General features: G+C 38.1%; 11 protein-coding genes across 20 annotated transcripts in view; 6 read left to right on the top strand and 5 right to left on the bottom strand.

The window, feature by feature from the left end:
• slc31a1 (solute carrier family 31 member 1) overlaps nt 1-1858 on the top strand; it is an 8333-nt gene extending 6475 nt beyond the window's left edge. The window contains exons 4-5 of the mRNA XM_027002090.2: nt 1-125; nt 241-1858. The exon at nt 1-125 is cut by the window's left edge and continues 44 nt beyond it. Of these exons, the coding sequence (XP_026857891.1) occupies nt 1-125; nt 241-442 (327 nt within the window). The 3' untranslated portion in view covers nt 443-1858. The remainder of the gene's footprint in view (nt 126-240) is intronic.
• Nucleotides 1859-2294: 436 nt separating this feature from the next.
• cdc26 (cell division cycle 26 homolog) lies at nt 2295-3808 on the bottom strand. Its single transcript, XM_027002091.2, has 3 exons — nt 3566-3808; nt 3170-3301; nt 2295-2699 (listed from the first exon to the last, which is right to left on the bottom strand). Exons 2-3 carry the CDS (start codon nt 3248-3250, stop codon nt 2517-2519), a joined length of 264 nt encoding a protein of 87 aa, XP_026857892.1. The 5' UTR covers nt 3251-3301; nt 3566-3808; the 3' UTR covers nt 2295-2516.
• On the top strand, nt 2722-10699 carry prpf4 (PRP4 pre-mRNA processing factor 4 homolog (yeast)). 4 transcript variants are annotated; one of them, XM_027002087.2, is made up of 14 exons: nt 2722-2831; nt 5307-5500; nt 5646-5832; nt 5938-6025; nt 6133-6212; nt 6364-6457; nt 6557-6651; nt 6737-6795; nt 6901-7024; nt 7153-7242; nt 8748-8870; nt 9596-9703; nt 9791-9909; nt 10052-10699. In XM_027002087.2, exons 2-14 carry the CDS (start codon nt 5338-5340, stop codon nt 10243-10245), a joined length of 1524 nt encoding a protein of 507 aa, XP_026857888.1. In that variant the 5' UTR covers nt 2722-2831; nt 5307-5337; the 3' UTR covers nt 10246-10699. The 4 variants fall into 4 exon arrangements, with proteins under 4 accessions (XP_026857888.1, XP_026857889.1, XP_026857886.1 ...); XM_027002088.2 differs by lacking the exon at nt 2722-2831 and adding an exon at nt 3513-3533; XM_027002085.2 differs by lacking the exon at nt 2722-2831 and adding an exon at nt 4718-4883.
• Nucleotides 10700-10796: 97 nt separating this feature from the next.
• On the bottom strand, nt 10797-13247 carry si:ch211-202f5.2 (uncharacterized protein LOC795181 homolog). Its single transcript, XM_027002089.1, has 3 exons — nt 13051-13247; nt 12186-12393; nt 10797-11190 (listed from the first exon to the last, which is right to left on the bottom strand). The coding sequence occupies exons 1-3, from the start codon at nt 13113-13115 to the stop codon at nt 10903-10905; spliced, it is 561 nt and encodes a 186-aa protein (XP_026857890.1). The 5' UTR covers nt 13116-13247; the 3' UTR covers nt 10797-10902.
• Nucleotides 13248-21819: 8572 nt separating this feature from the next.
• pisd (phosphatidylserine decarboxylase) lies at nt 21820-47688 on the bottom strand. Of its 4 annotated transcripts, none has more exons than XM_035527214.1 (8): nt 47604-47688; nt 45036-45100; nt 44454-44608; nt 25855-26091; nt 25326-25464; nt 24994-25140; nt 23630-23790; nt 21820-23073 (listed from the first exon to the last, which is right to left on the bottom strand). In XM_035527214.1, the coding sequence occupies exons 1-8, from the start codon at nt 47663-47665 to the stop codon at nt 22849-22851; spliced, it is 1191 nt and encodes a 396-aa protein (XP_035383107.1). In that variant the 5' UTR covers nt 47666-47688; the 3' UTR covers nt 21820-22848. The 4 variants fall into 4 exon arrangements, with proteins under 4 accessions (XP_035383107.1, XP_026857918.2, XP_026857920.1 ...); XM_027002117.2 differs by lacking the exons at nt 44454-44608; nt 45036-45100; nt 47604-47688 and adding exons at nt 28378-28543; nt 31315-31938; nt 32885-32951; XM_027002119.2 differs by lacking the exons at nt 44454-44608; nt 45036-45100; nt 47604-47688 and adding exons at nt 28378-28543; nt 31590-31938; nt 32885-32951.
• Nucleotides 47689-48465: 777 nt separating this feature from the next.
• Nucleotides 48466-58794, bottom strand: wu:fi75a02. 3 transcript variants are annotated; one of them, XM_035527567.1, is made up of 10 exons: nt 58747-58794; nt 58491-58540; nt 57170-57501; nt 56638-56970; nt 52177-53875; nt 51898-51987; nt 51203-51416; nt 50826-50959; nt 50663-50734; nt 48466-50176 (listed from the first exon to the last, which is right to left on the bottom strand). In XM_035527567.1, the coding sequence occupies exons 3-10, from the start codon at nt 57432-57434 to the stop codon at nt 49906-49908; spliced, it is 3078 nt and encodes a 1025-aa protein (XP_035383460.1). In that variant the 5' UTR covers nt 57435-57501; nt 58491-58540; nt 58747-58794; the 3' UTR covers nt 48466-49905. The 3 variants fall into 3 exon arrangements, with proteins under 3 accessions (XP_035383460.1, XP_026881166.2, XP_035383459.1); XM_027025365.2 differs by lacking the exon at nt 58747-58794 and having other exon boundaries at nt 51898-51954; nt 58491-58598; XM_035527566.1 differs by lacking the exon at nt 58747-58794 and having other exon boundaries at nt 58495-58598.
• Nucleotides 58795-68805: 10011 nt separating this feature from the next.
• LOC113586938 (synaptobrevin homolog 2-like) lies at nt 68806-72624 on the top strand. Its single transcript, XM_027025368.2, has 3 exons — nt 68806-68928; nt 69607-69741; nt 71345-72624. Exons 1-3 carry the CDS (start codon nt 68926-68928, stop codon nt 71525-71527), a joined length of 321 nt encoding a protein of 106 aa, XP_026881169.1. The 5' UTR covers nt 68806-68925; the 3' UTR covers nt 71528-72624.
• Nucleotides 72625-76230: 3606 nt separating this feature from the next.
• Nucleotides 76231-80790, bottom strand: tmem150ab (transmembrane protein 150Ab). The gene is given in 8 exon segments (XM_027025371.2): nt 76231-77281; nt 77284-77456; nt 77927-78104; nt 78232-78356; nt 80050-80117; nt 80327-80413; nt 80517-80564; nt 80658-80790. Coding segments are annotated over 8 exon segments (858 nt in total). The 5' UTR covers nt 80723-80790; the 3' UTR covers nt 76231-77167.
• A 988-nt stretch (nt 80791-81778) lies between these two features.
• Nucleotides 81779-92942, top strand: slc25a46 (solute carrier family 25 member 46). Its single transcript, XM_027025370.2, has 8 exons — nt 81779-82244; nt 84632-84674; nt 84766-84823; nt 85184-85261; nt 85511-85611; nt 90698-90754; nt 91146-91203; nt 91643-92942. The coding sequence occupies exons 1-8, from the start codon at nt 81992-81994 to the stop codon at nt 92219-92221; spliced, it is 1227 nt and encodes a 408-aa protein (XP_026881171.2). The 5' UTR covers nt 81779-81991; the 3' UTR covers nt 92222-92942.
• A 3361-nt stretch (nt 92943-96303) lies between these two features.
• Nucleotides 96304-106988, top strand: wdr36 (WD repeat domain 36). The gene is given in 24 exon segments (XM_027025359.2): nt 96304-96579; nt 97244-97271; nt 97422-97522; nt 98524-98641; nt 99261-99393; nt 99510-99564; nt 99655-99787; nt 99899-100074; nt 100308-100428; nt 100519-100584; nt 100790-100873; nt 101640-101794; nt 101885-101999; nt 102129-102294; nt 102741-102831; nt 102833-102850; nt 102994-103073; nt 103480-103587; nt 104398-104495; nt 104603-104748; nt 104956-105069; nt 105221-105302; nt 105464-105651; nt 106109-106988. Coding segments are annotated over 24 exon segments (2682 nt in total). The 5' UTR covers nt 96304-96423; the 3' UTR covers nt 106259-106988.
• Nucleotides 106989-107219: 231 nt separating this feature from the next.
• On the top strand, nt 107220-128013 carry camk4 (calcium/calmodulin-dependent protein kinase IV). 2 transcript variants are annotated; one of them, XM_027025361.2, is made up of 12 exons: nt 107220-107442; nt 107542-107759; nt 113098-113176; nt 113920-113982; nt 114675-114757; nt 115512-115584; nt 119768-119858; nt 120085-120159; nt 120295-120370; nt 121204-121330; nt 123741-123893; nt 126429-128013. In XM_027025361.2, the coding sequence occupies exons 2-12, from the start codon at nt 107644-107646 to the stop codon at nt 126591-126593; spliced, it is 1101 nt and encodes a 366-aa protein (XP_026881162.1). In that variant the 5' UTR covers nt 107220-107442; nt 107542-107643; the 3' UTR covers nt 126594-128013. The 2 variants fall into 2 exon arrangements, with proteins under 2 accessions (XP_026881162.1, XP_026881163.1); XM_027025362.2 differs by having other exon boundaries at nt 107221-107442; nt 107591-107759.
• Nucleotides 128014-129393: the final 1380 nt, after the last annotated feature.

Genomic DNA, 129393 nt, shown 5'->3' with positions numbered 1-129393 from the left:
TATGAGGGACTAAAAATTGGTCGAGAGGTCCTGCTGAGGCGGAACCAAGTTAATGTGCGCTACAACTCCATGCCAGTGCCTGGTGCTGATGGCACTGTACTCATGGAGACCCATAAAACAGTAGGGTAAGTTGAGAGAGTGGTCTCAGTGCTCAGCAAGTAAATGATTGGGGGGGGTTGTATTCTTCCAGGTTTTTCTTTTAAGTTTAAGTTTTACATGTTTTTTTCTCCACTTTCTCAGTCAGCGGATACTGAGCCTGGCACACTTGTTCCAAACGATACTGCACATCATCCAGGTGGTGGTCAGCTACTTCCTCATGCTGGTGTTCATGACCTACAATGGCTACCTGTGCATCGCTGTGGCAGCAGGGGCTGGTGTCGGCTACTTCTTGTTCAGCTGGAAGAAGGCAGTTGTGGTGGACATTACAGAACACTGTCATTAAGCCTCTTATTGGCCACGTCCTCTCTCTTCCCTCAGTTGCATGCACGTGTCATTTAAATTAATGAAAAACCTTATACACACCTTGCACTTTAATTGGAACATATATTGTCTGCCAAAGCTGTGTCAAGACTATATATAATTTATGCCCCAGAGTGCTGACAGATCCCTTCAGTCAACGGGAACTGTTATTTTAAAGTGTTTTTTCTGCTTTGAATGTTTTAAATAATTTTATTCAGGACCCAAACTCTCGTGGCCCCCTAAAGTTCACATCACCATTGTTTCCTTTTATCATTCCCGATCTTGTTACATTTCCACACCATTCCTCTGTAGTGTGAGTAGTGTCTGCGTAGCCATACAGTCTACCTCTTAGCCACACTATAGGAAAGGTCATGGCTATCATTTGTTCAGATCACTATGTAATCTGATCTACTATTCACAATCAGCAAGCCCTTGATTATTATCATTTGTCGTGGTGAGGGTGCTTTGGGAATAGCCTTGTTAAACCATTTGCCTTATAGTGAGGACAGGCTGAAAGGGTCGCAGTAGTGATGGCTCCTAGAGGGTGTGTTGAATATGGTTATGGTTCCTGATTATAAATGATGAATGGGATGAGGAAGGGCCTATGCTGTAGTCCAGCTCTAACTGGAAATGAAAACCATTTTGATTTGTAGACACAGAATTGCAGAAACTTATTTTAATAATGGTAATCAGTGATGGCACTACTGTTTAGACAGAACACTGCACTACAGTGCTGAATCAGGCTTTCACTCCGGCTTATGTAGTGCACTGTTTGCATGTATACACGAGTGTGCTAGAGAGAGGATTTCATCTGCTAGGTTTGGCACTCAGTTTACAGATCTGAAGCTGTAGTTTGCTCCGTATGGAGTTTTTTAAAGTAAATACAGGAAATGCTAAAATGAACTATATATCTTATGCCAGTGTCTCTCTTAAGATTCTTTTTTTATAATTTGTAACATTCTGCTGTAAACTTCACAACAAACGGCACTATTTTTGCAATCTGTGGATAACACCCATTTTAGTGTCTCACATCTTTTAGGTTTTATTAAGACAAGATTGTGAGGTAGATTGTTTTGCCCCCCCCATGTCCTCACAGTATCTTAGTCAAGATAAGTGACTGCTCAGTGCATTCCTTGCAGCAAAAACTGGTAGCTCCTAATTTCAACTGTTCTTTGATAAATGGAATGTGCCTTTTTCATGCTGGACCTGACTACAATGCAAGTGCCCAACTAGCTGCCAGGCTGCATTGTCAATCAGAAAAGGTCATAATCAAAAACATTTTATAGGCAACAGGCACTTGGACCAGAAAGTTACGTTCCCCACTGAATAACTGTTCCGTATAGACTAATTTTCATTTAAATGTTAATTCTTTTTTTGTAATTTCTTGAGATGAAGTACACAATGTTTATTAGCTGCCAGAATAGCATTTGTGAATGGGTTAAAATTATTTTTCTGTAATACTGATAACACTTTGACAGCCAATAGATTGAACATCATTGTGCGTAGACTTTATAATTTAGTCTGTGTACCTGAGCCATGAAAGTGCTGAAACAGGCTGATCAAAACCTGCAGGAATCTGGCTTCAAATCATGTAGCATTTTTGTGAAAATTTTAAGGACTTTTTACAGTTCAGTCATGTTTATATAGTTTGACATATCCAGTGTTCCTGTCGATTAAGAAAATAATACTGAAATGTAATTAAAGTGGAACTGATGTGAAATTCGATTACCTTGATCTTTACATGAACAGAAAAGGTGGACAGATCAGTACTATAACCTGATATTATCTATTGATGAACACTTAAAAAAAAAAAATATAAGTTGAAACCTCATTGCTCGCTGCTTGTGTTGGAACTTTTTAATAATTTAAGAGAAGAAAGATTAATAAGGTTCTTATATCTCCAACCATTGAACTCAATACAAAAATATGCATGGTGACCAGTATGCCTTGCAAATCCTTACAACATGGAGTGGCATCGGTTTAGCCCACAACAAATAGGCTCTTTAGAACTTCATGCTCAAAACATCACAGTAACTTTTATAATATTCATTTGTTGCTCAAAACTGAAGGTTTCCAAATAAAGATGGTAGTGTATTTGGCTTTGGGTGAGGCTTGTATCCAATTCGCTCATGGATCATTTGCTCTCTGGTCTTCCCTTCACCACCCCCTGAAGCACCACTTATCTCACTTGATGCTGGAACACCAACTACATCCACCTCATCTCGCTGTTTCTTTCGACTCTGTAAAAAGCAATATAAAGTAATATTTTGAATATAAGGATAACGTAATTAAGATAGAATATCAGAAAAATAGAACCCCGTTCCTTTAGGTCATGTGTTGGAGACCACCATGGCCCTAGAGACAACTTTCAGGTACGTTTTACGATCTTAACTGTCGTGAACTCCCACATAGCACATTGACGATTTTGTGACAATGTCTTGTGCTTTTATTGTACACGTTTGAAACTGTCATTTTTCAAAAACTACGGCTTTTATGACGCTCAAAGTCAGTAATCGATTTACTTGCAAGTTTGGAAATGGAAACGCTGTTGAATTTATAAACATGCATACATAAATACCGAGAAATCAAATTTCAGGGAGTAACTGCTGTGTATATAGCTATATGGTTACACATATACAAATATGTATTTGTATAGACGGAGACGGAGGTACTAGTTAAGTAGTTACATAAACTTAGCTAGTTCACCTACCTCAAGTTCTTTCTTCACACTCTCGAACTCCTCCGTATCATCCAGCTTTAGCTCCAGCCGTGTTGGTTTTCGGCGAAGCATCTTTTTTTTTTATTTGATAAGAAATGTATCAAGGGAAACTAGCTAGGTTAACTGAAATACACAAGAAGACAGTGTAAGAATTTTCTGTGTTAGCTAGCGTTAGCTGCAATAATCAACATTTAGCTATATTAGCTAGCCACATTTGTAAGATGCAACTTTCAAGTCAGTGTTGCTAGCTAGTTATGTAACTTTCAGCAAACAAAATGCCATTTAAAAATATTCCAACTCTTGCGTGTGTGATAACCCTAACTTTATTGTTTCAACATGGGAAAATTGGTAGATGGTATGTATGCTAACGTCTAGCTTGCGACCCACCTGCAGAGCTAGCTAACCTAGGTTAGTTAGGTTAGCATGGCTATGTAGACCATAAAATGACGAAATGAGTTTGAACTTGTTACTTGAAGGAAATTCTATAGCATAAATATCAATATTTTAGAAGTATACAAAGCTGTAGTACAGAACAAATTAACTGTAACTGGGGAAAATTGACCTAATTTTACTAACTCGCGAAATCTGCCTAGCGAGGTTTGCGCGTTACCACCGGAAGTGGTATTTTAAAAATAAAGATTATCAATAAAAAAACAAACATAATAATAATAATAATAATAATAATAATAATAATAATAATAGAAAACAAGTCCGCTGTTAAGTCTAAATTTGTTAACTGCCCAAAGTCGTGCCACGTTTAAGTGCCTAAATTAATATCAATATATTGTTATCAACATAAAACTGAAGTTGCAGGGGTTTTTGACAGGTTTGAAGTGGTCTGCCACCTGAAAATATCCGACTAACAGTGGTCAGTGATGTGCCAGAATATGGCTAACAGATTCCGTTTTGGTATAAATCATCATGTACCCTGTGATTTGTCTCTATCTGTTCATAAGAACATTCTGTTCTTATTTCTTGTGTACTTGAAGTGTATAAAATATAAACCAGTAGGTATTATTGCTAGCTCTTCATTTTGGCTTTTTGTTAGTTTTTCACCCTAGCTATAAATATGCTACAGTTGTTTTACAATTATTTGACTGGTTACAAGTAGCTTACCAAATAGCTACTGTATAATTTGCTTCTTTATATGAGCTGTCCAGATTTTTAGTATATTTCCCACATTTGTCAACTACAGGTTTCACGCAGCATTGTTAGCCAAAATAACAGTATTTTAGACTGCAGTGTTTTAAAAACAATGAAATAGAAACGAGAATAGAATAGAGCTCCAAAGTATACTGTTATTGACCATTGATTCTTACAATTAAAACTTGAGGGTCTTGTTAGTCAAATTTGGTAGAAGGAAGTTCATTAAATCAAACAATCCCAGTTTGGTTCAAGCTATAATATCACAACAGTGACTATGATTTAACACTGATGATTTGACAGCATGAATGGGATATCAACATAAGTTCTAGTCACGCTAGATGTCACTGTAACAAAATAATTCCTTTTGTAAAGTCTGACTATTTCCGGTGCGCAGTATACCCAGAGAGCTTCGTCGAGCATTGTACTTAAAATAGCTACCTAACTATCTCGGATGATGGGTTTATAACCGTTAAACTGAGCTGTCTAGCTTGTTAGTACTGTCAATATCTTAAAGACTACTTATTCTAAATATTTTTTCAAGTGGCTTGAGCTGGAGGAGGTGTGGTAAGAATGTTACATGACCAATAATTAACTTTCACTCAATTTCGTTAAGTTAGCTAAGATAGCTAGCTTGTTACTTTAGCTAGTTGGCTAGGTTAGCTATTTGCTTTCTATCTGGTATTCCCGATTCTGGATGTCTGCTAGCTAATTTTCTTTCCTTGTCTACTTATCATGAAGGTTAGCCAATTTTGAGCAATGATAGCTGCTTAAAATATTTCTTAAGTATATGGTTTAAATCGTGCTGTTGGGTTAGTTGCCTTCCAAAAATATTTACTTTGGAAATTTTGGAAACGACATGATCGGATGCTTTTTTTTCCCCTTTTTTTTTTTTTTTTTTTTGCAGTCATAGCTAATTAACTTCAAGTTTCATGTGCAACTCTACAGACTTTCTAGAAACCGTCATCTCTTTTACTTCAAACAGGTTGTACTGACTTCACAGAGAAACATTTAACATGTCGGATGAAGAAGAAGCGCCAGCGGTGAAAAAGGCTCGGATCTTCTATGGAAGCATCGAAGAAAAGGAGAAAGAACGTCTTGGTCGTGAGGGAGCCACCTCCTCTGTGAAAGATGCTATTAAGGCTGGAATTGAGGCTGGCAATATTAACATTTCCAGTGGTAAGTACTCTACTAAGTTACTAAGATGATAGTGAATAAATAAGGAATACATTTGTTTCGAGTGGAATGCTGAATTGCTGATGGATGCTTTTTTTGTGAACTGTACAGTGTGATCATAGGACCTTATCTCTTTTTATGTTTCAAGGTGAGTCCCTGGAGCTAGAGGACCGTGTAAGTGAGCGTCAGGCTGAGGTGCTGGCCGAATTTGAGCGTAGAAAAAGAGCTCGACAAATCACAGTCTCTACTGATGATGCTGAAGTCAAAGCCTGCCTGCGTGCTCTGGGAGAGCCAATCTCACTGTTCGGTGAAGGCCCCGCTGAAAGACGAGAGAGGTGAGTACATAATACCCCAGTCTACTGTGTAGTCATCAGAAAAGCCTTGATTTTACAAGCTTTACTGTATTTTTCAAACTAATCCATTAATGTGGTTCTTTATAGATTGAGGAATATCTTGTCAGTAGTAGGGCCTGATGCCTTGAAGAAATCCAAGAAAGATGAAGACAAAGCAAAGCGTTCCCAAGATGATGTATGCAAACCAATTTCTTTGTCATCAGTTACATTGTATTAAGAGCTGTAACTTTTAAAGGAATCTCAACAATCTAGTTTTATTAAAGAAGCCTGTTTTTGTGTCAGTCTCAGCAAACATGGTACCATGAGGGCCCTGACACTCTAAAAGAGGCACGTCTCTGGCTAGCTAAATATTCATTGCCCAGGTAAGCATAGTGCAAGAGTGAAAAAAAGCTGGTTTGTTTTATTTTAAATTTTATTTTAAAATGAGAACAAATACATCTCATGAAAGCATTGGTCTGTTTGTATTTGTTTTATTAGTAAAATGGGTCCAATTTGTTCCTTGTACTGTGTTAGAGCCGTGATGAGGTTAGATGCTGCACGTGCTCAGAAAGAGGTTCCAGAATCAACACGCACCATAAGGCAGCAAGAGCTTCACAAGTCTCTCAGGGTAAACTAATATTGCTATACTGAGGAAAAGCAACACTTGTGCAGTATCTGATCACTGCTGTAGTTTTTAAACTAAGGCAATTTCTGCATTGCTTCTCAGAACTTGAATAACTTCTGCAGTCAGATTGGAGATGATCGTCCGATATCCTACTGCCAGTTCAGCCCTAACTCCAAACTCCTAGTGACTGCTTCATGGTGTGTTTTTTGTCTTTTTCTTCTCTTTTTTCCCCCCCTTGCAATGCAGTGGTATGTTTAACCTTTATACTTTTGCCTACTTCAGGAGTGGGCTGTGCAAACTCTGGAATGTCCCAGATTGTAGCCTTGTCCGCACATTAAGGGGTAAATGTAGACTTTTTTACTTATGGTCAATAAACGTAATAATTTAGTAGTCTAAAAATGTTAAAGGTGTTCTGGGAAAGTTCATTTTAATATCCTTACTTATAGGTCACAATACTAATGTTGGAGCAATTAGTTTCCATCCACAAGCCACTCTTACTCTTGAGGAGACAGATGTCAACATGGCCTCTTGTGCTGCAGATGGATCTGTTAAACTGTGGAGTTTAGATAGGTTTGTGTTTGTTTGCACATTTGTTTGTGACTGATTGATTGTAGTTGAGCCTGTGGTTTAGATTAAGTACTTGCAGTTAATCTGTGACTTGAATACATTACTACAAATTCAAACTCCTTTCTCTCTAGTGATGAGCCTGTCGCAGACATTGAGGGTCACTCCATGAGGGTGGCTCGGGTTGCATGGCACCCTTCTGGTCGCTTTCTGGGTACAACTTGGTGAGTAAATATAACAAATTTGATTATTTGGTTGACCTAAAATAGCATGACAAATCAAAGGACAAACCTAAATATGAGTAGAGCAACATACCCAGTGGCAGTGCTTCCAGGCTGGTGTGCAGTGTAGCACTTTTATGTAAAAAGATTTATGTAGCACTTTTTACAACTGCCATTGCCACAAAGCAGCTTTATAGATTTCTGGTTCCAAGGCCTCAGTGAACAAACCGAAGGCGACGGTGGCAAGGAAAAAACTCCCTAAGAGCATGATGAAGAAACCTTGAGGGGAACCAAGACTGAAAAGGGGGAGAGATAGCAAGGCAAGAACAACTAGAAGAAATTGAAACAGTTTGTCATTTGGGCCATGGATGCCAGGAGTTTGTCATGGACTGCAAAACTGATCGGTGTTTTAATAGGAAGAGTGACTAAAGAGACATATGCATTTGCATATGGGAAAGACATCAGTAAATAGAGTTGGGAATTGTGGTGTAAAATGCATTCAAAAACACTGATGCTTGTGCATTAGTGTGATTATATATAAGGAAAACTTGATCAACTGTTCTTCAGGCAACAGAATTTTAATGCAGGTTATGATGGGACTGACAATTAAAAACAGTCAATCAACTACATGTTAGGGTTGCAGTGCATAAACCTTCATTACAAAGCAAACTGCATATTTGAGAGCATAGGCAGTAATCTCTCACAATGTTCCATCTCACAACAAAAAAGTAGCTACTAAAAAATTTACTACTTTGTTTAATGCCAAGATACTCATTGGATGGTGAACGATGCAATGCTAGACCCCTGTTGCTGATCAGTCATGTAGTCTGCAAACTACAACTTCTCGAAGTTGTATAGTGTGAACAGTACAGCAATCTGACTTTGAAAGTCATATAGTGTATCTGTGGCATAAGCTGTCTAATCGAATATTTTCACATTTACCTTTTATATAAAATCTTTGTTACTCCATAACTACACTGCTCCTGTATAGATTTTTAAAAAGATGTCAGCGAATGATGTCCCTGTGCCTGATGACAGTCGGAATGGTTTTGTTAATATATTTTTAATGTATTCCCATTAATTCTTGGGGATATCTCTTTGTAGTTACTGAAAAAATTGCTACTTTATGTAAGTTCTCCAAATCATGGCAATGGGATGTTTTACACATTTTACCTTTTGAACAGAAACTCCAGTTTGTTACTCAATTACTGTCTTGATAGGAGTGGTCTCTTCTATGATGAAAAGGAATTACCCCATTCACAGGGCATGAGGGGTACTAAATGGTTTGATGAGTATGAAAATTATGTAAATCATATGCTGTGGTCTTTAGTCACCAGATCTCAACATCTATGGAAGATTTTGGAACGCCACTGCTCTTCACCATTGTCAGATCGTCACACACCCCTCCAGACATGTACAGTCTATGCAGAGGTGCAATGAAGCGCTTCTGGAGGCTCAGAGTGGCCCAACACTTTACTAACACTGTATTATTTTTCTGTCTCTCTTAGTTATGACAACTCATGGCGACTGTGGGATCTTGAGGTCCAAGAGGAAATTCTTCATCAGGAAGGCCACAGTAAAGGTGTCCATGATTTGCATTTTCATCCTGATGGGTCCTTAGCAGGAACTGGGTGAGTCCCTAATACTGAGCACTGGTGCACTCCATTTCTTTGTCTTTACAGAAAAATATCCAATACTAATAATACTGGAGGACAGAAATAAGGGGATTATGTTTGTTATTTTATAATTTTCACAAAAACAATGAATTGACATTTTAAACAATTTTGATAATTGGATTAATGAATAGTTAAGTATCAGCACTTTCACCTTTGACCAGAAAACAATGGGGAAGATATAATTTAATTAAAGGCACACCGATATGATACCCATGGTCCTAATTGTCTCTGACATTCAGCAGATAGGTCAATTTGAGTTTGAGGCTCCATAGCCGATAGTCATATATGAACAGATGAAAAAAAAACATTTATTTCGAAAACCAAAAACAGTTATCAGGCATAGTACAGTTGCTATCTCAACACCCACATCAATGTCACTAGAATATCAGTGTCACTTCTGTGTTTTTCATCTAAATATTTGATCTACAGTAGTCAGGTTGTCCAAACCAGGTCAGTGTTGGAACCGGGCAGAGGGTGTTCTGATGAATTAGCCGACGCATGCAGCAGATTGTTATTGGTCACTTATAATATGCATCTATGAAATGTTCTTCATAAATTTGCTATTGAGTGTAGGTGGAAGATTAGTTGTTTCTAATGAAGCGGCTGATATGTGTAAACTATATATCCAAGAACTTGTGTAAAGCTAAGCCTTTGTATTTCTCAATCACTTTTATCTCTAGTGGCCTGGACTCTTTTGGTCGCATATGGGACCTGAGGACTGGTCGCTGTGTCATGTTCTTGGAGGGCCACCTTAAAGAGATATATGGAATCAATTTCTCCCCAAATGGGTAAAACACTCAAAAATACAAAAAAAGAAAATTAGTTTTTAAAGATGTCCATAGTGATTTAATAATGTCAGAATGTGTATTATCTAGTTATCATGTGGCCACGGGGAGCGGTGACAACACATGTAAAGTGTGGGACTTGAGGAAGAGGACATGCATATACACAATCCCTGCTCATCAGAATCTGCTGTCCTCAGTCAAGTTCCAGCGTAAGTGCAAGCTCAGGAAAAACGCAGCAGTAGTAAATGATGCTCACTTACTCTTAAAAATCCTGCTAGCTTTAGATAATTATTAATGTTCCAAATAACATGGGGTATTTTTTGCATTTTATCCTATCTCTTTATCCTTCAGCTACGGATGGTCATTTCTTGCTCACTGGTGCGTATGACAATACAGCTAAAGTGTGGACCCACCCTGGCTGGTCTCCTCTCAAGACTCTGGCAGGGCATGAGGGCAAGGTGATGGGACTGGATCTGTCCCCTGATGGACAACTAATTGCCACCTGTTCCTATGACCGCACCTTCAAACTCTGGGTGTCTGAGTGAAAAACATGGAGCTATAATGGAGTGTTTCTATTTTTTTATCTTCATTGTTGGATTGGATCTTTTTAAAGATTTATTTCTTGTTTATTTGTTTTTCTTTTGGCAAAACAAGTGCTGTTCACACTTTTATAAGATTTATTCAGGTATCTTTTTCATTGACCTTGTTTTGCTTTTATTAAAACATTAAGACAGGAGGCATTCACTCTTATTTTGTCTGTGTTATCATGTTATAAAAGTATTGAATTTCCGTCATATATGATGTCCCAAACAATTGGGAAAATCAATGAGAACAGTGAAAATAGAATTTCTGTGATGAGTACATTGTCTGTGGAAGCATTGTATATTCATTGATTTTTGTCCTTGTCCTAGTCAGGTCATGTTTAGAGCCTATAGTCTTGAGTTTTGTTTGTCATATTTTCATTGAAATCTAAACATATTAAAGGTTATGTTTATTTCATCTTCCTGTGTTTTTTCCAAATATGTAATATGTTGGAAGATTTAACAGCACTTTTGCTTCATATTGTGTGACATTTGTGATCTTAGGAGGTCATACACAATTACTGCCCAGTCACGATATCAAGAATGTACTTTTTCATGTTTTTCAGACTTTAGTTGATTAAACAGGAAAGGTCAGTGGGTACAGAGTGCAATACATGCGTTTTAGTGGATCCACCAACAGCAGCAGAGCAAGCACTGTCTACAGCAGGGGATTCTATGGAAACGGCGCTCTACCAGTGTCACATTGGCCCAGGCAGAAGGAGGTTGATCTGTGTTTGGCTGCTTCACAAATGTGGGCTTAATCTCTAGTGTTGCTTTCTGGGTGCTGCTTCGCTGGTTCTCCACATCTGCTTTTACACCCAGAAATGCAGCCAGGTCCAGGTCCAGCCCAATGGCGCCCCCATGAGGTAAGGGGGTATTTTGCCGGCACTGTGGACAAGGGATCCACAACTGGAGTGGAAAGACCAGACAGTAACCCTTTTAAAAATATACCCTCCAAATTTCTCTAATGGTTTAGCATTCTTTAATACATTGTCTTTTGGCCTTTAAGAATTACTTGGAGCTGTTCTGCTGTTGTCATCCAAATTTTGCCAGATAAAATTAACAAATGTTTACTATGGTCATCAGTGTGAGCAAATGATATAATTTATATTTTTGGTGTGAAATGATTTTTAAATATTACAAATGTGTCAATTATTGATGTCTCTGATTTTAGAACATTCACTTTTACAAACAAGCTTCATAGAAACCATGTAACACATTACTTGATGTAGCATATCACCATCTAAGGATTCATTTACTCTCTAGCTCACCCTACAGATTTTCAATGGGATCAGCTGACCTTCAGGACCATGAGCATAAGCAACTTCTTATAACTTCCTGCTGTTTTAAATGGCTTAATTAGTACCAAGTATAGACCAGTAGCCAAGAACCATTTGTCTAACTTAATTTGTTATTGGATATTCCTCACATTGCAAGACAGTAAAGACAGTAAAGGCTTGTGGAATATATATAGTTTTGACTTATGTGTTCCATTCAGGACAAAAAAAAACCCTGAATAAATCTAAATGGAAAATTAAATCAGTAGGTGTTCTAAACCCTGTAACACATTTAGTATTTTTTGTATTTTTAGTATTGTGTTAGTAATTTTTAGTATTTTAGTGTTTTACATAATTTTTAGAACAAATTTACTTGAACAGAAGAAACTGAAATAAAGTTTGAGTATAATTATAAGAAATTAAAGTAAATTTTGAGTATAAGCTTGGGCTGGACTTTGGATTTAGAGTAAGATACTCAAATGAGACAGATCATGTCAGTCCCTTTTATAGTGCCGTGGTCACTTTTGCTTTTCCTTGAATACTGAAATATAATAGTTCTGGCAAAAAATATAGTAGTTTTGGGGTAAATATAATAATTCTGGGATAAATGTGCTGTTGTGGCCCCACCTGCTCATTGATGAGTGTGTCCAGTCGCCTCAGGCAGGCCTGACAGAACGTATGGCCACAGTAGAGTTTCCGTGGGAGCCTCTCTCCCAGATTGTAGGCATTGTAACAGATAATGCAGTCCAGCTTTCGACTGTCCCTGGAGGGCTGGGCTGTCACCTCCTCTTCAGCTGAAGGCTCTGACACTGGGATCTCATCTTCTGTCATCCTTCTGAAAGAATACCTTTCATTTACCTAGGTGGATTTGATGGAGTTACCACTGAAAGCCCATCTAAAAGCCATTATTTAATATGTTGAAATTCCTTATTGTAATATCTTGAAATAAGTTTACTACTAGGTAGTCTGTATTAGTGAATTAGTGATGAAGCAGTCTGCATAGTATTATATCATACACTATTAATGGATTTAGGGTGGAATGCTCCATTAGTTCAGTTAAAGATAGACCCATTTTCGATTAAATATTAATGGTAAATCTAAGCAAAATTCTCAAATCACAAATATATGACTAGTACAAATAATGAACAAAAAACACTTTTGGCATTGTTGCAATAGTGTACTTTTATCCTGTCCTGTCAAATGATAATCATATATTTGGACTAAACAAGATCCTGTAAGATAAATCCATAGTGTCTGTCACTAAATGATCTGATGTAGTGAGGAGATACAGGAGAGAACATTTTTAATGGCACTGGATGTTAAGATATTATTCTAATATGCCCTATTTCTTCATAATTCACTTTGTTAACAATGTCAGTTACTGACAGTTATTGTGTTCTTACTGTACCACCCCTAATTTCTTTATGCTCGTAAACTGAATTATTCAGGGATACTGAAATGAACTTTGAACAGACATATGTTTTTGCCTTACCTCTCAGAAGTGTTGGTAGTTCTTTGTAATTTTAGTGATGACAATCCTGCCATGGAGCCATCCATGTCAGCTCAGACAGCTGGACAATGTGGACTGTAGTAACTTAATTTCTTCAAAGTTTTCAATCATGTTCTTTGCCAGCTTGATTAGCAGCTATCCACACTATCCACACAGTCACTTGTACTCAGAGCACAGGTTCTGCCTTTCCTCTGCTACTTTCCAAACCACAACACTATCTTGAGTAGAGAACAAACACTGTGTGCTTTTCCAGCCTTTAATATTTAAAGCCTGGCTGTTGCTCTGTGCGCGCACGCACACACACACACACACACAGAAGTTTGCACTAGAGGTTGTTTGCTATTGTTTGGAGTCAGTGGTACTATTTTCACTACCCCCTATATAAAGGTTTTTTGGGTTTTTATTTATTTATTTATTTATTTATTACCATTTTACCAGATCTTTTCTTTGTGTTTATGTTTGGTGAAAGGGCTCCTCTCACAGTGAAGCTTGTCTATAATTCCCACTTAATATGTCCCAATCAGTATTCTTCTCTTTGTGTTTATGTTTGGTGAAAGGGCTCCTCTCACAGTGAAGCTTGTCTATAATTCCCACTTATGTGTCCCAATCAGTATTGTTAAGAAAAGACCCAAGTATCTTAATATCGCCTGGTAAAACACATTCCTACTGTCTAATGTATTAGTTCACTATCTTAAGCAAGTGAAAAGTAAGACCATCTTAGATTACAACAGTGAAGGGGCTGTAGATGGTGTTAACATGACTATTTACTGCTCTGAGGTCACATTTAATATTTTTGTCATTCTGCTTGAAACTCTAAAATATAACCTATGTATGTATGGAGATCTGATTTCAGATCAGCTTGCTATGGGAGGACAGCACAAGATGAAAGACGTATTAACTTACAGCTACCACAACAGATGCCCTGAAACCTGATCTTAGCCACCCAAAAACTGTCATGAGTGTGGACCTGCCAAATAGAAACAGAGGCCTTTATCACCCCTCCAGTGAGGATATGGTATGTCCCTCACAGCATAGATCAGACTAAAAATGTGTAGTAGGTGAGGGGATGCATGTATGTCACTGCAACTGATGCAATTTAGCTTTTCAAAGTTTAGCATAATTTTGGGATTAGTGTCAATAATTTATCTGTTTTATGTCTCAGTGTTTCTATATGGTGTGTGTGTTTGCATGTATGGTTGCATGGTTGTACTATTATGTACTGTTAGCCTAGAGTCATAGGTTTGAAAAATTAAATATGGAAAACAGTGTTTCTCAGATTATTTTATTTCCATTTCTCTATTTCAAATGTTTTAAGTAATTTCACAATATATGTTTATGTGGATAAATATAAAAAGTAGTTTGTTCTTTTTGTAGTGGCCCATGAAGGTTTTGAAACACTAGATGGCAGCAGACATAACATATGTGATGATATGTAGTGATGAAGTTATTGTGAATGGTATTTGGAAAATCCCAGGAATTTTAAGGAATATTCTTGCATAAACTCTTTAAATTAGCTTGCCTTATTATTGCCATGTAATGAGGCAAGCAATGAACTGTAAAAACTACCATTATATTTGGATTTATGACAGAATCTGGGCTTTCCATTGGCTGTTTAGTTCCATCCAGAATGCTCATTCACATCTCTTTTAACAAGTGCACCATTAGTCAAGTATGTCTATAGTAGGTCTGTATCCTCAAATATGAATGTGTATGCATGTTTTTATTATTTTAATTTCACATACCCTGCTGCTTTTGTCACTATAAGGATAGCAAATGGATGAGAACAGAAATTTGTAACTCCTTCAATATGTCCATATGTGCATAATTATTTACAAGACGAATAAAGTGTCACTACAAATACAATAGTTATTGTTGTTTCTTAAGTCCCTTTCCTACCTTGTTCTCCTTAATATTATTTACTAAAGTACAAATTCAATTTGATGGAATGACTGGAGTCCAGTAACCTGTGAACTTTAAATTGCTTCTTTTCAAAGTGATCTGACTTTGAAAAAGTAACAGGTGTGAGCTGAAAACATTTAATATTAATTTATGCTGCAAAGGCGCACTTGTAAATACTGTTATACAGACACTTATGAATACAACTGATACATATGCAATTTTATATACATACACAAAATATCTAGACATAAAACAACTCATTCGTGAAACAAGCCACTGGAAACACAACACCTACATAGAAAACATGAGCAGTTACTATCAGTGAAATAACTTCCAAGTTCAGAGAATGGACTGGTAAAAGATGGTAGCCTGTAGGCTGGCACAGTTATGGAGTAGTTGGGCCTAATCAATAAATTATCATGTAAGTGTGCAGTCCCTTAGCCTCCCTTTCAAGGTTACAGTGTATACAACATAAAAGATTTCACTTATAAACTAGTTTCTTAGTTTCTGTGAATGATTCTCTCTTGATTTCCTTCCATACACATGAGTAGTATCAGTGGCTTTACTGTTTGGTATAAACCTGTGCCTACATCAAGTGGTGTCATTTTATTTTTTTATGAAAACCACTTACATGTGAATGAACTCTGATTCTGTGTGAAACAGAGAATGAGACACAAAGAGGACAAGAGAAGCCTCATATGGAATGCAGCTTGTCTTCTTGTTTCAGTCATGTAAGTGTGGTTCAAATATGTCTTAACAGCCTGGCAGATGTGTCAATGACAGACTGCTGGTAAAGAGTCCCACCACAAAAACTGAAAGGGTGTCCACTGCCTTAGCAAGCATGATGTGACTAATGTGAAGTGTAGAATTTCCTTACAAATACATACTTTTATTACTTATCACTATTTCTTATTTTCAATAAGTTGATGATTATAGATTTCAAAAGATAACAGTGAAAAGATCAAGAAAATGTTTCTTTTATGCTATCCATTTATGCTATCTAGTAGTATACACACACACACACACACACACACACACACACACACACACACACACACTTTGACCATTCAGCTGTAGCACTTAACCTCTCATTGTTCTTTACCACTTCCATTTGCCCATGTTGCTGTTGCCATGACTGCCTTTGATTTGAAGGGCCTCTCCAGATCTTTTAAGTCTGTGTGCCTTTCCATCAGGAAAAAAGTACATATCTACACAGAAGGAATAGGTAACCCAGTTTCAGCCTCATTACAGTTCTGTTAAGATCATCCAGGATCTTTGTACTGTGCATGTGTGTTGAAATGGAGGCTTAGGTAAGGCCAGTTCTACCTGTCATTCTCTCACAGAGATATTTAGACAAACCTCTCTAGACTAACACTGCATAATACAGCATTCAGTAAACATAGTGCTAACTGCAGTCACACTTAGTGCCATAATATATCAAAGCTTTACAAGAATGTGTTAGAACCGGTATGTGTGCATTCACAAGATGCTGTGTCATTGGGCTTTCTGACATGTGACGTCATTCCATCAGCAAAAAAAAAAAAAAAAAAAATTGTGGTTACACATTAGCTTAAACAAGATCTCACTGTGTACATGTTAAACACATTGCGTAGTGCAGATAGCTTAAAGGAATACTCTAAAGGTGCTGGTCCTAGTACTGAATGAGCACCTATTAAAATACCAGTGAACTAATGTAAACTTGAATTAATGTTAGTCATGTTAGTATCTGTGATGAAGTAAACTTTTACCTTAAAAACAATAAAATCTAAAATAAGACACAAATAAAACATTCTACATATTGCAGCACATTTGACTCAAACAACAGCACAGGAATGTAGCTTCCTATATTTTGAGGATTTTATGTCTGGTCATGTCCAGGTGAACTTTCTACTACAGTATGTTGCTTTAATTCTAGTTAGTATTGTACTGTCAAGAACAGTATACACAGTTTAAATGAATATACAAATGCACGTTTCAGAGCTGTGACGTGAAAAGTCAAAGCCCAAATTTGTGTAGGCGTGGTAGTTTCAGGTACAACAAAAAGCAAACAATACCTCATACAATAGCCTTTCATGTTGAATTTCTATTTTACATCCGGTTGTGAGGAATGTGGTTAAACATATACACTGTGCAAACAGAAATCAGGCAAAAGGTTTCAGTACGTTTATGCATTTTTTCTAATCCAAATTATGCAAACCTCATGCAAAAATGATTCTCTGACCTTCAGAACTATTCAACAGAACCTGAAGCATATTTGTCATGTGGATAACATATCATTTTAAAAATTGCTAGTTTTGATTGTAAATAATGTACTTTTCCCTTTTTTTTAAAAGAAACCCTTAATTAAAGGGATTAGTAAGGTAATAAACATTGTGGTCAGTTGTAATGAAAAACACATAGCTGTGAAAGCTGCGTAAGGAGACATTCCTGAGTCAACTCTCCACCTGTATCCCACACAACACACAAACACACCAGAACTGTAACTGATCATTCAGGGGCGGGGTTACACAAACACTCCCTGACAGAAAAGAATTTGATTTTTACATACCCAGCACTTCAGGTGTGCCAGACGAAGCATCAGGAAGGGATCTGACAGGAAGAGATTCTGTTTTCTCACTACAGAACATCACATCTCAACCGGTAGGAACTTGTTTTTTGATTTGTACAGTGTCTCTGTATTTATAGGTCTGTCAGTTCAGTTTATTTATTTAATCTTATTTCTTCCAAATATGCATCATTTTAGTATAGTTGTAAAACTTAAAAAACATTAACATTAGAAATTATTTTATGGAAATTTATTAAGAATAAACCTGGTGGAAGATTAAATGTAATGGTTTTGGTTAAGGGATAAGTCCAACAATGATAGTGCCACAAGGAGAGGTTAGGTGAGAGGTCAACGATAAAGAAAATGGGTGAGCTTGGTGATGGGTGTATGGGTGAGCTTGTCATAGATATATTACACACTGTTCTAACTTCTGCAAATGTCAAATTTCCTTGTGTTCAATTCATAACAGACATAATTACATTATGTTATAGTATGATATTTGCGTTCTATTTCATTACAATATCTCAGTATACACTTGATATTTAGTTTACTGATTTTGGCAATAGTTGTGCTTAAACCATAATTTCTTTCCACAGACTTCAAGTCATCAGGAAAATAACAATGAGAGTCTCACTGTCCATGCTTAAGCTCCAGGCCTAACTAGCAGAGAGACTATCTTCTATCTGACAAGGAAAGAGAAGGTTGGTTGGTTTTTGATTGACAGGCTTGAACCCCTGTGCCACAACATGAATCTTTCTCTGGACAACCCTTATGGCGATGTGAGCATTCCCCGTGCCAAGCTGCGTCCTTATGGTGACCACAACGCGGTCATTATTAACCCCATGACTCTGGAGAGCTCCTACAACAATAACTCTGCCCCAAACCCTTATGGAAACCTTAAATCCCCTGGAGAGGTGACCTCATCTGGTGTGCCTGTCTATGGGGACGTCAGAGATGGCAACCAACATCCCCCTTCATATAACAGCCAGGGCACCTACATTGTGAAGGAGGATGCTGAGCAGGTTAGCTGTTGCTATGCTTGTTGCTGCCGATGCCGGAGGAAGAAATGAGCGGAAAGGCACCCTTTGGAGTAAAGGAGCATGGGATTGCAGTGAGATAGTGAAATCGATTATGACTGGTCTGCTAAAGTAGCTCAACTGGTTGAACTTTGGTGCTGGTTGAACTTTTGGCAGTCAAAAAGATTCTACTGACTGGACACTGTATGAGTTATTGTGTGTAAGCGGTGTATATTTGTCAGAGTCCCCTAAAGACTGAACTTAACAGGCTGCTTTGCCCTGTTATTATTGTTATTATCTTTGGCCTTATTATTATTGAATGTTCTGTATAAGATATTTACAGATAGATTAATTTTTCAGTGTTCCTACTATACCCTATACATTTGAGCGGACTGTATTTGGCTTTTTGATTGTTGTAGTCTACCCTCTTTTTGCTTAGTACAATTTGTACTGGTATTGTGTAAGTGATGACAAACATTAAGTATGGCATCTGTGATGTCTAGGTAATTGCACCTTTTCATTTGTTTAGGTGCTACCCAGCTGTTCATTCATGTTGCTCAGTTTCAAAATCTGTGATTACTCAGATTGGTTTCACATTGGTGGGATAGTCCAGGGCCCTAAGGAGTCCACTGTTCCTGATCTATGAAGACTTCAGATGTTGTATCTTGTATAGGTGTGGTCATTTGAGCCAAGTTTCAGCGCAACCACACCCAGAAAGACAAGGTAGTGAAGTCAGAACAGGAGCACATTTTCTGGGACTCATCAACATCGACTTGCTTTACAGGTATTCATGGGTGTTACCCACTCTCTTTGACTGAGCTTTGTCACTGATGCATACAAAAGGCAACTCAGCAATGCCTTTGGTGAATATGAGGATACTCAAGGTTCTCCAACATCACCACAGCAATCATGCAGTAGACCTGTACTGCTGTCATGAATCAATATCTTCAGGAAAAACAGGGTCTTGTGAGAAGAACAAAGAAAAAAAAGTTCTGGTCTCAACTGGCCATTGACTGTCAACTTTCTGGAGAAAAAAACTGCCTGGAATATGTGGTCACAATCTATTATTAGTAATTAAACAACCAGCAATAAAGTCATTTTATATAAGTCATGAAATAATTTGGTAACTTTTGGTAAAAACGTTTTGGTAAAAAATACATATGTAGTTTGAACATACCTCTTTCAAGACATTTAACATTTTCTACTGCAGCAACTATTCTTTTTAAATAACTTTTTTTTTTCCTTTTAGTTTAAGCCCACATATATCAAATGTCTCAGTGTAAGAATGCTGACCTAGGATACATTTTTTGCTATTCATACCCTGATTATGCTTGATCGAAACCAGATTATTAGACTTCATGGGCCCAGTGTCTGTGGGTTGGTTGATGTCAGATAAGTGTTTCTCCATTAAGCAGTTCTCCTGCTCAGTCCCTGTAATCTGTGGATCTTTACAGGGAGTGTGGGTTAGCGGTCACATGGTATTGGTAGCTAAACCGGTTGGAGCACAAGGCCTTGAAGAGAGAGAAAAGGGGAGCGGTATTTATTGCATTTCCTGGAAAAAAGGCCAAGTAGTGCATAAACACTAATCTGGCTGGTTCTGAGTAGACAACCTATGCTTTACTCAAAACCTGTGACTCAGGTTCTTCGCAACTAACCTACATACTAGCATTGTCCTGTGAGCTGGGTTAACTGAACTTAAAAAGGGGCAATTTACCTTTTTCAGTCTCAATGAAAAGCCTCTTTTGTTGACTGTACTTGAAGGCAAAACTTAAGTTTCATGTCTTAACAGGTAATCATATAAACTCGCTTTCAAATCTATTGTCATGTTCACAATGCTTAGTGTGGAATAACACGTTCATTTGGTGGTGCGATGGGAAGATAAACGGTTTACTGAAATTACTGTCGCTCTACATTTAATTCAGCTGATTGTCCACATATTGGTGCTTGTAGAACATATCTGGAAGTGCTGACCTCAGACTCATTTAGCTACTTCTGTTGAAATTGAAACATAGATTTAGGTAAGAAAAAACAAACAAAAAATTGCATTATTATCCTGGTGCTGCTCCCAAAATACAATCTCTAAGGACATTATGAACAAAACTCATATATACACACATATGGATTCTGTCCTTTCTTGGCATGACATTTATGATTTAATGTCAAACATGACTATGGACACTTTTGAATACAGTAAAACTGCATAAAACTGTGCTCATCACCATGTTGTTACCAGACACATCAGTTCACTGGAAACTTAAATGTGTATATCCTGATTTGGTTATTTTGTTCAAGGCTCAGTTTAAGATTAAACCTACGTCTAGATTTTCAATGATAAAACACCATTTACTTAGCAATTTAGTCCCAAGAATTTGCTTAATCCATGTGAGAGAAGCACTTCTTCAATGTTTATCCACTAAAGATTATTTATCCCAATATTTTAGTTCTTAAAATTTTGGACATCCTAGTATTTATTATTTTATAGATTTCAATAAATATTTTTCAGACAACTCCAAGACAGAACTGTTGACACCACCAATTTCTTTTAAGAAAAATCCAAAATTTATTAACATTGTAACTAAGAAATGTGTTAAAATCTATGCAGTTAAATTAACTGAATAATTAAAGTCCCTTATGATTTACATGCTAATTTGCTATGGGGCCAAATGCACCCGCACCCACACCCACCCCCCTCCCCAAGAAAACACCAATAGTCTTTAGATCTGAGATAGAAATGGATGATTTTACACTTTCCCACTGGCTTGATACCCTAACAATACTCAAACACTACACAATAATAGTCATATTATTACCATGTTATAGAAGTTCTAAAGCCAAAGCTTTACTTCAGACCAAAACATAAAAAGGCAAGACCCAAAATAGGACTAAAAATGTAATATTTAAGAGAGAAAAAAAGAAAAGAGGTGGTGGGGGGTTGGGGGTAAGATTTCTGGACAGCAAACCTCCTGGGAATGAGAAAAATATGTTAACTGTATTCTTATGACTCATAACCCTACATATGAAAGCCCCAGCACCTCAGGTGGCATCCTAACACTGTTAGAAGCTGTATATCTCCATAGCGTCTCAGTACTTCGATAAACCTTGAATTCATGGCCTTAAGTGAGAACAAAAACGTAGGTGGGACAATTCCATTTATCTTTGTAGCTCATTAGTAAAACCCCATGAATTTTAGTTGCCATTACTGATCCTACATCTACTTTCTTCTTACACCACCTAGTATTTGACCCTTTCTTGAAAGCAACATGTAAAACAAACAAAAAACTCCAGGTAGTATAATTTTCCTAGTTTGTGTATAATGCAATAATGTTTTACTGTGCATACCTGCCACTGATATTGTAGTCCTCTAGTCTTCAGCAGTTAGCAGAACATTACATACATGGGTTATTTCTTCCCAAAGTAGCTTTTCTCAGCTTTCTTTGTGAATTTAATCAATTCAGCCAATAATAACTTAATATTGTTAATTTAATAATTTAAACTACTGAAATTTTAACTTTGGTTTTAGCAAAGCATTTATCAAATGTACAGAAATGTATTACAGTGGAAATTTAGTGTATTGTATTGCACTGTACTTTTCATCAGTGTAGCAGAAGACTAAAGTAGACAGATCTATGATCAGAACTTGAAGGCATAGCCTATATAAAGTAAAGGGGTTTAAATTATCTTTGCAGATATTTCTTGAGCAGTAATTCATCAATTTGTAAAATAAATGTCCTGATTGGCATCTTCACAGAGAAATATATTAAAAGCTAGACATGTATTAAAGAGATATGAAAGAGAAAGAGAAAACAGGTTTAGCATCTTCTATGTTCCTCCTTCTTTATGCATGTTTTAATTCATCTGGCATTCTAGACTGCATGCAAAATGATTTTAGCTGTGTAGAAATGTGTGTCAATGCTTGCTAGATTAACATATGAAAATCCTTTCCCAATAAAAAAGATGACTTGACTAAAGGCAATATGAGTGAAACAAAAAATGTCAAATCTTACATCAAAGAACGTAACAGAAAAACATCTAGAGCAAATTTGTGGTAAACTAAATTCTGTCACAAAAGTGTGTTAATGGTATAAATTTACTATTTTAACAGAGTACTTTACATTAAAAGTAAACTTGTTAAAAACCCCTCCCTCCTAAGTAAATAGGAGAACTATAAATCACAATAATGCAATAGTGGTGATGTGCGTGTAAGTAAAAATGAAACCACTCTCCTTGGTGTGCAATGCAGCTTAGTCTGTGAGTCTCTGCCCAGGTTTGCACACACAATAGTGTGTCCATGGACAAGATCTGCTACACTGTGTCCTGCCATCATATACTGCCGAGAGGTTCACCAAAGTGGATCTTCTGGCCTGGTGTGAGGCTGAAAGTGAAGTCCTGCGGAGCTTCAAACAGCAGTACGATGGTGGAGCCCAGGTTGAACTCACCCAGGTGCTCACCCTTACGCATGCACATGCCCTCCTGGTTGTTGTTAGACACATAGCTCAAGTCATTGTATGAACCTTTATTGTAGCGAGGATTGTTTGTGTGCAGCTCCTAAAGAGGAAAAAGTGAATGTTTTAGTTAGTTTTAGTTTAGGAATACACTTTAGTTTAGGATTAGTTTTAGTGCGACTTACCAAATCCAAAACACAAGGAACAAAATGGGTGGTGTTCTTATTCACTTCACTTATTGTCTCACATTATTATTCAACCCTGGCATGTCACCAGATTATCCTGCCTCCCACTAAGGGACTAATTATAATCCTTCAGAGGGATTAATAGCACATACCAGTGACCATCTATTTTAATAGTCTCTTATGGGGACTTGCCTGCAAACTTACTGAATTATTCATAATCACTTTAATATAGCTTCCACTGCCCCCACCCCCTATCTTATGATATAGATTCTCATGAAACATTTTTACTGATCAATGAACAGCTTCAGTAACTTCATAACTAACTCAAAAAAAAAACACTGAAAGAAATGTGGAGTACGAAATAGACAACTCTGAAGTCTGAGAGTGGATTAGAGAGCATCTGAACGCATTATACAGTCCAAGTATAGAAGAGGTAGACTTCCTTTAGGTGGGCAAAGAGAAGTGAGTTCTGACCTTGTCAAAGTAGATCCGGATGGATCCAACATTAGTGGCCCCGACGGCAGTTAGTGAAAAGAAGCCGTGTGTCCATTCCCCACTCAGCACCACTCGCTCATTATGACAGAAGAGCTCTTTAATCCACCGTGCTACACCCGGGTTCACTGACATCAGAGAGCCTAAAATACACACACATGCAGGCATTTTCTCAGTGTTGTGCTATATAAATTAAGACAGTCATCCTTTAGTGCATAATGTAAAGGCATATATTTATATATTTGTCAATGCGTTATAATGCCCTTCAAATCATGCCTAACTTCTCACACATTCAGTTTTTCATTCAGCAGTAGTGAAATTACCAATCACCTCTTTCTTAAATATGATTTTGTGATTCACTCAACTATTAAGGCTCCACACTCCTTTTCTAACAATATGATTTTGAGAAACATGCAAGAAAGACTGCATTTTATATTATTATTATGATAAAATAGGAAAATAAATTGGAGGGATTGTATGCAACTTACTTTAACGATGAAGCTTGCCTATCTAAAGTAGCTTCCCAGCTAACTGGCAGCACATATGTGATTGCAGGCTCATGATGCACTCTGTGCATTATAGCTTATTTATGTTTGAAACATACTAAAGGAGTGTCTGGATAGTGCTTAAATTAACTTGCTGGTAGCAGGGCGAAATTGCAGACAGAGCTGTTAATGTCACTGTAATGCCATCTTGTCTACAGCCATGGAACATTTCTTACACTCAATCCTCCAATACATCATATATAATACATATATAAGCATAGTGTTGTACAAAAGTAATGAAAAGTATACTGACACAAAGAAACATTAAATTAACAAGTACATGCCCAAGTCTTTAAATGATATCATTGGACTAAATACTACAATTTTGATACAAATATCAATTAGCAGGGACAATCTGCATTTACAAGTTTAAGTTTGAAGTATCATATCATTGCTATTACTTCCAGCTTCCTGTAAAATTCCCCCTTCATACTGGGATGCCCCCATGTGGTTACATAAGGTAATACCAAGTCATGTGCTATGGAAGAAAGCAATTCTAGTTGTTTAGGACAGCTTGCCATAAAGTATAAAACTTTAGTAAAAAGATAAAAAGATAAAATCAGTACTGGTATATACCTTAAAATGGTCAATCTAATATTCATGTATATTCACTTACTGTAAGTCTATAATCATATGGCAGGTTAAGAGACCACAGCCATGAATTCCCTCCCTAAATCCCAACATTTGAAGAAAAAAAAAAACCTGAGCTTATTTCAATGATATCTCCATAGTGCCTTATAAATGTGTGGATAAAGGGAAAGGCTGGGAGAGAGCATGAGAGAGCTAAAGCTCTTTAGTTACCAGGGAAGTGGCGCCTGTGTGCAACTCTCCAATCAGTGGGGGAGTGGAAGCAGTGGTAGTCTCCGGGGGCTAGATACACCACACAGTGGAACAGTTCATTCCCTTCCTTTGTCACCAGAAGGTCCTGGAAGGAGCTGTGGTCCTCATCTACCCCACAAAACACACACAACACATACATACCAAGAAGACGGGTATTAAAAGACAGTATACTTCTAATCATCCTAACAAATCTACAAGAAATACAACAAGTGAAAGGAGCATAATAGAGATTCAGATTAAAAATTCAGCCTATGTTTATAGAACAGTTTCTGAGGCTTGCTCAAGGGACTCACTTCTGTTAATGGCTATGCTCTCTGCCCATGTGCAAGGGCCAAGAAACGTCTCAAGAGAGTAGGTGACCCCCTTCACCTGCTCCACCTCACAGTTCTTTACTCTGCCAAAGTGCAGGATCTTGCCATCAGCCGGGCTTATCTGAGATAACACAGCACAAGGCAGTCAAGAAGGCTGCTGGCGTGTTTAGTGTTCTGTTCCAGATAGATCATGGAAGATCAAATTTGTCAAATTTGGGAAGCAATTCAAGTTTTAGAATTTTAATAGTTAAGAAAGAAAAAAATCATAAATTATGTTTTTTGATGAGCAAATTAGCTAAAATCATACATTCTAAAAAATTAAAAACCTGAATTGTCTGAATTCTATAATCCACCAGAGAATAATGCAGACCCCACTGCAGAGGTCAGAAGTAAGACAAATGCATTAATGCTGTCACTATAGTTGGAAACACACAGGCCCACTTACCACACAATGGGAGTCACACACAGGCCCAATTACCACAAAGTGGGACTCACACACAGGCCCACTTACCACACAGTGGGAGTCACAAACGGGTCGGGCATGTGGTTTGAGCTTGCGTCTGAAGAACTCTCCCAGGTTCCTGTAGTGCTGCAGGTCCTCCACAGCAGCCTCCTTCATGTTCACGCCAAACGTCCATATGTACAGGCTATAGATGGGCTTTCTTAACCAGGTGGGAAGGTCGACCTGGTTTAACCGGCCCCAAGCTCTGGAGAGTAGCCTTGTAGGTATGGATTTATATATGGTAACCTAGACCAGCAGACAGACTGTTAGGAAACTGGCCACCAGTTTCGTGGTATTACTGTAATACTCTGTGGTCATATGACAATTCAGCTAATGTTTTTGCCTTTTTGTAGAGCATGAAGGCTTGCACCATACAAAACAAGTCATGTGTAGACACTCTGAGAACACACTGTATGAAACCAATGAGAACATATGGTGTAGGCTTGTTACATAAAGAAAAGAGAAAACTGCAAAATCAATCATGATCGATTCTAGAACAAAGGGAAACCCATTTCTGTTGATGACCTTTTCAAGAATGACAGCTTGACGGGCTGTACATTAAAGGGTGGAGGCAGGATTTTTCATTCTGCAACTTTTTTTCATTCTGTGTATGTCACAAATCAATTTCTCAGACATTACTTTTTCCAAGGTTCACACCTCACTGCTCTGAAGGCCTCATTTTACATGAACACGTCAAGTCAAATTTATTTATATAATGCTTTTTATAACAGTTGTTATCACAAAGCAGCTTTACAAATGTCCAAGTCCAAGCCCCAAGTGAGCAAGCCGAGGGCAACATTGGCAAGGAAAAACTCCCTAGAGCATGAGAAAGAAACCTCAAGAGGAACCAAGACTCAAAGGGGGTCCCATCCTCCTCTGGCTGAACACCACCAAGGGATAACTCATCAGTTTGAATAAAAGCATGTGATTCAAGGCATCTGCCATGCACCGTGCACTAGAGCTCTTGGATTTATCAGGCAGACATGGTTTTACAAATGGTGAAACTGTCTTATTTCTGCTTCTGCCCTTGAAAACCTGTGCCATATTTATGCACATGAAACGTTGTGGGTGTTTTAAAATCTGCTGTAAAAGTGTTCCAAAAAGTGAATTCCGAAGAGTGTTCAAAAAAGTGCATTCAGAACAATGCGATAACCATCTCTGGATCAGGAGTTCTTTTCAGGAGAGATGAGGGAAAACCTGATTCAGTACAGGCTCAAGATAGCAGCTGAGGCAGGATTATACCTGCTCAATGTGTTCACTGCAAGTAGATTATGATATTCTGCTTCGACTTTAGCTCACTAAAAGGAACATTAAAAGTGTTACATACGGGCAACCTCTAGGTTAATATCATAGTATTAGGTCTCTAAGATAGTTTTTAGCAGGTTCAGGCGTGAAGGTAAATATTGCATTATAAAGCTGCTAGCTACAGATTAGGTTAAATATCTGTATTCCTCAAAATCTTAAACATACCAGTGGAGGTCTATTTTAAGGTGTACATAGGTCCTAAAATACTTTTAAAAAGTTTAAGAATATAATGTAAACAGAATCCTTGCCTGATAAAGACATTAGGGCATTGAAAAATGTATTTGATATTAAACACAAATTAGTGGACTTAATAAAATTTAAATTGTTTATACTTCACAAAAGCTAAATGTAGTTGAATTGACAATATTACTGATCTTTTGCATATTTTATCTGAAATTGTAGTTTATATATATACACACCATTCACAACATATGTAAACCGCAGCAGGTAATGACATTTTATACATCACTCTTACTCCTGTGAGACTGTACTGACAGTACATGCCTATATATTAGCTACTCTGTAAACCAATTTAGTTCAAGCAGCATTATAAAATAGCAGGAGCACACCACTGAATAATATAATCAGCTGTCTCAGATCTGATGTACAGTACCTGTGGCCACCCAGGCCTGACGGGTGCACACTGTGCACACTGTGTGAACAACTGTGCTGTCAGAGCATGCAAGGCCTACTGCTTCTATTCACTGGCTGCAGTGGCCAAGCAGACAAAGCATTCCTCAGTTCAGTGTGCCTCAGCAGGACAATGGGTCTTTTCACACAGGGATGGGGAGAGTGCATACGCAAGCAGCCATCTGCACTGGCCATTCTTACCCTCAGTGACCCCTTTTCACCATGCTCTGAGATCAGCTTGGCAAGGTTTCTTAGAGTGGTGGCAGGACAGAGTTAAGACATGGGGAACTGGTCCTGGTTCAGCATGCCACGGATAATTTTTCTCTAGAATAAAGTCTGCCCCATTGCTTCCATTTTTACAAAATACAAGTCCATCAAACAGTAGACAACTACTTCACAATAAACCTAGCTCACTGCATAAATATTTATTTATTCAGTGTCCAAAGGTCATTATGAGTAAAACAGAAACAAAATTTAGGGGTTGTCTCTGGATACTGAAATTTTGTACACACACATGCTCGCACACACGCTCGCACACACACAAACACAAACACAGTTGTTTGGATCCGGGCTTTGTGCCTTTCCTCCCAGACTTACTCTGCTGGTGGGGCGCCATCCCACCTTGGCAAGGGGCTTAAGCGCTCCAAATGGCAAGATGTAGTAGAGGAAGGAGAGTGGCCATGAGCGCAGGCGGGCGGTGGGCCGGGACATGCAGCTCAGCTGGCCAAGGCGCCGCCGCAAGGCCAACTGGGGGAACTGTAACCTGCACAACATGCATGACACAGCCAATGAGGCCAAGAGTGCAAGCTATACCACAGCAAAATATTGACAGAGGTGAGGACAGGGGGTGGGGGGCATAAAGCCAAAAAGTCTCACACTGAGGACACAAACATACTGATACACAAAACACACGCCACGCACACAAACATAAAGAACAGTTAACAGCTGAAATGATCAGAGAAGAGTATAGCAGATTAGGAGTTAGAAAAAACAGGTGGGAAAAGGAAAGGATAGCAAAATAGGTCTCCACTGTTGTCACATAATGAATCATCATTATTATATTTACAGTTATATACCACCCTCTTGAAGATGTTCTCATCCCACTGCTTACGGTAGTCTGTAGACATTCTCTCAGCCTTATAATTTGCAGCTGACCTACAATCTCTAAAAAAAAATGGGAACCCTAAGAACCCTGCAGCTACCATGGCAGCAGTGCCCTTACAACATTTGACCTTTGTAATTTTCTCACCTTCATTCTGATCCTCTGTATTTCACTCACACACACACACACACACACACACACACACACACATATATATATATATATATAGTAAAACATGAGACATTGAAAGAATGAATTTAAAAAATGAACTGCTACATATCCTGAACATAGAAGAAAAGGATATGTCAACAGTCCCACTGCAATAGTATCTACATATAAACTTGTTCATCAGGATAATTTCAGATACGCCACCAGAGAATTAGAACGTACACCGGTCCTCTCAAATATCTCATCTCAAAGTGGAACATTGTTGTCAAAAACAGCTAGCAGAATTATATCTGCCAGGTTAGATCTGCACGCTATTTTTGGCTACAGCACAAGGGAGGATGCGGCCTTGTCTCACAACTGGCAGGGAGAGACTGGGGTACAGCACATGCAAGAGATACCTTTTCCATCCTGGGCACAGAACAGGAATGGCAGCTTCTTTTGCTCTTAAACTAGAAGAATTGCTTTGTGAAGAGCACATGGTGTGAGGTAAGGGTGCTAATTAGCTGGCTAAAGCAGATTAGCTTTAGTGTGATGATGAAGTGGGTCATATTTGGCCCCACAAGTGATGAGGCAGCAACAGTGGTGTTCACAGAGACAGTACAGACCAGTAACAATGACAGCTTTCTCTAGCTTCAAATACCCTGTCTACTCTAATCAGGAAGACTGCTAGCGCTTAGCTGCAGACAATGAGGGTTTAGACACTGACACCCTCCCACACTCTCTCATACACACCTCACCAATCCAATAAGACGTGGACTAATTGTAAAAGGTTTCACAGGTTGAACAGTTTCACATTCTACTTTGCCACTCGCCAAAGCCAGTCACACACAATCCTGGCTGGATTCACTGTATTATAGACAGGAGTGGTCAGGTACACTACTAAATAAGTTCAACTAGATAGGAGCTTTCATGTGACGTGTGACTCAGTTTGAGTTAAAATCTATTTTTCTGTGGTCATTGCAACATGCTCTGAATAGTGGCTGACTGCCACAAAGACAGACAGATATTTTACAGTGATTTTTATTCAGAAAGCACATGGACATATAAATGGTGCAAGCTGTAAACTTGAACAGCCATGATATGCTAGCCTCATGTCCTTCATCAGATGTTTCTTTCTCTATTGTCTATTCTTTGTAAGCATTCATTTATTTTAAACCATGAGACTTTTTTGCTGTGCAAACAGTTAAAATGTATGTTAGTGACTACAATTTCACAGGCAATTTAACAATAATGGTTTATTTATACTAACAGCAGACTGTAGCTTTAAAACTGCATCAGTAGCCATTTTCAAAATCATACTGCTTATGTGCTTGCTAGCTATATTATGTAAGCTGGTTCACTGCCGCGCTGAGTGAAGACAGGTTAGCTGCCTTAGATCGCCCTGCACTGATCATTAATAGCTTTGAATGATCTGAGCTCTCACGCTTTGTTAATGTTAATTTTTGTGTTAAAGGCTTTGCTGTCCTTCCCCCCAGTCTGTCCAGCACCGATGTAGAGGCGTGAAGACCACTGCATCTCACTTGTTATTCATGCCACACATTCAAATGCTAAATACTAATAGTCTAAAACTGATGGTGTGACTAATGAACAACAATGGACACACACTACTCTACCCTTCACACGCTAATCTACCTTCTCGTCTTCTTGGTAGGCACATATAGCCAATCACTGGCTGTGTAGCCTAGTCTTCATTTCCTCTAACTGTCTTTCTTGTTATAGAGGGATGCAGTGAGCCTCCACTCCGTTGGCCTGAACACAGTGCTGTTTACATATACTGTTCAGATGGGCTTCCTGGCAAGAGCTTTAGGGTGTTAGGCCACAAGTAGGCCAAACGCAGTCCTACAGCTTTATGAACTGGGCAGGTTACTGCTATAAACCATCCAGCCAACATGTTTCCTTTACCTTCAGCCAAGTACAGGATATCTAGCTGTCAAACACTGAACAACTTCTAAACCTGTATACCACTTCAAGCCACCAGCTCCCTCCTGCTCGCTTTTCCTTTTCCTGCACACTCCTGTGAACGTTTTTCTTCATCTTTGTCAAGCTCTTTCTCTCCCAGTTAAACACTCTACACTCACCCATTCTGCTAAACACTCCTTTCATCCGTTAACACTAAAGAGGTGTGCCATTTCTCTCGCTCTCTCTCACACACACACACACACACACACACACACACATGCACACGCACACATGCACACGCACACACGCACAGAGCCTGTGCTCTATTCTAATATCACACTCTCTCCATCCTCCTCTCTCAGTACCTGAATCGGCTTTGGTGGCTGAGCTGAATGGCGCCCCCTTGGGCTCTGGAGCCCCCAGCACTGGCGTTGTTGACGCCGCCCGCTGGCCCCCCTGTCGCTGCCACAGAGAAGAAGGAGGAGGAGGAGGAGGAGGAGGAGGAGGAGGAGGAGTAGGAAGAGGAGGAGGAGGAGAAGGAGGAGGAGGAGGCAAGCGTCCGGAGGCGCCGCACATCAACCCTAACTCTGTGGAGATTGTAGCAAGAGGACGGCCTGGGCAAAGCCCTGCAACATCTCACCATTTCCCAACCCTGCTCCGCTGCGACTGCTGCTGCTGCTGCTGCTTCAGGCTCTGCTGACACATGATCACTGCGCGAGATTAACGGCCTCCGCGAGCTCTAGTCCCCCCTCTCTCGTTCTCCCTCTACAGCTCTCGTCCTTCAGCTCCTTTGCTTCTGCTGGTGTTTTTCTGCTGCAATGCCAGAAACCCAGTCCCTTCAGTGGGTCACTGTGTTATACTGTGCAGCTGCGATTGGCTGGCTGACTGGTGGTTCCGCCTCCTTCAGGAAGGCTGCTGACAGCAAGTGGTTGAAGTTTCCAATGGAGCCAGGAAAATTGTGATTTGAAAACGGGGTGGAGCAGGGTGTTCTAGAAAGATACAATACAGTCAAGCATATGCTCAGTGGACCCTGTACTCGGCATGTTACCACGGGGGTGGGGTGGCGGGACATTGAAGCCTGAATGTCTGACTGCTCTGTTCACTCACTCTTTGAAGCTATTAAACTAGAAACACTTAGCTGCATCAACCACTAAGTCAGCCTGCAGCTTAGAACAATCCTCTTTTATACAAACTACAGTTGCTGGTAAATACTGAAGCTGTATATATGCTCAAAATGGAACTTTTTACAAAATTGTATTGTAAATTGTAAAATTATTTGTAATGCATACAAATCTAATATAATGAACCCAGAATGCATAATATTGTGTCAGATTTTAAGATTTTTTTCTGTCTGTATTCTGTTTTTCTGTCTGTATTCATCAACACCTTATGTACATGTACATAGATGGTACTAAAAATTCATTTAAAGAAAATAATGTTTTGCAAGGTATATTTGCCCATGGTATATTTTTTCCAAAAGAGCTTGTCATATCATCAGAGAAACTGTACTGTAGTCAGAACATCTGAAATACTTTTGGATAGAGTGATCATGACTAAGTCTTCACTGGCACATTATAAAAAGTACAAAGCAGCTGACTTTCACCACAATAATATTATACACTTAAAATAAGTTAAATAACAACATAGTAAGTGATTACCTGTTTTGTCCATTTCAGAAACTATTATGTGACATACTGAATTAAAGCTCTGTAAAACCGTAACCATAGCTTTTAAGATAGCCTTTATGATACCCATACACTACCTCATCTCAATGCGACATCTTGCATTGACTGATGAACTGAACAAACGTCACTTAAAACAGACATTTACAGGCAACCTATAATCTTACTTCTAGCATTTAGCTTCACATTGAATACAACCAGATTTTACCTACAACAAGCACCTTAGACAGAAGGTAAACTTTTAAGAACTTACTTTCAGAGGCAACGGTTTAGCGTGCTGAGATTACTGAGTTACAGGAAGTTCTCCCTCTGCTTCCTGTCTGGTTTTTAAAGGAAGAGATTACTCATGAGTCTCTCTCTGTGTACTGTGCTCTACACAGCTGCTGAGGATTCTTTAACAGCCTCTAAGGGTGACATCATCATATATTATCAGTTAGACCAATGGGAAAAGGTCTCATTTATTGTCTAGCCACGATTTATGATTAAAGCCTCCCTATTATCCATCTATGAGCTAATAGAGGTTGTTATCAATCCTCTATCAATAGGCAATTTCTACATTATTCTACATGATAGTTTTGATGACCAAACTGGCACTATTTTGGGATAATGTGAGGCAGAACAATTGTATTTGAAACACAAGACATTTCAAAGTAGTAAATCTGAGAATCTATGAGAATGATGCACAAACATAATATAAACAAATTAACTGATTACAATTTTCAACATCTGCTTACACCTAAAAATGTATTATTGGTTAAAAAAAAGCAACAAGTCATTGCAAAGATTACGTTACCCCCATTCTAACCAGAATTTCAGCACAGCACTTGAGGTATTTTGTCCAATAGATGGTGAGAACACAAATAACAATATTCAAAGCACTTCTACATATATTACATACATTTTACAAACATTTATGTAGCACTTGTACAATAGCTATTTTCACAAAGCAGCTTTATAGATTTCAAAGCCCCCAGGGAGCAAGCCAAAGGAGACAGTTGCAAGGAAAAACTCCCTAGACCATGAGGAAGAAACCTTGAGAGAAACCAAGATTCAAAGGGGGTGCCATCCTCCTCTGGTTGACACCAACACCACAATAACAACAATATAAACAATAATGAATAAAATAAGTAATGAGAACAGATAAGCAATGAAGGTCTATTACGGGTTTCTAAGAAATTCTAGCCTGACTTTGATGAGTATAGGTGTGTCTGAAACTCATCTGGCACAAGAATACCTGCCAAGGGTGAAGGAGAATTAGTTGGCTGGGGTGGAGGAGGGGATGGGCTAAGATGGGTTTAGGTTCAGCAACAACATGACATCAGGAGTAGATATACCAATATTCACATTGGAGATACTATGTCCATTCAAACCCTTTTCATTCTATTTATAGCGCAATATCTAAAGCAAAAAAACCCCCCAAAAAACAGAACCAATATTATTATGTAATATTTGCCTGACAAACATATGGCCCTCATATTCCAGCTGTGTTGAGCAGAAGCACTATTCCTTGGTTGGGTATGAACTGAGCAAGGGTCTGACTGTGGCAGCACTGGTCCTAGATTGAAGTCCTTCGGCTTGATTCAAAGAACAGTGGGAGACCAGGCTGATGGCTCATTATGATTCCACACTGGACTCAACCCACTTTCCCTTGAAAAAGAAATCTGGCTATTGTTCCCAGGACAGGAAGCACGTGCAGGTGCTGTATGCTCTTGGGATATGGGAGTCTCTTATATTTGATTTTGTAGGCAGATAATGGGTGGAGGGTGCTGTGTGCAGACATGTTGCTGCACCAGTATGCAATGTGTTGCAGCAAGTTGTTACAAGTTTGAAAAGAGACTTCCAAAAGAGTTTGGTTGTTAAGGTATGTGCAGAGAGAGAAATAAAAATCATCTTAATATCAAGGTGAAAGTTAAAACATGTATAGACTACAGTATCAAAATTTGAGTATACTTGTTCGAAACTTGCTTAAGTTTAATCATAAATCAAGTATCTAAAAGCTGAATTATTTAACATGAACTAAATGTATAACATACTAAACAAAGAGTGTCAAATCAATGTTTAAGAAAACTGGAAATGGTCTTTAAATTTTGGACTATGAACTGAAACTTGGACCAGACTACGTATGTGGCCCTGAATCAATCTTCTTCAGACTTTAGCTATGCACTTGATTCCCATATTAATGGTCTTAGAGGTGGTGTCACTACAATATATGACAAAGAAACACACATTTCTCAAAACACAGGCTTCAAGGTTAACCTTTTTCAATTCCTTATTCTCAATGTGACTGACACCTTTTCTAACCAAGAAACTGTCAGTTGTTTATACTACTTACCATTTACCACTCCCCAGGACCTTTCTGCAAGAACTTTCATACTTTTTAATCAAGCCTAGTATTATCAATGCGGTTAATGATAATTTAATAATTTATCAGATTTAACAAAAATTAATTTACCAGTAGATCCAGAAGGACTTGATCATATAACTGAGCAAACTTTTTGGAAACAAGCTTCATAAGTTTAATCATAAATCAAGTTTGTGAGTGTTTTTTTAGAAAAACATTGGAATTTTCCTTTTACTCAATTGTATTTTTGTTTCTCCTTAAACTAAAGACTGACAAACAGGGAACTAAGATAATGGGAACTGATCAAGCAGAATCCAAGCTAAGCAGCAGACAAACAGGCTAAACTGACTGTCCGTGAGTTGCACCGAGATATCACCACTTGTGGAGATTGTGTCTGTTTCATGTGTATTCCAAAACAGATCCAGTCAAATCTGTTTTAAAAACAATGTTAAACTAGATTATACTAACAATCGCTCTAATTCGAACCTATGATTACTAAATCTTTGTCATCTAAGGCAAATTATTAGTGAATATTATTACTGAATATAATCTAGCATACTTTGTTTAACTGAAACCTGGACGCGACTGCATGAGTATATGGCCTTGAATGAATCTTCTTCTGACTTTAGCTATTTTCATAACTCCCATCTTAATGGTTGTAGAGATGGTGTAGCCACAATATATGACAAAGAAAGAGATTTCACAAAAAGCGCTTCAAGGTTAACGCTTTTCCTTATTCTCAATATGTCTTGTCTTCCAACCAGCAAAATGTCACAGTTTATACTAACTTTACTGTTTTCCAGGGCCTTACTCAGTTTCTGAGTACTTTTTAATCAAGCATACTACTACCAATGGAGTAAATAATATGATAATTTACCAGATTTAACATCGATTTGCCAGTAGATCCAGATGGACATGACAATAAAACCAAGCACACTGAGAAATCCATATTACTTTAGAGAAGATTGCCACATACTAAATTAAAGGTATTTAAAGCTTTTTGGAAAAATAGAATCTATGAATATAAACATGCCCTCACTGAAGCAAAATCACTATACTTATATCTAATAGAAAAAATAAAAACAATCCAAGATTTCTATTTAATACCACATCAAAACTAAGAATCACACAATTGAATCCTGTAGGAATGCAGCAGTAATATGAAGCATTTCCAATTTTTTAATGACAAAGTTGAAAATATCAGGAAAAAAAATAATTCCTCAGACCCTGTTAATCTGCAAATATATTTTAGCTGCTGTCTTGAGGGGCTCATTTCTTTGATAAAGGCTTCTAAATCCTCCTTATGTATATCTGATCCAGTTTCAACTTGTTTACTCAAAGAATTACTGCCCACTGATATAGAACCTATGCTTACTATAATTAATTCTTGTCTTGGTTTAAAAAAAATCTATTCTTATTCCCATGAGTTTTCAATTACAGGCCAGTTTCAAACCTGCACTTTATTTCCAAAATAGTTGAAAAATACGTTTCATTACAATTATCTACCATTTTGCAGACAAATGATATCCATTAATTATTTCAGTCTGGATTTAGATCACATCACAGCACTGAAACTATGTTGACAAAGGTAGTTAATGATCTTTAAATATCCCCTGATAAAGGTTGCATCTATTTACTTATGCTTTTAGATATTATTGTCATTGTAATGAGCCAGGTAGAATCAGATGCTTGCGAATTGTGAAGAGGAACTTTATTAAGGTTCCACTAGATGATCAAAAGCAAATTCAGAGTAATAATAAACAGAGAAATGAAGGGGGTAATCCAAATCCTAGAGAGGTCCAAGTCTGTGTCGAAAGCCAGAAGAGTAATCCAAAAAAAACCAGACGATATCTTCAAAAAGGGGTCAGTCAAAAATCAGAAATGATAAAGACAAAGCACAGGTACAGTACACAAGAAAACTAATCAAAGAATCGTGGGAAATCCTAGAGGCAATACTTTGCTGTGATTGTGTGTTAGAAACAGTCTTATACACCTAAACTCTCTGAACACACAGGTGAGTTCAATATTCTGGTGATGATGTTCTGAATGAATGTCTCCGATTGGCTGAGTTGTTGGCTGGGTGCTGAACAGGCTGCTGGGTAGTGTAGTCTGGTTGCGAGTCAGGCAGTATGACAGTACCCACCACCAAAGAGTCTGGGACGGCCAAGGCACGAGGACAACTACGACGACCTCTTGTCAGCACGGCGACCCTTGGTCCCACACCAGAATCCCCCACAGGAAGGCGGCGAGAGCAACCCTGCGGACGAGGAGCAGGTTTGTATGGGAACCTCGTGTGGAAGTCCAAAAGGAGGCTGGGATCCAGTACATCACAGCGAGGGACCCATCTTTTTTCCTCAAGGCCAAATCCCTCCCAGTCCACCAAGTACTGTACCACACTTGCCCTCGTCTGGGAGTCCAGAAAGCGGCGCACAGCATACACCAGGGTGTATCAATTGGTACCGGCTGGGTATCAGCTGGAGAAACCTCAACAAGTGGACCTGAAATAACAGGCTTATGGAGAGACACATGAAATGATTTCGAGGTGCGGAAATGTGACGGCAGGTTGAGTTGATAATTGACCTTGTTGTTGCGCTTGTATACCTTATAGGGGCCAATATACTTGGGACCTAATTTGCAGCAGGACCCTAGCTTACGGAAGTCCCTTGTGCAAAGCCACACTCAGCTGCCTGGTTCGTAGGTTGGGGTGTCCCCTCTGTGTCGATCTGCTGTCTCCTTATACCTTTTTTGGCCATGTTTGATGTGCTGGTGTGTCTCCTCTCAAACCCTCTCACTACATGGCATCCAATCGTCGACCGCCGGGATGTCAGCAGTTTGAGAAGTCCACAGAACCATGGGTAACCTAGAATGCACTTGAAGGGTGTTAGGCCAGTGGAAGAACTAGTGAGGGAATTCTGTGCCATTTCTGCCCAAGGTAGGAATTTGAACCAATCTGAGGGATTATTCATGCAAAGGACCGTAAAAACTTGTTCAGTCCTTGGTTAGTTCTTTCGCATTGACTGTGGGTGATTGTTAGCCTCACATCAGGCTAACAGTTACCCATAGTTGTTCAATAAAGGAAGACCAGATGCGGGATGTGAACTTTGGTACCCTATTGGATAATATGTCCTCCGGGATGCCAGAGATATGTAACACTTGGGTGAACAGTGTTTCAGCAGTTTGTAAGGCTGTGGGTATGTTACTGAATGCCAGGAATCTCACCCCTTTAGAGAACCTATCTACTATGGTGAGAATAGTGGTGTTACCTTCGGAACATGGGAGGTCAGTGACAAAATCCACAGCAATGTGAGAGCAGGGTCTTTCAGGTACCAGAAGTGGCACGAGTTTTCCTGCAGGAAGGGTCTTAGGAGTCTTACTTTGGCTACAGATAGAGCATGATGAAACATACTGGTGAACGTCCTTGGTCATACTCTCCCACCTGTTGGCCAGGAGCTGACGAGTATGGCTCTCCCCCGGATGTCCCGTAGTGAGGGAGGAATGAACCCAGGTCATAAGATGGTCCTGGTAAGAGGTAGGCACGTAACGTTTTCCCACTGGACATTTTGGTGGGGTGACAGTGCTTTGCGTGGCTAGATCAATTTCTTCGTCTATAGCCCATCATATGGATGCCAGGTGTACCCAGGTAGGTAAGATGGTTTCTTTAATGTCCGACTTATCAGTCTCCCCTAGATGAATATGGGACAGAGCATCAGCTTTCATGTTACGAGTTCCTGAATGATACATGATCTTGAATTAAAATCTTGAAAAGAAAATGGACCAACGATCTTGGCGGGGATTCAATTGTTTGGCTGCACATATGTACTCCAAGTTTTGGTGATCAGCGATCACTAAGAAAGGATGATTAGCCCCGTCTAGCCAATGCCTCCATTCCTCCAAAGTTAGTTTAATGGCCGATAACGTGCCTTCCCCCTATGCCAAAGTTCTGTTCCGCCTGGGACAATTTTCTGGAAAAATAGGCCACTGGGTGTAGTCTTGTTTCTTTATGTCTTTGTGAGAGCACTCCTCCAACCCTGATACTAGTAGCATCAGCCTCTACTACAAATGGGATGGTAGGATCCAGATGTTTAAGTCTCCTCTCCTCCTCAGTTAAACGAGAGGAATCACATTGCATGGGTTCTTCCAAATGTTTGTGTCTAGGCTCAGGCTGGGAGGATCGTAGGTAAATCGGGTCTTACTGTTTCTCCGTGGTCTTCGTTCCTGAAGGAAGTGATGTAGGCAGATGGCAAGCGCAATGAGTTGGTGTAAATCCAGCTCATCATCCCGACAGGCTAGCTCATGTAACAACTCCGAATTAAGTCCATTCCGGAAAGTAACGATTAAAGCCGCGTCATTCCGCTCACTACCAGCAACCACAGTGCAGAATTCGCAGGCATAATCTGCTACCGAACAGTTAGTGAGCAATTCACCGCAGGCTCTTCCCTCATGTGGGTGGTCAACTTGAGTCTAGCCAGAAACCCCTCATAAGATGATGTTTGTATACTCTCCCAAACAGCAGTGGCCAAATCCAACACCTTCTCTGATATATGGGAGGTAAGGAAAGAAATCTTTTCTTGGCTAGTGCATGGTGGAATACTGTTGAAATATATAGTACAATGTAGCAGGAAACCCTGACATTTTTCAGGGGAACCATCGTATTTCTCCGGCTTACTTACAGGGAAGGTCGGTCTAGTACTGGGAAACTCGGTAGCTGGTACTGGCATTGGGGTGAGCTGGGTCAAGGTAGTCAACATCTGTAGCCTGAAGGTTAGGTCTCTGATGCATTGATCGAGTTCAGACATTTGTGTCTGTTGAGCCTCCTGGTGTTGGGAGATAGTGTCCATCAACCGCATAAAGCCCTCAAGTTCCTGCTGGTGTTGGTTGAGTAGCTGACCCTGGTTTGTAAGAGCCTCCCTCAAACAGAGAAACAAAAGGGGTAATCCAAATCCTAGAGAGGTCTGAGTCCATGTCAAAAGCCAGAAGAGTAATCCAAAAAAACAGAAGATATCTTCAAAAAGGGGTCAGTCAAAAATAAGAAATGATAAAGACAAAGCACAGGTATGGTACACAGGAAAACTAATCAAAGGACTGCTCGGTATGCTTGGGAAATCCTAGAGGCAATACTTTGCAGTGATTGTGTGTTAGAAACAGTCTTATATACCTAAACTCTCTGAACACACAGATGAGTTCAATATTCTGGTGATAATGATCTGAATGAATGTCTCCGATTGGCTGAGTTGTTGGCTGGGTGCTGAACAGGCTGCTAGGTAGTATAGTCTGGTTGGGAGTTGGGCAGTATGACAGTCATTTTCAATACCATAGACCCCAAAATCTTACTGGATAGACTAGAAACATCCATTGGCCTTAGAGGTCAAGCATTCTCCTGGTTTAAGTCATATATGATAGATAGCTATCAATTTTTCTTTGTACATAATTAATGCATTATGTACATAATAAAATAGGGTGTTCCACAAAGGCCACTACTGGGCCCCTTATTATTCTCCTTATATGTGCTAGTGTTGGGCACAATTATTTGAAAGCTTCCATTACATGGACGACACTCAGTCATATATATCTGCCAATTCTAATTATGCTCATAAACTTAAAATTGAGGACTGTGTGATTGGCAACTAACATTCTCTTTCTGAATTCTGATAAGACTGAGGTACTACTAATGGATCCAAGGCTGCAGGAGGCATATTATCTAATAGTTTATTAAATGCTGATTACTTTTCAGTAATTAATTATATTCAGTATTATTGGCTCTGAGCTCTCTCATCTCTCAACACTCACATATGAAATCATAACATTATAATAACATTATTCCATTTACATACTACTAATAAACTGAGACATATACCTTCCTCATCAGACGCAGAGAAATTGGTCATTGCTTTTATTTAATCAAGATTTAATTACTGTAGTAGACGTCCAGTTTGATGCTCCTAAATGTTATTAAATACATTTCAAATTGTACAGAATACAAAACTGGCTCCAAGTTAAATTTTAAATCAACTTTAAAATACTCCTATTGATATATAAAGCTTTAAATGGTCTGGCCCCACAGTATATGCATGAACCCACTGTATACTAAAACCTACCTTGCCTACTGAGAGTTTCTTAGTTCCTAGAATTACTAAGATTATATCTTGGGAACAGCCTTCTCCTATAAAGCCCCTCAGTTATAGAACAGCCTTCCAGCTTTAATTCGGGACTCAGACATACTCCCAGTTTTTAAATACAGGCTAAAAATGTACTTATTTATTCAAGCTTTTGTTTTTTTTTTATATAAAAGGAGCCTGATATCCTGGGGTATGCTGACCAATGGCCTCTCTACTGAATATGGACTGTTAATGTGCTGTTCATCTTTATAGACCTAACTACATCTTTCTGTTTGATTTGCATGTTCCTGTGGAGATTATGGCAATACTGGACTAGACCTGCTCATGAGTGACAAGACAACACTAGTGAATGTCCTGGTGCTACCAGTAGAAATGCATGTCACCTACTTTTATGGCTTCAGATGGAATTCCATTTGCTTAAAGAAACCAAGAAATTACATTGGAAGAGAAATTTATTACCATTCTCCAAAAAGGGAATGTAGTTTTATATAAACACACATATAAGAAAATAAGTGATTATAGACAAATATGTAGTATGAAGCATATAGTTCCTGATTTCAAGCTAGTATACTCATTGATTGGCACCTGAGGTTGTATCAAATGTTAGTGTCATTATACTGACAGTCCTACAACTCGAAATACAGAGAATCAATATATCACCACTCTCCATTGTTCAGGTGCCCACTGTGACAAAGGTCAGCAACAGGTCAAATTAAATGACATTTAACAAATCCATGCTGGAGATACCCTATCTATCTGCAGTAATTATTGCCTACAAAACCAGATAAGGAAGTGCATTCAAGGCTGATAAGAGCTGAAATGCAATAGACAAACTGGAAAAAAACCAACCTATCAGATGACATTAACAAGCTGACAGAATCTCACCCCATGATCAGGTCATTCCTGCACCTACTACAACAGATGTGGCTGGTCTCAATGCCCAAAATGCCTGAATCAATCACAAACTTACTAAACTAAATATTGTGGTGGCAGTCTGATTAAAAACTCATTATATTCTGACCATCCATGATGTTGGTGGCAATGTCACTATTATGCTGAAGAAAGTGGTGCTGGAGAGAGGTGCAAGAACTGAATTTTGGCAGGAATAACTAAGAATGGTAAGAATTTCACTTTAATTTTTTTGGGAAACACAAAAATGCAAGCGTTTCTTTTCTAACTATCCTGTTTTGAATAAGTGACTGGATATTTGGTTCAATTTTCTTCACGAATATCTCAATCCTGATTATTGATTAAACATCTTTGGAAAATGCCTGCATTAGTGGGCGTTAATAATTTTAGTATCAGTGTTGAAAGAAGACCCACAAATTGACAGGAAGCTGAAAGGGTAAGATGAGACATATGAAATAAAGGATAGTTAGGGTTAGTCTACCAAAAAACCCCACAACCCCCCCCCCCCCCCCCCCACACACACACACACACAAAAACACTTGTGCCATGTAAGGCCCGAAGAGTAAAAAGGCAAGTCAGTGAAAGGCAAGGCCATGTTGACCGTTCTGAGCTGAAAAAGCTCTAAATAATTATTTACATACTGTGCCCCATGAAACAATAACAAACTTTTCAACAGAAATATGTTTTCTCAGAGCAAATCCCATATCATCAAATAATGAAGGATACCCACTAAAATCATTATACTAAATATGCTATACATTATGTGACATCACATGATAATATTTAAAGAAGACAATGAGACAAGCTTAGTTTTGCTGGACCTCCATAGGCCACACAGAATTTAAGAAGAATATTTATATTCATACATGCTTTTATTTCTCCTTAGCTTAGCTCCAATGTCCACGAAGTTCATGAAAGCTACAACACATCTGGAAAGTTTTTAGAGCCATTTAAATTTTTCACATTTTGGTGAAGTACACAAGGCTTCCAGAAAAAGAGGACATTTTGGACAGAGGTCTTTCATCAGCTAGCTAACTAGTTAAATACACAATATGGACTATATGGAAAAGAACATCTACACACAGCACCTACAGGCGCTAAAAGAATTAATATGGAATTGCCCCTCCCCTTGCAGCTATAACATCTTCCACCCTTCTGGGAAGGCAAGACTGTGGAGTGTGGTTTTTTTGCCCATTCATCCAGAAGAGCATTTGTGAGACACTGATGTTGGATGAGAGGGTCTGATTCGCAATCTCCATTCTAGTTCATCCCAAAGTTGTTCAGTGGGACTGATGTCAGGGCTCTGAGTGGGCCAGTCAATTTCTTTCAACTCAACTCAACCAGCCATGCCTGATAGAATCTTGCTTTATGCGCTGGGACATAGTCTTGCTAGAACAGAAAAGGGCCACACCAAGTTACTCAATCAGCGGAGTGTTGGAGACTTTTATGCACTATGTGCCTCAGCACTCGGTGACCCCACTCTGTAACTTTATCAGTTCTGCCACTTCATGGCTGATTTGTTGTGGTTCCTAAATGCTTCCACTTTTCAGTATCACCACTCACAGGTGACTGTGGAATATCCAGGAGGGAAGACATTTCACAAACTGACTTGTTGCAATGGTGGCATCCTATTACACTACAACATACTTGACCCATACTTTCACAAATGTTTGTAAAGGCATGGACAGATGTTGTATGAATGGGTGCTTGACATCGTCCCAAACAGTCCACATTACAATCTAGTAACAACAGTGAACCTAATCATTCTTGGGGAGTAATCCAACCCGATAGTCAGTTACCTAATTCATAGCCAATAAGGTGTTTATTGCTGTCTTCACTACTAATGACTTTGTGAGTACTGCTAACTTAGACACCTATATAGGTAGCTAGATACAGATGTGTTGAGATCCCTCACACAAGTGTTTCAACAAATGGCTCTGTCAATCACAGAGCTAAAAAACCTCTCTTACAAAAATTACAAAACACATGCTGATATCTGCCATATCTAAATAATTCAACACAGTAATCTTCTATATGGACACAATGTATATGATGTACATTCATCATAAATAATGAACAAAAATAACAGAATCTTAAAAAGAGAGGTTAAAGAATATGGTACAGAGATGTTCCATGACATCTGTTCATATAGGTGCATGTGCATACACACAGACACACACACATTCTTTGAGCTTGTGCTCTGTACATACAGCACCTCAGTATCCAGAAGCACTGCTTAGCAGTATAAAATTTCCATTTCAAATGGAAAGTCCTTTCCAAGGGTATTGCACATACTGCCAGATGAGAAGGCAAATAGACTAGATATAAGGATCTATTTCTGAAAGAACAAGCAATGGTTGCTTACATTCCAAAACCCAAAGTTGAAATAACCAATTTAACAACTGGTGGAGCCTGAATTCCATGTTTCCAAGCACAGAAAAGAGCTCATGTCCTACCTGTAGCTCACTGGCCAAGCTTGGAGGCAGCTCGATGCCCAGCTTTTCTAATTCACGGAGTTTGTATTTTTCATACTGGTTGTATCCAAAGTAGCCGCTACCAGTTGCAATTAAAAGAGGCAGGGGCCGGATACGGGCTTGGAGTCCTGGAAAGCCTGTGTCAAAAATGAACACAATGCTATCCGTATGAAAAGGCCTAAACAGCATAATCAGACAAAAATCATAAATACACAGACCTATTGTTTCCTATTGTTCAGTATTTGTTTCTCCTTCACATACTGGAGTCATTCAGAGATCATCAAAATATTTAATCAAATAAAATCTACTAAATATAAGCTTGAAAGTGGTACTTAAATGTGTGAAATTAGGCAAGTAGTGCAGAAAATATAGAGCATGCTGAAAAAGAATTAACACTGCCACCAGATGGCTGATTTAAGGTACTGTACACAAGTGCTAATACTATACACATTGTGGTAATGTGAGCCAGTAAACCACAAGAATTCTGCACATACTGGCAGCAGCAAAAGCAGACAGACTCAGACTCAGATATATGTGTACAAAAAATAAAACAATAATGCCCACCCTCTGTATATAAACGAATGTGTTGATTCCATCTGAGTCGATGGGCACTGAACAGTAGCAAGCAACTGCAGAGAAGACAACAAATTAGATTTTACACAGTATGAAGAAAAATCACTGATATTGCTATACACAAGTTTCCAGTTTTCCTGTTCATTTTTAAAAACTAAACATTATTGAGTCCTATTGACCCTTTTCTTATTATTGTACTTAAACATTGCATAACACATTTAAAATTACAAATCAGATGTACTTGGTTTCAAGGGTGTGAAGCACCATGCATACATAGCACCCCTGATAGACAGTGTTTATCTTAGACTTTACAGTCACTCCTTCTCAGCAGATTTGAGAATAAGGATGAGGCAGCAGTTCAGTTTGGCAGATCTGTTTATGAGTCTGACTGCCTATGGGAAGAAACTTCCTACTTTTAGAGGAGTTGGCTCAGATACGCCATAGCCAACGTCCAGAAAAGGGGGCATAAAAACAGTCAATGTGAGGAGTGAGAAGTGAGAGAGATCCCTTCTGATGTTAGAGACATTTTTATACACTGTTATTTGTAAATGTACTTGATGGCAGATTGTTTTCCCTGCACTAGGACTCAAGCTTCCTCACTTTAGGCATAATCATTTTTTATTTTTAATTTAATTTTTTTCTTTTTTCTTTTTCGTGTTTTTCAAGATCTGCTGAACATCCAATTTGTGACCTTTATTTTGACAAAGCTAGTGTAGCAATGCTAAGTGATTGCGTAGTTTACATACGTGAAAAATATAAACTAGGTAAAACGGAATAATTTGCCTTTGCTACTTTCCCTAGCCTTACATGTATGTCCAGTGATGGTTGGTGCTCTGTCCTGGTTCTAACCTCCTCCCCTTCCCCTGCAGCCCGTGCAGTCCCCCAGCGGACTGTGGTTTCTGAGTTAGAGTATGCTGTGTGCAAATTGGCTGCTGCTTCTCATAGGAGTGTGAGTGATTGTAAAAGCTAATATATATCTGTAAAGCATCCTTGAGTATGAGAAAGGTGCTATATAAATGTAAATAACAACAACAACAACAATAATAATAAATGCTTCCCCAACACTAATCAGATGGCTTCTCCACTATCTCCACTCCATGTCCATGTTAGTGATGTCTTCTACCCTCTACTATTATTGCAGTTTTGCTATTTTGTGTTATCAATTGTAAGCATCTTTGAGTTCATGAAAACATTATATAAGTCCCCTGTATTATTATTATTATTATTATTATAGTTAATGCCAGTGATTTCAGTAAGGATACATAAGTAGTATCAGGTAGGTTTCTGTTTGTAAAAGTGCAATTACCTCTGAAAGTTTAAAAAGTGTAATCATATTCTTTTTATAGACAGAACATATGGAGATGAATATTGGCAGAGCCCATGGAGGTTCTATGTAAAACTGGTGCTTTACATCCACAGCACTGTGTGTCCTAGTTATTATGCACAATACAGCCATTTCAGTGGAAAAAAGGCAACAGTAAATAAAGGTTTAAGTATAAGAATATTAGCTTAATCCACAAAAAAAGATTATTATTATTAATAATAATAATAATAATAATAATAATAATAATAATGATTATTATGATAATAATAATAACATTGTATATCCTTGTACTATCCTTGTACTGAGAAGTGTTAAAACTATCCAACATGGCATGCCTCCTTTGTTCAGAGATCTAATTCTTGCAACTAATTCTTCCTCCTTAGTAAAGTCATTAGTGGATTTATATATATATATATATATATATATATATATATATATATATATATATATATATATATATATATATATAAATTATGATATGTAAAATTGAAGGTATTTTCTTAAAGCTCGGGGCTTATATCTTAGCTGTTCCCAGAACTGCACTCTTCTGGATAAATATCTCCGATGTTGTTCCTGGGATCTGCTGCAGCCATTGTCCCAGTTTGGGGGTCACAGCCCCTAGTGCTTCGATTTCTACTGGAGCCACTGTTGCCTTCACCTTCCACATCTTTTCCAGCTCTTCTCTCAGCCCTTGTTATTTCTCGAGCTTTTCATGTTCCTTGTTCATGATGTTGCTATCCCTTGGGATTGCTACATCTATCACCACGGCCCTCTACTGCTTTGTCCTTCACTACTATGTCCCCGAAAGTCCTCAAATCGTATCATCGTTCCTTGAACATGAAGTATAATTAAACAGTGCTCCGTAATTATCCAATTCTACTACTTCTCATATATATATATATATATATATATATATATATATATATATATATATATATATATATATATATATATATATATAATGCATAGTGTCACTATATCAACCTAGCGACAACGTTAGTTAGCTGGCAATCTACCAAGCGATAATTAATCACTCGCTTTAGCATGCAAAGACGTGACATCTTCGCAAACTACCTAGATAATTTAACGCTAACTAGCTAGCTAAGTTAGCATAACTCATTTGTAAATATATCTAGTTTAAATCTCTGCACCATATTAACTATCCAAGAAAAAAAGTGACTGTGTTGTAGTCAATGCTGCTACTTTCAAGTTATTAAAAAATAATAATAATTTACCTATATCTTTTTCCCGTCTCTTGTAATCGCGAGAAACATGCCTTGAGTAAGGGGGCTGCCATTTTGGTTCAAGACTTGGTAAAAAGGATTCTTGAAGAGGATCAGTCTCCACATATTTATGCGCAGACTCCCAGAATTGTTTAATATATTTTATTTATAGATCTGCGCAGAATCTGTACTTTGACCATCTAACACCGCGAAAATAATTTCATTAAGTCTGTGATGATAGTATTATAGGACTGTTATTGGTTCCATAGACTGCAGTTACAATCTATCGTCCCGTACGGTACGTAGGAAACATGAAAATCATGTCAACATTATTTTATTCATAAAATATACATTACATTGAAATCACAACAATCAACTGTACTTGAGGCATATAGTCTTGTCATTCCAGAATAAAAAAAAAATAGTCAGGAACAATATAACAAAGAGCAGATATATTGGACAATAAAAAGTCAAAACACACTGGGGGGCATGCATCTCACTCTCTGTATCTTACATTATTTTTGGCATAAAGGGAATGTTTACAGGAAGTCTCAGATTCTTTGGGATATTCACAAATGCACTGGAGCTACATGGAATTTATTCAAAGCTAGGCTTCATAAATGCTAAATCAGATGCAAGTTCTTGTTTACAAAAAATAAATTCAGGTATATCATAACAAGGGAAAATCACTTTTGTCCAGCAGTAAATATGATCTCACTATAAATACATGCTGCACACTGCACTGGTAAAACTAAAATTATGTCACATGAACTGACATTAAGGCTTCATACACTAGGCTTCAGTGTTCCAGACTAGTGATCGAGTAGCTATCACAGCTAAACTGAAGGGGGGGGGGGGGGGGGGGGGGGGGGGGTATAATGTCCACATAATGTGTTTCAATGTCAACAGTATTTGCACTAAGCAGAAAAACTATACACAACATTTCAAGTCACTGTGTAAAAATAACCATCACAGGGTGTAGCAGCTTAATTTCACTATGACAATATTAACACACACAATATGCAAAGATGCAAACAAAAACATATACAGCTGGAAGTACCATTATAATGTTGATACTTGAATGTAAAAAAAAAAAGAAGACAAGTACCAGCAAAATGGTCAATGACAATTATCCAATAAATTATAAGGAAAGTTGAGCTTGAACATGTACTTGTAGGTATATCTATGTCCAACAGTAGACTATAGTAGAATAGTATTGAGGAGGCAGCGTTTTCCAATACCGAGTGGAAAAGTAGATTAAAAGGGGGAGAAAGAAAAAAAAAATCTAAAAGCAAGAACTATAAAGCAAAACAGTCAAAACACCAAATAAACAATGCTTGGCAAATGTAGATTAAAAATAAAGTTCTAGTAGGCTACTCACAGTAAACAGTATTCTTTGGAACAGCTTCTCAGTGTTTGTCATGGAGTAAACTGACATGGCAGTAGTCAGTAAGGACAGAGTAGTAATGTCCACTCAATTAATGATTAGGAAAACCTCAACCTTAGAGCAGCAATGAAATCCCAAGAGCAACACAGGATGTCAAATGCCTTTAAGCATATTCCCTTCAAGTTATACACTCATGTGAACTGCTTTATCACATCTTATTATATGCTGTTTTACTGAAGGGTGTGTTAACTGTTTGAAGTGGACAGGGTGAAATGGTAGGCATGTGGGAAAGCTTGCTTTGAGTGCTTAGGTGCAATGGATGACTACAATGTGCTTTTAACTGCAGACACAGCTCTATTACTATGGCTGGTATCTGTGCATGGTTCCCCATTCCAGGATGAAACAGGGAGATCACTTTCCACAATAACTGAACTTATGAAATGAAATATACTATATATATATTTTCTTAACTGGAAATTAATTATTGTATTATCCTAATGAAAAACATCAGAAGCTCAGTGGCTTTTACCTTGTTTTCATTCAGTTAATTAAGTCTGACATTAATCCAAAATACAAATTTTATTTTATTTTTTATGGTCATGGAGCAGAAAGAAATTCTAACATTAGCTGAACATAAGATGTAAATTTAGGTTTATGTTCTGTTATAGCATAGCTGGAACGTATAACTGATACAAAAGCACATTATTTCAAGGTGATCCTACATGGAACTGTTTCCTCTTCTCTGATAAAGCTTAATTTACTAACTAACTTTCTCAGAAGGGATACCCATATATGCAGCAACAACGCACTACTCACTTAAAAGAAGACCAAAACAGAGGAGTGAAAAACAAAGTGAATGTAACAATGTATGAGTGGCTTTCCCCTCCAAGCTAATTGTATTGATATCAGTATATAGAAAGACTGTGCTTAGTCTTCCAGTCCTTGGTGGGAGAAGTAATCCTCCAGTTCGCTGAGTTTCTCAGTTAGCATGACATCCAGGTCTAGATCATTATTTTTACCGCGATGAGCCCGGCTCCGAGGTCTCTTGATGCGTAGAGAACCTACATTGGCCTTGGCTTTACGTTTTCGTGGCAATGTAAAATCTGGGAAGTCTAAAACACGTTTTCTTTTTTGATGACCAATGCACACCAGTGCACCATTCTTCTCCTTAGGCTCCTCAAAGATAGTCTCCAGACTTCTGTAAGGAGGTAAACAGAAAAACTCGAAGCATGAACCACACAAGAAAATCAGATTTTTAAAAATGCGTTAAACCAGATATTTTTAAAAAGTGAAATTACATTAACTTTTTCCCTTTCAAAATGCACTCACCAACCATCTTATTAGAAACACATTAAATTGGTACACCTTGTAGGAGAGTATAGCTTATTTGTCATGCACAGCTTGTGCTAGCCAGCCACTAGCCCACTGATAGCCAGCATCTGACCATTAAAAACTAGATATTTTGAGGGGCACACTATTCAAGCCAGTAGAGTCCCTGACAATGACATTAAAACTTATAAAATTTCAGACTTGACTTTGCAAAGCAGTTATTTCTATTAAATGCTTAACAAAGCAGCCAGTGAGAATAGGTAAAAATTATTCTCACTGTTAAAATGGTTGGTGAGCATTTTCAAAGTGAAGCAGAGAAATACCACATGCAGGAAAGCACAGATCAAGTTCAAACCTGTTAGGAACTGGAGATTTGTAATTCTTGTTGGTGTAAATCTCCTCTAGACTGAACTCCTTCTTTTTTAATCTATGGAATGATCAAAAATGTTGCCACAGTTATATTAACACAAAGTAATCTGTTAAACAGAGCAAGGTATAAAGTGCTTGCAGTCACTCACCTCTTTGGTTTAGGGAGCCCCATTGGGGTAAGGTTATTGTCTGGCTTCGGAACAGTCTTGCGAATGCGAATCTGTGAAACCTTTTTAGATTGTTGGCCTGGTTGTGCAGATGAATCATCACCAAAAAGACCCACCTAAAGTAAAAACATGACAGAGGTGTGCAATTGGAAAAATAACACACTGTCAGTTTTATAATTGTAAGAATGATAATTTAAACAATAATTAATGAATGTATGAACTTAAAGACAAAGTAATATGGGAACAATTTTAGACTGTTTAGTCACATGAAAGGTCATTTTATGAGTCACAAAATCTCATGCTTTAATCTGATATTTTGCTGCCCAACTGTGCAATACATGTGAAAGAAGTGGAGAAACCTTTTTGCTCTCTTGGGATGAACTCCGGATGGGTAGACAGTGGTAATTAACATTTCCATCAACCATGGCAAAGTTGAGCACAGGATCAGCAGGGGACCCATGCACCCGCACAGCCTTTGCACTGGAGCCAAGATGTGCAAGATGATCAGAGTTTCTCTCTGGGCTGAGATGAGCCTTTGTGAGCTGATGTGTAGAAAGACATGGTGGTGACTTCCTGTACCAGTAAAAAAAAAAAAAAAAAAAAAAAGATTAAAAAGGTGAGCTGCAATATAATCAAAGAGCATAATGTGAGACTTTCTATCTAATGTAGAGGTACCCAAATGTATGTTATTTCTTATAATGTAACAACATGCCAAACAAGTCGCTCATCTGCCTTGGACTTTCAAAATGTTTTTTATTACAACATAGAACCATATTGCGTTTAACACCTCAGTTGCACATAAAAATGCAATTAAGTAATTATGTGACTTACATTAGACAGCTGGTTACTTCACCAGTCAATTAGGTGTGTCAAAGCAAAGGGGTGAACAAGTATACAGCCATTGTTGTATTTCAGGGTTACAGTCACTAAAGGAGCTTTTTTTTTTTTTTTTTTTTTTGAAATCATGACTGACAAAATTCTGGTAATGGTAAAATCTGTATTGCAGATAGTCCTATTTGCATCAGACTATTATACAGTTATGAGGTTTACTCACCATGCTGAAAGACTTTTCCTGATAGGGGAAGCCTCTTGATTGGATTGTCGAGTATAGCTATCAATGCAACAGAGACAAGGACCAGAACACCTAAAATTTTTATTTCACAGGTCAAGCTACATATAGGCACTATTGTACAATGATTCAAAGAAATAAAACTGCTCAATATGTTAGTCTTTCTTTATAATTACAATTAGGTTAAGCATTTAGATTTGTTTCATAAGATACCTAGCCTATATGGCAGCAAAGAAAGATGAAACCAAAAGCAAATTTACTCACCAGTGATCATTATTAAGATCTAGTGGCCCAGTGTAGTCAGCCAGGGGCCCTAGAGGGTGACATTCTCCCTGGGCTACAATCTGTCTCATGACTGTATTGACAGCAGGCGATGATAATGTAAAGGGACAGCTGTGGTGTTTATCGTGGAACCAGAGTCTGAAGGAGGCAGGAGAGGACATGGCCAACACTGTACTGAGGGCTGCCCTAGAGAAGCTCCCTTTGCTCAGCATCGACATTGGAAAATGATTAGCAGTTTGAAAAATCTTTTTGAGACTTCGACGGTGTGCAGGGCCTTTATCAAATAACTGAAGCAAAGGTGATGGATGGGAGGTCTGGGGAAGAACTCCAGTCAGCTGTGAAAGAAATGGGTGAAGAGGGTCTCCAAGTATCACGAGGGGCTGCCAGGGGTTAAGAGTGTTCGTTTCTTGTTCTTGCACTTCAACAACTTTCAGTGAAGACCAGCTACAGGAAGAATAGTCCTTACCATGGTAGTGTTTGAGCCTGGAACAAAACCTTCTGTGTTGAGTCTGGGATAAAACAATGTCTTTAGAAGGCCTATCGGGAACCAGTCTGCAGGCAATTGCAGAAAGTTGATTCAGAAGGTCACTTGTTGTGCAGTTAAATAGCATTTTTGGTTGTGGCTTTGACAAACCATTTTTGATAGCCGGCAGTGTATTTTCAGTTAATGGAAAATGTCTCACTGACATTTGGCAAATTTTATAAATGTCTACAAGTGGTACCACTGTGGTCACTAATGTACAATGAGAATATGGTTCAAGAATGGGTAATTTACCATGCACAGGCAATCTTAACCTTACACCATTGCTTGTGAAGTACTGGGAACCTTTACTTTTAGATTCTTCTGTGCCATCAGCATTTTCACTGTAACTGTATCCTTCAATTAAGGTGCTATCCAGGATGAACGGTTTCTTCTTAAACAAAGAACAACAGTACTGAAAAATGTCTGCAGAAAGTGGCTGCTCATTTCGTTCTACTATTGTTTTATCCTCTTCTATGGTCTCTTGTTGTACATTGGGCAGAGACATGATCAAGTTAACAAGGCATGCTTTGGGTTTCTCAGTAGTGTGTTGTGCCTTTAATTGCATAGCCATGGAGTTTGCAGTCTGGCCTATGCAATGGGGGCTACTTTCATCCAAGTCAGTTTTGGAAGGTGTCAAGAGGCCCAGTTTTGCAGCTAACTTATGTTTTGTTGTTTCTAAAAATGAACTGAAAGTGCCTAAATCCCCTGAAAATCTGAGAACTTTAGCAGGAAATGATGGCAACTCAGGCTGTGCCGATAGGCACACACACCGACAAGATGCACTGTACTGTTCAAAACAGGGACACAGTAGTCCTGGCTCTGGGGGCAGCAGCTGTGAAAAACATGGTGCCTCCAGAAAATCTATTTTGGTTGATTTATTCTGCTCAGACTTTCCCAGAAAATTCAGTGCAACCCATTTCTTCTTAGCTTCCAGATCCAGATCTTCAACATTTAAAGACGGTGTGCGGTTTCCCTGCAAACACTCATTCTGTCCTGAAGATGTTTCTTCTTGTCCACATAAGCTCAGGGTGCTCGAGTCTGGGGTGTTATGATCAGAATCTGGATTGTATGAAGAAGAAACTAGCACTATATCCTCACTTCCACCAGGAGCAACAGTACAGGTAAGAGTGTCTTCCTTTTCCTCACCTGAGACCATTTCTGTAAGGATGGAAATACTGTCACTTAAGTAATGTCACTGTGATTGTTGTTTTAAAAACTATGCAATGAAATATTGGCAGTTGGCATACAGAATGCACAAATTTTTTTCAGATTTAAATCAGGAAGGATAATATCTTTGCCTGAATTCAGCATTTCAGTATGATGCAAAATTGCAACTAGCTAGTTTTTTTAAACTTTGCACATCAATTGTAGCATATTAGACAAACGGGGATTTTCCTTAATTTAAGCACTAAATTATTTTATCATCTATCCTTGTGATGCTACAATATGATACACACCCACACCCAGGAAAAATAAGAGACCACTCCAATCAGCCACTCCACATGTACAACAGCCATTCCATTCAAGTGTTTGTTGAATTCCTTCACAGACACACCTCATTCTACTTATGAGATGATCACCTTAACAAAATTCTATTCTAACGAGCAACAGTATAAAAACCACTGCTGCGGTTATCACTATTCTCTTGTTATAGAGCTAGATGGGAAAAGCAGAGCTAGGACTACCAAAAAAGTAAGGTGTAGTTAAAATACAGCTACAGACCAAGACAAAAGAGTTGAAAAGAAAGCTTCGTAATGAGGAAAAGATAGCTTCAATTGTAGCTTTACTGGCAGAGGGATACAGTGAGCATCAGTTTGCTTCTATCTCGAAAATTTCAAAAACGACGGCTCATAAGAACAAGGTCAAGCAGCAAACACATGGGACAACAACAGCTACAGACCGGCAGAGGTCGAAAATGACTCTCTACCGACCGTGATGATCGCCACCTCATTCGAATGTCAGTTAACAACCGTAAGATGACGTCAAGTGACCTACAAAAAGAATGGCATGCTGGGCTGAATTGCACAGAGAGGACGTTTCAAAAAAGGCTTCTGGAGGCAGGACTGAAGTCATGCAAAGCTAGAAAAAAAGCCCTTCATCATTGAGAAGCAAAGAAGAGCCAGACTGAAGTTTGCAAAAGACCATAAGGATTGGACCGTAGAGAAATGGAGTAAGGTCATCTTCTCTGATGAGTGCAATTTTCAGCTTCATCCAACACCTGGTCATTAGATGGAGACCTGGAGAGGCCTACAAGCCAGAGTGTCTCGCACCCACTGTGAAATTTGGTGTAGGATCGGTGATGATCTGGGGGTGTTTCAGCAAGCCTGGAATCAAGCAGATTTGTCTTTGTGAAGGACACATGAATCAAGCCACTTACAAAACTGTGCTGGAAGAAAACTTGCTTCCTTCTGCTCTGACAATGTTCCCCAACTCTGATGATTGTTTTTTTCAACAGGATAATGCTCCATGTCACACAGCCAGGTCAATGAAAGTGTGGATGAGGGCCCACCAGATCAAGACCCTATCATGGCCAGCCCAATCCCCAGACCTGAACCCCATTCAAAACCTTTGGGATGCGATCAAGAGGAAACTGGATGGTCACAAGCCATCAAACAAACCCGAGCTCCTGGAATGTCTGTGTCAGGAGTGGTGTAAAGTTATTCAGCAGTAATGTGAAAGACTGATGGAAAGCATGCCAAGACGCATGAAAGCTGTGATTAAAAATCAGGGTTATTCCACCAAATACTGATTTCTTGACTCATCCTAAGTTGAAATATTAGTACTGTGTTGTTTATAAATGAATATGTGCTTGTTTTCTTTGCATTATTTGTGGTCCAGAATTTCTGTAACCATTTTGTTATTTTGACCATTAGTCATTTTCATAAAAACATGCTCTAAAATACAATATTTTTGTCTGGAAAATGTTGCCAGTAGTTTATAGAATAAAACAAAACTGCTCAGTCTGGTCAAACACATACCCATCAATTGTAAAACTAGAGAAACTGATAATTTTGTAGCAGTCTCTTATTTTTACTATTAATATTATTTAATTACTCCAGAGCTGTATGTATATATATAAGATAGCTTTAATTTATCTTAAGGTTAGAAAGCAATAGACCTACACCCTCTCTCAGGTTTCTGGTCACCCTACCATCTCAAAAACTAAAAGCTCACTTAATATTGCTAGCTCTCACAAACAAGACAACTAGGCTATTTTTTTTATCAGCCCACCATCCACTGCACAGCAAGTGTCAACAATAAGATATATGAAATGCATAGAAATTTCCAAAGGAAGCATGGAATTTGAGTAGTGTTTGGTGTCTTACTGCTGAGAAAAATGCCTTGGTTACTAAAGGCCTATTATCTTGTAAACTAATCTGCTGCATAAGATGCCAAAATATTAGTCCACTTCACACGTTGCAATTTTTAGTTTTGCCAGGTTATTAAAAAAATGCTAAATATGAAGTCCCTCAGATCTCTTGTTTGTGTGTATTTCAGCAATGGACAGGTCATGGACAGTTATATAGTAATGAAGATAAACAACTATCCTTGAGAAAATAAGAATTATAATAATGTAGGTTTTCTCTCAAAGATCTGCAGTGTCTGAGAACTCAGTTTAAAAGTGACTCTTTTCATGTTGCATAGCTGGCTAATAGATATGCCTGTTGACTTGTTAATAGGAACTTGTTTTTCAAGTTCTGCAAAGCAAAAATCAATTTTTCTCCACACTGGACAATGTGGAACACTCGTCTTTACCACAATTAACGTAATGAATCATTCCATATTACAAGCCAGCATATTGACCTAAATTATCTCAGACAAAGCTAACATTAGGGTGGCTGCTCTAGGCAGAGCAGCAAACAAACAAACAAGAATGAATCAAAAACAAACAAAAACAACCATCCAACCATCTACCTTACCATAAGAGCATGTGGAGGGCACACTCTGTGTAGTGAGAATGCTTGAACAAACAATGCCAATCTCTCTTCCCAGGCAGCTGACTTTGCTATGAAGTAGGGCTAGACTGTTGCCATGCACACTGCTTCGGGCACAGAGCTCCTCCATCCTCTGCTCAAGTGCCTCAAGCCTCTGGCTAAGTGAGCCCAGAGTGCCTGCCAACAAGTGCTTTATCTCTGTTTGATGGGCCATGAGAAGCCGCTCCTGTGCACCTAGCTGCTCTCCTACTGGGCCTGCAGGAGGGACAGCTGGGAGACTAGGAGGTGGTTCCCACCCAGGGGCTCTAAGGGCGTTCACTGCCATAGAGATAAAGAGAGAGAAACAACAGAATTTCATCTAATAATTGCAGATGCACCTTGAGTCATGAATTGGATTAGTTTACAGGCAAGTATAAAACAATAAGAACAGACTGTTAGAGATTGATGCAGAATCTACATTTAGACAGGGCTAAAAAGCCACAGTGATAACATAAGAAAAATGAGTTGCGTATATTACCATCCTCTGAGCTAGCTTCGAAGTAAGAGTTTAATCCAGGACCCACATCCAAGGAACTTCCTTTAAGCTCTGAAGAAGTCGGTTTCAGCTCTCCATCCATGGACAGGCAAAGAGGACCCTTATCTTGAATGTGAGGTTCTTTAACAGAGTAGAGCATCTTCTCTTCCAATCCAACATCTCCCTTTATTGTTTTTCTGCATCTCATGGCCAATAGGTCAGTATAGATTGTGGCTTTTGAGCATGAACTGTTTTCAGAAGTAGGCATTTGTTGCGTCCGTCTTGTGTCAGCCAGAGGATTAGACAAGACACCACAAGAATTGTTGGAGCAGAAACTGTGAAGTTGAGAAATGTATGGAATGTAATATTTGTAACACTAGTGATAAAATCTTAAAACTACCTACAAGAAAACAACAGTGTAGTACTGAATAACTAAATGTATCTATACTGCATCTGCAAAACCAAAAATAGAAAACAAAGCTTCTCATAAAATCAACTCAAGTGGGGAGCTGTGATGACTTTTGCTTCTCTATACCCTATCTTATCAAACACCTGAATTTGTAGTTGTTTCCTACTACACTTTAGTCATTCTGTACAAACATAGGAGAAGAGAAAGCAGAGGCATTTAAATATAGCTTTACATCTTTAAGTTACGTCCATACGGTGACACAGCAGAAAGATTATCGTTCTTTTAGTCAAAAAGAAAGGTTGTATCCCATAAATTCACATGAAGGGTCATTTAGAAATAACGGTGAACGGGGAGATGAGCCGGCATTTTGAATCAGTCAAAGGCATTCGTTCAAATCACATTCGAGGTCTGCAGATTTTCACCCGTCCTTTACATCAGGCGAGCCAACCAAGTGGCCAACGAGTTAAAGAAATTGTTCAAATACATCACTAGAAATTACAAAATCCTGACACGGAGTTGGATTCAGATCCAGATTTAAGTACCTCTAGGATGGCTCAATTTTATACAGCGGGTCAGAGGAATTATATGATCGATATATTATCGTCGTTAAATCGATTCCGAAATAACATGAAAGTATAAATGCTTTTTCAACGACATATAGGTTAACATGCACCAAAAACAATGTGCACAATAACATGCACCAAAACAACTTACCATATCCAGTGCTAGTCTCCCTACTTCCCTATTACTCATGATTCTAAAAAGTACTTTAAACAATGTAGCTACATACAGCTGCATGTAGTTGTGCTTCTACGAGGTAGCGCAAACAAGATTAAAGAGTAAGATATGGCTGCCGTAGGAACCGTATAAAGGCCAGCGAAACTAAAATGAGTTTTGAAAAGGTTTTTACAATACCTGCCTTGGTTACGAACCAGTCAGCGTGTTTCGGTTCTTCGAAACGAAATCTACAAATAAAAGAGTTCCATCCCTGCGTTTCACTGGACATGAATTCTTCAAACTTGCAACAACCGTTTCCGGCGGTATCACAAAACGAGAGATTTTCATGTACGACAAATGGCTTTACAAAGACTAAAAATCACATAATACTACTTCTTTGAAACAATTACTATTCAAATTGTATAAAGTTAATTATTGTCCGTATATGACTTACATAAATTGTAATCTTCATCTAAGAATAAGCCACTACATAGACGAAAACAGTGACGACAAATGTGCGTCTACTTCCGTCCGGCGTACTGTTGGCGTAGTAGTTGTGTACCATTGGTTCGGTGCAGTAGTCGCAGCCTATTGGATGTTTAGTTTATGGTTCAGAAAACACTTTCCACGTTTGTCTCATGCGGAGAGTGGCTGAAATGCTGCACGTATTATCTACTGATAAACATGGTTGATGCAGTGAAGTTAACATAAAGTTATTTCTATTGTTTTCATATATTTTTTTGCTCATTTATCTAATCTTTATGAAAATATTTTCTGGCCTAGTGACTTTCTTACTTAAATCTTCCCTGCTCTGATCCTAGTTGGTGATCTGGATTGGGAGTGGTGGGACTGGAGAAACATAAAAAATATGCAGGGCAGATATATTGTACAGGTGTGGCAAACAATGCACAAAACAACGAGTATTATTTGAGCTAGGCGAAATTATTGCCAAATTCTCAGAACTGCGAAATTGTGAATGCCAGTCTCTCAGACTTTGGACTTATGTTCTGTGACATTTACTGAAGAGGCCAATGTCATCATGTGCAAGTGCAAGTGGACTTCAGCCCTTTCATGGTTAACACTGATGTCTATATATGATACCAGAAGCAGGATGAACTGATACTCTAGATTGTTATTGTGCATTTGATAATCTCCACTGGCACTTTGAGGCAGAAGGTTTTATTATCAAATTCCATTGTTCAGCATATTGCCCTCCAGAACAGGTTAGAGGTATGACATTTATTTTAATACAGATTACAGACTAAGTTACACTGTCATAGCCAGTGGACCAACTGTTAACAAAGATCAGAAGTTATAATTTAAAGCAGTTACAATTCAGTACACAATATGTAACCAATGCTAAATCAATTTAAATAGAAAATCGATCAAAATCAATACTTTCTTGTTCCCGCATACCTGTTCAAGTAATTCCACAATGAATGTCTAATGGAGCTTGCATGCCAAGTGGACAAGTGGACACTCTGGAAGTTCCCAAATCCATCAGCTTGTTGTCTTGACCCCAACTTTATTAAATGTAAAATAATAATAATAATTAAAAAATAATAATTAATTGTGTCTCAGCATCTTTTCTTAAAATAATCAACACATCTCATGAAACTGGAATATTTCTCACCACATTTATATTAAAACTACTGTAGTCTTAAGACATCAAATCTAGACCACAGTGTACTTATCAATTACAGGACTATTAAACTTGCCTTTCATGAGCAAGATACTTGGTAAAAGTGGTATTTAACCAGCTTTTAACAAGTTTTTAAACAAAGTTACAACATCTGTTGTAAAAAGCGTTATATAAATAAAATTGACTTGTCTTATCAATCAGCTTCAATTAATATGTCCTTAATTGGTTTCAGACATACATTACATGGAGATAATTCTATGTCTGACTTGACCCTGTATCTAAGAAATATGACACATCTTGTAGTGTTGCAAAAGAAAGCTTATTTTTTCATTATATATACTACTATTGGGTAATATAATCAGATAACACAATATTAATTTTCATATCTATACTGATGATACTGAGCTATATATTTTTACCAAGCTGAATAATATACATGCTCAGTGTTCCCTGACTACCTGTCTGTTCACAATTTATCAATGAATGAACAATTTTAAACTGAATGAAGATAAGACTTTTGGTTGGCCCTAAAGCTAAAAAAGAGATGCCCCCTCTAAAAGTCTAGGAGATCTGTGTCTTCAGAGTAAAGGAGAAGTAACAAGTTTGGGTGTAATTCTGGACTCTGATTTAAGTTTTAAACCACACATCAGGAGTGTGACCAAAGAAATCTTACCAAGGTACATCCATGTTTAACTCAACTTACTTTTATTTCAAGTAGAATGGACTTCTGTAAGGCTTGTCAAAAGTTAATTAGGAACCTACAGCCAGTTCAGAACTCTGCTGCTAGTCTTTTAACCAAAACTAGGAAAAGCGTGCACATCACTCCTGTTCTAGATACACTGCACTGACTCCCTTTATTTTTCAGAGTTCATTGCAAAGTACTTCTACTTGTATATAAAGCTCAAAATGGTTTAGCTCCCTCTTACATCACTTACATCGAGGCTCTGTTGTTTAATGTTCCTTCATGAACCCTCAGATCATCCACAGCAAATCTGTTAACTATTACAAATGTCCCCCGCAATAAAACTGGGGAAGCAGCCTTCTTTTACTGCACACCCAACTGTAGAACACTGTACCAAAATGTAAACAAGAGAAGTGAACTTAGTGGATATTTAAAAAAAAAAACTTAAAACTTTAATCAAAGTAACTGGATATTTCTTTAATAACTAACTGGATGCTTGTATTATTTGATCTTATATTATTTTATCTATTCTTTTAAGTATACTTTTTGTCCAATCTTTTTAACTATGCTTCTTTTAATTATGATTCTTTACACGTCTGACCCCAAGCCCACAGTAAACAACGACAGTGGCAAGGAAAATTATTTAGAGCATGAGGATGAAACCTTGAGAAGACCCAAAACACAAAGTGGGCACCCGTCCTGGTCAACAACAGACACTACAATAGCAACAATAAAACGCAAAAGAAGTAGTGAGAGAAATAAAAATTAAGCAATGAATTTCTATTTTGATTTTCTAGATGTCCTAGTTTGTTCAATGAGTGTTTGTTTGTCTGAAACCCATCTTGCATGAAAACATCTGACTAGGGCAAAACAGAAGTAGTTGGTTGGGGTGGAGAGGGGTAGGTTACATCAGGAGGGCATCGGGAGGTGGTGGGAGGAGCCATAGCATCTGAGATGGGTTGAGGTTCAGTAACAATATGACATCGGGAGTAGGTGTACCTTAGCTGAAAGAGAAATTAGATTATTAGGGATGTCCAAGTACAAAAGTGTGTAAATTATGGAAATTTAACATGCAAAAATGTGCACTGCTAAAAGAATAGGGCCAGAAGGAAACACAAGCATCAGGACCCCCTGGAATATCAGTGACAAAAAAGAAGTTATAGCATCATAACAGGCCAGTTTACCAGTTTACTCTTTACCTAAGATGGGAAGTAGTTAATAAAATGGCAGACTGTACAGAAAGGTTTTCTGTACTCAGACTGTGTCTGAGTCTTGAACATTGACAGGAAAAAGCAGGGTGAAAAACAAGTTGAAAAACAGAAGTTAGAACAGGCACAGAATGAACCAAGAGAAACCCCAGTGAAAGACAATGAAAACAATACATAAAGAAAAAAAGACAACAGAAACATTTCACACAGGAAATGCTACAAGGCAGTCACAACCATATAATTTATATGCAAGTAGTCTGGATGGCAGTGGTTGAAAAGTGACACTCTTGCAGCCATATGGATATGGTGGGACCCCTCCCAACATCCTGCAGGTTCATCAACCTCCTCACACTCATGAAGGTCAACAAGTTGTGTGAATGGTTTCATCCCTCTATGAAGGCTGTGCACTGGGCCAGCCTCTAGGTAAGCAATCCATTCCTTGGGTCATGCTGGGCCTTAGCTCAGCCCTCAAGGAAGAGCTCCAGGCCTCCTCATCTGAGCTCATCTATGGCCAAGTGATGCTACTCTCTGGCCTCAGCAGAAGCCATTCTAGCAAGGTGGTTAAGCACCCCATGTCTGGACATGTCTATTTTTGTGAATTCTGAATTGTGACTGCACTGGGATATCACACTTAGATATCTAGTCAGCTACACAGGGCGTTCTGGCCCTTTAAGAGCCCACTAAGAGAGACTTGGGTCATGCATGCACATCAGCTAAATAGATGTTTTGCTTCCATGTTCAACTTAGCTTTGTAAAAGGGAGGAACATTTACTCACAGCAGTAGGGTGGAGTGTCCCTTTCTCTTTCCATATCTAACTAGGGCAGGATGACAGTGGTCTTGCTGTGGGTGGTTGTAACCTAGGTCTCTTACCTTGGTACTGGGGTGTGTGTTGAATGTACAATTTGCTTTTCTTTTCTGCTTTCACTCTGTTTTGTGCTCGTGTATGTGTGACTCTTATTTGAGATAGCAGACATTTTATTCTCCCCCACAGGTGACTACCTTCCCCTGTCTGCTGCTAAGAGGCATTATTAGTATGAACGTTTAGATAGCATTGTCCTTACTCTCTTTAGACACAGCTTGAATAAAGTTTCTTAATACTCTTGATTTTTGTTATAAAGATAGTTTTACTTGCATCATTAATCACAATCAGTAATATATTTAAATAGCTTAATAAGCATTGTGCAAGATGGTTTTTGATATGTTTATTGTAGGGCTTGACTGCCAGCTAAAACAGCAGTTATCACTAGTGCAATGTTGCAAATGTGGAGGGCAAGGGGTACTCCAGGACTGAAAAATTCCACTGCCAACTGAGTGGCTGCCTTTGGCTATGACCAGATCAAGTCTGAAAAGATTCTGCTGTGGCAGTTTTTTTCATAAATCCATATTGAATACTTGTACTGTTAGTGGTGTTCAAATGGCAATTTCATACAGAGAAAGTAAGCTATTCTTAACTTTTTTTTTCTGAATTTTCCCTTAATGCCAAAACAATTCCACTAACCCCAAGAATGGTAGCCTCTTGCTATTACCAATGCAAGTTTTGGCAGATTTTACTGTACTGTTTTTGTTCAGAAAACCAACTCAAACTACTTTTAGGCAAATTTATTCTCATTTCATATTATTATCTATTTCTCAAATTTATCTTCGCTATCAAGAGTGCAAGTTTGATAAAAGTTTACTGTACCATTTGTTCATAAAACCAAATTAAAGTCATACTACCTCCAGGCAAATGGATATGCTTACTTTCTGCAGTGGTTAGTTATTGATTTTGGTTAGCTATTTCTCTGAAGGAATGCAAATTTGGAACCACCTATTCAGTTCTGCAGACTTGCTTGAGAGCATGTCTGGAGAGATAGTGTGATGGGCCAAGCAGAGTCAGACACTCGCAGATATAAAGCAGAAACTTTATTAGTGTTCAGCTCACTGATAGCTGAATAAACCAGAGTCAGACCCAAAAGAGCAAAGTAAAGGGAGATCCGAATCAAAGAGATAGAACAGTCCATGTCAAAACTAGAAGACCAATCCAAAACCTGGCTGTAATTCCAAAAAAAGGGGCAGGCAAAAATCAGCAAGGAGAAATACAAAATCAGGGTATGAGACACAGGAAGAAGATCAATGAAAATAATGCTCAGTATGCTCAGATGAATCTAGGGACAATACATGGCAATGTATGAAAGGAGTAGTATGAAGAGTATTCAGTGGGAACTGAAGGTGAGAATTAGAGAGAGTAAGGAGGACTACAGTACGAGAATATCGAGGAATCTCCAGAAAGAGGTGTGGAATTGAATGAAGGTGCAATCAGCAGGCTCAGGATAGCTGAAGGTCCCAGTGCTTTGGACGACATCTTGCATAGTCCCAAACCAAAAGGAACCAGACACCCCAAGGAACTGAATGACTTCTGTAGCACTGACATCACACTGGAAAGGCTTGTCCTAGGTCACCTCAGGACACGTGTGTGCGGCATTGGACCCCCTACAGTATGCCAATCGGCTGCATGTGGGGGTTGAGGATATCATGATCTATACGCTACATGGACCTACTCGCACCTACTCATCATGTGCTTTGACAACATCCAGCTCTTGCTGCTGAGGGAGAAGCTGTGTGTGGCAAAGGTGGACAGTGCCTGGCATCCTGGATCACCAATTACCTGACCGACAGGCCCCAGTATGTGCAGCTAAAGAAGTGCCAGAGCACACTGTAAGAAGCATGGATTCTTCATAGGGAAAGTCTTTGTTCTCTTTCTCTTCACCTTCACCAGGAGCCTGGTGAACAGCTTTATGGACTAGTGTTAACACAACCATCTCCAAATAAACACCAGGAAAACAAAATGAAACAGCTTTTGCAGTGTTGATAGCCAAAAGCTACCACTCTTGTGGGGTAGTGGAATTGTATTGGCATTATTCAGAGAAATATCTAACCACAATTCAGAGAAATGGGTAGCTATGCTTTCTCTGAATTAAATGGGCATTTAAACCCCATTAGTTACAAGTACTTCAATATGGATTTATAAAAAACCTGTGCTGTAGAATCTTTTCAGACTTGATCTGGTGATTGCCAAGGTCCACCAGTCAGTTGGCATTAGAAAATATCTGCTCTGGCGTACCTTTAATTCTGAGAAGGAGGAAACAATGGCAGCAACGCCCATGCAGATTGTATATTAAGGCCATTAAATCATTCCTGTCATGATAATAGAGATTTCTTTCTGTATTTTTGCTGTATTTTTGTATGTCTGCCAGTTCATTTGTTGACTTGCTTCACTTGGCCCACTTGTTTCACATCTGCACATGCATCAGTTCTACAAAGTAGCTTGCTGTCACCCTCTGCTTTTTGCAACTAGCATCAGCCATCAAGATTTGGGAGCAGGTTTCAAACTTGGGTCTCCTACAGTTACTAGCATAGTCAGCAAGGTGAGCAGAGCTCTCTGGGTTACACTAAAAATGTGTTGTTTCCGAAAAAATTAAAGTGAAATTCTAACCATTCTTAGTTATTCCTGCCAAAATTCAGTTCTTGCACCTCTCTCCAGCACCACTTTCTTCAGCATTATAGTGACTCTATTTTGTGCTCATGTGTATGTGTAAGTGCACAGTTGTGGAAAATAGGAGCGTTTTGGTTGTGACAGTGACGCGGGGGACTTTGTAAAAAGCCAGTTTGAATTCCAGCTTATCCAGGGTAAACTTCCCCTGCCACCTCCACCTATTCTGTCTGGGAGTGAAGTCCTATGTTCCCATGTGTTTGTGACAGATGAAGGCTTTCCATTGAAGGCAAACTTGATGCAAGCATATTCAGGTCAGTTTAACAAATTAAATTACATGACAATCAATTACACAAATGTTAAATGTTGCTTTATACCTGTATTTTATTACTTCTCCTTCTAATGTTCTGTATGGCAACCTCATTTATCATGAAAGGAGCATATAAATACATTTATTATTATTATTATTATTATTAGTAGTAGTAGTAGTAGTAGTAGTAGTAATACTCTATTAGATTATAACTTTTCAGATCAGTAGTACTGTATTAGATTATAAGATTTCACATCTTTTTAACAGGACCAACCTCATACATGAGCAGCAACTATCACAGCTGCTGAGCAAGGTGAGTTGTCAAAAATGCATTTTGGTATCTTAGTTGTGAGATGGAGATTCTTTGGAAAGCTCATGGAATTTTCCATTGAAGGTTCAAGACATCACAAAGGCATGTGTGACCTTGCACAGCCCAAGTGCAGGCAGAAAAATGAAGATACATTAATGACACCTTGGTGGACATTTATGTGTGTATATATATATATATATATATATATATATACATACACTCACACACTATATTTATTTTTTTAGTGGTAAGGCCTATATATAAATATGTGTGTGTATGTGTGTGTGTGTGTGTGTGTCTGTATATATATTCAGTATATATATTCAGTCATTCAGTATATTCAGGTAGACAGCTGACCTCATTCTTTGGGCACATAACATTACTGAACCTAGACCTGACCAACTGCAGCAACCCCAGATCATAGCACTGCCCCCACAGGCTTCTACAGTAGGCACTAGGCATGATGGGTGCATCACTTCAGTGGCCTCTCTTCTTACCCTGATGCGCCCATCACTCTGGAACAGGGTAAATCTGGACTCATCAGACCACATGAGCTTCTTCCATTGCTCCAGAGTCCAATATTTATGCTCCTTAGCAAATTGAAGCCATTTTTGCTGGTTATCCTCACTGACAAGTGGTTTTCTTAAGGTTACACAGCTGTTTAGTCCCAATCCCTTGAGTTCCCTTTGTATTGTATGTGTGGAAATGCTCTCACTTTCACAATTAAACATATCCCTGAGTTCTACTGTTGTTTGTCTACAATTTGATTTCACCACACCTTTAAGTGATCGCCGATCACGATCATCCAAGATTTTTTTGATGTTTCCCCACTGTCCTTCTACTTTTTAATAATGTGTTGGACAGTTCTTAACCTGATTTCAACAATCTCCTTAGATGTTTTCTCTGCTTGGTGCATGCCAATAATTTGACCCTTCTGAAACAGATTAACATCTTTTCCACGACCACAGGATATGTCTTTCAACATGGTTGTTTAACAAATAAGAAACTACTCATTCCATCAGTTAGGGTTAAATAACTTTTTGCCAGCTGAAACATAATCACCCATGCAGTAATTATCCAATGGGAGGCTCTTACCTATTTGCTTAGTTAAATCCAGGTGGTGACCTTTTTTTTGGTCAGGCAGTGTATACACACACACAGACACACACACACTGGACAGCCTGTGTGTCCTCATGAATATTTGCCTACCTTTCGGCAGAGGGCAGCACGAATGTCATCCATCTGGTGTGCCTGCTTCTTATTTTTTTGCTGTACTTTAGATGTTCTGCTTGCTGAGGCTGAATGAGAGAAATCATGTACTACACATTAGTTTGGTGAAGCAGACAGCTCAGATGCTATAGATGGGCTTGGTGATGGTAATGGAGAGAAAACAGGTATTGGGCTTAGTTTATTACTGCTCAGGTGCATGATGTCCTCCTCATCATGCTACAAATAGTTGCATTAATTCTTGCAGTCTTTTTATTGGATAAATATAGCTAGTTAATTGTAAAATGATTGTTCATATCAGTCTTAAAAAGAGGGTTGTAGCAACATTCTTTAGTAAAGGCAATGGTTCTATTTAGAACCATGACTTCTACATAGAACCATTTGCATGATAAAATGGTTCATCAGATTGAAGAATATATTGTATATTGTTTTATATAGCAACTTTTTGCAAAGGGTTTTTCTACTGTAACAAGCTAGACTTGAAACAATCAAAGAACTCTACATAGAACCCTATATAAAACATTCTCCATAAGTCTGAAGACCATTTCAACATGAATATGGTTCTCCAGCTGGTAATTGTGACTCAATCATAGCTACTTCGGAATTTGATGTGTGTCTGCAGTCACACTCTCCTTCAGAGTCTTACCAAATGGGCTGCAGGTCAAATGTTATAAAATCCACTGTATTCATCTCCCATTTTGTGTATGCACAAAATAACTAAGGTGTAGGTGCATAAAGCTAGACATTACCTATCAATGCATCAACAGGGTGATACAGTTTTGAAATGAAATACTGTTCTGTTATCATGAATATAAGCATTATTAGAGTGCTTCTCATTCACACTGTTAGGTCAGAACTAACTATTGTAAAATCATATACAACACATTCTCCATCAAAATGAAGAACCATTTTACTATACATATGACACTATATAGAACGACTGGTTCTAAATGTAAGTTTCCTTATAAAGAGCCCTTGGAAACCATGCTTTTTAATGGTTAATTGCCAGTACACAGTAAGAAAAAAAAGGTCTAGTTTTCAGGGCACTGCTGCATCCGATATTTCAACATTTCTACATGGCTCTGTGGCTGCTATACGAACACGGGATGCGCGAGGTAGACATCGGGCGCACGTGGTTAACGGCAAGTATACAGCAGCCCTTAACAAGACCTTCATGTCAGTTCACCGATTACGTATATAAATTGTTTTCAAAATTTGTGTGTCAAGCATGGTTAATTCGGAATTATGACGGTTTAAGACTCAAATTCCCGTTTCATATTTAATTGGCTAGGTTGAGTAATCCAATATGACAGTAAATTTAACAGGATAAAATCTACGGGAGTAAACTCAAGTGGAAAAAGTGAATGTATAGTGAATGTATTTTGAGGAAAGAGGCCTAGTCATATTTCACTTAATATTATCCAATTAAAACTACATACAAGTATTCCTACTGCTGGGTAGCCTTCTTTACGCTTCTACGGTACGTTTAGTGGAAAGTCCTCATTAATTACATCAGGCCTAATGAGAAAATTCGTATTTGTTGAAAAGGCTTAACGCTTCAAACGATAAGAATTTAAGGAAGTAAAAGCACGTCATTTCTGATTACCAGACGTCTATAATGTAGGCTAAACGTCCTTTAGCATGAACCTCCCTCTGAGGGAATAGAAGCGCAAACAAGGAAGCGCAAACTAATTTAGAGCGGACTTTGACCGACACAGTTCTATCATCGTTCATCGCTCTACATTTTCACATTTAAATATAGTGGAAGTATTGTAGTATTAAAAATGGTAAGATTATTTATTGCAATACTATAGCTTTAACAAGTTCGATAGTTTATAGCGTACTTCTGCATTTCTTAATGCGTTGACAAATGCAGTATGACATAAACTGCGCGAACAATCCCATGACTTTTTATAGGCTGTTTGACGGAGCTGTCAATGACCTCTAGTAACAATGACTTTTTGTGTTACTCTATACCTTTTAGCCGTCTAACGATTAAATAATGAGAATTGCAAAAATAAACATATGAATAAATAGACCTTTTGTTAGTGGAAAACATATTAATTCTATAATTTAATGTTTGGTTCATTAAAATTCATGTATTATTTTAGGATATCGTTTAGCAGCTTTGCTTTACTTACCTTAAGTGTATATTATCAAGTTATTTAGCATTAGGGTTTTTTTTCAACGTAAGATAAACTGCAAATAGTCTGCATATAAACCTGGTTACTTCATCAACTGTAATGAATTTATTTTGTGGGTTTTTTTTTTGGACGGGTTGCTCAAAATGCTGTTTTCACTGTAAATATATGCATGTTCTGACTGTAGAAATACCCGCTTATGTGGGAGCTGTTATGAAAAGTAGTTAAAGCCCCCAATGTAAAAAGTGATTTGAAAGGACAAAATTTGCAACATCAAAAACTTACCAGTCTTTCCAGGTTTCATGTGTCTGAATCTGTCATCAGGAGAGCAAACTGGGGGCTACTCGGAGGGAGGTGGAAGAGGTGAAGGACATCATGCTGGACAATATAAATAAAGAAGATGAGCGGAAAGAAAAAGTGGAGGATCTCGAACAGCGTGCCGCACAGTTACTGAATAAAGTGAGCGTGATGTTGTTTGTTTACTCTGTTGCTCCTGAACAAACTAATCTACCTACACTAAAAGTATTTTTAGATTTTCTACAATTAAGTACTATGTTTGAGCCAGTATGGCAGGCAATGTGTTTACAGTTTTATCCAACAGTCTGTATTGCATTCTGGGAAAATAGTCATCTCACTGTACTTACTGTATGACTATTGTAACGTTACTGTAAGGATATTGTAGCAATACGGCAAAACATGCAGGACCAGCTTTTACAGCTTTACCTTAAAATCTGGTGCCAAAAGAATCATCATCTCTAATAACCAATTATCTAAATTTGTTTTTTTCATTCTTTTGATTTTCCATTATTTAGTTTCTTCCTAAACTGAGCAAAATTAATATTAGTGAACCAGTGTAAGTAAAATAAGTTTAAAATTAAACGTAACAATGGGTAAGATGTTTGATGATAGCCCACCAACTAGATTAGATAGCTAGCATGCCACTGAGTAGCCAGCAGGCTATCTTAACCACCTTACCCTGATAATTTACGTTGGAGATTATTACGGCTCAATACTACTTAAATATGAATATTTCTATGTGGCTCTGACTAATATCCCTCTAGCTGTGCCACAATTCGTGCATAAAAACCATAATCAGAGACTCTAACACTGTCTAATTCATGCTTTCACTTGTAGTGGTTACTGAACAATATATCAATAAATAGCCCGGAACCCTTTTCCGATATCCTTTGTCTATGCAGCAATGGAAAGGCTGCGGTATTATGTCTAATCGTAACGTTAGCTAGTTAACTAGCGAGCTAGCTAGCTACATCTTGAGATGAACACATCTTCACATCGAGTCTGTCGATTGGTAAGAATAATTGAATATTCGATACTACGGTAATTTAAGACAATCTAAGCAATATACGAATTTCGCAATACTGTGGATTACCCAAAAATGTTACAATTGTAAAAATGTTACATTGTTTTAGACATATAATAAAGACATTTTGTTACATTTTTGTTAGGATCATTGACGCTTTAAAATTGTTTTAAATTATTATTCCAAATGATTATATATTAGACAATATTACAGTCATTATAATTACATTATATTATTACAGGAATATACTGCTGTCACTATGTTATCCTCTAGAATAACATATTTGTACTCCACTTTAAAAGTACAGCACAATATGGTCTCACTGTAAACAAACATTACAGTACAGTGCTGTAAATATTAATTTCAGACATGGCAACTCTGCTTTTAATTAGTCACTGTACATTTACAGAATAATGTTTTACAGTATACATTTTCAGATTTACAGAACTATTATAGCATGTCCAATACTGTAAATATTTTCTTAGGCAGACAATAGTGCACAATATACAAAAATATATATTTCAGTATAGACATTTCAGTTAATTTTGTCAAATTTGTACTTTTCAGTGGTCCTACAGCTACAGACAAATTAAATCACTCAACAACATTGGGAATACTATGACTAACATTTACTACAGTGGCTTGTACTGTATTGTATGTTCACCTCAGTAAATAAAAATGTAATGTAATAATATGTATAGAAATAATTATTGTTTTTGCATATATATATATTGACTTCAGGCACAGTCATTCAGGAAATTGACCAAGCAGGTGAAACAGAAGAAGCAGAAGGAGAATCTGAAGAGCAAAGCTGGACTGATAGCTGTGGTGACACTGCTGGCGGTGGTGATCATCATCGTGGTTGCTGTCATGCTTAGCCGCAACAGTCAATCCAATGGCACCTTCACTACAGAACATCCATAGCATTCTGCCATGGATTAGTACATTGAGGACAAGCAGAATGTTGTTTCTGTCATTGATGCTTCAGGGTGGTAACAGAATTGGGTGGTGGGGTAGTGTTTGGCTTTGATACTGTCTGCTCATCAGGAAGTGATGAGGTGGAATTACTAGCATACAGATTCGTTTGATTTATGAATTGCTGCACTGAAAAAACCCAAATATAACAAAGTGTTCAGGGTTCCTTTCTTTTTTAGGGAGGTGGACAAAGGAGCATACATTGTAAAAAGCAGATAGGCTTATAACACTCCATTGTAGAATCCTGATGTATAGAAACTCTCTGATTCAATCTTGCAATTTTTCACAGGTGCAGGAAGCACAATTAACAGCAAGAAGATGAAATACTACGTTTTGACTTTTATAAGATAATTCTGTATTTCTCTTTAACTGGATTATTACAATAATTCTGAAAATTCTTTTATGTTACATTAAGGGTTCCTGGGCTTTTAAACTAAGAGTTGAAATGGACCCCATGAGCTCTGTAAAGTTAACATTAAAACTAATTGAGCTGAGTGTTTATATTTTGGGAAGTTACATTTACATCTTGTTTAAGAGCTATATTTGTTAATATTTATTAGGCTAAATCAGTCTACAAAGGCTTGTTCATGCAAATAAAGATGAACGTTTCCCCTCCAGTTTGGAGCACAATTAGAACATTTCTAATACAGATCAAGTGACCCCAATTTAAATTAAATGAACCTTGATGTCAGAGTGAGTTTGGCAAAAATGCCTATAATGCCAAATTGGTTTTGATAAATTGATAAACTTCAAGAACTTGTGCAACAACAATTTTTATGCTGAATTAAAAATGTATTGTTTCACAGTGTCAGGTCTGCAGCCTCCAGTGTGCCTCCTGAAGACTACATTCCCCATAATACTCTTGTGTTCCCAATCCACAGTCTATTTATTTTACTCATGTCTCCTATTCCCTAATATGTCTGTGTGTTTAAGCTCCTCAGTTTGTATTGTTCTTTGTGAAAGTCTTGCTCTACCTAGCATTTGTGTTTCCAGTGCATTTCTGTGTAGTTTTGGCATGCCTCTAGCCTGCCCCATTGTTTATTATATTAAGCCTTATTATCCCTACCTGCATTCGACTCCTCTTCTGCCCTACAGAGCCTCACACACAGCAAAATTGTTATGTGAAAGGAAAGGTTTAAGCGTAATCAATAATGAATCAAATGATAAGTGCAAGATATGTTAAATAGGTTTAAAAAATATTACCCAGGTTTTTTTCCTCATCTTTTCTCTAGTCCTTAAAGAAAGCAAACATCCCAGCACTGGAGAAGCATTAGCTCTTCCCTACAGTTCAGGTCCAACTTTTCTATGATCACACTGAGCCCTTCTTATACCATGTGAAGCTGATTACACATTATGGACATTCCATCATGTAATATCTGTCAAGAACTGAAAATGTAAAAAAGAAAGAAAAAAGGATTCATTGACCATGTGAGGCAGATGACATCTCTAGGAGTGCTTACACATAAACCATTTTGGCAAAAGCTATTTTTGTCTGAAATTCCTTTAGCCTTTTGCTGCCACAAACAAGTATAACCAGTATATCCTCCATGGCCTCATTTCATTCAGATGACACAATGTGTTTTATGTCATCATGTTGACCTTCCTGTTCAGGTTTATGAGAGCATAGTATGGGGAAGACTTATACAATCTTGCATTTTGAGGAAAGTGAATAAAACAGAATCTCCATGCTAAAAAATCGCACCTATGTAACTCAACACTTAAAAAAATCAGTTTATGCTCATAGAACAAGAGAGTACAAGATAGTCATCTGAGATACAATCATATTACACATCTTTTTAAAGAGTCCTTACAAAGATCTTATAAAACTTGCACTACTTGAGACTTGTCCAAAAATCTTTGGTTAAGATGATACTGTCATACTATTCATGATTACTGATTTGGTAGTGAAAACTCAACAACCCTTTTTTTTGTTTTTAGTAATTTTAGAGTGCTCGTTTATTGACCTCAGTCTTTGTCTTCAACACAGTAGTAGTTCCAGTTCCAGTGCTACCAAGTCTGAATTCTACTCAGTTCCTATTCCAGTTTCACTTTCAGTTCTAAAGTGCCAACTGTGAAGTGGCTCTTTATACATGGTTACAAGAACTGTGCCCCTCCAAGGTCACACAGAGCACAAGAAACACTAAGATTAGAGTTCTATCAGGAAAAACATAAAACATCTGGTTTTGTAAATCCCTCAAATAAGTTGAACCTATCCTGCTTTAAATTCCTTGAAGTTTCTATAGGAGAAATAAACAGCGATACCAACCATGTGCTTTTATTACACGATGATAGAATATGGAAAGAAAAGACTAGCATATAGAAATAAAGGGAAAGAATAAAAAATTCCCTAATCATATAAATAAACATCAAAAAGGCATTACAAAAGTCTCATAGAACATGCAGTAATGGGGACTTGCCCAGACTGGTGCAGTGTTTAAAGGCTATCAATAAAAAAAGTCATTGAAGATAAAAAAACAAACAAACAAACAACATTTTGTTATGAAGAATTATCAACAGACCATCATGTTACCCATGACTGCTAATTTGATAGTAAAAGCTCAATAGACATTTTTTTCTTTGTAGTAATGTGATAGTAATGTGATAGATCATCATAGTTGTCATACTGCAGTCAGCACTTAGCCAGGATCCCACCAATCTCACGTCACTACCATTTCCAATATATCACCAATATACTAATTATCAACTTCTACTGAATCTCATGATCTTATTCAAATCCTTATTTAAATCCCACAGGCACCTACCTCCAGTGTATTGCTCTGAGATTCTACAGTCTGATGCCTAGATTGCTACTGATCCTTTGGACAGCCCTGCATGATTCAGCTGTGTGTCTTGTCTGTGCAACGTGCCTTTGTTTTGCCTTCTCTTTATTTTTACTCGTTAAATGCTCTTCCTTGTTTACCACCACTTGTGTCTTGCTCCTGGATCCCAATATGTTACAATGGTCTTTATTATTCATGGTCAAGAGTAATAGGCATTTGCTGTATTGTCAAAATACATTTGGCAAAACCCTGTCCCAAAATAAATAACTTTGAACAAATACCTTGTCAACTTTAACTGAACTGAATAACACCTGGCGGAAACTCCTAAATGATGAATGAAAAATTGCTATATTGTTTTAATAATCGCCATTAAATATTTTTCAGATTATTTTTCACTAGGATAAACAGATAGGAAAACACATACCAGACATCTGGACCCTCAATACAGGAGTACCACAATACAGGCGTAACCACTGTGGCTAGCCTCATACCCAATGGTGATGAATCATACCCAGTGGTGATGACTTGATGTCTTAGTGCAATCACAACCATCTGTTCTGGAACACTGTTGAGATAATGGTGGTCTTCAGATGCAACCACCTTCAACATAAGATGTGCTGAGGTTTCCACCCAAGGTTCTGGTACTCACCATACTCAAGGACCTTAAGTGGGAGGGGCAGTCTCCAACAACAAGAGTATAGCACAGAATGCTATTTCTGCAGCAACTGATCAAATTATACCTGTCAGTCATGAGTTTTTCAAAGCGATCGTTGGGTCTACCCTTGAACCTTCATTAATAACCACCTGGTTTTGATCCTCCACTTCACAAGGTCACGCCAAACTCTAGCACACATAGAGCATGGAGAAATTGATTGGCTACTAACACTTTATTAAATCTACAACAGCAAAGTCAATTTTATCATGGCATACTTAAGATGGGGAAATTAATTACTGAATTTAATTGAACACATCATCTTTTGGTGTCTTTGGTAGAACCAAGTAAGGCAGGGCTGTTAGAAATTATATCAAAACAAAAAGAGGAAAGTATTGTCAACTTTTTTTGTCTACTTGTCAGCTTGTATTGCCTTTTTTATTTCTAAATTCCTTTCTCTTTAATGTGTGCAAAGCAGTTGACACAATTGAATACTGCATGGTTTCAGTGTAATTATGTAAACTTAAATACAAACAGTAACAATTATTATTATTAATTACTCACTGCTTTGAAATAATTTACTAGCTACTGAAACACTGATGGGAGTCACAACTGAATGGAACATCACATCAACAGCTTGTGAAGTTCCACTAAGTTGTCAGAATAGTTTCTCACTTTCATTAATTTTTATTTACTTTTAAATATTCTATTAAACATGTAATGTACTGCATCTATTGCTTCTGTGTTGTGTGTTGCATTTTTTAAGAAGAAATAAATGTCACACCATATATGCTCATGCGGAAGCACTGTTAGCTTTGTAAGTAGTTTTAAATTCATGATACATAGAGTGCAGCATTACACTCATTGAGGTAAAATGGGAAAATCACAAAGCAAACGCATTCATTTATAAACAGGTTAGCTAAATGGCTGTTGTACCAGATGTATATAATCACATAACACCTAATACTAACTGTAACTCAAAATTATATCATACATTATTATTAAAATTGTATTGCCAAGGTTTGTGGACTACTTTTTGCTACTAGGGATTTTAAATGCCCTGACCTGGTTTTAGCAGTAAATATATAATGATACTGTTATTGCTAAAAATACATAACTAAATTAATGACAAAGGGGATGGAAATGCAATTAGCTGAATTAAAAACAAATAAACAAACATAATATTGTTCTCAAAACTAAAAATATCATTACCTAATAATTAGTTTTGTTCTGTAAATTACCACTAACACTCCTTTATGGTCTTCATCAAGTAAATACAAAAGACAGACTACCGCCAAATAAACTTAACTTTAAAGTGTAAACTTAAACTGTACCACAAAGTGCTTAAATGACTGCGCATATCCAAACTCTTATAAAACACAGACTCAGTTCACTGACCTAAAAACATAGCAACATATTAGGCTACATTCATACAGAAACACCTCAATATGTTCTGAATCCAAGTGAAATTTCTGGAAATTTAGGATTTTGGTGTACAAAATTAAACCAAGCATTTACTGCATGGCTGCATTTGGTTTTGCACTTTGAAGACATATACAATATAAATTAGACAATCTAAATTGAACTTAACTTTAATCAGGGCTGGTTTAATGTTTAAGTTATTGGCTCTATAATAAAGGCTAATACAATATGCAAATCTTTAAAATGCAGTGAAGGAGAATAATAATTGAGAGACCTCTAGATGAACATATTAAATTGACTAAAATATTCCCTCATTTCCAGAGCTTCTCTCATCAAAAAGAATTGAAGATCAAACTTACAAATGTGAATAAAGATGACATTTAGGACTAAGCACATTCACGCAACCTGATCTTGATCAGATTCAGAACTACTGACATGTCCCTTGAAACCACAGTGGAAAATCAGAGGAATGAAGTGATTTGCTCATCAAACACATTTTTGATGATCTTGCCAATCCCAGTACAATTTTAGGGTTGAGTACCACTTAAACCTGCTGGTTACTGAGCTGGGTCTTGCATACATTTCATGTGTAGAATTCCTTTCTGTTGTAAGAGTAATCAGTTTGCTACACCTATGTACCTAATGTAAAATACATCATTAAAAAAACATTTTTAAAATTTTCATCTAGACCCACTCTGAGGACAACCTGAAATCTAACCTGCTGGTCATTTATTATTATATAGCAACACTTTCCACAGGGCAGTTAAAGTGTGTGGAGGTGATGCTACCTCCAGGTGACTTCAGGCAAAGGGTACCAAAATCTATGACAACACCTTTCTCGATGCCCCCCCCGTGATGATGCTGGAACATGAGTGGTTGTGTGGAATGCGCCTGATGAGACCAGCAATCATGGTGTCATTGTTGAAGGTTCCGTAGAAGATCAGAACCAGGAGAGTGAAGACCCACTCACAGATAGCAGCAGCATGTTGCAACACAAAGCTCTCATGAATGAAAAAAAGTCCACCTTGAGGGGAAAGGGAGGGTGATGTTAAGGAGTCTAATGGGAGACAATTTTGAGAAATATGCTGTCCACTAAAAATGTAAGCTTTTAAAAAATTTTAAACGAACTTTAACAACAACATTTTACTGACAAGTGTTTTTCACAAATTATCCACAAGACTATATTGACTATTCAATTCCCATATCACTGTACACATTCTTTGACATTAAGTATATTTTTATAGGTTGCTTTTAAATTATTTTTTTGTAAGTTGACTAAGTTATATTATGTTTTATTGTAATGTAGTGTTAGTTATGTTCACAAGCCCTGTGTATGAATGAGACACTGGGTCACAGTTGAGACACAGCTGATTAGGTGAGGAGAAGCAAGTGAGCAGGTTTGTCAACCATCATTTCACAGCAACTAATAAAGGCAGTGGGCAATTCAAAATGCGGTGAGACCCAAGTGAATCAGTGTGGTTTGAGTAGGGATACTGAGAATGAGGGAGACCAGTGCTCCAGGTGATAGAGCCACGCGCACATGGGCCATCCAGTAGTCCAGTGCCATCTCAGCAATGCGGTACGTCAGCACACATTGCAGAAACAGAAACAACAGACCTGCCGGAAACGCCACACCAGCCCCGACATAGTGTAGACTCTTAGCATGATCAACCTATGACAGAGAAAGTTAGAAAAGAAAGACAGATTTAATTTGACATACATTAAGAAAGGTCCATTAGAGAGGTGGATTTCCTTCATTATTGCTTTCTATTCTTAACCGATCTCTCTCATGTAATTACCTGGAAGCTGCCCACCATGATAAGGCCCATGGCATTGATGCAGCCAGACACCATAGCACTTGTGTTAACCCATCACTGATGGTTGTGCTCAATCACCTGGGCATAACGCAACATACACACCATCACTACAGAGACAGGAGACAAGAGAGAAAAGATGGAGAAAAATACTTGTAAGACTCAGTACTTATAAGACTGGTCTAACAAAAGCATTAAGATGCTATGGGTGTTCTTTACTAAAGGCACTTCTCAGTTTTTAGTCTGGTGGTGGCCTCACCCTGCTGATAGCCACCGGCTTTTGGTGGTGGTTGAGCACGTGGACTTTTCTTTATGTTTATCTTGTGTTGTCTGTCACTTGCTTCTCTTTCTATTTGTCCATGACTCCCTCGGGTGGTGTGTGTTGTCTCTAAGTAGCCACACCACCTAGGGATTATTGTGTCTTTATGTTTTGCCTTATTAAACCTGTTAAGTTTTTAGTTACTTTGGCTTTTTTTGGTTCTCATTAGTGCACTTTAATGTTTGGTTTTGTTTTTTGCTCACTTCATAAGGGCTGGGTATGCCCTTATTTTCTCCAGGGGTTGATGGAGCTATGGTTGGTCGGCATGGAGGGCTGTCTAAGAACATAGTAATGGCAGTGCTTTGTGTGTGTTAAAGGCTGGACCACAGTGTCTGTCACCAGTCAAAGTAGGTGCCCATTGACAAGAGAGGTGCCAAGTGCACACCGGGTTGACAAAGGATGGACTCCAAGGTCCACAGATCGCTCCGTGGAGGTGAAGAGTCAGCGGACATGAAGAAGTGCCAGGGATACGCATAGTCGGTGATGGAGGGCTCCATCGGTACAATTGAGCCATTCCACAATGCCTTATCCTGTGAGGAGGTCCCATTGACACAAGGGGAGGGCCAGCAGGGTATCCAGAAGTTGTAAGGGGTGATGTGGTGAAAGGGGCAAGGACTTTATGCCCCATCCGATGGTAAGCCCAAGTGTCGCAAAGAAGAAGCCAGTGCTGTGACCCTAAGACAAGAGGAATCACCATCAACAAGAGGGGTATGGTCCTTATGCTCTGTCCGGTTGAAAGCCTCACCGACACAGGACAGCAGAAAGGCAACTCAGTCAGCAAGAGAGGACCCCGTGGAAGAAAAGGGCAATTTCTGTGTTCTGTGGATGTGCGGTGATGCTGTGCCTGCACATGGGTGGGCCAGTTGGACATGGCCCCCATCGCTTTACAGCCCTCCCTTCCTTTGCTTTACCACCACTGCCTGGTGAATGTGTCAAGGGGGGCGTGCATTTTTGGGCAGAAGTTACTGTGATGGTGGCTGCCGATAGCCACTGGCACTCGTCGGAGGTTGAACATGTACACTTTCATTTACGATTATCTTATGTTGTCTGTCACTTGATTCTGTTTATGTTTGGCCACACCTCCCTCAGGTGGTGTGTATTGTCTATAAGTAGCCAGACCACCCTGGGGTTATTGTGTCATTACGTTTCACCTTATTTAAACCTGTTTAGTTGTCATGACCTTTTGCTGGTCAATTAAGTTACATTAGCTTTTGGGATTTTCGTTTTGTGCACTTTTATGTTTGGTTTCGTTTTTGTTCATTTCATTAAATGCTTCAGTTGGAGATTTACTTCCTTCCTTTTTTTCTGTACGTTGTTTGCACAGCTTGGGCTTTTGGCTTTGCCACTGAGCCTTACAACTCACACAAAGAGCTTATAATATAGAATTACAATATATAAAATGCAATAAAACAACGGCACACAATAATATAATTTTTTAGCATTATGTCTATGCTGAATTCATACTGCTTTAAAGGTGTGCTTACCCATAAAGGCCCCAACATTGCCTATGATACTGAAGAGGCAGCTCTCAGGTGGGTAGCAACCACACTTGCTGTGCAAAGCAGAGTACAGAAAAGTTGTACTAGCCAATAATTCAACCAGAAATAACATACAATCACTACACATACAAACGGTACTTAGTTTAGAATCTGGACATTGATTAAATACTGGATCCAAATCTTCATCTAGACAAAAACAGCCATGACTGGAAGTCTGGTGTGTTTTAGAGTACATTAACTGGGCTGTAGAATAAGACTGAACCTGATGAGAGGAATGTCCTGTAATGTACAGCAGGTCTTGGGGAAACCCCTCTTGGCTGTCTCCTCGCTGCATGTTACATTGTATGTCCTGCAATGCATTGAATAATGCAAGAACACTGGTGGAACATGGCCTAAACTTTCATATACTGCAATCAGGTTGCAGCTTTTGGAAAGTACGTGTATGGTCCTACCAGTTTTCTACAGGACACACATGATGGTTCATCACTGCCATGGAATACCTGAAAAAATATTTTAGTTCATTTCCTCATCTTCATGTGGTCGCATATGCACTGTTAGTATTATGCCTAGATACATACATCTTACAAACCTACACTATCCATATCCCTGTAATAGAGAATGCAGACAGACCGACTGGTAAGACGATCCAAGCGGTCATTAGGCAGTTTGTTGCTACATAGCCTGTATCGAAAGCACGAGACCGTATAAAATCATGGATATGATGGTGCGTTGACAGACGCGACCAGGCGAAGCCAGGAAGTGCAGTGCATATGAAAGGATCAGTGTCGACAGCGCAGCTCCTTCAGCTGCATTTCTGACTGCTTAATCTGTCATACATCTTGCCAAGGTTTTGGTTTATAATAATAGGGTACAAAGACATAACGTTTACACCCACGTATAACGGTTTTTCATTAACCACGAATACTTGTTACTTTGGAGAATTGCTGGCCTTTGACTCTATACAAGACGTCGAACATCAAGAAAAGCTAGACCACTTTGTACCTTAAAATGACGTTTCTGCTCAATATCGGTGCAGCTAGCCTGCAGATATGATTTATATTATGTGCCCAACGCGAGCTTTACCCTTCAAAGATAAGATGGATAAGGCACAGTGAAAACTGCACGACCTAGATACCTATCTCGAAAAAAAATGCCGAAAGCAACATCGTAGAAGTAGGTTAAGTTGCAATATTTCGCCTTATCTAGCAACCTACTTAGCTTCAAAGCTAATCTGCTCGCTGTTATATTTGAAGAACTTGCAAAAATCCGTTATTATCACAAGCCTTTATAACACGCTAAAAGTACCATTTTCAGTTACTACATGTCTGTTATTACGGAGAAGCTGCTACGGAAAATAAAAAAATACTACTTTATAGTAGGCCCTGTACCAAATCAATGAATCCTTCCACTGTAGCTATGTAAACCTATACATGCGTGCAACAAGCCGTGCTGAAATATACAGTGCATCTTTCAGGCGTCAGAGGGCGCATGTAATTGTGCAGTATATAATACAAAAATGCTTGACAAGAATAAACATTTTTATTTAACTGAAGACAGGTTAATATAAATTCATATATTTGTACTGCATGTGTATTTCGTAAATTATTTCCAACACAAAAAAGTAATTTATTTTCAACATGGGGCGCAAATGCGGACCACATATCCCAGAAGGCCACAAAGAAAACGGAAGTGATAAAGAAAGGTCAAAGTTTACAATAGCGTTAGCTAGCTAGCTAGCTAGTTAGTTAACAGACAGCCACTCAGGCTGCATTGTTTTGCTAAAAAAAATAACTAGCTAGCTAGCTTGGCAATACTCTCAGATGACTGGAAATGTTTACTTTTGAATAACTTATGTACAGTTCACACAACTCTTAAATAGGACAAGAGAAAAATTACGTTAAGACTAGTGTCCCCTCTCTTTCCCAATATGAGTTCTCGACGACCAGATAGCTTTGACGGCTTAGGTTATAGGGGTAGGGAAGATCCAACTTTTGCAGGAGGCTACTCGGGAAGGTCATTTAATAATTCGTCGAATATGGAACTTCATCACTGGGTCACCACACCTCCAGATATACCTGGCAGCAGAAATCTGCATTTTGGTGATGGCACGCCACAGTTTGAAACGGCCCCTGCGCCATCTGGGGCTGGAGACGACATTCAGTCGGATGCCCCACCATCCGGTAGGTTTGGTTGAAGAGCTCTTATAATCACCGCTAACGTGAAGGTGCAGCTAACTGAAAAAGTCTGAACGTTACGTGTTCTAGCTTGTTACACTGTCAAGTAAGCCAGTATCCTACCGTGCCCAAAACTAGGCCTCTGACATTCAGTAGATTCTTTATATACATGTTTATATATAAAACGTGTATGTATATATTTCTAACAATTATCTTATTAATATAATTAGACCGCTATATCGATGTGGGAGCAATAGCGGCTCATCTTACTATGTACACAGGAATTAGAACCACAAACATAAAAAGACTTGAGGTCACAAACGTTACCTCGGCGATAAACATCTAATCACCACCACATCAGTGATATTGCAAGTATTGCTTACTCAACTTCATTATATGTGCATCACTTTCCATGTAAAAGCCTGGCAAAGTTGTTGCTACATTGATAAAAGTGAGAGGAACTTGAGAGTGAGTGTCTTTGTGGCTAAACGGTTTTGTATTAATTATTTTAGAAATGTGTTAATTACGAAGGCTCATCCAAGTAAATGGCCATGAAAACATGAATTATTTATGGATGGTAAAGTTTGTTTTGTCTGTGTAACAGAAATCAATTGATTCAGTTCTAAGTCAAACTATTAGTGTTTTAAATTAATGTATTTAACATTTTAATAGCTATAAGCATACTGTATGGTGTGGTTGTGTTGCTACCATTAGTAATGTCTTTAACAGAAAAAGTGCATATCGGGTCTTTTTTTAACTGTTGATTCTAAAGGTTACTCTGCTATAACATTTGTTAGGTCCCCTTGACCATAGACTGATAGTCTTATCTAATCTCTTGTCATTGTTGGTGATTCCAATATTCATATGCAGAATGAAAGTGATGCTTTGAGGGTAGCGTTTGTGTCCGTAGTCTACTGGTGTTAGTCAGAAGGACATGTAAGTTTAATCACAAGCTTGATCTAACTTTGGATTTATATGTTAACATGGTACTTATAATCCCCATGAGCAAAGATGTATCTGATCATTGTCTTATTGACTTTGAATTTCAAATGAATACAAGATGTGGCATTAGAGTTGTTATTTTTGTAGGAAGTGTGTTCTTATACCACCTTGATCAAATGACTGATAGATTAAATAGATCTTTAAGGTCTTCTTTGGGCAGTGTAGCACGATTATGAAATGTTTGTAAAACTCAGTATACAGCAGTTCTGCCAAAGAAACAAAAGACGTTTCATGAGTGCTGATACACTATAGAGAGTATAGAGTATAACAGCACTGGGTCCTTTAACTATACATGAACAGGTGTGTTCCGTTAACCATCAATTACATTAATGATTGTTACAATCTAAGATGGATAACAAACTCTGCACCACAAAGACGAACAGATTTCCACAAATAAAACTGATTTAAATTATGAATGGTCATCAGGAGTGGATGGGAGGGGGGGTGAGCTTGCTAAAAAGTTACCAGATGATAGTTAATTAAGCAGTATAACACTCACGCTTATGTTAGTTAATTAAGCAGTATAACACAAGTGATTGTACAGGAACAAGTGATCAGGCCAGTTCTTCGAGATGTCATTAGCAACAAATTCTCAGATTTTATTTATGAAGAAAATGGAGACCATAAAGAGTATAGTTAAATCCAAGGCTACCAGCAGTTCATTATACAATTCAATAGCTTCTGATGATGCTCAGGAGGCCTCATCCTCTAAGAACATTCTGAGGAATACAGTACAATTCGTTGGATCCAACTCTACCTTGATGCTGTCCACTAGTCCAACCATATGTGTACTTGATTCAGCGCTGTGTTTGTTACTTCTGGATTTATCAGTGAATTACAAAGTCTACTACAGTCACAGCAGCATCTCCCCCCCTTCTAGCTTCTGTTCTACATAGTTAGGCCAGCCTTTAAGGTATACTGTTCTATGTTCTATACTAAGTATACGTATACATAAGTATATGATGTTCATTATAGTTAAAAACTATAATGAACAAAATTAATATTCTTTTTAAGGCTGGCCTAATGTAACTATATATCAGTTTCTAACCTCCACTACTCTTTTATTAATTTTTTCATCCCTCTTTCCATTTGGGGAACTCATTGATTTGTATTATTAAAATTTAATGCTAGAGCCACCAAACAACCTTTATTCATCTACAGTCATTCTAAAATCGGTGCTGCTGATCACCGTCTTCAAACATGCATTATGATGTATCAGAGTATTTTTAACCCAGATTCATAAATGTACATTGTCATTTTAAACTCTATTTCAAAAATCTACTTTGTTGAATCTTTTCTGAGTAAAGCATGTTAAGGTTTTTGAGTGATTTGTATTTTCTTGCACAATTTAGGTTATACTAATTATCTGACTCTTTCCTTTTAACTTTCAGATCAGTTGAACAGGTTTGCTGGCTTTGGGATAGGACTTGCAAGGTAATTTATGCCTAATACCCACTCGTTAGGCTTATATAAAGACTAAATAGTTATTGGTGATTTGTATCAATGTTCTGTTGTTTTTGCTCAGCCTCTTTACAGAAAATGTCCTTGCCCACCCATGTATTGTATTTCGGCGGCAGTGCCAGGTAAGCCTGTCAAAGAAAGAAAGAACACTGAATGACTAATAATAATCTCAAGTGAAATGTTTTTCTATAGCAAATCTATAGAAGTGTAGTATGCTGGCAATAGTAGATTAAGGAGATAAGATATTTCCCCCCACAATATCATTAGTAAAGGTCCTTTCTAAGAATATCAATTTTCCAGTAATGCCACAGCATGCTTTAGTAATCTTCTAATGCATTATGAAATTGAGTGTAAAACGTGTGTCTTTTTTTATGATTTCAACCATCCTAAAGCAGAACGAAACAAATTCTTTTTCTCTCTTAAATTGTCTAATGTTGGTCATTGTAGCTTTGCTTTTGTGTTGTTCTTGTTGCTTATTTCAGGTGAATTACCATGCCAGGTTCTACCACCTGTCGCCACTGACTGCTCTAGGAGTGATGTACAATATCACTAAATCACAGGTAGCAAAAACTTTGATATGCCCAAATTAAGTGATACATTTAACATAAGAAAATTCCATACCATAACCATAGGAGTCCTTAGAAACTCCCAAACAATCTACCTATTGTTACAGTATACAGTATCCAGTATACCAGGTACGGGGTGAAAGATGATGATTAAATGTCACAGATGTTTTAAGAGCAGAACAGAGATGGAAAAGGACTGGAATGAGAACCTCTGAAATAACTATGAAATTCTGTCACTGACAGGGTCCAAAAGCCCTCTGGAAAGGAATGGGCAGCACTTTTGTCATCCAGGGAGTGACTCTTGGGACTGAGGGCATAATTAGTGAATGCACGCCACTGCCAAGGTAAGAAATATATAATAAATATTTTAACTGCATCTGTCAACACAGAACTATGTACATTGCCAGGGTCTGCCACATGAGGGGGAGGTATAATAATATATAAAAGAAGAAAAAAAATATTGAAGAAGTGAGAAAAAATTAATATATATATTAATATATTATATATAAGCAAAAATGTCAGGTTTAAACAGTATAATGAATGAGGTATATCAAGGAAAACAAATATATATTGGGCTAAAAAATAAAACAAAGTTGAATAAGAAGTTATGAAGGCTTAAACAGTCCAGATAAGGCAGATAAACTATGGTTAGTGGGGCATATTAAGCACACCAGAAAAAAAACAACTCAGTTTTACCCAAGCTTATTTCACATCACTATAGTTTAAATTTATAAAGTAGTTACATTTCTTTGATATATTGTTAGAGCTGAGTGTCCTTCAGACATATGCGTCCAGACTAATTGTTCTGGGTCCGGCTTTGTTAACTATTCTGTGATGCTGAACATTCTTATAACACTGTTTTAAAATTCTGTGAATCACATGCTTAATAGGCAGGGCCCCTGGTTCAAACCATGACTTAGGAATAGATTTCTTGGCATTTCTAAGGCTGTATATACACTGCAGATCAAAATTAGAAAACAACACACAATTTCCTAAATGTCAAGATCACTGTGTAGTCCTATGTGAATTTATCCTAATAGGAGTAAAAGAGCAGTATTTTAAGCTTATTTCATGAGTTGCATACATTCTAAAGCACAGTATTAAAAAACTTAAATGAGATAATTGAAAAAGAACACTGATCAAATTTAGAGAACACTTTCAGGTACCTGCAAGTTATTGGTGTTAATCTGTCACCTGGTGCTAATTTCCTTAATTATCTGACAAACCCTATTGAACTGGCAGCCTAGCTTTCCAGTTTTCACTGACTTTGCAAGATGGTGAGCCGTTCCAAAGTGACTGAAACCCTCCGGCAGCAGGTTGTCCAGATGAAGGCCAAAGGGGTGACCCTATCAGCCATAGCAAGAGAAGTTGGTCATTCCAAGTCTGTGATTTCTAGAATATTGCATCTTTACAACATCACAAACTTGAAATTCAAGTCAATTCAAGAAATTCAAATTCAAGAAATTCAAGAGAGGACAGGATAATGCAGAGAATCTCCATTGGTAATTGGTTCAACACTGCAGCTGGAATTGCTTGTCGGTTCAGCATTGAACAGGGTAAGGATCTGTCTCGTCATACAGTGTCTCGATGTTTAAGAGCATTTGGACTGAAAGCCCACTATGCAGTGACCAAACCTCATTAGCAGAAAGAATCAAAAGGCTAGACTAAACTTTGCTGAGGAGCATGTTGTGTGGACAGAGGAGAAGTGGTCCAGAGTTCACTTTACTGATGAAAGCAAGTTTAATTTATTTGGGTCTGATGGGAAACATTATGTTCGTCAACAAACTGGGAAAAGACTAAACCCAAAGTGTGTAAAGAAGTCAGTGAAAGGTGGAGGAGGAAGCGTCATGGTTTGGGGAATGTTTTCGGCAGCAGGAGTTGGACCTTTCATACAGCCACAGCCACATGGCAGAGTGAATGCAAGTGTGTATCAGAACCTTCTTCAACAACATGTGGTTCCTTACTTGCGTTCATCACTCAATTAGCCAGCAGTTTTCATGCAGGACAATGCCCCCTATTACACAGCAAAACGGGTAAAGCTGTTCCTTGAAACTGAAACCACTGAAACAATGAAATGGCCAACCAGAGTTCTGATGTAAACCCAGCAGAAAACCTTTGGAAAATCCTTGGGGACAAAGTTATGGCCAAGAAACCCACACCAGTCACTGAACTGTGGAAGAGATTGCAAGACGGGTGGACCAAAATCACACCAGAGCAGTGTGAGACACTAGTGATGTCCTGTGGCCACAAATGTGCTGAAGTCATTCAAAGCAACGACCTGTACACTTCCTACTGATTGGTGACTGTTGTAACCTTCAGAAAATTTAGTTGTAATCTTTCTCTGTGCTACAGCTATTGCTGTTCTCTAATTTTGATCACTGTGTTTTCTGCAAAATAAAGGTTTTATGTTGAAATACCTTGGTTATTTGGTAAAACACTGTTCTAGTGGCATGGCATACCCGTAACAAAAAATCCTTCAAATGTTGACCAATGAAGATTACGTTATTTCTGAAATAATCAAGTGTTCATAAATTGTTCTCTAATTTTGATCTCCAGTATATAATATTCTTCACTGACTTGGAGTAAGATTAAGTTTGTTTAGCCTTGGCTAATGTTCATATAATGTTGAGTGAAATGGAGGTATATTAGTCAGGTAGAAAGATGTCCATCTGAAGTTCTTCAGTTGCCTAAAAAAATTATGCTCTAAAAGTTAGGCTCTGAATATCACAGCTTCAGTGGATTCAACAAAAATGAATAGCACTTTAACACAAATTATTTTGTCATTTCAATTAACTGTAAATGAATTGATAGACTCTGTACCAAAGCAGGTGAGTGGTGAGAAGTGGTGCGTAGTGTAAGCGGAGGGGCTTGATTTTGTCCATCTTGAAGAGCTAAAGTTGGATCATTGCTGTTCTCTCCAGATCCTCCAATACTGCTCCATCTCACAAGCATAGCTCATGCAAATGGAATTAGAGTTACAGTTCAACAGTTGGTTTACAGTATATAATCATTTCAGAATCAGGCAGTTATTAAGGAATTTGGAATTTGTTCTCAGTCTCTCATCAGGTCATAGTACACAGCCTTTAATAGCCTTCACCATGTCCTTCAGTAATTCATTCAGTTCTTGCTCTTTATCATTCACTACTACACTGTACTATCTACCTAAATTCTTAACTTTTCTCCAGTATGGAATATATGAATTCAACCTCCATAAGAAAAGGAAAGATTTCATTTTACAATTGACAAACATCTAGACTTACTGTGTTACTTACTATGGTTAAAAAATTGAATATTCAAAAATAAGCCATAACCAGTCTTGTAATCCTCTCCAGTACCTGGAAGAACCCAAATGTCTTCTACAAGAGATTATGCAGTACTGAGCCAAATATATTATCCAAGTCTAGGAATACCACATGTAGGTCCCTACCCTCTTTCTTTGCTGTCTGAATTTGATGCCAGATCGTACTGCTATGCTTCAAACATCAGTTGACTAATGATGTCAATTAACTAATTTGGCTTCACATATACAGCCAGTCTCTGTGTGGTCATGATAAAGATAATCATACCCTTCAAATTAAGAAGGTTTATAGGTTAAAACTGCTCAATACCCACAGCATCTTTCTCTTTTGGTATAAGAATACCCTCTGCTTGGTTCCACTCTGTTTTGGGATAATTCCTTTCTTTCACACTATGACTATCATCTTCAATAAAACGTTTATAGACATACAGATTTCCACTGCACAATGCTCCAGCTCTTTTGCTCTTTCCTTAATCAGAAATCACACTATAGAACATTGTTCTTTCCAAGATTGTCTCCCAAATTTCTCCTTATTAAATAAGGTCTTAACAAGCTCAACAAATGAGGATGATGCCCTAGCATGGTCCTTCTTTTTCATTCTTTTCCTTAAGACATCTGTGGCCAGAATATAACTAGAGATGGCAATGCTTTGCTGCTTAGTATTGTGGAAATATGTAATGCTCGGCTTGACTAATCAAATCAAGCCAAACCATGTAAATTTTAGACCAATCATATCAGACCAAACATTTCTTCCATTTACTTCCATTCAGTCATTTGAGCATCTGGTCTCGCACCCCATTACGTATTTTAAGCCGAGGATTGCCATCTCCCCCTTGTGCAGGGTCTTTGGTGTGGGCTGGTTAATGCACTACAGATGTCAGACTCTGTAGTTATCAGTGTCTGTGGCTGAGACCAAACCAGCATGATACTTGGCATAACACAAAATCACGCAGTGTACCTTCAGCTTTAGACAGCATTGGCTATCAAGCAGTGAGTAATACTGAGACTAAGCACAAACTAAGCTGTTTTACTGTTAACACTTGCGTGAAGGATGCTAAGGATTAAATGGAGGTCTTTTTCATCTAGGTTTGACTGGTTTTCTTTTTAAAAATGTTTGCTAAAGCCTGTAAAATGCAAAACACTGTAATAAATTTGAAGTGTAATATTCCTTTTTTTTTTTCTTTTTTTTACCTTGTATACTCTATAATCCTCCATTTAAAAAATTTTCTATGGACAGATATCCCACTTTTTTTAAGTTGGCAGTCATAGTCATGGCAAATATCCTAAATCTAACATTGACTGTACAAAACTACCTATTGGAGAAAAATAGCTAATGTTACTTTTTCATGCTATCTTAACTACATGGAAGTTACATGATTGATATCACCTCTTCCAATAATTGCATAATTAATCAAAAAGAGAAGCACAAAGGTTTGTTCTACTAAACAGTTTGGTTAAATGCTTAAATGATCTATGGGACTGGGCATGGCCTGCGTTTTCTCTCCTGTGTGAGTGAGGAGTGTGCGGGCGGTGGGAAATAAATAACTTAGACCAGAGTAGGAGTGCCTTACTGAATTCCAGGAGCTGCTGCTTTATTCCATCTACATACTCTGCATGGTAACTATAGAAACACGTGTTATGACTTTTTGAATAAATAGTGTTCACCATATCATTATAATACTAATCATATTATTTATATTCAATCACTGTACTTTGAGTAGCAGAGTGTAGAACCTTGTGCTATCCCATAAACCAGTAAGGTTCATTAAGAATAATTTACCATTTAGAAATTTTACCTATTGGCCAACAGGGTATAAAGACTGAGTGCTTTATGACCTGGAGAAATGTCATGCTTTTCTACAGTAGCTGGGGCTGGTTAGGGCTACTGGGATTACTTCCAGTTCATATGTTGTCATAAAAGCCTTCAGGTCCAGCATGACCAGTGAAGCTAAGACAGAGAAATACAAGTATTACTTTGGACTGTTTCAACTGTGGGGGGCAGATCTTGTTTAACATGCACAATGTTTGATATGTGGATGAAAGGATATCAGAGTTTAATGCTTATTAAACATTTATTGATACACTCCCACTGCAAAAACAAAGACATGATAATGTTTTATGATTATTCTCAGGGAGCTGTCACACAAATGGAATCCAAAGCAAATTTTGGGCCACCTAGTACTGAAAGGGTAAGTTATTACAAATGGTTCATCTAAAATGCAAAAAGTGTGTTTTGGCAATATCGCTAAAAAGATTTTACACACACACACTGCATTTTATTTTGTAATAGCAATGTATCATTTTCACCCATCCCTGGATTCAAATTTTATAATTTTCTCAATTTAGAAAATTAGAAGCATTAGATGATTAGCATCTCAGAAGCATTTGTTAGTAGTTCCTTTTTTCTTTTCCTTTTTTAAACATTTTTGCTTGTGAAATTCTAATGAAAACTTGCTCAATGATTGCCAAGTATTGATTTTGTTGAAAGGGAAATTCTACCTCTTGCCATTTTAATAATCTTCAGTCTCCTTATCTCATTCTGTTTTGAGCAAGTGTCATCATGTTTTCTTTTCCCCCCAGTTTAACATATGTGGTTGCAATGCCATTTTACTCAGCAAGCCTCATTGAAACCGTTCAGGTCAGTCTCTGATTTTTTTTTAATCTAGATACATTTGACACACAAAATTACAGTAAACTGTGTACACACAAATCATTTACAATCTACTTTTGTTGTCTGATTTCAACACACAATCAAAAACATTACTTCTATCCATTTTTTTCTTTACTCAATACATAACCATTTAAAAGTATTTATTAGAATATCATTCAGTTTAAAAAAAGGCAGAGTTAATTATTATTAGTAATGATCTGTTTAACAATACTTTCCTATGATTGCAAATGCACTTGAGGAGTTAGTTCTCTGACAAAATTGTGTGACAACCAGATACCACCCATCAGATTTTTTAAATTGTTCTTTATTTAGCTCAAACATATCTCAATGTGTCCAGCAACCTTTCCTAATTTTGAAAAAAAGCTTTCTTTGAGTTGTTCCTTGTTTTTGTGCATGGTCTCATCAGAGTGAGATAATTCGGGACAACCCTGGTATCCTGGACTGTGTGAAGGAGGGCATGGGCCGTATCATGGGTCTTGGTGTGCCCCACAGCAAGCGCTTGCTTCCCCTGTGGGGTTTGCTCTTCCCAACCGTGCTCCACGGTGTGCTGCATTACATCATCACCTCCAGCGTGCAGAAGCTGGTGCTGTACCTACTGCGTCATGACTTGCCCAAGCGTGCAGGCCCCAATTCCAGCTCCAACACTGTCCAGAACATGCTTGATGCCTACTTCCCAGAGCTTATTGCTAGCTTTGCAGCTAACCTGTGTGCTGATGTGCTGCTGTTTCCTCTGGAGACAGTATTGCACAGGCTGCATGTCCAAGGGACCCGCACAATCATAGACAACACTGACCTGGGCTTTGAGGTGTTGCCCATTAACACCCAGTATGAAGGTATGAGGGACTGTGTAAATGTGATACGGCGGGAGGAGGGCATTCTGGGCTTCTACAAGGGCTTTGGCACAATTGTGATCCAGTACTCGCTCCATGCAGCAGTGCTGCAGATTACCAAGATGATCTACTCGACGCTTTTGCAAAATGCCTGAGTGGAGCAACTTTGTTAGAAAATGTGTGATAGATGGGTCCTTCTGTGTTATATTTTTTGTGCGTGTGTATGGGATTGTGTCTGTGCATGTGTGGGCTAGTAAGCTCATTCCAGGGAACCGTGACCTATTCACTAGTTTGTTTCATTGCTTTGTTTCATAAAGCACTTTTAGTCTTTACTTGCATGATACAGCTGATTAAAGCAGCAGTAACAAAAGCTTAAGGATTAGCTATTAACGTAATGGTCACACGCTTTTTGCCCTGCTAGCCCCATACCAGCCTGGTTGTGTGTTGCTACTTTTACTCCTAGGTTGTCCAAAATTTTTCTTCCCCTTCTGCCTTGGGACAGACATCCAACAGTGGTATGAATGCAGCACTTGTTTATATATGGTAACAGATTGAAAAAGACTAAGCCAAATTATCTGGAGATTTATTGTACATAAATTATATGAAAATGTCATGGTTATTTGCAACCTGGTAATATTTGTACCATTGTTTAAATAGGCGAAAATGTTACCATCCACTGGATTCATTACAAATACTTTTTTTATTTTGAAAATAATCATCAGTGCAGTGAGCACATGGCACTAACTAAGGCACATGTCATTAAATGTGTCAAGTTTTGACAGCAACATTTTTTTTGTAGCCCATGTTTTAGCTGCTCTGCATTGACAAATTGTAATATTGAGTATGGTGATTGAAAATAAATGTATCAAAACATTGTTTTAATGTGTGGAAAATAATTTTCTGTTCAAAGGAGTAATTGTGATTTTGGTTACAAAATTAGTCATAATTCAATCATTAGCACAATGTGGCCTCGGCTATTGCTAGTCATGAGGCCACAGTTGGTTTACTACATGTACCAGTAAGCAGAGGTAGGCAAGATAGCCTGAAATAGTCTTTATTTTAGTAGATGACTAGCAGTAGTAGTAGATGATTTTGGAAGTTTTGTAGTAGTAATTGATAGTATGTAGTATATACATGAGTACAACCAGAGTAGAAAAGGCAATTATAATGTGTGAAATTAGAGAGGTTATTTTTATTTATTTATTTATTTTGGCATAATGTATGCTGTGTCTTACAGCTGTTCCTGTTTATGTGCAATGGGTTTCATAAGGGTGGAATGCATCATCCACCAGCCAAAGTATTCCAGGGCGTTCACTGATTATGGCCAAGTTCATCACTGGCTTTTGCTACATTTAACTCCAACAGTAAAGTATTAGCCATCTTAACTAATTCTATCAACTTTACATTAGTAACAGGATGTGATGCCTCAGAGTGGGTTATGACCTGGGACAATGTTTTTTGACTGGGGCTTCCTACAGTTTGGATGTAGTCATAAACAATTTGGTGAGACAACCAGATACACAGCATACATGAAGCATGACTGAATGAACTAAGACAGAGAAGTACAAGTATTTCTTGTTTGATCTCTTTCATGTTTGATCTCTTTCAAGATCTTTCAAGATTAATACATACTCAGCCTTTAATGATGCCCTTCTTTGACTTCTATGACAAAGATGTGATAATATTTTATGATTATTAAAAGTTAGTTGTTACAAAATTAATTCCAAAGCAAACTGGGCCATCTAGTACCAAAATGATCAGTGTAAGTGAATGGTTCATCAAACACATAACTATATTTTAATGATACAGATTATCCAGAGTGGATGTTAAGTCTGTATGTTGCATTATTGTGAGGAATTGTATGAGAATTACAAAAATTCTATAATTAAACAGTAGCTCACTGGCAAACATTGTGAAGCTTGTAATGCAGCTATATCTTGTTAATAAAATTGTAATGATTCCATTGAGTTTTCTATAATTGGACTGAAGAGGTCTAATAAAGTGGCTTTGCGTTTTTCTATAATTTGGACTGAAGAGGTCTAATAATGTGCTTCTCAGTGAACTATGGACTATGTATGACTATGCGCTGCAGTATATAGTGCCTCTTACACACATACACACACACAAACAACAATAAAACATTGAACACATTATGGTTTATGGGCTGTAGAACATCTTCAATATTGTAAAGCAATTTTTTAAATATTTTTTAAAGTGTGTTTTACTATTCTTACATAACTGCATTCAGCATATGAATTACATTCATGTGAAATTGCCTTGTTAACACTGAAATTTGATATCGTTGCAATATTTATGCTTAGATGTGAGTGTCCATAACCAAAAGCGTAAAAATTGCAGATGAACATAAAAGCAAGATGTGTCTTTTTAAAGAAAACATTCAAGAAAGATTTGAACAGTTTCAATCTCTTTGATAATTTATGAGTCACTACCCAAGTTTACTAAGGTACTTGTATTAGTTCTGAGGTTAGATTTGTTATGAAAATAGTGGTACATTAAGCCTATAGTATAGAACACTAGGGAGTTTCTAGTTTTGACTCATCATATATAGTGGGTTTGGTATGTGTAATCACTTATCTGGTGCCACAAGAAAAGAAAAAAGATAAACCAAGTTGATAAAATGTAGTACTCAATTTGAACTGGGTTTAGTATAAAAGAACCTCTATCATTGTTCCTCACAAGTGGCTCAAGATGGAGAAGAGAAAGCTTACCGGTAAGAAATAACACCTGTTTGGAAGCAAAGGATATAGACTGTGTTACTGACTGGAAACTTACCTGAACTGCTTTCTTTTGTCAACAGATATCTTGTGTCTGGCTATTGTATTGCATACCATCAAGTCAGATGGGAAAAACTGTAAAGTGCGCAAATCGTGTCTTGAATATATTCAACACCATGCAAGTAATGTAATCATTAGACATGTGGAAGTGAGTTTCTGTGCAAAGCTACTCCATATTGATGTTTGGCATTACTCAGATGATCAGTAATTAACAAATTTTAGATTATTTTTGTTCTATGTTAAATAAATTCTATTAAAGCTTTGCTTGCTTGCTTTGATATTTATAAAGTTGTTAATTTCATTCAGCCACTTTAATGATTTTATTGCCACTGATAGTTTGTTATCATCCCCCAGAGATTTTCACTGCAGTGTAATAACATCACAGAAAGGTAATGTAAAAGCTGATTTAGCAAAGGTGATAATTTATAATAAAGTAATTTTAGGCTTTTGTTTACTTTAATTTTATTTATATATATTTTATGTTATAATTTAGCCAAATGAAAAAAAACTTTGCATATGTGTTGCCTTTAAGGCTCTGTACCAAATATTTATTTATTTGTTTATTTATTAATTTAAAATTCACAGATACACAAAAACCCTATGTGCATTTTCTGCTGGTCTCAGACTGAAAATGTATTTTCAATGACATCTGAGGATGAATTGTACAATGTTCTAGGGCATCTAAGAGACATAGTAAGAGCAAACAGTTTGTCAATTTTTTTTACATTATTAATCTTTCTATGGGAAACATTTGTTTACTCTTATAGGACATAACTAAATGTAAATCTTAAACTATTATATTTGTTTCTACTTGCAGATGCATTCATCAAAATGCAAAGGTGTCAGAAGAACTTGCAAAAAAGAACGGCCTCATAATAAAAGTATAAAGAATTTCTTGCAATGTTGGTGCCCCTTTATCCTTCAAAATATCACTCAGACCTGTCGCACATAAACTACCACACGTTTCATGACCAGAACGACTGGTTGCTGCCTTGCATACATCTATTTTTATTTGTGGTAAAATAAGTGATTCAGCTGAAACATTTTAAATTAGCAGATGAGCTGAAAATTTCCTCATTTTTTCATTTCTCTTTGTAATGTCAACAATATTTTAGTATGCTGTGTCTGTGGTGTCTTTAGGAATAATGAATGTGAAATTTTTCATGAATCTTTGTCTTATTTTCTGCATTTTATGTATTATTTCTTTTTCTTCAGTATCTCATGTGGCTATTTCATATTTATAATAAATAACTTTCAACGTGAATAGATTGTGTCATTTCCAACACTTTTCCAAACGATTAATTTTATTTTATTTTTTTAAACTAGCTAATTACATTTTGTCATCAGAAATTGACTATCACTATCTGTTGAATAGGAACTGACGCGTGTCTTTGTGGGGAGGGATGCTACACGGAACAATTTCAGGGTTACTTCTGTAGGAAGCGGTAGTGAGGAGAGTAACGCATTCTATGTAGGTTAGTTGGCTAAATAGATTTCAGAACTGTGCTTCAGTTAAATATACTGGTTTATGTAGCTGCAGAAAAACAGGATTAGAGGCAAAAATGTCTGTCGGAGGCAAAAAAGGAAGCTCGATATTCTCTGGATTTAGGGCGCTTGGACTTTACTCTAACCATCTACCACACGTGGTCCGATTTCATAAGAAACACCGGGAGTTCTATATCGTGACAGCCGTTGGGCAGTGTTTCCATACGTACAATGTGAGTCATTGTAATAACAGTATGCGATCAACATTATTTTATCTGAAATACGGTTTGTAATTAAATTGTCTCCTGGTGATAAAACCTACAACGAACATTGTCTTGTAGATTCGAACGATTAGCAGTCTGGCTAGCAATTCTGCATATGCTTACTTTTATAATGTACAGCTAACTTAATATGGCAAAATAAAAAACCTGTATAGCTAGCCTTCCGTATAACCTATTTAACTGAAGAGCTGAAGAACATTAAAATGAATTGTTTCTTGGCTCATGTTTTGTTTGTTTGTTTGTTTGTTTTTGTTTTTTGGTAGCCGCTCCTATTCTCCTTTTTAAAATAATAATAATAATAAAAACTAGTTTCAGCAAGGACTGAGCTATAATCAGAACTTCTGATGATATCACATTTATCACTCACATTGCCGAGCTTTTGTTTCTGACCTGTCATAAAGGTTGCAGAAGTTCGTTGGAAGTTAGTGAAATGAGCAAGAAAGTTATCAGGAGTATGGCTAAAGTACTAAGTCCCAAATATAAGGGCTGGAAAAAGAATCACAGACTAATGTAGGGAAATGAAACCCAGTGCTTCTTTTTAAGTAAACTAGATTTGTTTTCTAATGCATTCAGTGCTGTAGAATGAATCTGACCTTGTACTTACCTCTTTCTGCAGGTAAAGAAACTTGGAATTGTTGCTGTCAGTGAGTGATGCAAATTTATTTTTATTAACTTGTGCGTATTAAGTTGCATTGGGTAATGTAACTTGAAACAGTTTAACCAATCACCAGTGTATTTTATCATTTAAATAAAGCATTTAAATAAAAATGTCACCTTTATCATTTGTTGCCTAGGTAATGCTCTTCCTGCAGATATTGCATGCCTTGCTGCTGACCGAATGCTTGTCTATGCTGCACATGGAAAAGTTGTCTCTGCTTTTGCAAAGAACACACAGGTGAATTATTGGATGAACAGAAACTAAGGCTACGTTAGCACAGGAGGTAAAAGTAGCCCACGTCTGATAATTTCCTTCATATGTGATACAGATGTGTTATCTATATGGTAGTCTGAACATTTAAAAAAAAACACACTGAATTTTGAGTTCCAATTTGGGACATACCACTTTCATATGTGGTACTGAAATCCAGTATGTTTCCAATATATGGCACTGCAACTTGCAGGTTATATGTCAATCAAACTCGACATTTGTCATAATTTCATGATGGCAGGAAGTCAGAATGAATGACAAAAGACAGAACCAGACATTCCTCTCCAGTGAGGTAGCTGTCATGACTCCACAAGATTAAAATATAATTTTTTTTTGCCTTTTCACCCTCTGTTTCATTTGTTGCATTAGACTAGTGGTTGCTTTTCAATATACAAGATAATGTGTCACGTGAAGCACTGTTTCAGTGTGCATGCATATCAGTTCAGCTGCACGATCTGTTCAGACTAATGTCAGGTGTAGACCACATTTCAAAGATATTGTGAACGAACAAACCAAAAAAATCAGACATGGGCAGTAAATTGGAATTGGGCCACTTTTACCTGCAGTGTGAACTTATGTAGGTGTACAGCCAGCCTTGCTGCATTGGTTAATGATCTTATTGTAAGTAAAGTTAAAAGGTGCATTGAGCTCAATATAATGTTCAGAGTATATCAGTGCTGCTTTATGTTCGTTGACTCAAATATATAGTTAGATAGTATAGCACCTTGGCAGTTAGGAAAAATACCAAAAATAAACAAGAAAGGTATTAAGAAAGATGAATGTCATCTTGATAACCCTAGCTCGTATTTACTCACAAGTTCTGGGTAATAGTACTGATCTTGTGTTAAAACCTGAATATCCAATAATTAATATTTATTTAGATCTGAAGGTAACACTCATTACAGATTAGTACTCTTAAATGTGGCCACTGTACTTGAACAGCTCTGTCATAACTGGACATTTTTCAGGTTGTCCACACTTATGAAGGCCACCAAGCTGATGTCCATCTGTTACTGCCATTTGGAGACCATCTCATATCAGTGGACAAGGAAAATGTTGTCATCGTTTGGGATGTGGAATCAGAAGGTTAGCTTCATTTTATTGTTTTTGACATATTACACTACTACTGGTACAGTTTTGTTTCTTGAATTGTGGATGGAATATATACATTTAAGGAAGTAGAATTCTAAAGATATTTTAGAGACTTCTCTGTCCTGGCTCCCAGATGGTGGAATGAACTTCCACTTGCTGTCTGGACAGCAGAGTCCCTTACAGTCTTCAAATGCAGACTGAAGACCCATCTATTCGTGGAATGTTTAAATGACCACTGACCCTGCTCCTATATTGACTAATTAAACTAGTACTTATTGTAGGGTATTGTTTATTACACTGATGTTGTCTAACAAACTCTAGCACTTATTTTTTATTACACTTATCATTGTTTAAGATAGACCTTATGTATTTTGTACTAGGCATCAGCAGTGATCCCTGTATTTCTAAAGTATTCTAGATCATTGGTATACTGGACTCTAACCTGTTCCACTGGCTAGGATGTATTCTATAAGTAAATGACAAAACACTTTTTTAAGTCACTCTGGATAAAAGCATCTGCTAAATGCCATAAATGTAAATTTTACACTGAACAACGTTTCAATGTGGGTTTTTTCCTCTTTTGTCTCACCTTCTCAACTGTACTTGTTTCCAGATACATACTTGCGGATTTCTTTTGACAACGCTTCATTTGAAGTTAGGGCTGTTATGCATCCAAGCACCTACTTGAATAAAATTCTTTTTGGAAGCAGTCAAGGGAGTCTTCAGTTATGGAATATCAAGTCAAAGTATGATTTCTTCAGAATCAGTATTTCAAATACCAGTGTTAATTAAAATGTATTATATTCAGTTTACTAATTTAATTGAAACTTACAAGTGTTTAATGCAATAAAACTCCCCCCAGCAAACTTCTGTACATGTTTCCTGGGTGGGCATCTGCAGTGACTGTTTTACAGCAGGTCTGTATTGTTGATGCAGCATTTTACTTTTGTAATCTTTATTTGGTTATTGATTAAGACTATTCCCTTAATATACTTCATTCTCCATAGACTCCAGGTGTAGATGTGGTTGGTGTAGGTTTGGCTTCTGGACAGATAATTATACACAACATCAAATTTAATGAAACACTGATGAAGTTTCAACAAGACTGGGGTCCAATTACAGCCTTATCCTTTAGAACAGGTAATTGTGTCATTTTGCGTTCATTTCAGTGGTTATTTCAGACCATGTTAATGTTTTACTATATGCTGTAATAATATATTCTATCTTGTGTTTATTTGATCGGATGGTTAGATGGTCATCCAATAATGGCTGCTGGTAGCCCTGTTGGACATATTGGATTATGGGATTTGGAGGAGAAAAAGCTAGTTGGTCAGATGAGAGACGCACACACCACAGCCATAGCAGGACTCACCTTCCTGCATGCAGAGCCACTTCTCATCACCAATGGCGCTGACAATGCTATTCGGGTTTGTCTTTATCACCTTTTCTTTTAAATTAAATGTAGGGTAGTGAATTCCATGTGATGCAGATTTGCTGTGTGTAACATGACCTTTTGAGACATTATATATTTATATATTACAGAAAAAAGTATTATGGTGATTGCGTCTTCTTAATAGTATTTACCTTTTATCTCTTGCATATCACTAAAAGTAGACTCAGAAAAGGCATAACAGTGTCACTATTTATATGTGCTGTGCAGGTATGGATTTTTGATGTAGCTGGAGGGGAAGGACGTCTTCTGAGATTTCGTATGGGACACAGTGCACCGCCCAACAAGATCCAGCACTATAACCAGAGTGGCCAGCATATACTGAGCGCTGGTATGTTTTTGCTTTTTATGTTGTCCTGTGTTCAGGTACACAAACGTGATGTAAGAGTAGTAGTAAGAAGGTGTCTGTCTGTCTTATCAGGCCAAGATGGAACCCTGCAGTCATTCTCTGTTGTTCATGAACGGTTTAATAAGAGTTTGGGGCATGGTAAGACTCTCTCCATTATATGGTTCTGCCACAGAAATGCAGATTATTTGACTCATGCATTGCAAACATTAGATGAATGTATATATTCTGTGTAATTTGAGAAGTTTGAGACAACAGTCTTAGTAGTAACTTCTCAGTTATTTAACAAATGACATCAGTGCATAGAAACATGTTTGTAAATGTTGCATCCAAACCCTTTGAACAGGATCTCTGAACAAAAAGAAGGCCAAAAAGAAGAGTGTGATTCATGACACAGCAAAACTGCCACCCATAACTACTTTTGCATCAGGTATGCTTTTGATTTCTGTAAATTGAGATTTTATTTTGCTTAAAAAAATCTACAGTTTTAATGAACAACAGCAAGAAATGGCGATAATTAGCGTACCAGTGTCAATTTCCCCAAAAAATTCATCTGTGCATAAAGTGAAAGCCAATCAAAATCCACATGTAAATGAGCCTATTTATATATAAAGATCCAAGCCAAGAGATATATGACTAATCCCAGTTGTAACTTTCACCAAGACAAAGCCCTCGGTTGCACTCAGTTAATGAATTCACTTCTTCTAAATTATGGCAGAGCAGCAAAATTATATCTCTGCCTAGTCTTCATCTGTTTTATGAAGTTTCTTTCTTTGTAACACCTATATTTCTTATGGCTAAAATTCATCTTCCTTTTCATGTATTCCTACGGTTGCAAACATTTGTATCATTCTCACTTAAAACAGAGTAAAAATGTGCCTTTTAAATAAATTTGTAAGTTGTTTTGTGTGTATCTTTTGTTGATGATTGTTAGAGAAAAGATCCTCCAATCCACGTCCATATCTTATTTGGACATGTACTGTCAGGTTCAGTTGGTCCTTTTTGCATAGAAGTATCAAAATGTGATAGCACCATGTACGTGCAAATGTTAAAATAGGCAGACAATCCACATTTATGAATGAGCAGTGTGTTATTGTGGAACTATTTGCTGTCACACTAAATCTTGCAGTATTTTGAGTTTGGCCCAGTGTGTTTTGTTACATTTTTGTTGTGTGCGTGTGTGTGGCCTTCCACAGAGAGTGCTCGTCAGAGTGACTGGGATGGCATTGTGGCCTGTCACCAGGGTTTTCTTGTCGCCACAACCTGGAACTATCAGAAAAGCTCTATGGGGGCTCATAAGTTGGAGCCAGAGCGTTTCAATAAGAACCGTGCTCTGAACGTTCACGCCACGGTCAGTGGATACTTCCCTGTACATCCCCCGCTCCTTCTGTAAGCTCTACTCTGCTGGAAGTTACAGAAGCTTGCCTTTTTGCCTTTGTAGGCTGTAGATGTCACTTCCTGTGGGAACTTTGCAGTGATTGCACTGTCATCTGGACACATAGATGTGTACAATATGCAGTCAGGCCTCCATAGAGGACAGTATGGAAAAGACAGAGGTGAGCTCATCTACATGTTCCCATGTAAAATTTGTTTCTTCCAGCTCTTGTAATTACTTTGAGGGTTTCTTTATTAGATATAATAATTCTAAACAAAATGCAGCTTGTCCAGTGTTGTGTGCGGTGTAGCTCACTCAGGCCCAGTGCGAGGTGTTGCTGTGGATGCACTGAACCAGCTGACAGTGAGCGCAGGAGCTGATAAACTGGTGAAGATCTGGAAGTTCACATCCAAAGAGCTTTTACACACTGACAACCTTCCTGCATCACCTGCTTCCACCCTCTTGCACAGAGACAGGTGAGTGCTGTCAGGTGTCCATTACAAAGAAGGACAGTGTGTTGGGATCCTCACACTGTCCTCACAATAATGTCCTTGGCTATGATGTTTAGTGAATAATAAATCAGTGCCTTTTGAATCCTAAATTTCACCAAGATTTGATGAATTTGTTTCAGTGAATGTGGTATAATTGGTATACTTACTTTGAATTATGGTGTAGCTAGATGCTGAAGAGTAAATATTAGCCAAGCCAGGCTAGCGTGTGTGCGTGCGTGCGTGTGTGCGCGTGTGTGCGTGTGCACACCTGGACATATATGTATGCATGTTTGTACCTGAACATACTTGTGTGTGTGTGTGTGTGTGTGTGTGTGTGTGTGTGTGCGTGCGCATGCTTCTTCTGTGTACTGATTGTTGTGTACTGATTTTTTTTATTTTTTATTTTTTTGGTTTGTTGACTGTATGACTAGTGGGATGCTGGCCCTTGCTCTGGATGACTTCACGATCAGTATCTTTGACATGGAGACGAAGAGGACTGTACGTCGCTTCTCTGGCCAGCGTGGGGCGGATCAATGATATGGTGAGTGTGAGCTTGTTTCCCAACTAAAGGTCAAGTAATTTTCCCAGTCCTGTAGGTTGGACACATTTTGTTGTAATCAAAATTATTTTTCAAATATTTGAATTTTCAGAACTCAAAAATATCTTATGTTGTTGTTTATACAGACTTTCAGCCCGGATGGGAGATGGCTACAGTAGCCTCCATGGAATGTACCATCAGAACAATGGGACCTTCCCTCTGGCAGGTAACACCTTCTGGGGTGCCTTCTTTTGCTTTGACCATGAAGTTCATTTTAGCGATGACCTTATGGGTCCACTTCATACTGTAGCCTGCTGGGCTGATAGCTGACCACTTTTGATGGAGGGAAGACCAGGCTCTCACTTGGACATGATGTTCGCTTTCTGAATTATTATTTTATGTGATGACCTTTTGTCGAGTCATCCAGCTAACTTTTGATACAAAGCCACATGAAACTGGCTCAAGAGATGATGCTTATCTTGCTTAGATTCTCTGTTAGAGACACAGAATATGATGGTTTATCTTTGTTCTGGCGAGGTATAACTATCAAAACCCCTCTTTAGCCTTGTGGTAAGCATGTTGTCCCGTGGTTAATGTCTTTTTCATTCTTGCTCTCTGTCTCACCGGCACAGTTTGGTTGACTGTTTCCTGGTAGATGCAGCAGCTGTCAGCATCAGTTTCTCTCCCACGGGGAACTTCCTAGCTTCCTCCCATGTTGACACTCTGGGTATTTACTTATGGTAAGAAATTATCACACACACAAGAGATTATCATCATCAGGTAATGTGCCTAGGTTTGCTGGTTCTCTACCCAGACCTTATTAAAATGTTGATTGTTTGACAGTTTGTAATTGTGCTTAATGGGTCATTGCTGGCTTTAGCGACTTTAATAATGAGAAGCAACCCACTGCTCCAGTGCATATACTCTCTGGCAAAAATGGACCATTGAAACCATCCTTTAAGCCTTCAAAACCCTGATGCATCTCCTGTTTGGAGAGAATATTACATACAGAATATTACATACAGAATATTATTCTGTTTTCAGAATAATAATGTTACTGTTATTATTATAAATAACAGTAGTCACATATAAGCAGAACCATACTGCTTTAATTGCAGTACAGCCAAGAAAACAGATTTACAGAAATGCAGAACAGTCAATAAAATATTGATATTAATAATGGTGACATTTTGTATTAAAAAATGAGAGTTCTCATTGGTAAGTAGAGTGGTTTTGTTTCTGTTCACATGGATGGTTTGCCTCTAAAATCAAGTAGACATTTTTTTTTTCTAATGTAGACTTTAATAAGCCCACTAGACAAACCCAGTAATGAATCCATCCATTAAGCCAAATCTGTTTTTAACTGTTTTGTTCTTGATTTGGAGTGGTTGTTACACTGTTTGTTATTGTCTTCACTGTTGCAAAAAATACTGTTTCTTTACACATTTTCACCAGGATCTGACAGGTTTTTTTGTGGTTGTAAATGAATGTGTGACTGTTGTTGCATTCAAACTGCATTCCTAAGCATCGTACTGGACCTCATGTTACAGGTCAAACAACGCGCTGTGTAGTTTGGTGTCACTGCGTCCTCTACCTGCAGACTATGAACCTACTGTGGTCATGCTGCCAGGCACATGTCCAATTAAAGGCAAGTGTGTTTTATACATGTGTACACATGGCAGAGCATTTTGCTGTTGTAACTCGCCACACTTCAGAGCATATGCTGAAATCTGAGCTGATGGCTTTCTTAAGCAGATGATGAAGAAGTTGAAAAAGTTGGTGCTGAGAGCTTAGAGATGTCTGAGTACATGTCTCCTGCGCAGCTAGAGAAACAGCTGATAACTCTCTCTCTGCTACCTGACTCACGCTGGAAAAACCTCCTCCAACTGGACATCATCAAGGTATGTGTGCCTGTGTGCTCACGTGTGCTGTCCTTTCTGTGTGCAGGACTGAGGGTGTGCTGGATTTCAGCACAGATGTAAAGCAACATTTCTGTATTTTGCTGAATACAGAATTATCTATCTTGATTGTTTATCTTACCTTTTGTTGTGAGAGATGGGCACCCAAATCTTTGTTCCGGTTATTAAAGATTGATTTTGTTGTTACAGAAAAGAAACAAGCCACAGGAGCCCCCTAAAGTGCCCAAAGCAGCCCCCTTTTTTATCCCCACCATTCCAGGTCTCATACCACAGTTTGCCCTCCCTGACACATCTTCAGAACAGGTAGAAGCTCTGCCAACAGTCTTCCAGACCTATTTTTTTAGTTTCTCTCTCTAACAAAGAATATGAACAGTTATTAGTCAATGCGGTCAATTACTTGTGGGCTTACTACTTAAATAGCTACAGTCCCTTCTCTTTCCCTTCTCTTTCACAGTCCAAAGTGGTCAATTTAGGAGTACTAGCACAAAAGTCTAGATTCTACCTTCAACTTGAAGATGCACTAGACTCTAATCTCTGTAAGTCAAAAATTCCATTGTAATTCAACAGTAGTATTGCAAACATACCTTGTGGTTTTTTGTTTGTTTGTCTTTTGTTTTTTGGGTTAAATTAAAACATTCCATCATGTATCATAGCTCTATGAAATCAAGCACTACCAATGGTGTGTTCTCCTGCTTAGATGAAGATCCAGTAGGGCTTCTGAAGGAGATGGGCCCCTCAGCCATCGACAGTGAGCTACGAGTCCTGGCACCAGATATGGGTGGAGACATTCGTGTCATGCAGAGCTTCCTCAAAATGATTAGCACCATGCTGCTCTTGAAAAGGGACTTTGACCTAGCCCAGGCCTACCTTGCGCTCTTTCTCAAGGTCTGCCTCATCACTCTTGCTCCTCATTGCGCAGTGCCCTGGATTACAGCCCCTGCGCTTTTCTTCCTAACAGATTATTTTACTCCACTGGCTGTGCATAAAATAAAATCTGCTACTACTTGTTAGTGACTAATAATTATGTTGGTTAAATTGATACTGTTGTGTTATACTGGAATAGCCATGTCTTTTTAGATAGTATTTGGTTTTTGTCAGCAGGTGGCAGCAGAGCTTAATTTTGCCAACTACTTTTTAAAAAATATTGTAAATTGTTGGTGGAAAAATAATGACACATCCATCATGTATTCTAATCTGACCCTGCAGAAGTGTTTAGAATTTAAGTTTTTTAACAGCCACATAAACACAGCCATTACCACCTAAAATGTATTGCAACCCAAGGGAATTATGGATGAAATACGCAGAATATTGTGGTTGTTAACTCTTATTTGTTTCATTTTAGCTGCACCTGCGGATTATTGCAGATCACCCTTCTCTCATGGAGGAGGCGGAGAGAGTACAGGAGCTGTTGGAGGAGACATGGACCTCCACACAGACGCTCCTTAACCAGAGCATGTGTTTGCTCTCCTACATTAAGAGTGCGCTACTGTAGAAAACTTGGGCACCTACAGTTTTTCTTTTTTTTAATGTAAACTTTAAAAATAACGCTGTATGTGCAACGCTTGTATGTGCAACGCAGTTTTCTTTCATGTGTGAATAGTGTATAAAAATCCACAGTACAAGAAACATTTTCCATGATTTTATCATTTTCTAAACACTTGTTTAAAGGACTGATATTACATGGAGATATGACCCAGACATCTGTTGACATCTGGTGTACACATCTACAAGCAAGTTTGCAGAAACTGCAGTTTACACAAGTAACAGCAATATCATATATACAACCATGTAATTTCATCACTCACAAATCACTTTACCAAACTACAGTCAGGTTTACAAAACCACCTTTTTTTTTTTAGATTTGTTTGTCCATGTGAGTGACTCAGATGTGAGGGACTGGATGGATAAGCTTGTGGCTGGCAGTAGCTGTGTTTGTGGAAACAATAAAGGTTGTACTTGTTTGGTGCTGAGCAGGTTTGGAGCAGATGGATCTCACCATGTGGGAGAGCACTAGAGCAGTCATGCGCCACTTGAGCCTTAAAGAATGACCGCTCATGCAGGCCAGAATGGATTAGGACTCCAAATGGGGGATTGCGCTTAAAACCTGCTCTCAATGGTGTTTAGTCAAGATGCTATAGAAAGACAAAACACAGTTTTTGCTTTTTTGTGTGATTTTGGTACATGAATTAAATAGTTAACATGAAATAAAGCTGTGTCAGAAAGCTGTCTTGATAAAATGAATGGGAAGAGTGTGACAACCTTAGAATAAAATCTTTATTATTTACTGTTTAGAAACTGGTTAAAAATGCAACTTTTACTACTAAAAATATCTTTATTAAAGTAACGTCGCAACGCTTGGGTTTCTGGGAGAAACTGAAAGACTGAAAATGTCATGCACAGTTAGGTTGGACTTTCCGGTGCTTATGCAGTGAATATTGATAATGTAACGAAGTACGAGTGTTATGTAATTATGGTATGGTGACGTTTCTTGAATACACGTTACATTGGTGACAGTAAGACCCAGTGGAAGCCAGTCTACCAACGAGACCAAGCTGTCCTGTCCCCGCACATTCGCTTTCTTAGCGAGAGAGATGGTAACGGTGATGAGCTGACGGCTGTCATGAATGTCTAGTTAGGTCTGTAGCCACGTAGCTCACCTCAGGGACACGTTCACAGGTATGTGTTTGCCTTCACGCAAAATCCATGCTGCAATGCTTCTATTTCGGTACTATGGGGGCATTTCTAGCTAGTGTGTTTTCCGTACCCCACCTTTAGGTAGGCAACTCGGTGTTCTACATTTTGAAACGGAATTTAAATCGTGCAGGACTGCTGGGAAGACGGCTCGCAAAATATCCCAATTGAGCAGAGGCGCTTGAGATGCTCAAAGTCACTATGATCACATCAAGACCAGGGACAGCTCCAGAATATTGGATTGATGGCTCAAATAAAGAGACGCTCGCAGACTTCTATGAGCTCGAGTCCGAATTGGGACGGTGAGTCTTGGTGATATTGTGTTTTGTTGTGTATCAATCATCCAAGCAGCTTTAGTGTATCGCGTTCCAAATTACAGCTCACGTGGCATGACAATAAAAATTCTCAACGTGCTAAAATTTGTTATTTAACAAATGAATAATAGCCTATATTTTGGACTGAGTAATGGACGTGTTTAAAACCTTCTTATAGTATGACTAAGAATAAATAATATATAGGTTTGTGTATTTCGTTTTTATTTATTTTATATAGCCTACTGAAAATCAGAATGAAAACTGACTTGATTAAACCCCCCCCCCCCCCCCCCAAGCCAGTCTTTTCTCCTCTGTTCTCTGTCATTTATATTTGTATTTTTAAACGTAGCCCCGGCATGGCTCCCTCTCTGTCAGATCATTTTTGGCTGAGCTTATTGCTATGTTTGACAGGGACTCCCAGACACCAGTGATTCAGTGTGATAAATAAAGGCCCTGTTTGTGTTGGCACCTATCAATCTGTCTCCAGCGTTATAACCATAGGTTAACTCTTTAGAAGCTTTCTTTGGGACACTGCAAAGTTTGAAAATTGCAGCACTAACTTTTAATAACACTAGCACTAACTTAAAGGCATCAGTATGTTTTCTTTATATTTGAGGAAGGCAATGAATGATGTTGAATTGTTCCTCACTTTTTCTTAGTAAATATTAAGGCAACACATGTTACATCATTTAGTGTTTGTGTATGATGTCCTTTAAAATGTCTTATGGATAATGAGAAATGCAAGCAGAGCTTCACAATGGCTGGTCTGGGCATTACATGTTTCAGGCTGAGAAGCTATTGATCAGAGGCTATGAACTGTTACTGTAAGGTTACAAATGGTTTGAATCCTTCCCTCAAAAACACTGGATGATTATGACAAGTGTAAACTGAACGAATTCATTTCTTTTATGGAAAGCTGAAAACTGTTTTGATCCCATCGAGATGATGTTGAAGCTTTGTACTGAACTGAAAAGGTTTTAGGAGGTCTGATGTCAGATTGGATTACAATTAGCCTAGATGTCTCATTTGAGAGAGGAAACAGTGTGCAGAATCATTAGAAATTGGAGCAAAACCCTCCCATATGGAGCCAGCACACACAGCAGAAATCTGCAGAAATTAGGCAAAATGAGGCAGCATGGTGATTTATATCCCTAACTTCAGTTAATCCATGGTATTCACCTCTAACAAAAATGGAGTTCATTTTTCTGCCCTGATATACAATATCTGCTGATATTAGTTTACTGGTTAGTAACTTGCCACAATGTGAATGGTTTTCTGATCCCATGTTCTAGATTTTGTCTCAAATGTGATAATTTCATATATCAGTTGCTGAGGAATTACTTGGGAGGTCTGGGAGGGAACACTGAGATCTCTCCAGTGTTGCCAAATGTAAAGCACTCTGGTCCTGAAGATGGCAAAGCGAGTTGAATCTCTACTGAAACTTTTCTTACTCCTCAGAGAGCTGCCCTCATCCCTCTCTCCCCCTATTTCACTCTTTTTCTGTGATTATATAATGCTGGGCAAGTAGAAAGCAGAAACAGGAGCAGCTTGTGTAACATACTCTCTTGCAGACTTCCTCTGTCAGAGATGCATTGAGTGCACAGAAGTGCTGAAACTGGGAAATTCATTATCACAATCTGGTTACTGTCACCGTGTTTTAATCAGTTACCTACTGTGCTAAGCTGCTGTGAATGTAGTGTAATTATCAATAATTGGGTTATTTGGTTGGGGAGAGAGATTTACCTTTTACAGTTATAATGGCAGAGGTTTATGTCTTTTGACCACTGTGGAGATAATTTGATGGTTTATGTCTCTAAAATGCCTCAATATATGATAGGAGGCTAAATGAGAAAATGACAAATGCATTACGTGTAAATGAAGGAAAAGTCCTTTATCCTGGTTTCCTGTGATGAGGACTCGGAATATACAAATGAGAGGGTGTGTCATTCTTTTTAGGATCCTAACAAAGCTAAACAATTAGGTTACCTTAATTTTGTGGGAATTTAGTGCAAAACAAAGTGAATGGTTTTGAGATGAACATTTAATTGTTAATTTTACATATCATCTCCCATAACTGGTAATGATTTTTTTTCTGGATTTAGTAATACATTACTTACTACTGTCTATGCACTGTGACATTAAACCAGTAAGTACAAAATGTATTGAACCCTTAGATAACCACAAAGTAAGAGTGAAATCTTTATCTCAGACCATTTCACCTGAAGCTGTCTACTTATTTAATACTCCCCATACATTAATTCAAATGCCTTTAAAATGCAAAGACACAGAAATAGCCACAAGTCATCATTTGACTAGTCCACTGTCCCTGTGTACAGATGCTAGCATTTTAAATTAATAGCAGCTGCTTCCCATCATAATATCTTATCATAATTTTATCGTTATCTTAACCTCATAGATGATCATATAAATGAGTTTATGCTGTTTGCCTTACTGAGTCTGGCTAATTGATAACTTTCCCAAATCACAGACCATTTTCACTAGTTACAAATCTCACCACTGTCTATTATCAAGTTTTGGTATTGCAAGTCACCGTTACCATGCAAATGAATTTCTGCCTAAATGAGGTTTGATTGTTTGTTACAGGGTGCTTTAATTTTGCTTGTGCACATTGGTCTGATAAGAGAATACAAGAAAACATTTGTGGGGAGACTAAATCGTCTTATCTTTGCAAAACTCTTAGTCACCTTGGTCATTTTAGTGGTCAGACCAACATGGTAGACTTTGTCTAATTCTACTAATGGAGCCTCCTAAGTGCCATTAGAGAACATTATTGTCTCTGTGTGTGTGTGTGTGTGTGTGTGTGTGTGTGTGTGTGTGTGGTGTGTGTGTGTGCGCGTGCGTGCGTGCGCGTGCGTGCATGTTTTCTGATCTGCCTTTGTAGGACTTGAGCTATTTGGGGTATGTGCATGAGCATTTATGACTCTTTCTCTAGAATGTAATATTATTAGAGTGATGAATATTGATTGGATTTGGGTCATTACTGGTGAAGAGGGCTATGATGAGTAAGGTCTTATGGTCTGGCTTTGATGATGCACCCATCTGTTTCCCTTCTATCTCACCACAAAACTAGACATATTTTTCCTTCCTTATAGTCATGTTCCTTTCTTATAATACCACTTCAGTATTATTTAAAGGTGTACAAAGTGGACGTTTGTACTATAGAGGTCAACAGGTCAGTGACTCTAAATGGTTTTTTTTTCTGAGAGTTACAAAGAATTAGAGGAAAGATCTCCAACTGCCACCCAAAGAGCCCTGTAAAACGTGTGAAAAAGTGTTTGCCCCCTTCCTAATATCTTATTTTTTTTTGCACGTTTGTCACACTTAAATGTCTCAGATCATCAAACAAACTTAAATATTAGACAAAGATAACACAAGTAAACACAAAATGCAGTTTTTAAATTAAGGTTTTTATTATTAAGGGAACAAAAATCCAAATCTACATGGCCCTGTGTGAAAAAGCTTAAAACATAAATTAATTGTGGTTTATCACATCTTTGGAAAGATGGGTTCAATTTCTCTAGCCATACCCAGGCCTGATTACTGCCACACTTGTTCTCAATCAAGATATCACTTAAATAAGACTTGCCTGACAAAGTGAAGTAGACCAAAAGATCCTCAAAAGTTAAACAGCAGGCTGCGATCCAAAGAAATTCAGGAACAAATGAGATACAAAGTAATTGAGCTCTATCAGTCAGGAAAAGGTTATAAAGCCATTTCTAAAGCTTTGTGACTCCAGCGAACCATAGTGAGAGCCATTATCCATAAATGGCGAAAAGATGGAACAGTGGTGAACAGAGGATAAAGGCTTGTTACTGTTGAGGATTTGCATACTGTGCAGAAACATTAGCATAGAACATTAGTATGCATGTGAAATTCTTTCCTCATGCATAGTTTGTGTGTGTGTGTGTGTGTGTGCGTGTGCGTGCGTGCATGCACTCACAGATTGAACCTCAGCGGACCCAAAGGGAAGGTGATCTTCCTGTTTCCTCTCATTCATCAGAGGCCTCCTCATTTGTATGATCCTTCTGCTCCATCCTTTTAGAAACTTTTACTGATCTAATGAAATGAGTCATACTTCCTTACAATTACAAGGGCAGAGAGACCAAGTAGCAGAACCAAGGTCCATTTGAGTGCTCTTTGTATATTTTCTGTGTTGGGCTTACTCAACACTATTCTGCCACGCTTTGCTCTTTTTGGGGGGAGTGGTTGATTTTTTGGGAGATGATGACATAAGGGGTCTAAATGATGTTTACTCACTTGTCTTCAAACTAACTCTGTGTGTGTGTGTATTGTGGCCAGAAAACGCGTGTTTCTATTTTTTTGGATCTGTTCTTGAACTCCTAATGAGCATCCAGATGTTAGTTCTATTATTCAGGGTGGCCTCTTTTCCTTAACTGCATTAGCCAAGCTGTCTACCCAAATTTCATTTATTTGCACACTGGACACTCTCTAGCTGAGTTGCTTGCTTGTAACTGCCTGTGGCATCTATGTTGAATCTCCTATGTTAAAGCATATCATGTTGGCTGGGGGTCAGTTTTGATTGCAGATCTAAGCTGATTAAAGGTGGACATGTGGTCAACCATGCTGATCCCACATCAGATGCTTATGAGCTGAAAATAAACAGAGCTATTACAATGCCTACATGTCAGTTTGACCACTTAAAACAACATAGCAGTGACTTATAGATTACTTATAGATCCCTACTCTTGTTGTTGTATATACTTATGAATAATTACATCACTGAAAAATGCTCATGTAAATTAGAATGTGGGCCAGCTGTCTTGTACTTTATTTATAGCATCTGATCAGTAATTAAAAGAAAAACAGTAAATAATGAGGTCCAATAGCCTAATTTTAATAAACACCATACTCTTTTGTACAGGAATGAGAGGGTCTTGGATGACCTAGATCTAGATTAGCCCTGCTGTTGCTAAAGATAACTAAATGTAAGACAATTTGGAGGCCACAATTTGGAGTCTTGTTGTTCACAAGCTTCTGTAACAATTATTAGGCTTATATGTCTCCTAATTACATATGACTTGTAGATCTCTTGAACTGAAGTGTAAGTCATCAAAACATAGAGAGTAAGTTCAGTTTGTGTTTATTATACTGTAATTAATGGTATAGTTATACTGTAACAGTGGATATATAATTTAGTTTTAATCAAACAGAAAATCAGTATAGTATTGGCAGTGCCATTTTCTTGTAAATAAAACTATTGCTTTCAAGTAAGATATTTTGCTTGATGATTCTAAAGCTGTGACTGCTTTGGCGGGTGCTGATGCCGGTGCTCTTCCACCTCCAGGGGAGCCACATCTGTAGTGTTCCGATGCAGGCAGAAAGGCACCCAGCAAGCATACGCTGTGAAAATGCTGAAGAAAACCGTGAGTTTGACAACAGACTGTGCTATGTGACATACACAAAGAAGAAGAAATTAAAGAACCTCCCTGCTTTTTTACCTTCCACATAATGGCTGGTAGTAAATACTGTCAGTCATTAGTGATGAAGTAACAGGTGTCTGCATATGTGTTCACTTTGAATATACAGTTTGTCCTTAAACTGTTAAGTACACAAGAAAATGCTTTTGCCAAATCCTTATATTTGTTTTCCAGACGTTCTCCCTCCCTTGACAGTTAAACAAGCAGGTCCATGACCATTATATATAGAACTGTGAAGCAACTAACTTTAAGGGGGGTACAAAATACACAAAATTTTATTTTCATTGAAGTCCGTATTCAGTGGTTCCTGAGTAGTTAGTTTAACAGAACAGTGTAAACACTTTTTTTTTAATAGTTTGGAATGAGATTGTATTCATGTTGTTTAACCTGTATACCAAATGACAAAACTTTTGCTCCATCTATTTTACTCAAGTAGTCATAGGTAGTAATCTAATCATATCGGAATTAAGTTCATTATCGGTATGGTATATCATATATTCATATTTCATACTCATTGTCAAACTCTTAGTAAGAGAGTTTTTATTAAAAGTATTTTCAGTTGTTCTTTATAGTTATAGCCAGTCAATAGGTTGTCCAGCTTGTCCACTTACCATTCTTAGGTAAACCATACAATAATTCGGGTCTTCACTAACCATTTGCTGAACTGATAGCTCTTGCTCTCCTCACAGGTTGACAAGAAAATTGTACGGACAGAAATTGGAGTCTTGTTGCGTCTTTCTCATCCAAATATAGTAAGTTGAGGTGTAAAATGCCTTTTAGCATGACTTTCTGGGGTCCTTTTCTGTTTGAGAAATGGCATATCCACAGTAATAACATTTTGAATTATAGAAGCTATAAAAGTCTCTGCTTCAAATCCCTTTATGTCCTACATTAAAAAAATATTAAATGTCAGGGCCCTGAGGGTTATTATAGGGCTGAGTCACTTGTATTAATTTAACATACAGGGTTAAACTAGTCTGCAGTGTTTCTTTGTAGTATTGTACTTGGTATTACAGTGTAAAGCAGTATTTCCCAACCAAGTCTGCTTGAATCCCCAGACAGTTCACCTTTCTGCTCTGTTCTCTAAACACCAGCTCCCAGCCCTCCTAGACAAGGTTTTCTGTTCTCTTGACCACTTTGGTAAAGTGTTTTGGGAGCTGGATCAGAGCAGAAATATGTCTCTTGTCTGGGGTCATAAGAACTGGGTACTGGGTTGGGAAACATATGTATGGAGGGCTTTTTATCACAAGAAGATAAGAAGGAAATACTCGACCTAGAGATTTTTCATGCTTTTTCCTCTTGTTCTCTTTCTCTCTCTTTTTTCTCTCCTACACACACACAAACACACACACACACACACACACACACACACACACACACACACACACACACACACACACACACACACACACACACACACACTGTATCTTTTATTTTATATCAGATCAAGCTGGAGGAGATCTTTGAGACACCTACAGACATCAGTCTTGTGCTAGAACTTGTCACCGGAGGAGAGCTATTTGACAGGTCAGTTCTCTTGGGGCGGGGCGGGGGGATATTTATCTCGGAACCATCATTTGTTAGAGTTAAGTAGATGCCTGTGTTTATATCTTTTACAATGATTATTAATTTTTTTCCCCCTGATATAGATTAAGCCTAGACCTTGACTAAATTTATTGTCCTCATCCAGTGTCATTTAGTTTGAATAGGACAAACATTTTATCATGTATTTTCCTTTCTTTCAAAAACATACCTTACACATCTAATACAAAATATTATTCAACATATCAGATACCACAATTGTTATATGCTGATTTACTTAACACTAACACTGATTTTGAGACAGCCTTAATTCACCCATATCTATCTGAAAATACTTATCTACATGTCATGAACAGTCACAGAGCAATACTTTAGCCTACTCTCACTCCATATTACAAAAGCCTTACACATATATTTCAGGACTACAGAAACCTGCAAAGCATTACTCCACACAAACCAAGTTTACTCAGTATTCTGAGTAAACCACAGCTAAAGAATATCTGTCACCATGAGTCATTTTCCAAAAGACCTTCTCATGTGAACAATTGATAGTAATGTCTCCATTTGTCTCTCACTGTTTGCTAAGGTATGGTTGCCTCACCAGCTGACAGTGAGGATGGAAGATTGCTAAATAAAAAATGGGAAGAATTGCTTTGCTGCCCCACCTCAGCCCTACACCTCCCCAACTCAATATGTAGTCATGTTTAGACCAATACTGAAGTGTTCCTTCTTGTTCCAGAGTGGTGGAGAAAGGCTACTACAGCGAGCGAGATGCAGCTGATGCTATTAAGCAAGTGCTGGAGGCTGTGGCGGTGAGTCCTGTGGTGTTTCCTCTACTAGCTGTTCCTGAGTGTTGATTGAGCTCTCTGACACATCCATACCTGAGGATAGAAAGGAGCTGGAGTTACATGCATCCTCCATAATTTCTGATGGATGTATTCATATAAGACAATAATGTATGCACTCTAGTGAATTTTATTTTTTACATGAACAATAATGTTGGTTTTTTGCCTATAGATGTGTTTATGCAGGAGTAAAATCTGAGTTTACTATATTCTCATAGTGTATGCTCTAACTCGTAGAATGTACATTTGAGTGCTATAGAAGTGCACCACAGAAGCTCTAAAGAAGAATGAATTCAGCCCTGGTGCCACTGTTGGTGGGAGGCTGTTTCAGTGTTATAATCAGTAGGAGGATGCAGACTCCATTGAGAGGTCACAGATGGCTATTCTCTCTCTACTCCTCTCCTACACTTCTCTCCTACACTCTGGTCTCTTCTCTCTGTCTGTCTACATCTGACTGACTCTGTCTTTCTGCTTTTCTTTCTCCTCTCTGTTTATTTTGCTAGCAGAGCTTTAATGAAGGCTTGTCCAAGTCAGCCAGAACTCACCATCTCCCAGAACTCCATTCTGCAACATCCTCTGTTCCAGTTCACAACTATATGAAATATTCATACAGATGTTGCATTACAAAAACAATTGGTGTTTGCTGTGTGTACAGTAGCTGACGCAGTTTCCAACATTACCTTTTTCAGCGGGCGTTTGCATGATGGCCTTCATTTCGCTGAGGATCACTGTTGCCAAGGAGATGAGATAGTAAGACAGTGGGCACATTTCTCATGCATGGCTTTTCAGCTCAGAGAGTTGGCAGCCTGCAATAAGTAAACGCCGACTCTCTGGCTCTCACTGGGTCATACAGAACTAGGCAGGGAAACAGTGACATTAAAGCTGCTACCCCCTTTAGAACTGGCACATGTTTTTTTTTTTTTCCCATACTGTGCTGTGCTCCATGTAGTGATGCAGGGAGTTTTCAAAGGTTCCCTTATAGAAATGGGCTCTGCTTTGTATGTATGTTTGTTTGTTTGTTTGTTTGTGTGTGTGTGTGTGTGTGTGTGTGTGTGTGTGTGTGTGTGTGTGTGTGTGTGTGTGTGTGTGTGTGTGTGTGTACATGTGTTACACTACAGCCATCTGGAAGTGGGGCATCCCAGTGAATTCTTGCTTTATACAGTTCTGTCCACTTGATTGGCTTGGGTACTTATGATGTCTTGGGATGGAGGTTTCTTTGTAGTTACTGTTGGAAGTCAGAAGCTTGGGCTTCATGCTGCGCTTGTTATTGCTAGTGCTGAGACAGTTCCTGTATGAAAAGTCTCTTCTCTTTCCCAACTGGTAGCTGATGAAACACCTCATCATATCAAGGTACACAGATATTATAAAAATGAATGATCATAATACAAAATTACTTCCAAATTATTGTTAACAATTTATTTGGAATTATTGTACTAAATAAATTCCTTTAATTTCCTTAAGTCCCTACACTGGTGAGCTATGAATTCTTTAAACCAGCACACTCTTTTGAAGATGACAAGAAGTGTTGCAGTCTGGTAAGAATACAAGCCTGTGTTCTGACTGTATACATTTATATGGCTTCATATGCAGACTCTGTTGTTATGGTGAACTGCACTGGCCTATTTGCCAAAATAGACTTTATGTCATGAAGAGCAATGGAAAGGTACAGATCTGCTCTAGTGCTACAGTCCTTCAGTCTGAGGAGGTAAGAAGAATGAGAGAGAGAGTAGATGTGTGATACCTTATGTGTGTCATCTCTACTGAATTTTCTCCCAGGAAAGAATTCCCCCTGGAAAGCACAAAAAGGTAACACTCCCGCAAGTCAGAATAATTGGTGTGGAGAGTAAGTCACACTACACTGCTTCTTCCCTGATTTCCAGTCCTAGCTTGTAGGCCACAAGGTGTATGTTTTGTGCTCCTGATTATTTTGTTGGCAATCACAGAGTTTCAGCAACAAACAAACAAAAACCCAACCCTGAAAGCCCATGGCTGAAGGACTGGTCCAGTAAAAGGCTCATAAATAAACACAGTAAATTAGCCTATAGCATTTCCATTATGTAGCATATGTTTCATGCTGAAAAGCAAGTTTGCTGTTTCTGCCCCAGTCTCTAGCTCTAAGCTAGCCTGTGTATGGAGGTAGACACATGCAGTTATACTGTAATCAGGCTGACTTCTGCCAGTCCATGCTGCTTTGTTTAATGAGTTTCCGTGGTAACACTCTTACCTGAGGCACTGGCAAGTGCTCTGCCTTCCCTATATAAAGCTTCTGTTCTTTACTCCTTTACTGTTAACACAGTGGAAATCCACCTAGTCATTGTTTTCTGTGTGCACACTTCTTATGTTACAGAAGTAGCATGTTAAAGCAAACATATTTTCATTGTTCAAGGAGTTGGAGATTATATGTCTTACTTAGCTGTCATCAGGTATGTGTGTGTAAAAAGTAAAAAGTGATATCTGTAAAGTGTCCTTGAGTTTGAGAAAGGCACTATATAAATGCAACTGATAATGTCATATGTTCTCCAATGGGATTGGCTTGTTACAGCTCAGTGATCTTCCAAAAAGGGTTCCGGTGGATAAAATTCTGATCAGTCCAAAAATTTCTTATTATGAATTAAAACAGCCTATTACATCATTCGGTGGCATAATGTAGCCCTTTCCCTGGGTGGTAGGCCTGAGAGGGTGGCAGAGATGGTGGTGTATTTGTTACAGGGGAAGCTGGAAATGGAGCTGTGAAAAGGTTATGGTGGCAACTGTCTGAATGGTCTGAATGCTAATCGGAGCTCTGCTCCAAAACTGCCCCTACAGGTTTGTATGGTAGGCACTAGGCATGATGGGTGCATCACTTCAGCGGCCTCTCTTCTTACCCTGATGCACCAATTGCTCTGGAACAGGGTAAATCTGGATTCATCAGACCACATGACCTTCTTTCATTGCTCCAGAGTCCAATCTTTATACTCCCTAGCAAATTGTTTTTGCCGGTTAGCCTCACTGACAAGTGGTTTTCTTAAGGCTACACAGCTGTTTAGTCCCAATCCCTTGAGTTCCCTTTGCAATGTGCATGTGAAAATGCTCTTACTTTCACTATTAAACATATCCCTAAGTTCTACTGTTGTTTTTCTACGATTTGATTTCACCAAACGTTTAAGTGATCGCCGATCATGATCATTCAAGATTTTTTTCCGAGCACATTGCTTCCTCAAAGATGATGTTTCCCCACTGTCCTTTCACTTTTTAATAATGCGTTGGACAGTTCTTAACTCGATTTTAGTAGTTTCAGCAATCTCCCTAGATGGTTTCTCTGCTTGAGGCATGCCAATAATTGAACCCTTCTGAAACAGGTTAACATCTTTTCCATGACCACAGGATGTGTCTTTCGACATGGTTGTTTAACAAATGAGAAGCTACTCACTGCATCAGTTAGGGTTAAATAACTTGTTGCCAGCGGAAACAATCACCCATGCAGTAATTATCCAATGGGAGGAGCTTACCTATTTGCTTAGTTAAATCCAGGTGGTGACCTTTTTTTTTGGCCAGGCAGTGTATTATATATAATTGTGAATAAAATGTGTTTGACCTGAGCCCGTCAGAAGATAGCTGCCTCCTTCTTTTTATGGACACCATCAGGGGGTGGTCATGGGGCCAACTGACCCTTCGTCTGCATAATAAATGCAAATGTCATTATCTTTTAATAAATTAGACCTGTATAGAATTAAAACATTTTGGGTTGCTCTGTAAAAATAACTATATTGTAAACATGGTCATTGTTTCATTTTGAAGTGAAGCCTTGAACATTGAAGTGAAGCCGTCGCGTGGACAGGAAGGACAAAGATCTGACAAATATTTTATAAATCAAACTCTTTACAACATGTCATTCAGTATCAACTTGCACTTAAAGGCAGACAACTTACTCTTCACTGTACATGAATTCAGTATCACTGTCTCAGCTTTCAAAAATCTATTCATTACAGACACTGACAATACATTCTCCTCATGCATTTTAATTGCTCTTTCAGGTTAATGAAGACATTAGCTCTTGTAAATGAGCAAGTCCTTGTTGTTGGAAGTCACATGGAATGGGAATGGAAGAACAGTGCGAGGCTCTGGATATTAACAGCTGGCCATCCACCTGGCTCTTTGTCTCTGTTTTCAGTACCTGCACGAAAATGGTGTTGTGCACCGGGACCTGAAACCTGAGAATCTCTTGTATGCCACCTCAGCACCAGATGCTCCACTCAAAATAGGTATGGGCATGTCTCTCCATCTCCCACCTAGGTGCTACACATGGGTGGGGTAATCCTCATTAGTGCATTAGCCTGGGTGTAGGCAACAGTCTTGTCTACACAATTCTTATTTGCAGAACTACACTGACTGATTGAAGGATAGTTATGTTGTTTGTGGTGAGGGCATTCATCTTCTTGATGAAATTCATCTGAAATATTTCTGGTTTGGGTCTGCTGATATTTACAGCTGACTTTGGCCTGTCAAAAATTGTGGATGATCAGGTCACAATGAAGACGATATGTGGAACGCCTGGATATTGCGGTGAGCTTGTTAATGTGACATCTCTATTTATCTTACCTTTCAATTGTTTCCACACACCACTAAGAGAAGAAAGCAATATGGATAACTGCTTTGATTTCCTTCTGCCTCCCCTCTGGTTCTGTCATTCTCGTCCAGCTCCAGAGATCCTCCGCGGGTGTGCGTATGGGCCTGAAGTTGACATGTGGTCCGTGGGTGTTATCACGTACATCCTGTAAGTGACATAACTTCCCTTTCTTAAGTTATTGTTCCATAAGTGACGTGCTTAATCACGGCACTCTCCATCGCTAAGTGCCTTCTTGCGCCTCCCGGCAGCCATTGTAGGTTCACGTGTCTGAAAGAATATTCTACAAATTCCAGTTATTATAGCTTTGAGAAGATGCAGAGGTGACGAGATAAAGTGTGCAACAACAAAATCAGAACAGAAATGTTATCAGCTGTATTTACTATGGATAGATCACCGATTTTGTGAGAAACGTATTCATTAATTATTATCTGTTCATGTGTATATTAGTATGGATGAGTCACAGTTGATGCTCACCTGAATAGAGGTTGGTTTATATGTACAAAAATAGAACAAATGAGACATTATTCCTTTAAGCCTTTGTGAAACACTAGTAATTCATAAATACGTGCAAAATTTCTTCTTAAAATCAAACAATTTGTATTTGTTACCTGTAAGTATAGAATATTTTAGCACAGTTATTTAATTGATCATTCTGTAATTAATGTTATTATTATTATAAATAATGTTAATTACTGCTCTTAGTTAATATGTCTAGCAGGCATGCATGTTCTCATGAAGTACTTACACTGCAAACAAACATAGGTTGCAGTGTGAATACATGTAATACTAGTATACATGAATTATAATAAAATTTTACTTCCTAACTGGTGTTTGTTCACCACAAATATATCATTACACTATATTATCACATATCACTTACTTGCTTCAATTATGCCCAATATCTCCTGGATTATGAATGCATGTATATTGTATATTGTGTAGTTATTACAAAGGGTTTGTTTTTTTTTCTCTTTTCGGAGACTGTGTGGCTTTGAGCCCTTCTTTGACGACAGAGGTGATCAGTATATGTTCAAGCGCATCCTGAACTGTGAATATGAATTTGTCTCCCCCTGGTGGGATAATGTGTCTCTCAATGCCAAGGACCTGGTGAGTGAATGTCTCTTTACAGAAACCTGGGACTTTGTAAAAATGCTTTGTTTCATATGCTTTTCAGATCAGGCAGAGTAGAAGGAATTTAAAATGAATTTAAAATGAGGTTACTCCCTGCTATTTTGTCATTTTGATACTTGGAGGCATGATAATATTCTAACTCAGAAAAAATTAAATATTTCTATATTGTCAGGAATGATATCCCATTTAGTGAAATTTACTCATATTCATAAAACTCTTCAGAGATTTGGTAAGATCATGGTGACTTGCCTCCTGATTGCTCCTTCTGCTTCTGATTCACAAAGATGCAAGATTACAATACAATAATATGCAAAGCAAGACAGCATTATCATCAACATTAACAATAGCAAAATACTCTTCACAATGTTTGACAAATTAACAAATTTCTGAACAAAAATGGCCCCTTATTAATATTAATATCATTTAATAATATACACAGAACAATGTAATGACTTACATTTTTAGCACTAAAATCAGACAAGCCATTAGTATGTCTTTGAGCCTGCGACCTCTCCATCACCCTGTAAAGTTATCATGTACATTTCCCAGTTTACTGCTATAAAAACTATTACATTTTAATTGATACATTGAATTAGATCATTGCATCCTTGATCATTGCCTTACTGACTAGCTTTTTAAAGAATGTGTTTCACACACCAGCAGCCGACATACATACAGATAGTAAACAACTCACTCTGATCAGGTATTTTTCCTCACTCACTAAAAACTACAGTGGTGAAGCCTTTAAATCTAGAAGCAACTGTGTTAAGTAATTACAGACCCATTTCAAATCTGGCTATCATTGAGAAAATCATTGAGAAAATTGTTTTCAAGTAACTTACTTGTTTTTATCTTCAAATAGCTATCTAGACAAATGTCAGTCAGGATTTCAGCCTATGCATAGTACTGAGACTACTCTAAGGTAGTTATTTACATTCTTTGAAATACAGCAGGTATCAATTTTACTGCTGCTTGATCTTAGTGCAGCTTTTGATATCCATAGACCATAACATTTTTATAGACAGACTTGAGAACTGGGTTGGACTCTAAGGAAATCCTAAAATGGTTCAGTTCATATAGAAAATAATGTTTCCTATATGAACCAGTGACTTGTGTCCCCACCGCCCACTCCCCGGGTTCAATTTACGGGCTGCTCTTATTTAACTTATACATGCTTCCTCTTGGCCAAATCATACAAGAGCTACACAGATGACACTCAGATTTACTTTGTCCTCTCCCCAGACAACTACGATCCCCTTGACTTTCTTTGTAAGTGCCTTGAGCGCATCACTAACGGGATGGGTCAAAACTTTCTAGAGCTGAATAAATATAAAAGAGAGATTATTATATTTGGCAAGGGCAACGAGAGAGCTGCCTTCTTGAACTTGAAACGCTAAAATCTAAAGAGTTAGCTCGTAACCTTGGCGTACTACTAGAACCTGATCTGAGTTTTAGCAGTCACATCAAATCAGTTAATAAATCTACATTTAATTATCTAAGAATGTCAACAAGATCAGACATTTCCTGACAAAATCAGACCTAGAGAAACTATTCCATGCTTTTATCTCGAGCAGCGTTAATTACTGTAAAAAGACACTCAAACAGCTTTAGTTGATTAAAAATGCAGCTCCTAGAGTTCTCACTCAGAGCAAAAGAAGAGAATACATCACCCCCATTCTTAAGTCCTTACACTGGTTACCAGAATACTAAAGAGATGTCTTTAAGGTATTATTGCAGGTCTATAAACCACCTAATGCTGCAGGACCAGTGTATCTATCTGATATGCTACAGAGTTATGAGCCGTGCAGAACTCTCAGATCATTAGGAACTAATCAGTTCTGCCTAAGGTAAAAACTAAGCCTGGAGAGGCAGCGTTTAGTTGTATGCTGTTTTTAAATGGGACCAGTTGTCAGAGGATATTATAAGAGCCCAGACACTAGATGCTTTTAAATAGATTTAACCAGGCTTTTGGCTCAGATTAAACATTGTTCTCTCAGATCTTTTAACTTTTAAGCATAACAGAGCATTTTAGATTTTTTAAATTCTTAATTCTTAGTTTATTCTTAATTTATTCTTTGTATGTTTGATTTTATGCACTATATAATATTATTAACATTTTTATTAACCATATTTATTTTTATTCATGTTTTATCTAAAATATTTTATTTTATTTCATTTTTAGTCAATTTTAACTTTATTTCCATAAATTGTATTTGTAGCATTTTATTTAATTTTTTTTTGGCAAAGACCTTCTAAAGGTGATAGATCTTGGGATGTATTTTATTCTAGGGTCCTATTTTATTCTTCTATATCTGATGCGAAGCACTTTGAATTGCCAATGTGTATGAAAAGTACTAAACAAACCTGCCATGCCTCCTGTCTTCAGGTGAAGAAGCTGATAGTCCAGGATCCAAAGAAGCGTCTGACAACATTGCAGGCCCTCCAGCACCCTTGGGTGACTGGGAAGGCCGCAAACTTCACCCACATGGACACTGCTCAAAAGAAGCTCCAAGAGTTCAATGCCCGAAGAAAGCTCAAGGTTGGCAGATATGCTTTTAGTGGCTCCCCTAACCTCCCTTTATTCCCCTCATTCCCCTAACTCCCCTTTAATGACTCACTGGGAAGAGGAATACATTCAGTAGTGATTTGTTTTCTATACCATTATTTTTGGCCATTCCAGTGTTCTTGCATGCTGCAGAGTACTGGTCAGCCCTTCTATGTGTCATCCACAATTTCCTCTTCCCTACTGACTCTTCTTTACTGACACTACTGACTACTGACTGTTCTCTACTGCTCTGAGTGTTCTTCTTCTCTTGATTTAAGTGCTGCCCGTAATAATCGATTTAGGTGTACTCGGTGTCAAAAGTGGTTTCAATATTATTAGTTTTGTCCATTCCAGTGTTCTTGTGTGCTGCACAGCACTGGTCAGCCCTTCTATGTGTCATCCACAATTTCCTCTGCTCTACTGACTCTACTGACTCTTCCCGACTGCTCTGAGTATTCTTCTTTTCTTGATTTAAGTGCTGCCCATAATAATCAATTTAGGTGTATTCAGTGTCAAAAATGCTTTTTCACTATAATACCCGTCTCTACCCCACGCCGAGCACGGCAGGTGCAGGAGCCCTGGCCCACGATCTTCATTATGGTATTTGTCCTTATTAGCAGTCCTGATAAAATCATATATTCTCTTCGGTGTATTTAAGATTCAGATTCAAGAATTAAAACTTATAAAACTCTTGCCAGTACCAACTCTCTGGCTCTCACTGGGTCATATAGAACTCGGCAAGGAAACAGTGACATTAAAGCTACCACCTCCTTTACATTTATGGCATTTAGCAAATGCTCTTATCCAGGGCGACTTACAAAAGTGCTTTGTAATTTACTCATAGAATATCCTAGTACAGTACAGTAGGGTAGAGTCCAACATACCAATGAACTAGAATACTGTAGAATATAGGGATCAATGCTGATACCTAGAAGTACAAAATACATAAGGTCTGTCTTAAACAATGATAAGTGCAATAAACAAGTGCTAGAGTTTGTTAAACATAATAAACTTTACCCTACAATAAGTACTAAATTAGTCAGTTAATATGGGAGCAGTGTCAGTTGTCCTTTAAATATTTTGCAAATAGATGGGTTTTCCATCTGCGTTTGAAGAGTGCAAGGGACTCTGCTGTCCGGACAGCAAGTGGGAGTTCATTCCACCATCTTGGAGCCAGGACAGAAAATAGTCTCGATGCTTGTCGTCCATGAGGCCTGAAGCAAGGTATTTCAAGCCGAGCCATACTTGAGGTTCGAAGTACTCGAGGTACGGATCAGGCTTTGACCTTCGACCTCATGTATGAAGGGGCTGGTCCATTTTTGGCTTTACAGGCAAGCATCAAGGTTTTAAATCTGATGCGTGCAGCTACATGCAGCCAATGAAGGGAGCGCAGCAGTGGAGTAACATGTGTGAACTTTGGGAAGATTGAAGACCAGTTGTGCTGCTGCATTCTGGACAAGTTGTAGAGGTTTGATGGCTCTTAGAGGAAGACCAGCAAGTAGCGAGTTGCAGTAGTCTAGCTTTGAGATCAAAAGAGACTGCACAAGCACCTGGGTAGCTTCCTGTGAAAGAAAGGGCCAAATCCTTCATATGTTACAAAGGAGAAATCTGCAAGACCGGTTTAGATTAGAAACATGAATTGAGAACGACAACTGGTTGTCCAAAGTTATGCCCAGGCTACGGGCAGCTTCGGATGGTGATACCTTTACAAGTGGCACATGGATTTTTTCATGCTGTGCTGTGCTCCATGTAGCTATGCAGGGAGTTTTCACAGGTTCCCTTATAGCAGCAGGTTCTGCTTTGTGTCTGTATGTATACATGTGTTACACCACTGCCAACTGGAGGTGGGGCATCCCAGCAGTTCCTCTCTGATTTCTACACTTTTTGATTGGGCTGCATACACAGGAATCCCATGATGCCATGGGATGAATCTTCTCACGTCACCACAGCTAGTTGTCTCTTTGTGTCTTAAATTGAAACTCTGTTATCTGTTAACAGTTGAAGCCCTGTATAGTGTAACACTCACTACATAGCAGAGCTACTCCACCCTTACTCTACTGATCATACTCTCAGGAAATACTCTTCTGGAAATGGTCTTATGTCTCGCTTAACTCAGAGTGGTCACTTAATCTACTAATGTATTTTTACCACGCTCACTTTGCAATTTATCTGCAGTTTTTTCCTTAAAAAAACATTAACGTATTTTCCCGTTTTTACAATTCTTTAATGAATAATTATCTGTTGTTGATATTTACTTGATATAAAGTTAATACTCTGGCCTATATTTTTTATCCCACTTTATCCTTTCATTAAGGTATCAGAGTATAAACATATCATCTGATATGCACATCCATATGTGTATATGTATATGTATAGTTGACAGTTCTAAATGATGTCCATAGCTTAGCATATCCTTTTCTGATTAAAAAAATTCTGATTAAAAAAAAACACAGTAAAACAAATCAGTTTAAGGAAAGTGATGTAAGGAAAATTGCTTATAGATTTGCAATCATACTCTGGTCTGTGCAGGCTGCAGTCAAAGCTGTGGTGGCCTCATCTCGGTTGGGCAGCGCTGGTAGCCATGGCAACACTGATGGGAACAAGACAAACTGCAATGACTCGTCCATCCAGCAGGGGGAGGAAGAGGAGCAGCCTGAGAAAGAGCAGCCTCAATTCCACAATGAGGACTCATAGACTCCTGGTAATTCACAGTGGAGCAGAAATGTTCTCCTTCACTAACAGGAAAATATGGCTTTTCCCAGTGGGTCAGAACTAAGGCAACATGGTCCTTATGAAAGGACTGAAAGAATGCACTTGGCTCTTGGTTCTCCCTGCATGTGACGGGTTTGAGAAAACTCCCAAATGAACTCTGCAAAAAAATGTGTCACCATTTAAAATACAGTCTCATCATAAACTACAATCTCATCATAAATATAATATCATAAAATGTATGTGTACATTGCTGAACTCAGTGCAACTAGATAGGTGAACAAATATTTGCTTTTCCGTGAACAAATATTAGGTGGTCGTTACATTTGAGTTCAGTATTCCCATATGGTTCATTTGTAGTCAAGTAAACCATAAAATGACTGCTTTTAAGTTAGAATTATTTTGAGGAACATGGCTTCTAATTATATTACTTAATATGTGTGACATTACAGTGAGCTGCTTTGTTAGAAACATTTTTAAATTGGTTTAGGTTTATATGCAATAAACAGCACACTCTGTTTAAGATATAAATAATACAATTTCCATGTGATCACTGGACTGTATGTTTACCAGAACTTCAATTAAGAATGCCTTATTATTAACCAGGTTTTTAATCTTTACTAGATATAAGTATTTCATATTTCAGGAATAAGATTAGATTGTGAGATTTCAATTTGAATGCTAAGTCAGTTTCAACAGGACACAAAGCAGAGATGGTTTTGTATAAGATGCAAGTTGGTTTTGTTTTTTACTTTTTTATACCTCCACAAATTAATGTTTAACATATGACTGTGTAGTTAATAAGAAAATCCACAAATTAATGTTCAACATATGACTGTGTAGTTAATAAGAAAATACAAGGATGTTCTTATGCACATTCATTCTCCTGTTCCTAGTGCCAAAAACAAATTGTCACACTGATAAGCCCCTTATCTGCCATATGTAAACGTTATCCCATCATAATTAAACGCTATTAGGCCAAAATCCCCATTTAAGTTAATCACAAACCTGATATGTAAGTGCAGATAAAAATTGTAAACATGTTTTGATTGAATGTAATGTAATTTATAGCATGCTTTAATGTAAAGTATCAGGGAATGCTGTCTAGGAATTATTTGACAAAGACATGCAAGGAATGTAACACAGATATACTTCATAAGGATTGCTCTGCATGTTTAACTTAACTGCTGCAATTGTCCTTTTAAAATGCACTGTATTTTACTTATATGAATTGTGTTAAATGGTATATTAGAAGCTGTTTGAGGGCCACATTGTACAAGACACAAAGGTGTCAACTTTGTTTATCTGCCTGTTTCTATGTGAAAGGAGTAATTTTAAAACAATTTGACAATGGTACTGTATACTGCAGAAAGAAATGCAAATAAATTAATCCAAGACCCTGGAATGTATGGATTGTTTAGAAGCTTTAGCAGAACAGATTTCCAGTGACACATTAAGACTTTATTTATGGTGTTTTAAATTGTGCACTAGGCATAATCTGTGTTAGATAACCTGAAATTGTTTTATTTATGAATATGAAAAGAATGAATTTAAGAACAGATGCGGGTTATACTGTTTTAAGAGAACAATACTGTATTGTTCAATTTTAATTTTACTGAAGGGGAATGTAGTATAAAACCCATGGTGCAGTGCATGTACATATGATCAGATTTTGAAAAGTAATATTTGGGGACTGTTTTCTCGATGCTTTGAATGAGGCAACTCTGTTAAACTCTGTTAAAACAGCTGTTAAAAAAAAACAGCTGTTAAAACAGCTACCTGTATGAACAAATAACAATAATCAAACAAATAATTAACTTCTGGAGTCAACCACTGTTATTAAACAGCCAGAAGAGCAGAGGTTTCCAAAGCTTTCCTTGATTTTTGAGCATGATAATGCCTTCATATAAATTAAACACACTTAAGACTTAAAACTGTCCATTTATACTCTGGGCAGAACTGAGCCGCACCCTGAACATAAACAGAACTGAAGTTGTGGAGGACCACCTGCAGAGAGAAAAGAGCAAAAAGCAGCCAAAGTCAAAAGTGCTGAAAATGTTTTTAAAGCACATGAATGCTTAGTGCCATGACAAATACCTTTTAAATTTTTCCTGTGTGGCTTAAAATGTTTGCACAGTACTGTATGTGTGCTGTCAGATCACTGACATCACAGCCAATTATAGAATAAATGCACAAAACTGCACACACAAAAAATAAAAGGGTTAAAGAACACAACACAGTTTACAGAATGTAAATTACAGGATGTAAATTATAGTAGGCCCATGTAAATTGAACCATGGCTCAGCTGAAAGTGCACACAGCTCTGAATAAGCACAATGCTGCTTTTAATGACACCCAGCACGGCATTCCTGGACACGTGTTCAGGGTCTGTGCAGATCAGCTAGCAGGAGTGTTTGGAGACATTTTCAGCTTCGTTTGTAAACTGGCCAATATTATCCCTGTTCCAAGTGTGCCACTGTCACTTGCCTAATTGACTGGCAGCCAGTTGCTCTAAGTTCTATCACAAGCAAGTGCTTTGACAGGCTGGTTAGAGACTTCATCTGCTCCTCACTTCAACTGTGATCCCACTGCAATTTGCATACCTGAATGCCTGAACCACTGATGATGTAATAGCTCTGACAGTACACATTTCCCCTCCCCCCATCTAGACAAAAGGTTTGACATTAAGATCTGGGTCTGAACAGCCCTCTGTGCAGCTTGATCCTCAACTTTTTGAAGGGCTGATGCCAGGTGGTAAGGCTTTTTAGCATCACATCCTCACTGA

The sequence above is a fragment of the Electrophorus electricus genome, chromosome 6, assembly GCF_013358815.1.
Source record: "Electrophorus electricus isolate fEleEle1 chromosome 6, fEleEle1.pri, whole genome shotgun sequence".
Classification (NCBI taxonomy): Eukaryota; Metazoa; Chordata; class Actinopteri; order Gymnotiformes; family Gymnotidae; genus Electrophorus; species Electrophorus electricus.
The sequence above is the reverse complement of the archived record's forward strand: the minus strand, read 5'-3'. Positions and strand labels throughout refer to the sequence as shown.

Bases quoted from the DNA above. Each gene is read 5' to 3' on its own strand.
- cdc26 (XM_027002091.2), bottom strand. From the start codon at position 3,250: ATGCTTCGCCGAAAACCAACACGGCTGGAGCTAAAGCTGGATGATACG. The intron at 2,700-3,169 runs GTAGGTGAACTA...TGCTTTTTACAG, and splicing joins GTGTGAAGAAAGAACTTGAG to AGTCGAAAGAAACAGCGAGA.
- prpf4 (XM_027002087.2), top strand. From the start codon at position 5,338: ATGTCGGATGAAGAAGAAGCGCCAGCGGTGAAAAAGGCTCGGATCTTC. The intron at 6,213-6,363 runs GTAAGCATAGTG...GTACTGTGTTAG, and splicing joins GCTAAATATTCATTGCCCAG to AGCCGTGATGAGGTTAGATG. The intron at 8,871-9,595 runs GTGAGTCCCTAA...TTTTATCTCTAG, and splicing joins GGGTCCTTAGCAGGAACTGG to TGGCCTGGACTCTTTTGGTC.
- si:ch211-202f5.2 (XM_027002089.1), bottom strand. From the start codon at position 13,115: ATGGATGGCTCCATGGCAGGATTGTCATCACTAAAATTACAAAGAACT. The intron at 12,394-13,050 runs GTAAGGCAAAAA...GTATTCTTTCAG, and splicing joins ACTACCAACACTTCTGAGAG to AAGGATGACAGAAGATGAGA. The intron at 11,191-12,185 runs GTGGGGCCACAA...TTTCCACTCCAG, and splicing joins ACACACTCATCAATGAGCAG to TTGTGGATCCCTTGTCCACA.
- pisd (XM_027002117.2), bottom strand. From the start codon at position 31,592: ATGGTGAGATGTTGCAGGGCTTTGCCCAGGCCGTCCTCTTGCTACAAT. The intron at 23,791-24,993 runs GTAACTAAAGAG...TGTGTATTTTAG, and splicing joins ACACAGGCGCCACTTCCCTG to GCTCTCTGATGTCAGTGAAC. The intron at 23,074-23,629 runs GTCAGAACTCAC...TTTCCTCTTTAG, and splicing joins TCCGGATCTACTTTGACAAG to GAGCTGCACACAAACAATCC.
- wu:fi75a02 (XM_035527567.1), bottom strand. From the start codon at position 57,434: ATGCCTACTTCTGAAAACAGTTCATGCTCAAAAGCCACAATCTATACT. The intron at 53,876-56,637 runs GTAAGGTAGATG...CCATCCTTACAG, and splicing joins GCCCTCCACATGCTCTTATG to AAATGGTCTCAGGTGAGGAA. The intron at 50,960-51,202 runs GTTTCTCCACTT...TTTTTACTTTAG, and splicing joins CATCCCAAGAGAGCAAAAAG to GTGGGTCTTTTTGGTGATGA.
- LOC113586938 (XM_027025368.2), top strand. The intron at 69,742-71,344 runs GTGAGCGTGATG...TATTGACTTCAG, and splicing joins CCGCACAGTTACTGAATAAA to GCACAGTCATTCAGGAAATT.
- slc25a46 (XM_027025370.2), top strand. From the start codon at position 81,992: ATGAGTTCTCGACGACCAGATAGCTTTGACGGCTTAGGTTATAGGGGT. The intron at 85,612-90,697 runs GTAAGAAATATA...GATTATTCTCAG, and splicing joins GAATGCACGCCACTGCCAAG to GGAGCTGTCACACAAATGGA. The intron at 90,755-91,145 runs GTAAGTTATTAC...TTTTCCCCCCAG, and splicing joins GGCCACCTAGTACTGAAAGG to TTTAACATATGTGGTTGCAA.
- camk4 (XM_027025361.2), top strand. From the start codon at position 107,644: ATGCTCAAAGTCACTATGATCACATCAAGACCAGGGACAGCTCCAGAA. The intron at 120,371-121,203 runs GTAAGTGACATA...CTCTTTTCGGAG, and splicing joins GGTGTTATCACGTACATCCT to ACTGTGTGGCTTTGAGCCCT. The intron at 121,331-123,740 runs GTGAGTGAATGT...TCCTGTCTTCAG, and splicing joins CTCTCAATGCCAAGGACCTG to GTGAAGAAGCTGATAGTCCA.